We start from the raw sequence: 135090 nt of genomic DNA, 5'->3' as shown, positions 1-135090 counted from the left end.
AGACATTTAAGCTTGCCTTGCAGCAGACCACCTTCCCATACATTGAGAAATTGCACTTGTACCTAGACCCGGTGGTGTTCGATCAGCTTGGCATGCCTCGTCCCACAGGACTTCCCGTTCTGCCATTGGTGGAGTATCTTGATCCTGAAGACGTTATTGATTCTCTTGTTCTGCAAGAGTCCACTCTCGAGTGCCAGGTTGAAAAAGAGGAGATGGTGAACCTTGCTGCTTGGTTTCTGATTTTTCTGGCTTCTTTTTGGTCGGTTGGGAGTTGATAATTTCTCAAGTAGGACATGATCGGGTCCATCCAATTGGGCTCTTGCCTGACCTCCATGGTTTCTGGCTTCTTTTTGGTCGGTTGGGAGTTGATAATTTCTCAAGTAGGACATGATCGGGTCCATCCAATTGGGCTCTTGCCGACCTCCATGGTTTCTGGCTTATCAATGTTCGGGTAGACAAGTTTCTTTTATGTATACAGCTGAGTCAAGGGTTTTGTATTTGGCTGAGGATAAATGGGACAACTCATTGGCTTCTTCGTTTTCTTCAGGGGGATTTGTTTAAATACGACCCGATCATACTCCGCTTTGCATTGCCCCACTTTCATGTGGTATTTAGCCATTCGACTTTCCTCAGCTTCATATTCCCCTTTAATTTGATTCACAACAAGCTGAGAATCACTTCTCACTTCTAAGTCCCGAACTCTGAAGGCCTGGGCAACTCAAAGGCCTACCAGAACTGCCTTGTACTCGGCTTCGTTGTTGGAAGCATTGAAGCTGAATCTCAGAGCGTAATTGATTTTGAAACCGTCCGGGCTCTTTTGGAGTTAGACCCGCCCCATATCTCGAGTCGTTGCTTAAACCATCTACGTGCAATAACTAGAGTTCCTCGAGATCTTTGTCTTAGGTTGTTTGAAGGAGAATGTTCTCTACAATGAAATAAACCAGTACTTGATTTTTTATGGCTGTTATTGGCTTGAATTCGATTTGGTACTCACTCAGCTCGACTGCCCACTCGACCATCCTACCGGCCACGTTTGGTATATGTAAGATCTTCTTGAGCGGGAGGTTGGTCAGAACAATGATCGGGTGCGCCTAAAAATAGGGTCTTAGCTTCTGTGAGGCCACCAGTAAGGCCAATGCTTATTTGTCGATGTCTCTGCATCGATGAGTACATGGCTCACATAATAGATCGGATTTTTTGTTGTGTCCCCCTTGACCAGGACTATGCTTACCGCAACTGAGGAGATGGCCAGGTAAATGGTGAGGTTTTCACTAGGCGAGGGACGGGCCAGTACCAGGGTTGTCTTGAGGGACCTCTTGAGTTCATCGAAAGCCTTTTGGCACTCTTCGGTCCACATGTTCTCTCCTTGCCCCGATTTGGCCTTCAATGCTTTAAAGAACGAATTGCATTTTCCCCCAGCTCGGGAGATGAATCGGTTCATGGCAGCCACTAGATATCTTTTTATCATTCTTGGGGGCTGCATATCTATCAAAGCTCTGATTTTCTCGAGGTTCGCTTTGATCCCTCTCTGAGATATTATAAAGCCAAGAAACTTCCCGAATGACACCCTGAATGCACATTTATCCGGGTTCAGCCGCATTCAGTAGGTTCGTAGCACGTCAAATGCTTCTTCCAAGTCTGCCAAGTGTTTTGCCCGAACCAAGCTTTTCACGAGCATGTCATTAACGTACACCTCCATGTTTCTCCTGATCTGGTCTTTAAAAATCTTGTTTACATCCCTCTAGTAGGTTGCCTCTGCATTTTTCAAACCGAACGGCATTACCCAGTAGTAATAGCTCTCCCGATCGGTCATGAACGAGGTCTGCTTCTCATCTTCTCGGTTCATTAAGATTTGGTTATACCCGGCGTAAGCATCCATGAAACTGAGTACTTCGTGACTGGCGGTTGCGTCGATGAGTAGGTCTATTTAGGGTAATGGGTAGTAGTCTTTTGGGCAAGCTTTGTTGAGGTCTGTGTAATCAATGCACATCCTTCATTTCTCGTTTGCTTTCTTGACCATCACCACGTTTGCTAGCTAGGTCGGGCATTCGATCGGCTTAATGAATCCCAATCGTTCTAGCTTTTCTACTTCTACTCTAATTGCCTCGTGCGTTTCTAACGAAAAGTTATACCTCTTTTGGATGACCAGGATAGCATCCTTTTGAATCCACAGTTTATGTTTGGCTACCCGCCTGTTGATCTCGGGCATGTCTTCTGCGGACCATGCGAAGATGTTTGAGTTATCTCGTTAATATTAAGTTAACTCTTGTTTGAAGGGTTCGGGTTGCTTGGACCATATCATCGTCCTGTGCTCTAGGTAGGCCGGGTGTAATTGGATTTGTTCTAGCTTTTCTACCAGCTCAGCCCTCTGCATGTTGTCTTCGTCTCGGTCATCTTGAACTTCAATTGTGAGTGCACTTCCTGATCCTTCAGACCTTTGCCTCTTTTTCAAGTAGTTGACATAACACTGCCGAGACATGGACTTGTCGAATTTGCATTCGCCTACTCCTACCTCGGTCGGGAACTTAAGCTTCATGTGTCTGGGTGAGATCACTGCTTCCAACATATTAAGTGTTGGCCACCCGAGTATCACATTGTATGCTGATAAGTCCTGGACCACCATGAAGTTTGCCTTGATGAGTGCGTCCTTGGTTGATGTCCTGATCCTCAGGTCGAGCTAGATTGCTCCCTCTGCCATGGATGAGGACCCTGCGAACCCATACGGGGGGGTTGCGCAAGGGGTCATCATCTCATCCTCCAGCTTCAACCTTTTGAATGCTTCATATGATAGTAGATCAACCAAGGAGCCAGTGTCTACTAGGACTCGACGAACCTCCCGGTTGGCAAGTTTTAGCTTGACGACGATCGCGTTGTCGTGAAGAGTGGTTATCCCGTCCAAGTTTTCGTCAGTGAAAGTGATCGACAAGTTACAAGATTGGTTCCTCCTTTTTCTCGGTAAGTGCATGACTCCCACGAATCGGGCCTTTTGCTTTGCTTTCTTGACCGACTCAACGGTCGGTCCCCCCAATACGACGTATATAGGGTCTCCTCTCACTCCTTCCCTTTTTCAGGCTTTTTTACAATTTTGCCCGGACTAGTTGATTGGCGTCTCTTTCGGTTGTTTGGGTGACTTGTCCTAGGTACGTCCCAAGCCTCTAAAGAACTGACCTAGTTTGCCTTCTTGTATTAATATTTCAATTTCAGATTTTAGGTTGCGACAATCATCCGTGTGCAGTGGCCGTAATCTTTGTGGAAGCGGCAGTACTTACTTGTGTCCCGATCTTCTGGCCGGGAGTGCATCTTCCCAGGAATTTTTATTTTCGGCCACGGCTGTTGGCTGTAGCCAACGGCCAGGATTTGGCCACGTCTTTAATAATAAATCTGACGGTTGTAAGAAAAATTTCAGGGTTTATATGTAAATATAAAATTTTTTCTTTAAATCTAAAGGTTTACAACTTTCTAAATTTACAAAATTAAGTCCATAATTCTACGTGAAAAATCTCCAATTTCCTAAATCCTACATGCTCCCCTGACTCAATCTACCCGACTTCACCACTCAGATTTGGTCAAGGCAGTGAAGCTCAGCCCAAAAAATTATCAAGCAATGCAATTGAGAGATTTTCTAAAAATCGGTAGGACTAGAAGGAAAGTAGAAATAGATCCGTGAAGTAGAGCAAATCTTGTGTGAACACAAACTTACCCAGAAGAAGAGAAGAAAACCGTCAAGAAACTATTATTAAAAATATTTAAACAAGGTGGGTTTGCATCTCAATTTGTACCCTAAGTTCCCCTTCTGCAAGTCAAGTAATTGTGGGAGTGGAGATTCAGTGTGTTTGATTTGTCTTCGTGATTACAAGGATGGGGAGATGCTACGAATGATGCCCGACTGTTGACGATGCTCACTTGAGGCTTAATTAATGCTTCTTGCCCTATTTGTTGCAATTCGCCCTTACCCACTCCGTTATCCACTCCACTCTCTGAGCTTGTGCTGCTATCACAGTACCTAGGTGATCGGAAGAGGTGATGCTTTGTCTTCTGGTATTCTACCCTTTGCCCTATTTGTCGCAATTTGCGCTTACCCACTCCGTTATCCACTCCACTCTCTGAGCTTGTGCTGCTATCACAGTACCCAGGTGATCGGAAGAGGTGATGCTTTGTCTTCTGTTATTCTACCCTTTTCTGTAGAGTTTGAGTTAGCAACAGGAGAAGGGAGGAAGAAACGAATTCTCAAATCAAAACCCCTTTTTTGGTTTGCATATGGCTTCATCATTGTTGCTCGTTGCTGTTTGTATTTGTAACTTTGAATTTGTATTGTATCTTGATTCTTTATTAGTATTGGGAGAATCGTTGACAATTGAAAAGAAGAAATTGATAACTACTAATCTTAGGGTTTGCGAAACAAGATTTTAGAATCGGTTAGAATCAAGGGTTAGGTTTGTAAATTTGGAAAATATTAAATACTTAAATAGAAAAAAAGAGAATTGTATTTACATATTTATCCCCTGCCAGTTTACCTTACACCGTTGGATCGTCTTGGCGTCATCCTGGCCGTTGGTTGCAGCCAACAGCCACGGCCGCAAATAGAAATCCCTTCCCAGGCCACTTCAGGGATTTTTTTATCCCATATTTGCATAAGGATTTCCGAAGGTCTGGTGTTGAGGGGGGTGTAGCCTTCCCGTTTGTAGCCTTCTCGGCCTGAGTCTCTTCTCTATTTTCCTTTGGTTCCTTTCTCCCGGGCATTGGAGTGCTCGTCTTTCTCACCGTTTGGCTTGCGCTCCTTGTCAGCTTTTACCCGGGCGTCTGTTACTTCATAGACGTTGACCCATTTCTGGCACTTACGTAGCAAGGCTCTATAAGTCTTTAGTTTGTCTGACAACAAGACTTCTAGGAGCCTCTTATGCGTGATGCCGCTCCACAGGGAGCTGTACGCCACTTGATTGTCCAGTTCCTAGATCTCGATGGCTACTTCATCAAAACGTTTCAAACAACTAAGACCTAATGCAACAGCAATTCAAGTGGCTAGCAAAGTTCAAGATAAAGTTAATTTCTTATTTCTTCACAAGATCCAAAGAGGCCAGTATCAAAACAATTACAAGAGCTGGATAAAATCTTCGGTCAAAAAAGAAAGTCATCATAGGTGACTGTTAAGAAGTTATACAAGATCGACGCGACTTTGCTAGAACAAACATATGAGTCAACCATCGGTGTGGATTCAAGGAAAAGAAGAGAAGAAGTGAGGATTACAAAAAATATTTCGGTATGCATAAAATCCTCCGCAATTTCATACTCTTTGTCCAGCTTGTCCAGGAGAAGTATGGTCCTCGACCAAACTCGCATTCAGGACAAGCTCGTCATAATTAACTTCTTCCAGGGGAGAATAAACAGGAGAAACTTCCAGATAATGCATAATATCTGGATCGGAAGGTGGAGGATCAACCTTATCCTTGGTCCAGTCGGGAGGAGGAATACCCGTGTCGGTAAATACTTCGGGATGGCAAACAACCTTTGTAGGGAGTCGTATCAAAATGAGGATCCTTCCTTAATATTGATTCCCATACTCCGTTCTCACCATCCCGGTACGCCTTGTAAGTTATAAGCATTCAAGCATATCAACAAAGGGCTTACTTGTGTAAATACTTGAAGACGCAGGCTCTGCGAACATCGGTTGGAAGGGATTCGGGCAAAGGAACGACAGCTTGCCTTTCAAGTAACGTTTCGGATCCTTTGGCTCCGACTTTCCAACTGTTCGCTCCAGTCGCCGGATCTTCTCCCTGGCATCATCCAAGTTCGACCGAAGACGACCAATCATCGAATTTTTTTCTCCCTGCCACCTCCCAAGCTAGATTCCGAAGGCGAGCAATCTCAACATCTTTAGCTTCGGAGATTTCCTGAAGCCTAGAAACTTCATTGCTCAACCTACTGAGCCTAGAAACTGCTTCCACTTGGTTGTGGAAGTTACCAGCAAGACTCCTACAAACAACTTCCGAGTTAACAAGGAGCAGAAAAGTAATTTTTCAGAATCAGAGGATAATGAAGAAAGACTTACATCACCAAGTGACTTCGTAAAGACTTCATCTGGAAGTTTGGAAAGAATTGCGCTCTCAGAAGTTATTCGAGCAGCAGTACACCATTCCAACGCTCTGTCAAACTCGTTTGACACTAATTCAGGCGAAGGATGAGAAGGATGAGCTACACCAAGAGAAGGATGAGCTGCATCACTTGTCAACTGACGGCGCTTCCTAGTGGCAAAATCCTCCAACTCGGAAGGAGAGGAGGATGCCAAACAAGCATTAGAATGGGAAATAGGAGCAGCACCTGCTGGGACCACACCTTCATCAGACGCCAACATAGTTGCCTCAGATGCCCGAAGAGTCTCTTTCGAGGGTACACCAACAGTCTCACCAGCAGGGGCGCCGGCAGCACCATCGGCAACGGAGTGATCAAGATCTTCCTGGGAAAGACGAGCGATCACTTCGGGCAAAGGAGGCGCAGGGACGGCATCAATAAAAACTGTGAGAATCTGACTTGAAGATTCACCGGCAGCAGTCGCCTTACGCTTGGAGGATTCACTAGCTGAAACCACCTCACTGGCCCCAACCACCAGGGGAAAGAGATGAGTAATCAAGAAACTCACTTGTTCAGAAGTTGATAGAGCTATTGTTGGAGTACGAGGAATACGGAAGCAGGCCGAAGGACGAAAGGTCATTTTAGCACTTTAGCAAATCTAACTTGGAAGAAGCGGGATAGATGGAGAGTACCCACGAAGGCTTTAAATAGCCTCAGCTATTAAGATGACGGTTGAAGGCTAATGACAACCGACGACCTAGATCGAAATGACGCTTCGAAATCCGCAGAAAGCAAAGATCAACGGTCGGAGATGCCACATGGAAACATGAGGAAACGAGCACCTGATGCAGAGATACCTCCAATCGTCGCATCGCCATTAAAATAATGGATATATTTCCAATTCATTGGAAACAGTGAATGGTATACAAAAGCAAGAAAACGTTTGAACTTCGCAGAAGGGAAACGTGCGGACTTTACAATAAATGAAGTAGTGGGGAAGATTAATGCATCTTTCCGAAACGCATCTTCACAATATTTCTACAAGATTATTATTCGGCGAGGAATGTGAAGTTAAGTGATAAGTTTTATCATTAATACTTTGATATTCAAGGCAAGATTTCGGCAGGAGACGGGGAAATATAAAGGCCAACATAAGAAAAGAAATGTCTATTCATTAAATAGAGGGTAAATCTTTACAAAAAGATAACTCCCTAAGTCTTTTCTTCATTGATGCCCGAGGGACCCTGGTCGGGAGGACTTTTCTCAGGATCATGAGAAGAGCCTTCCTCAAGAATGGCATCGGGTGAGTCCTCTACTGACAGCAACTTGAGACTCGGCTTGTGATTTCTCCTCTGGAAGTGCCGGCTCGTCAGCCGGGTATGCCTCATATTGAGGGTCGGCTGGAAAAGGATCATCTTCTTCCTGAGCCCAGTCCGGGAGATCCATACCAACTTTTCCGAAGACCTCTTTGTGGCACACCTCACGAAAGGGAGCAGTATCGAAGGTAGGGATTGATCCGAGAATTCGCTCCCAAACGTCGTTCTGCCCCAAGCGATAAGCTTGAATGTTGTAGATACCTAGCAGCTCGGAGAAAGGTACGCATTTCAGGTGTTTCCGAACACACTCCTTCCGAAGCTCTGGCTTTATATGCTCGGGCTTGCTAGGGATCGCCAACTTCAGATGTTCTTCGAGCTCCCTACTTTTGAATTCAAGCCTGTCACCAAACAACGTGGCAGCTCTTTTTGCTTCCTGGCCTCGCGCTCGGCAGCAACGGCACGAATCTTCGAAGCTTCAAGGGCCTCCTTGAGGGAGATCACTTCTTCCTCATGCTTTTTCTGCAGCTCCACGGCAGCTGCAGTCAGCTGGACTATTTCAGAATTGGCTTTGGCCAAATTCTCTTCACAGGTTTGCAGCAAGGAGCTGGTACGACCAACCCGGCTCAATGCTTCCATGTGTTGATAAAAGCTCAACACAACATTCCTGGAAAGGTGGAAAATATCAGAAGAAGTCATAAGAAATTATGAAAAAATAAGTAAGCAAGAAGACCGGTACCTTGTAGATTGACTAACAAGGGAGGTGTCATCTAGGGCCTCAAATTCCTGGCGATAAGAAGGAGCAAGACTGAGGGAGCTCCATTCTGCAGCTTTCTCAGGATCCCGAGTCACCCTGTCGGTCAGCTTCAGGGTCCACTAGGGGGTGAAGACCTCACAATCCTTTGAAGCTTTGGATTTTTTATTGGAGGGAGCATCAATTGTGTAATGCCTCCTCTTGGTTCGGGCGGAGGAAGATACATTAGACCTCTCCACCATTGGTTTCTTCCCTTTACCCGAAGCATCAGACACGGGCCTGATATTCCTGATACCCCTATAAGAGGGGTCGGGAGAGGGAATAGAAGCCTCTTGATCTACGGTCAAGGCTCTGGGCTATTGTTGCTCGGCTGTCACAACGGCCCTAGCGGCCTTCACCCGCAGGCTCTCAGGGTTCATTCTTGGAGGCACTGCAAAGAAGAATGACAAGAGTCAGAATTAAAGACATATCACTTCGGTAAAATTAAAGGATGGTGGTTAGAAGCTCACAATAAGCCAAGCCCCAGTACTGAACAATGGAGTTATACTCCACTTCAAGTCCATGTATCTCTTGATACCATGGAATGGATTTGATCTTCCTGACGGCCGCCTCGTCTTCTCTGGATAAGGGAAGGCCTCGGTTATTCTCGGAAGAAGAAGTACACCTCCTCCAGGCGGTTGGGAAGTTAAGATCTGATGGAGGCGCTCGACAGAAAAAGTATCTTTCGCGCCATCTTTTGTGGTTAGAAGGGCAAGTTCCTTTGACAAGGATGCTGCCCCTCCAATCGAGTTCAGCCTTATTGCGTTTGGACAGAAAAACCCATCTGGGAGGATGGGAGATAGAAAGAACATGAAAATGTACAAAGAGAGAAAGAGATGGCGTAATGCCAAGTTCAAAACACAAACCCAATAAGCCGACGATAACACGCCAGCTATTGGGGAGGAGCATTCCGGGACAAATGTTCCAATGATTCAGAACTGCGGAGAACAAAGGATTAAAAAGGGAAAGCGAACCCCGCTTTCCGGTGCATCTATATACGAGAGAAAATTCACCGAAAGGGTTGAATCAACCCTCTCATCAGGGTGGGGAGCCCTAACCTGATAAGACGAAGGAAAATCAAAATCTTGGACAGCTGAAAGAAGGGTTTCCTCATTATAAATGGAGGGAACAGAGCCAGGTCCACCATCGGACCCGGAAGTTTGAGGCTGCCTAGAAGACTCGACAATCTTGGAAGATCCGGACTCGAGAAGGACGGGGAGAAGTTTCGGTTTTTCTTTCTAAACCTTTTTGAGAAACTTCAGCAAACTCGCGCCGGAGAGGACAAGTTAGGGTTTTGTTATCACTATCCGATTGTTCGGGAGCAAGGAGAAGCAAAAGCCTCACTTGCTATTACCAACACCGGGTACCGAGAGAAGCCCTATAGTCCGCCATTACTTGTTTTGATAAACTACAAAAAGAAAAAGACCAAGTAAACTTACCGATTCGGTGAGGCGGAAGCTTGAGAGCAAGAAGGCGCGAAGCAGGAACAACAAAGGTTCAAATTCCGGACAGGGGAAGAATGAAACCTACGAAGACAACAAACCGCTTTTAAAACTCCCGCACGAGTGTTCGGGAATCTGAACGATCGAGATTGATTCAAAATCAACGATCAAGATTAAAAGACGTTTTGAAAGTTTGAACTCACGAATCCGAAATAGGCGATCGGAAACCGTCGCTTGGATGACGTGAGCCACGACAGATCAACTGCAAGGAGATACGTGGCCTTACACTCACAACGCTCGAGGAAAAGTGACCACCGCATTAAATGTTGATGCGTCCAAAATCTGCTCAGCCCTTGGATCTCCACGTGATGTCCTGCAAAACGAAAGCGTCAGATGTGGCCCGACCGCTGGGGTCGGGAGTCCACCTCCGAAGGCTAAGTCAGTTAATGAACTTAATCACAAACGGCTCTGCTAGAAGCACAGAGCTAATGAATGAAGAAACGGGAAAGGTGATCTAGATAGCGGACGCCGATAGTTTAGGTCTATCAGTATGTATCTGAACCTGAGTCTCAGATAGTATTCTTTTTGATCGATTGATCCGTCCCTCACCTTGTATGGTAGTGAGGTTTATATAGAGTGTACCTTCGAATCTCCTTCGTTGGATGCACTCGAGCCTTCTTCGGGTAGTCGTTGGATCTTATCAATAAGATCCGTTGAGCGATAGACTTCTACTAGTTTGGACTAGTAGAGGACCCCTGAGATAACCGTTAGGTTATACGATAGTTATCCCTTTGATGATGATTATCCGCAGCCGTCAGTTTGAGTCTGCTGTCATCAGGGTGATTACCCTAATCCATAAGTAAGATTAGGGCACGCTTGCAGCAGAATAATCTTTCTTCTTCAGCAAGCCATCTTCTGGATCCGGTTCGCTCGGGAGCGATTCGGTTTTCTCCGTCTCGACCGGGGTCGAGGGTCGGACCAGGTATGAACCCGGTCAGATCTTTAACTCTCCATATCACGAGCCCCCCAGACCAAGCGTTCGGTCGATCCCGAGGGCTTGGTTTTTAACTGGGTTCGTCGTCAGGTGATGATCTTTGCGTGCTTCATTAAATGTCATATCACATTTAATGCGGTGGTCACTTTTCCTCGAGCGTTGTGAGTGTAAGGCCACATGTCTTCGTTGCAGTTGATCTGTCGTGGCTCACGTCATCCAAGCGACGGTTTCCGAATGCCTATTTCGGATTCGTGAGTTCAAACTTTCAAAACGTCTTTGAATCTTGATCGTTGATTTTGAATCAATCTCAAACCTCCGGGTCCAATGGTGGGCCTGGCTCTGTTCCTTCCATTTATAATGGAGAAACCCTTCTTTCAGCTGTCCAAGATTTTGACCTTCCTTCCTCCTATCAGGTTAGGGCTCCCCACCCACGATGAGAGGGTTGATTCATCCCTTTCGGGTGAATTTTCTCTGTACATAGATGCCTTTGGAAAGCGGGGTTCGCTTTCCCTTTTTTAATCCTTTATTCTCCATGATTTTGAATCATTGGAACATTTGTCCCGGAATGCTCCTCCCCAATAGCTGGCGTCTCATCGTCGGCTTCTTGGGTTTGTGTTTTGAGCTTGGCATCACGCCATCTCTTTCTCTTTTTGTACATTTTCATGTTCTTTCTATCTCCCATCCTCCCGGATGGGTCTTTCTTTCCAAACGCAATAAGGCTGAACTTGATTGGAGGGGCAGCATCCTTGTCAAAGGAACTTGCCCTTCTAACCACAAAAGATGGCGCGAACGATACTTTTTTCCGTCGAGCGCCTCCATCAGATCTTAACTTCCCGACCGCTTGGAGGAGGTTTACTTCTTCATCCGAAAGTAACCGGGGCCTTCCCTTATCCAAAGAAGACGAGGCGGCCATCAGGAAGATCAAATCCATTCCGTGGTATCAAGAGATACATGGATATGAAATGGAGTATAACTCCATCCTTCGATCTTGGGGCTTGGCTCATTGTGAGCTTCTAACCATTATCCTTTGATTTGGTGAAGTGATATGTCTTGAATTCGATTCTTGTCCTTCTTCTTTGCGGTGCCTCCCGAGAACGACACCCGAAAGCCTGCGGGTGAAGGCCGCTAGGGCCGTTGTGACAGCCGAGCAACGATCGCCCGGGGTCTTGACTTGCGGATCAAGAGGCTTCTCTTCCCTCTCCCGACCCCTCTTACGGGGGTATCGGGGAATATCGGGCCTGTAGATGATGCTTCGGGTAAAGGGAAGAAACCAATGGTGGAGAGGGCTAATGTCTCCTCCTCTGTCCGAACCAAGAGGAGGCATGACACAATTGATGCTCCCTCCAACAAAAAATCCAAAGCTTCGACGGATGGTGAGGAAGTCTTCATCCCCCGGTGGACCACGAAGATGACCGACGGGGTCACTCGGGATCTGAGAAAGCTGCGAGTGGAGCTCCCTCGGTCTTGCTCCTTCGATCGCCGGGAGTTTGAAGCCCTGGATGACACCTCCCTTGTTAGTCAATCTACAAGGTAACGGTCTTCTTGCTTACTTATGTTTTCATAATTTCTTATGACTTCTTCTGATATCTTCCGTCTTCCCAAGAATGTTGTGTTGAGCTTTTATCAACACATGGAAGCATTGAGCCGTGTTGGTCGCACCAGCTCCTTGCTGCAAACTTGTGAAGAGAAATTGGCCAAGGCCAATTCTGAAATAGACCAGCTGACTGCAGCTACCGTGGAGCTGCAGAAAAAGCATGAGGAAGAAGTGGTCTCCCTCAAGGAAACTCTTGAAGCTTCAAGAATTCGTGTCTCTGCTGCCGAGCGCGAGGCCAGGAAGCAAAAGGCAGCTGCCACGTTGTTTGGTGACAACCTTGAAATCAAAAGTAGGGATCTCGAAGAACATCGAAGTTGGCAATCCCTAGCAAGCCCGAGCATATAAAGCCGGACCTTCGGAAGGAGTGCATTCGGAAATACACGAACAGCGTACCTTTCTCCGAATTGCTAGGTTTCTACAACATTCGGGCTTACCGCATGGGGGCGAACGACGTTTGGGAGCAGATCCTTGGAACGATCCACGACTTCGATCTGCTTGCTCCTTTTCGTGAGGTATGCCACCCGGAGGTCTTCGGGAAAGTTGGTATGGATCTCCCCAGGCCTGGGCTCGGGGAGTAGATGATCCTTTTCCAGGTGACCCTCAATATGAGGCATATCTAGATGACGAGCCGGCACTTCCGGAGGAGAAATCACAAGCCGAGTCTCAAGTTGTTCTTGTAGAGGATTCAGCCGATGCCACTCTTGAGGAAGGCTCTTCTCATGGTCTGAGAAAAGTCATCCCGACCCGGGGTCCCTCGGGCAACAATGAAGAAAAGGCTTAGGGAGTTGTTCTTTTGTAAAGATATACCCTCAATTTAATGAATAGACATTTCTTTATTCATGTTGGCCTCAAAATTTCCCCGTCTCCTGCCGAAGTATTGCCTTGAATATCAAAGTATTAATGATAAAACTTATCACTTAACTCTTCATTCCTCGCCGAATAATGATCTTGTAGAAATATTGCGAAGATGCGTTTTGGGAAGATGCGTTAATCTTCCCCACTACTTCATTTATTGCAAAGTCCGCACGTTTCCCTTCTGCGAAGTTCAAACGTTTTCTGCTTTTGTATACCATTCATTTGTTTCCAATGAATCGGAAATACATCCATTATTTTAATGGCAGTGCGACGATTGGAGGTTTCTCTGCATCAGGTGCTTGCTTCCACATGTTTCCATGTGGCATCCCTTCGACCGTCGATCTTGCTTTTTGCGGATTTCGAAGCGTCGTTTCGATCTGGGTCGTCGGTTGTCCTTAGCCTTCAACCGTCGTCTTATATCTGAGGCTATTTAAAGCCTTCGTGGGTACTCTCCATCTATCCTGACTTCTGCAAGATAGATTTGTTAAAGTGCCAAAGCAACCTTTCGTCCTTCGGCCTGCCTCCGTATTCCTCGTACTCCAACGACAACTCTATCCATTTCTGAACAAGTGAGTTTTTTGATTTCTCATCTCTTTCCCCTCTTCCCCCCGAAGTAAACTGCACAGTAGTTATACTTGGGGTTTAGTTTGTTGGTCCGTCGGATGCTTTAGAAAACTAGGGTTTCCCCATTGTTCTTTGTCGTTTATTTCACCATCGATACGGCTGGTTTTTTTGTTGTTTTGCATAGTGGCTCCCAAGATCAACCCGGACTTTATCAGAGCAAAATCTCGTAAGAATAGCGTTCCGTCGGTGGTGATTGGGGCCAGTGCAGTGGTTTCAGCTAGTGAATCCTCCAAGCGTAAGGCGGCTTTGGCGGTGAATCTTCAAGTCGATTCCTGCAGCTTACGTTGATGCCGTCCCTGCGCCTCCTTTGCCCGAAGTGACCGCTCGTCTTTCCCGGGAAGATCTTGATCACTCCGTTGCCGATGGTGCTGCCGGCAATCCTGGAGCTGTTGGTGAGCTTTGTTGGTGCACCCCCGAAGGAGACTCTTCGGGCATCCGAGGCAACTATGTTGGCGTCGATGAAGGTGTGGTCCCAGCGGTGCTGCTCCTATTTCTAACTCCAGTGCTTGTTTGGCATCCTCCTCCTCTCCTTACGAGTTGGAGGATTTTGCTACCGGAAGCGCCGTCGGGTGACAAGTGATGAAGCTCGGCCTTTGCTTGGTGTAGTTCATCCTTCTCATCCTTCGCGTTGAATTAGTGTCAAACGAGTTTGACAGAGCGTTGGAATGGTGTCTTGCTGCTCGAATGACCTACGAGAGCGCGAGTTCTTTCCAAACTTCCGGATGAAGTCTTTACGAAGTCACTTTGGTGATGTAAGTCTTTCTTCATTATCCTCGATTTTGAAAAATTACTTTTCTGCTCCTCGTTAACTCGAAAGTTGTTTGCGGGAGTCTTCTTTGGTAACTTCCACAACCAAGTGGAAGCGGTTACTAGACTCGATAGGTTGAGCAATGAAGTTTCTAGGCTTCGGGAAATCTCCGAAGCTAAAGATGTTGAGATTGCTCGCCTTCGGAATCTAGCTTGGGAGGTGGCGGGAGAAAAGAATTCGATGATTGGTCGTCTTCGGTCGGATTTGGATGATGCCGGGGAGAAGATCCGGCGATTTGGAGCGGACAGTTGGAAAGTCGGGAGCTAAAGGATCGAAACATTACCCGAAAGGCAAATTTGTCGTTCCTTTGCCCGAATCCCTTCCAAGCGATGTTCGCAGAGCCTGCGTCTTCAAGTATTTACACGGTAAGCCTTTTGTTGATATGCTGAATGCTTATAACTTGCAGGCGTACCGGGATGGTGAGAACGAAGTATGGGAATCAATATTAAGGAAAGATCCTCATTTTGATACGACTCCCTACGGTCTTGTTTGCCATCCTGAAGTATTTACCGACACGGGTATTCCTCCTCCCGATTGGACCAAGGATAAGATTGATCCTCCACCTTCCGATCCGGATATTATGCAATATCTGGAAGATTCTCCTGTTTATTCTCCAGTTGGAAGAAGTCAATTATGACGAGCTTGTGCCGAATGCGAGTTTGGTCGAGGACCATTCTTCTCCTGGACAAATTTGGACAAAGAGTATGAAATTGCGGAGGATTTTCTGAATATCGAAATATTTTTGTAATCCTCATTTCTTCTCTTCTTCTCCTTGACTCCTCACCAATGGTTGACTCATATGTTTGTTCTAGCAAAGTCGCGTCGATCTTGTATAACTTGTTAACGAGTCCTGTAATGACTTTCTTCTTTGATCAAAGATTGTATTCAGCTCTTGTAATTATTTTGATCTTTGGCCTCTTTGGATCTTACTGAAGAAATAAGAAATTACTTTATCTTTGAACTTTGCTAGCCACTTGAATCGCCGTTGCATTAGGTCTTAGTTGTGCCGAAACAATGCCTATACTTAAGGATTTCCGGAGAAATACAATAAGTGCGAGAAGGAACTCACTCGGCCCATCGGGTTTTAAACCGATGCCTTATACTTAAGGATTTCCGGAGAAATACAATAAGTCGAGAAGGAACTCACTCGGGTTTTAAACCGATGCCTTATACTTAAGGATAATTCAAAAATTCAATAAGTCTCGAAGGAACTCACTCGGGTATCAAACCGACGCCTTGCAAAAGGAACTCACTCGGATTTTCATCCGATGCCCCGACTTAAGAAAGTTTGAAAAATTTTCCATAAGCGTTGAAGTGTTGAAGGACCCACCACGAATTTTCATCCGATGCCTTATAGTTGGATCTTGTTCTTGAATGTGGTGTATGATGCCCCCAATCAAAAGATAGTTTGTTGAAAACCAAAAATTGCATTGATTGAGTTGAAAATGATTACATCACGAACAAAATCGAAATCATCCTCAAGGATAAAACTTTTTGAGATGCCTAGCATTCCACGAACGATCCAACTCTTTCTGGGAATCAATGTTCTTCCGACTTGTAAGCTCTGAACCGACCGGTTTCACAACCATATAAGGTCCTTCCCGGGGAAGGGTCCAACTTTCTTTGGTGACGCGGGTCGGAAGCTAGGGTGTTTCTCAACACCAAATCTCCGGCTAAGTACCGACGATTCTTCACTCGAGTATTATAATGAGACGCTATCCTTCTTTGATAATGTTGAGTTCGTGCTATTGCCTTTGCCCGAACTTCGTCCAACAAATCAAGACTATCAAGCAGTCCTTGTTCATTTGCTTTTTCCTCGAACTCACGATCCCGTAACGTCCCCGCCATTATCTCCACAGGTGCCAATGCTTCGGATCCATATGCCAACCTGAATGGAGTTTCTCCTGTAGGTGTTCGAACCGTAGTTCTATAAGCCCACAGTACATTATGTAGTTCTTCGACCCAAGAAGCTTTGTCGGCTTCGAGTCTTCTCTTTATTCCTTCCGGTGGCGTTCGGTTAGTAACCTCTACCTGGCCATTGCTTTGGGGGTACGCCACCGAGGACATACGATGCTCGATCATATATGTTCCACGGAATTGCTCAAATTGTGGACGGATCGAAGCCGAGTACCATGGTCGATGACAATTATCTTTGGAATCCCAAAGCGATATATGATTGATTCAAGCACAAATTTCTCCACTTTTTTCTCAGTAATTGTCGCCAGTGCACTGATATCAATTCCCCACATTGCAAAGGGAATAGGATTTAGAATTGAAGTCATAATTTCCGCCGGGCGCTTCGACATCTTGTAGCATGAATTTGTGATTACTACATCGACGAACGTAGTCCATAGCAGCCTCTTGGATCTTAGGCCAATATAACCCAAGTCTTAGAATTTTTTGGGCCGGGGGCTCGCCACCCATGTGAGCGCCACAAATTCCTTCATGAACCTCGACCAAAGCTGATTTTGCTCCTTCGGGGCCTATACATCTCATAAGGGGTCCAGCATAAGATCTTTTGTATAGTCTCCCATTCCGAATGACAAATCTAGTTGATCGAATCTTGATCAACCTTGCCTCTACTGGATCCTCGGGTAACTTGTCATCTCTTAGATATTCAATTATTGGATCCATCCAGCAACGTTCTGCTTCAATATAAGAAATTTCTTTCTCATGATAACTTGGAAAAGTTACCTCTTCAATGTAGACCGAAGGGTCTAGATTCTTTTCCTTGGCATTGGCTAGTCGGGATAGCTCATACGCCTTTGAATTTTCATTCCTCGAAATCCGAGATATCTTCAAATTCCGGAATTGGTTCTGAAATGCCCTGCACTATCTCCCGATATTTTTGCAAGCGTGGTTCTTTAATGCCATACTCCCCCTGGACTTGGTTGACTATCAGTGAGAGTCACTATAAATAGTAACATCTGCAATAGCTAATGCCTTTGACAATCGAAGTCCTGCTATCGGGGCCTCATATTCCGCTTCGTTATTACTTGCATCAAATGCGAATCTCAAAGCATATCGAATAATAAATCCTGCTGGACTTTTTAATAGAATTCCAGCGCTTTGCTCCATCCTTATTACTCGAACCATCCACATATACCTCCCAAGTGGTTGGTATAATAGGATCTTCAATGGTGGGTTCCACTTTGGTGCGGTAGTTTCTACTACAAAGTCGGCTAATGCCGAGCCTTGATTGCAGTCCTGGGCTTAAAGCTCACTTGGAACTCACTTAGCTCAACCGACCAGGATACCATCCTTCCGGACAAATCGGGTTTGTTAAGAACTTTACTAAGAGGAAAAGTTGTAAATACCTCAATTGGATGAGCACTGAAAATATGGCCTTAGCTTCCTGGCGGCCATCATGAGAGCAGAGCTCGCTTCTCAATCTGCGAATATCTCGTCTCCGCATCTAGCAACACGTGGCTTACATAGTAAATCGGCCCTTGTTTCTTATCTTTCTCCCGAACAATCGTGCTTGCCCGACCGCCGAAAGGGATGTCGCTAGATATAGCTGTAATATTTCCCCCTTCTCCGGCACAGACGGGATCGGTGGTTGTCCAAGTGCTTCTTTTAATTCCTCGAAAGCTTTACGGCACTCTTCGATCCACTTTGCTTCCTTACGCCCTTCGGGTCTTTAAGTGCCTTAAAGAAAGGCAAACATTTTTCTCAGGACTTGGAGATAAATCGATTTAGGGCGACAACTCTCCTGTCAAACATTGTACATCCCGAACAGTTTTGGGAGCCTCCATATCAATCGAGCTTGTATTTTGGCGGGATTTGCCTCAATTCCCCTCTGTGATACCATGAAACCCAAGAATTTGCCCGAGGAGACTCCAAAGGCACATTTTTCGGGGTTCAACTTCATTTGATGTTTCCTCGATCTTGAGAAAACCTCGATCAAATCTGCAATGTGATTTGCTTTTGTAAAGCTTTTCACCAAGCATGTCGTCAACATATGCTTCAACATTCTTTCCTATCGGCTCTTTGAAAATCTTGTTGACGGCCCTACGATATGTTGCTCTGCATTCTTGAGGCCAAAAGGCATGACCTTGTAATAATAGCTTTCACGATCAGTCATGAAAGCCGTATACTTCTCATCCTCCTTATTCATAAGGATCCGATTATACCACGAGTAGGCATCCATGAAACTTAAAGTTTCATATCCAGTGATAGCATCTATCAAGAGGTCAATCCGAGGCAACGGGTAGCAATCTTTTGGGCAAGCTTTGTTTAGATCCGTGTAATCTGTACACATCCTCCACTTCCCATTCGCCTTTTTCACCATCACCACGTTGGCCAACCAAGTTGGGCACTCGATTGGTTCTATGAAACCAGAATTCTTAAGTTTTTCAACTTCGTTCCGAACGGCTTCATACTTTTCAATAGAGAAATTTCTTCTTTTACGTATATCTTGGTTTCGCTTTAGGGTCTATCCGAGTTTGTGCTCTGCAATGGCCCGATCGATCCCGGCATGTCCTCAGGAGACCATGCGAATACATCCTTATTCTGTTGAAGAAATAACTTCAACTCATCTTTAAACTCTTCCACTGTTCGGACCCGACATAAGTAATCTTTTTCGCATCCTCGGTACACAGCTGGATTTGCTCGATTTCTCCTTTGGTTCGGGCCTTTGCATCTCTGTCTCTTCCCGATCATCTCGAACTTCTATGGGGAGGGCGGTAACCTTCCTCGGACCCTCCTTGTCTTTTAAATAGGCAACATAACACTGCCGAGAGATCTTCTCGGTCGGAGGAGACTTGACCGATTCCCATATCGATCGGGAATTTTATCTTCGGGTGCTTTGTCGAAACAATAGCACCTATCTTGGATAAAGATGGTCGCCCGAGAATCATATTATAGGCTGGTAGTTCTCGAACCACCAAAAAATTGATTCGGACAGTTGTTTCTTTGGGAAAACTTCCAATGGAAAGATCCAACTGAACCGATCCTTCCGCTACTGCAGATGACCCTGCAAAGCCATATAGGTGTGTAGATGAAGGTTTCATCAAGTCTTGATCCACCTTCAATTTTTGATACACTTCGTAAGAAATTAGGTCATTGCGGACCACTGTATCAATCAAAACTCTATGCACTTCCCGCCGTGCAATCTCTACCTTGATGACTATAGCATCATCATGAGGTAGACAAACGTCTCTTTCGTCTTCTTCGCTAAAGGTGATAGAATCTTCACCATTCAGCTTCTTCCGCTTCTGCGCCTCTCCGGCTCCAACAAATTTGGATTTGGTTTTTAAACTCCGGAATGATTCGGCCTCTGGACCCCGAAGATGGTAAGGATCGGTGACCGAGTAGCAGCTTCAATCACCTCCTTGCCTTTTTTGGACTTCGAGGCCTCCCTCGATCGTTCTGAACTAAACGAACAATTCCTTTTAGGGGCAGCCGCACTTGGCCCACGTGGCTCCTCCCTTCTCCTGCTAACAAAACCGGACAGATGTCCCCGAGATATCAATCTCTCAATATCCGCCTTCGGATGACGACGATCATTAGTGTAATGACCATAGTCCTTGTGGAATCGGCAATACTTTTCCCGATCCTGTTGCTCTCCGGGTTTCAAAAGAATTTTAGGCGGCCACTTCAAAATATTTTTTCTTTTGAGGATATTCAAAATATCGGCCCGAGGAGCATTCAATGGAGTGTACTCACTTCTACCGGGGGATCTTTGGCGCCAAGGCTGGGATTTTCCAACCCGATCACGAACATTCTTCTTTGGCTTCTCGTCGCTCGGGAGCCTTTTGTTCCTTATTGGAGACTTTATTATCTCCTTGGCGCGCATCTAGAATCTCCATGACTTCAGCCGCTTTCGGCATCTCTGTACCAACTCAAGCATAAGTCGTGGGTATATCCCGTAGTAATAACTCCAGGGAGTTTCCGATTTGTGAGTCCTGTGAATAGAGCGGTTCGGCTACTGTTCATCCAAGTTTTCTATCTCCATCGTCACTTTGTTGAATCTTTTCGGAAACTCTCGATCGATTCGTTCTTTCCTTGTTTGACGGTAAACAAGGTTTCTTCCGTTTTCTTGACTCCGTATCCCACTGCGGAATCGCCCTATGAATTGGCGCGCCAATTCGTCAAAGTTTACGATCCTTCCCGAGGGAGGTTAGAAAACCACTTTTGTGCCGCTCAGGTTAGAGATGAACCGAAAACCTCGCATAAAATTTCATCGAATTACCCGAAATCGCCATGGTGCGTTGGTAATAGCCGATGTGAGCTGTTGGATCTCCGGAGCCATCGAATGTTGAGAAGGTAGACAAACGGAAGTTATGGGGAAACCGATATCCCGCAATTGGCTCAAAGAAAAGGAGTCTTCCGAATGACCGAGTAAATATCCTCGGTTATTCTTCCCTTAGCCAATTGCCCTAACTTCTCATTGATGTTGGCCAATTCTTGACCAATCGGGTCGGGTGATCTTCAGCAGAATACGATCACGACCTCGATTAACACGATCATCACGTGCTACTCGATCATCACGAACAGCCCGTCCTTCACGAACGTTTCTCTCGTCACGAATCGCTCGATCATCACGAACGGTTCTTCCGACGGTGGGTGAGTGAGTTCTTACCTGAGTATCCAACCTTGTATTTGAATCGGTTGTACTCTCTTGCGGTCCGTCGAACCGATCGCCTCGCCTTGGTTGATCATCAATCCTCCGAAGTCCTCGGTCTCCTTCACGGAAATTCTGATCAACATTCCGGTCTTCACCATTCTTTGGTCACGTGGCAATGCACGTCTCCCTGAATCGTGTTGATCGGTTCTTGTGGTAAAACCACTCGCCTGGTGAGCAAGCGGAGTGCTTGGCTCACCTCCAAGAGTTGAATCTTTACCTGATCCAATTGATCTTGGATTGTATCGGGAGGAAGATTACGTCCTCCCTGGCCTTTATCCACCTCGATAGGATTTTGGCTTTCTGGGGAATATCTGGATTATTCACCCCGGGTATCCTGAACACCGAATTGCGTTGTGCAGCGGCTGCTGCGGCTGCTGATCTAGTCACCATGGCTTTTTCAAGTCTTTCCCACAGACGGCGCCAATTGATGCGTCCAAAATCTGCTCAGCCCTTGGATCTCCACGTGATGTCTGCAAAGCGAAAGCGTCGGATGTGGCCCGACCCCTGGGGTCGGGAGTCCACCTCCGAAGGCTAAGTCGGTTGATGAACTTAATCACAAACGGCTCTGCTAGAAGCACAGAGCTAATGAATGAAGAAACGGGAAAGGTGATCTAGATAGCGGAGACGGCGATAGTTTGGGTCTATCAGTATGTATCGACCCCGAGTCTCGGATAGTATTCTTTTTGATCGATTGATCCGTCCCTCACCTTGTATGGTAGTGAGGTTTATATAGAGTGTACCTTCGAATCTCCTTCGTTGGATGCACTCGAGCCTTCTTCGGGTAGTCGTTGGATCTTATCAATAAGATCCGTTGAGCGATAGACTTCTACTAGTTTGGACTAGTAGAGGACTCCTGAGATAACCGTTAGGTTATGCGATAGTTATCCCTTTGATGATGATTATCCGCAGCCGTCAGTTTGAGTCTGCTGTCATCAGGGTGATTACCCTAATCCATAAGTAAGATTAGGGCACGCTTGCAGAGAATAATCTTTCTTCTTCGACAAGCCATCTTACGGATCCGGTTCGCTCGGGAGCGATTCGGTTTTCTCCGTCTCGACCGGGGTCGAGGGTCGGACCAGGTATGAACCCGGTCAGATCATAAATTCTCCATATCAAATGTGATATGACATTTAATGAAGCACGCAGAGATTATCACCTGACGACGAACCCAATTAAAAACCAAGCCCTTGGGATCGACCGAACGCTTGGTCTGGGGGGCTCGTGATACGGAGAAATTATGAGCAGACCGGGTTCATACCTGGTCCGACCTTCGACCCCGGTCGAGACGAGAGAACCGACTCCGCTCCCGAGCGAACCGGATCCGTAAGATGGCTTGTCAAGAAGAAAGCTTATTCGGTTGCAAGCGTGCCCTAATCCTACTTATGGATTAGGGTAATCACCCTAATGATGGCAGACTCGGATTGACGGTCATGGATAATCATTATCGAAGGGATAACCATCACATAACCTAAAGGTTATCTTAGGAGTCCTCTACTAGTCCAAACTAGTAGAAGTCTATTGCTCAACGGATCTAACAGTTAAGATCCAACGACTACCCGAAGAAGGCTCAAGTGCATCCAATGAAGGAGATTCGAAGGTACACTCTATATAAACCTCACTACCATACAAGGTGAGGGGATCGAAAAGAATACTATCTGAGACTCAGGTTCAGATACATACTGATAGACCTAAACTATCAGCGATCTGCTATCTAGATCACCTTTCCCAGTTCTTCATTCCTTAGCTCTGTGCTTCTAGCAGAGCCGTTTGTGATTAAGTTCATCAATTGACTTAGCCTTCGGAGGTGGACTCCCGACCCCAGCGGTCGGGCCACATCTGACGCTTTCGTTTTGCAGGTCATCACGAGGAGATCTAAGGGCTGAGCAGATTTTGGACGCATCAGGTGTGTACTGATGATTTGAAAGGAACCCCTGGATATATTGATCCAGAATATGTTCAAACTGGGACACTCACTGAAAAGTCTGATGTTTACTCTTTCGGCATAGTATTGCTTGAAGTTTACCCCTACATTGTCGGGGATGAATGGCTTGAAGGGAAGTACTCTCCTAAATCAATGGAGTTATTTGAGGAGATTGTAATGAAATGCATTTGCAAGGAGGGTATGCATCGACCCACAATGAAGAAAGTGTTGTCGGATTTGAAGCTTGCCTTGCATAATCATGAAGCTTGGCTGAAATGTAAATTGAAAAGTGATGAAAAGAAAATGACAGCTAGAGAATTCACAAGACGGCCGTGGGAATTACTTTGAGGATGGTATGTTGATGAAAATAATTAACTATTGCTTAAGTTTGGTGAATTGAATCTCAACCATTACCATGCATTGATTAATTTTATGTTAATCAATCGCTGTTTTTCTCTCATGTCTATCTTTATTTCCTACAGCACGTAAAATTCTCTCTTCAGTGATCGTCTCCCTCATTTGTTCAAAAATCAGTTTGAACCTTAGAAGAGGAGCGGATGGAATTGGTGAAGTGAATATCTAAAGACATTAATGTGGATCCTTATGAAACCATTGAGCTTCTGAGCAATATAATTTTTTATAAGTTTGATTTCAATTAAACATCAACTGCAGATACCACTTGCAGAAAAAAATCCTTCTATGCATGTATGTTCAACTGATCGAGAATCAAGATGAATCAAATCATAGTGCCTAAGAGAAAAAGTTGCATATATTGTTCCTGGATTTCTTGTTTCTATAGTATATATTGATCTTGGAACTGTAAGATTGGTTACTTTTATATTTGTTCTGTATTTTTCGTGCAAACTGAGTTTTGGCTTATGTTTCTTATTTGCTCCCCTCCCTATCTGACAGAAACATATATGAGTGAAAAACTTGAGAAACTCACATGTTTACCCTGTGCAGCACCCTGTTAAACTAAGTCATAAATCAATCTCACACCAAACTTGTTGAATCGTGCCTTTCAACAGAAAGGCTTTCAGAGACGCAGAACCAGAGCATGTATCAGTTCAATTATATTTTCCACTTGATGCTTGGTGAACTTAGGCCTTAGCCCTGGTTGAAGTAGATCAAATGGGTCTTGGAGAAGAATAAAAGCGATTCTGGCCTAAATAGGCTCCAAAGTATGTTTGTTTGTTTGTGTTGTGTGTGGGTGTGTTTTTTTTTTTTTTTTTTTTTTTGATGTTTTTGGTTAAGTCAATTGAACCAGGTTCACTGATGTGCTCAAGTTGCTGTTTTCATTAATAGGTCAACTTAAATTAGCATTGAGGTTCTTTTGAGAGCGTGTCTTGAAGTTGCATGAAGATTGGTTAACATTAAGGTAAATCCAATCCAATGGAGTCGGTTGCTGCTGTCATTTTATTTAAGAATCGTTAAGTTACATGGTTTGTGTTACAAAAATGGTGGAATATTTTGGGATACTTACATGAAATTGAATGGAAGATCTCTCACTTCATCATGCTAACCCGGTAGCTAATTGTTGATGAAGGCAATGGCAAATCCCAGGACAATCAGCAAGCTCAGAAATGGCCAAGATTTAGGGCCTGTTTGGTTATTTGAGTCTGAAGATTTCAAAAATTTAGAAATTTCAAATCTATAGATTTCAAATCTATGGAGTCATGGTTCATAAAATTAACTGTTTGGTTAGCCTAGATCTTTGGAATGAAATCTATAGATATATCCTAAAAAAATATTTATGGAGTCACGGTTCAAATGTTTAACACTTTTGTTGTAGAAATGAAATCCTTGGATTTCACCTTATACCCAAAAATCTGCAGATTCACGTTTTTAGTGTAAAAAGGTGAATCTCTAGATTTCATGAATCTAGAGATTCACACAACCAAACAGCTATAAATCTCCCATTTGTGAATCCAAAGATTTGAAATCTCCGAATTCATGTAACCAAACAGGCCCTTAGGGATGCCAAGATATATTGTATGTGATTTTTCTCTTGTCCCCAGCCGGAGGGATTGTATATCTTACTTTCCTTTTTGTTTTTTTTACTGTTGGAGCTTTTTCATTTTAGTAATGAAAATGAAGAAGACCCTGTTTTCCTCTCATGCCACTCTTTATTTCCTGCAGCTGTTCTCAAACTGTTATTACTTTGGTCAAACATCTTGCTCATTTGTGTGAATATATATCAATTTGAATACTGAAGAGGAGTGATGGGAATTAGTGAAGAAAAGTCCTAGAGACGTCAATGGGGATCTCAGTGAATCCTTCAAGTTTCTGAGCAGAAATATTTTACAAGGTTGATTTCAAATTGACTGCAGATACCACTAGCACTGAGAATCAAACTTCTACGTATGTTCTACTGATCGAAAATCATGACTAATCAGATCATAGAGCCTAAGAGAAAAAGTTGGGAAAACTTTCTTTTGCATATATGGGTCATGGATTTCTTGTTTCTATTGCTTATTTCTTGATTTGGGAACTGTAAGCTTGATTACTTTCATGTCTCTTATGTATTTTTCTGACAGTCTAATTTTGGCTTATGATCCTTAATTGCATTTTGGTAATGTTTGACAACTCACAGATGGTAATTAAGATGCTGCTGTCCCAGGCCTAATTTCTCTTTTGAGTTTTTGATATATGGAAGATATCCTTAATCACTGTTCTTATTTTATTACTCACAATTTTTTGTTTCTATTCCTAGAGAGCGCAATCACATAGTTCACTCTCTAGCTTGGAAGGCAATTACACCCATATTCCAATATTTGGTGTTGATCAAAACTATGTAAGTATGATTTCCTGAGTTCTTCCTGCTCTTTAAAATGAATTTCAGTTCTTCGTGAAAAAAATGTTTTTACAATATACAATTTTTTGTTTATGATAACTCATGTTTGTAAGTAAACAAAATGGTGAAGTGCAGAGTAAGAGCCCTGTTAGGAAATATTGTTCTTTTGGTGGATCAGCAAGCAAGTTCTGTTTGGAGCTTGAATATGCAGCTTATAATTGGGGTTAATATAATTAAAGAATTTTTACAGGAATACAATGAGTAGGGCTTATGGTGTGTTTCTTCCAGCAATTTCTTCTCTCTCCAAAATTTGAAGGCTACTAACCCCAATGTGGCAAAATTGGTTAAAAAAAACAGCACTTCTAAGCATGGAACGAAGTTTCGGAAAAATTCGCCGGTTCGCCAGCCGGCGAACCTAGGGAACCGGCGAAATTTTGCCGAAACTTCGGCGAGAAATTATAATTTTCGTTGGCATTTGTCGTTGATGGAGATGGCTGCTGGACAATTGAAAATAAAAATAAAATAAAAACAATCACATGTGACCTGACATAGTGACATCACAGTGCTTGGGAGAATGGAAATGTGGGATAATATAAAAAACAAAACTGAGTGGGAATGTGGGAATTGGGATAATAAATTATAAAAATCAAAACTGGCCAAATCACTTTAGGTTTCGTGAACCGTGAACCTTCATCTTTGCAGATGCAGTCATGGAGGTGAAGCGATGGAGTGGAGCGGTAGAAGTGTTCGTTGCAGATGAAGGTTTTCAGATGATTAGTTGCTGATGGAGGTAGATCGTTTTTAGGCTTGGTTCGTTGCAGATGGAGTTGGAGCGGTAAAGGCTTGATTCGTTGCAGAGGTGGTTTTTAGGCTTCTCTTCTTCCCTGAAATTCTCTGTTCCTTCTCCGACGACGACAACACCTGGAGCTTACAAGAAGAAATAAGAGCAAACGAGTAACGAGTTCGAAAACGAGGAGAAAAATCACAAACCATCGCCAACACTGTCAATTCCTTGTTCGATTCTCTTGTTTTTTTTTTTTTTTTTGCATTTCTTCCCTTCAAATGTAGGGATTTCATTCAAGATTGGGTTTTTAAGGCTAGGGTTTGAGATTTTGGGAATTTTTAGGGTTTATTTCTTCTGTTAATGGGGCTGGATTCTCTGGTTTTCCATTAGAAAATGACGAACATGATTCTCTTGTGAAGCCTTGTCTCGGCGACAGAGCAACCAGGGAGAAACAGAGGGGACCGAATGTTTGAGAAATCGGCCGGATCCCTCCAGTTCGGCGAGAAAAGCCGAGATATCGCCGAGAAATCCGGCCTATTTTGTTTCGCCCCACACTGTCGGTTCGCTGAGTACCGACATCAGCGAATTCGCCGAAATTACCTTCCATGCTTCTAAGTAAGAGATTAGAGTTCGCATACCCTGAGGGTTAGGGACGATGTTCCGCTTTACATGATATAATGCCCTCCATTTCCAACATATATAAAATTGCATGTTCCAAAAATCAATAATTTGAAGGCCATTCCTTTCTCTTCAAACTCCTTTCAATTATGATTCAAAATTTTGATGAAAATGCAGCACTGTTTTGAAGTGGTTCGGTTCATCACTGTGGCCAGAAAGAATGCAGTCAAAAGCCTGACAAGCAAGCTGCTCAATGATTTGTGAATGTTTGGAACCGGAATATGAAATTAACAGTAGAGAAATCAAAATCGTAATTTGGTGTAAACTATATTTCTCCACACATTTTAACTCCTGGCGGCTCTGAATCCTTTTACTAGTAAACTTCTCCTCTAGGATATTTCCATTTGCTGAATCATGACAACAATGGCGGCTCTGTATCCGTTTACTAGTCAACTTCTCCTCTAGGAAATTTTCAATTGCTGTAGACGTGGCAACGCGCCTTCCACTCGATTCTTCGCTTTGGAAAGGTCATGTGAAAATCAAATGATGGTTCCCACAAAGCACCAACTTCGTTTCTGTGAGCAAACAGAGTTTCTTGAGGAAACTGAGACTTCTTTCTATCAATCTCTTTCTCTCTCTCTGCAACAGCAAGAAATGGACTACCCTTCCACTACAATCACGTTTGGATGTTCTAATCTTGATGTCTTCCTCAACTTCAGGGGAGAAGATACCCGTAATAACATCGTCGGACTCCTTCACTTGGTTATGAAAATCAAAGGAATCGACGTGTTTCTTGATAGTGAAAAGTTATGGATTGGTGAAGCTATTGGACCAGCCTGCCTTAGAGCAATCGATCAGTCCAAAATCTCAATCCCTGTTTTCTCTCAAAGATACGCAGAGAGCAAATGGTGTTTGCTGGAGCTTGCTCAGATTCATAAATGTTACATGTCTAGTGGTCAACTAGTGTTGCCCATATTTTTCGATGTTGAACCCTCACATGTTCGGAATCAAACTGGGAGTTTTGCAAAAGCATTTAGAGAACACGATAGGAATTTTGAGCCTCAAATCGTGGACAGTTGGAGGAAAGCTTTGAAAGCAATTGGAAATTTGAAAGGAGAAGTTGTTGACAAGAACAAGTAAGTCTCAATCTCATAAAACTCAAAACTATTTTTAGCTATCTTCAGCAAATTTTCACACTGTTTGTTTGATTATATGGATTCAATTTTCCCTCTCAAAGTCAATTTAGCGCTGGAATGAAGTAATTAGTTATTTTGAAGCTCTTTTATCACTCCGATGAGATTCATGTAACCTGCAGATCCCCACTTCATGCATAATAATGGATAGCTCCAAATTCTTCATGTTCTATATATTTTGCTATTCTAGCAGTTCCATATTTTTTCTTATTTTGTTCTATTTTTTACATTAAATTGTTACAGGAATCAAGCGGAGATTATTGAATTAGTTGTTAAAAGGGTTTTGGATGTGCTGGTTAGTACCACGTACTTGGCTGAATGTAAATTCCCAATGGGTGTGACTTCTCACGTATATGATTTCTTATCTTTATTAAGTATTGGTTCTCAAGATGTTCAGTTCATAGGAATCTGTGGCCTCTCTGGCATAGGCAAGACAACCATTGCTAAGGCTATCTATAATTGCATCCATTCACGTTTCAACAGGCAAAGTTTTATTTCAGATGTCAACAAACAAGCAATGGAATGTAATGGCCTTGCTTATTTGCAGAAGCGTCTTCTTAGAGACTTGTTCAAAACAGATTTCGACATTGTTGATCTTCATAGAGGGAAAACAATGATAGAACAGAGACTTCGTAAAGAAAATGTTCTTCTTGTTCTTGATGGCGTGCACAATAAAGAACAACTAGATGCTTTAGCTGGTGAGCGCAATTGGTTTGGTCAAGGAAGCCGGGTAATAATAACTACCAGTGATGAACACATCTTGAATGTGGCCAAAGTCAATAAAGACAAAATCTGTTTGCTTAAAGAGCTCAACCACGAGCAATCTCTTCAGTTGTTTAGTTTGCATGCCTTCTCGATGCTTGAACCTCCCGAAGAGTATATGCAACTTTCGCATGATGTGGTACATTACTCAAGGGGGTTGCCTTCTACTCTAGAGGTGTTGGGATGTTATTTATCGGATATTAGCAGCAAGGAAGAGTGGAAAATTACACTGCAAAAATTGAAAGCTGGAAAAGCTTCAATCTATAGGCTTGCATCTTTACGCAGACAACGAGAAAACATAAGGATTAGCCGAATGGAAGAGAATTCCCTTGGTCTTCAACCTCTATTTCAAAGAACCATTGGATTTAACAACCCTGTTACAGTGGTTACTCAAGTTCTTACACGATATATAGATCCATATGGCTCCACAACTACAAAGAGAGTTTGTGAGGGTTTAACAACAGAAAACCAGCAAATTGAATCAGTAACAAGTAGAGCAAAGAATGAAGATGAATCATACAACAAGCCAATTAGGTTCACGTTAGAAGAGATTAAGGCTGCAACAACAAATTTTGATGCATCACTCCAGATCGGAAAGGGTGGGTTTGGTACAGTTTACAAGGGTTTTTTGGAACAAGCTAATCGATGGGTAGCCATCAAGATTGCCAAATCTTGAGAAAGCAGGGAAGAATTTTCAAAAGAGATCACTATTCTATCGGAGTTCAGGCATAGGCATTTGGTTTCACTGTTTGGCTTCTGTGAGGAAGAGAATGAATTGATTTTGGTGTATGAGTATATGGAAAAGGGAAATCTTCGCGAGTATCTCTATGACCGTGGTTTTTGGGAGCAGGGTCTACTGCCTCGGAAGCAAAGTCCACTGTCTTGGAAGCAAGAGGTTAGAGATTTGCATAGGTGTTGCAGAAGGGCTTCACTGCCTCCATGAGGGCTCAGCTGGGATGAAAGTAATCCATAGGGATGTTAAGACAGATAACATACTATTGGATGACAAGTTTATGGCTAAGATAGCAGATTTTGGGATCTCAGTAATATCAAATCATGAATCCAGTGAAACCTGGGAATCCGGTAGAACTCGTGATCTGTTGAAGGGAACCCCTGGATATATTGATCCAGATTATGTTGAGACTAAGACACTAACTGTCAAGTCTGATGTTTATTCTTTTGGAGTATTACTGCTTGAAGTTGTTTGTGGCAAGACACCTTTTGAAAATGTGAACCATGGGGTCTTCGACACGTTTAGCTGCTTTCACACATCCAGATTTAATAGAGATGCCTGGCAACCTCTCATTGGGGACCAAAAGCTTATATGGAACTATTCTCTTGAATCATTCAGATTTGCTAGAGTCGTCTTGCAACCTCTCACTGTGGACGAAAAGCTTAGAGGGAAGTATTCTCCTGAATCAATGGAGTTATATATGGAGATTGTACAGAAATGCATTCACAATCACGGCGAGCATAGACCCACAATGGGGGAAGTATTGTCGGACTTGAAGCGCGTCTTGAAGTTGCATGATGATTTGTTAAAATTGCAGAAAAAAATTGTTTGTAAAAGAGTTCCCAGATGGCCGTTGGAAGCAGTTGCTGGTACGTCAATGAAATTCACTATTGTTTTTGATCAATTAATTCTCAACCATACATTCAATATTTTTATTTAAATAATTAACCCCTATTGTTTTCTTATGCTTATGCTAGAGTGATAGATGACTTGTAGTCGTGGTGTGCGTAAGCTGGCCCGGATGAACCTCATTTCCAAAAAAATAGAGTGACAGATGACTTCCAAACATGCTCAAGAGTTTGCTCAAACTAAAGTGGTACCGGCAACGGAGCAAAGGGTGGATATGCTTTGGATGGAGGGGGAGTTGGTTGCTGCCGCCGCTGTCATTTTATTTTAGAATTGTAAAAGACAACGGTCTCACTGATTTGTCTGTTTGAGACAAAGGTTCCTTGAGAATGTGAGATGAGGTTTAGGAGGCAGGGTTTGAGTCTTCTAGCCATAATTTTAGTCACAATCTTGTAATTAACATTATAAAGGCTAATGGGTCTGAAGTTCGAGACCTCCTCAGGGTTGTCCCGTTTTGGAATAAAACATGGAAGAGTGTGGTTTGTTCCAAATGGGAGGGTGAGGTGGGAGAAGAAGTTATTGACAAAGGCTTGAAGTTCATTAGAGATTAAGTCCCAGTTTTTTTGGTAAAAAAAGACATTGAATCCATCAAAACCTGGTGCTTTGTGGGGACTCATAGAGAACAAGACATCTTTAATTTCCTCAAGAGATGGTGGGTTAGAAATGTTGTGTGGGATTAGATTAGGGTCCAGAGGGGGAAAAAAACCTTCCACTAAATCAGGGTCAAGAAAAAGGGAGGTAGTGAAAAGGTTTTTCATAAAGTTAGCAAAGGCTATAGCAATACCCACAGTATTCCTAAGGGTTTGTCCCTCGTGTTTGAGGGTCAGAATTCTTCTTTGGTGGTTGTGAATTCTAGCTGCCATGTGAATGTGTGATAGTACCTGATATTCCTGTCCCCATCAGAAACGTATTTCTCTCTGGAATTCTGAAACCATAACGTTTCTGAGTCCTCAAAGCCCATTGGATTGTATGGATTAAAAAGATCATCATCTATTATTAGCTTTTAGTATTTGATAATTTGTAAAAACGAAGGCACATGATTCTTCATAATTCGATCCCCTCCTATACTAAATTCCAGCTCTGCCCATGGCAGTCCCAGTTCTTAGAATCCGGTTGCCTCTCACCAATGATTCACAATGTTCATATTTCTTCCCTTCTACAGCCATCTGACCTTGCATGTGAAAACAATATAAAGAAGACCTGACCTTCCAGGGATGGATGTCTTCAAGGGATCATCAGTTTTTGAGATTTTGGGGTTTTCCTCATTTCGGAGTCGATGATGCACAACAACTCATCAACCCTTCGTTCTTAAGATAATATATACATATAGGGAGACCCGTTCAAAATTTTTAGTAGAGAAAGCTACAATTTCTAGAAGTCCATTTTATAAAAAGCCGAAGGTCAATAGTTTCATGGTGGGATAATACAAGGTCAAGCTCAATGTCTCCTCTTAAATATTTTCAATTGTTGGGATTTTTTGGGTCAATAATCGTTGTGGGAATTAAAAATTAAAAGGGAGGAGAGAGCAAGCAACACAGAAAGCCCACCAGTTGACGTTGCAACATGCCTTCCACTACACATCCACAATTCACAAATTTGGTTTTGTTTGCAAAAAGAGTTCCTTGAGAAAACAGATAATCCTTTTTGAGCACCCATCAATCTCTTTCTTTCTCCAAGAGCAAATTATGGCAGCAGTACCAGATTATGCTTCCACTACCATCACGATTGGATCTTCTAATCCTGATGTTTTTCTCAACTTTAGGGGTGTAGATACTCGTAATAACTTCGTTGGATTCCTTCACTTAGTGATGAAAATCAAAGGAATTGATGTGTTTCTTGATAGTGAAAAGTTATGGACTGGAGAAGCTATTGGACCAGCTTGCCTTAGAGCAATTGGTCTGTCCAAAATCTCAATCCCTGTCTTCTCTCAAAGATATGCTGACAGCAAATGGTGTCTACTGGAACTTGCTTAGATTCATCGATATCACATAGAGAATGGTCAATTGGTGTTGCCCATATTCTTTGATGTTGATCCCTCACATGTTCGGAATCAGACTGGGAATTTTGAAGAAGCATTCAAGGAACATGAGAAGAATTTTGAGCCTCAGATTGTAGACAGTTGGAGGAAAGCTTTGAAGGCAATTGGAAGTTTGAAAGGAGAATTCATTGACAAGAACAAGTAAATCTCAACCCAGAAAATTCAAATTTCATAATTAATTTTTCACATCGTTTTTTTCTTTTTATTTTATTATTATTAAGGTTCAGATTTTCTTCTCAAAGTCACTTTAGTGCTGGAATAAAGTAATACTTTGAAATTTTACCAAAAACGAACGAAATTTCTTTTTTAGTAAATTAGGTTATGTTGAAGCTCTTTATCACTTCGATGAGACTTCTGTTTAAGCTGCAAATCCCCACTTCTTCTATAAAAATGCGTATTTCCATATTCTTTGTGTGTATTTATTATTTTCTCAACCAAGTAAATTTATATTTTTTATTGATGCGATATTTATTTTTTATAACTAATTATTACAGGAATCAAGCACAGATTGTTGAATTAATTGTTAAAAGGGTTTCAGACGTGCTGGTTAGTAACACGTATCTGGCTGAATGTAAATATCCAATTGGTATGAGCTCTCGTATAAATGATCTCTTATCTTTGTTAAGCATGGGTTCTCAAGATGTTCAATTCATAGGAATTTGTGGCCTGTGTGGTATTGGGAAGACAACTGTTGCTAAGGCTGTCTATAATTGTATACATTCACAGTTTGATAGGCAAAGTTTTGTTTCGGACATTAACAAAGTGACAGAACGCAATGGCCTTACTTATTTGCAGCAGCAAGTTCTTAAAGACATCTTCAAAACAGATTTCGACATTTTTGATCATTATAGAGGGAAAACAATGATAGAACGAACACTTCGGAATGAAAATGTTCTTCTTGTTCTCGATGGTATAGATAGTAAAGAACAGCTAGATGCTTTGGCCGGTGAGATCAGTTGGTTTGGTGGAGGAAGTCGGGTACTGATAACTACAAGATATGAGCGTATCCTGAATGTTGCCAAAGTCGATAAAGACAAAATCTATTGGCTCAAAGAGCTCAACCATGAGGAATCTCTTCATTTATTTAGTCTGCATGCCTTCTCAATGGTTGAACCTCCTGAAGAATATATACAACTTTCACATGATATGGTAAGTTATTCAAGAGGGCTTCCTTCAACTCTAGAAGTGTTGGGGTGTTACTTGTCGGATATTAGCAGCAAAGAAGACTGGAAAATTACGTTGCGGAAATTGAAAACCGGAAAGGCTTCGATCTACCAGCTTGCATCTTTACGTGGACGAATAAAAAACACAAGAACACGTCCTATGGTAGAGGATCCCATCTGTTGTCACCCTCTACTTCAGAGAACCAATGGATTCAACAACCCTGTTACTATGGTAACCCAAGTCTTTACACGATGTCTAGATTCAAATGGCTCCACAGCTACGAACAGAATTACAGTCACAGGGAGTTCACAAAATCTGAATGGTACTGGACGGCTCACAACACCCAAGAACAAAGATAAATTAGCTAAATTCAATATTGGAGGATCACTGGATCCAAATGGCTCCAAAGCTGCCAATGATAGAGTTGTCAGGCAGTTCACAAGCAGAGCAAAGAATCAAGATGAATCACCTAATAAGCCAATTAGGTTCACATTGAAAATGATGAAAGCTGCAACAAAGGATTTCGATGCATCACTCAAGATTGGAAATGGTGGGTTCGGTACAGTTTACAAGGGTTTTCTGAAGCAAGGCAGTCGGTGGGTAGCCATCAAGGTTGCTGATCTGCCACATTCGCAATCTAGACAAAGAAGGGAAGAATTTCTGAATGAGATTACGGTTCTATCGAATGTCAGGCATAGGCATTTGGTTTCACTAATTGGCTTCTGTGAGGAAAAGGATGAGATGATTTTGGTGTATGAGTATATGGTACAGGGGAGTCTTCGCCACTGTCTCCTTCACCATAATTTGACATGGAAGGAGAGATTACAGATTTGCATAGATGTTGCTCGTGGACTCCACTACCTCCACAGTGGCTCACCGGAGATGAAAGTAATTCATAGGGATGTGAAGACAGATAATATACTATTGGATGAAAAGTTTATGGCTAAGGTAGGAGATTTTGGAATCTCAGTAATATCTGAAGGTCCTAATCTGATATCGGATAATACCCATGATTTCTGCACTGATGATTTGAAGGGTTGGCATCCAGAAGAAAAAATAATACATAAGTTGAAGGGAACCCCTGGATATATTGATCCAGAATATGTAGAAACTGGAAGATTCACTGACAAGTCTGATGTTTACTCTTTTGGCGTAGTATTGCTTGAGGTTGTTTGTGGTCAACAACCTTTCTACAACAGGTTGTTGAGCACGTTTAGCTATCATTTAACCAACGGAGAATTTGCTAGAGTAATGTTGCTTCCCCTCCGAGTGGACAGATGCCGTACACGCCGAGTGGACGGATGGCTTATAGGGAAGTATTCTCCTGAATCAATGGAGTTATTTGAGGAGATTGTAGAGAAATGCATTCGCAAGGAGGGTCAGCACCGGCCGACTATGGAGGAAGTGTTGTCAGATTTGGAGCGTGTCTTGAAGTTGCATGAAGATTGGTTAACCGTAAGTGCAAATAAACAAATTAATTCAGAAAAGTCATCGGACTGCAGCCGTGGGAAGTAGTTGGTTTATTTTGATCCATCAATTAATTTTCTATCACATATTCAATATTTTTTTTATATTATTATTAATTAACCCTATTGCTCTCTTATGCTTATGCTAGAGTGAGAGATGACTTACAAATTCACGACAGTCAAGCTCAGAGATGATCAAAATTGATCATATTGGAGATCAAAAGGAATGCTGCTAGGCTGCCAAGATATGGTATATGATTTTATTACTCCCCCAGCCTGAGGGTTTGCATAATCTTACTTTCCTTTTTGTTTTTCTTTACTGGTGTGGCTTTTTCACTTTAGTAATGAAAACAAAGAAAACCCTATCTTCCCCACCTGCCTCTCTTTATTTCTTGCAGCAAGTAGGATTATCAATTTTAACGTTGAAGAGGAGCAGTGGGAATTAATGAAGAAAAGCCACATAAGTGGGGATCTCATTGAATCCTTCGAGTTTCTGAGCGGTAACATTTTGATCGATTTCAAAATTATCTACTAGAGATATCACTAGCATTGAGAATCAAACTTCTATACATGTTCTCCTGATTGTGAATTAAGATTAAAAAAATCATACTACCTATTAAACTTATCATAAACATTCAAACACAAGAATCCAATAATTAACGTGGTTCGACGTTCATTGTGAAGTCTACATCTACGGTAAAAAAATTCTAATCAACTTATTTCTGAGGTGAAGTTTCATTATCTTTAAATAGAAAATAGTAAGAATTCCACAAGAACTTAAATTATAATATGACTCCCCTCTCTGTTAGTCTTCTTATAGAGTTGGGAGACTAACAAGTTACGATGGGAATCATAACTCATCACTCAAGTGGAAAGGAAACGCGGGCGCGGACCCGGCCGCTGGATCGAAAACATCATCTGAGATCAACTTGCTCAATGTAATTTGAAACAATCCATTTGATAAGGTTTTGGCGAAAACATTTGCAAGCTGATTTTTATTTCTTGCATAATGGGTTTCTATAGTTCCATCCTGAATCTTCTCGCGAACAAAATGACAATCAACTTCAATGTATTTAGTTCTTTCATGAAACACCGGATTAGAAGCAATATTGATACTCCAATTTATATATATATATATATATATATATATCTAAACAATGCTTTGGTTTTGATGAGTTATGTTACGAATGTTTTTTATATATTTTCTTTGTTTATCCTAGATGTAGAGATACAGAAGAATGAAAAGTTGTCTCAAATTAGGTTTTAGTCTTTTTTTTTTTATATGGAATATTTATGGAAGTATAAAAAATTTTGTGCTAAATGCAAAAGATCAATTTGCTATTGATTCGTATTTTTGCTCCTGTACTTATTCAAATAAGTTGTATTCAAGCACGTATATACATTTAACGTATGATTGACATACATGACTTATTGAACCGATTAATTGAAAATATACTACTTGCCATATGGGCTGATTAATTGCCATATGTCTTACTAACTTTGGCCATACCCCAAAACGACATTCTTAATAATCTACTCAGTAAAAAGGAATGTGTCAAATGCGGTTAGGGAGGAGAATATGCATGGAATAATTTATGGAAACAATTTAAATTGCGAAGGGATTTTGTAGCGGAGTCTTCAAGGTCATCAAGCAATCTTTTTAATTATGTTCTAATGATTCAGGCCTCAAAAGGTAACATGCCAGATGTCACTAGGGAGGAGAATTTGCATGGAAAAATTTAAAGGAAATAATTCAAATTTGCCAAGTCTCAGTGTGTTTATTGACATCAAATTACGCTAGACACCAAATTTGGGCCCAAAATGACTTAAAATACCCTTCAAAATGAAGGTTGAAATCGACAACCAAAGGGATATCGAGTAAAAATTTGGCCTATTCACCAAGTTCAGTCCGGGAACTGCCGTGAGACAGAAATTTTTGACGAACTTTTATACCTTGGTAACATCCCAATTTCCAATGGTCAATTGGTGCTGCCTATATTCTTCCATATTGATCCCTCACATGTTCGGAATCAAAGCGGGAGTTTTGAAGAAGCATTTAGGGAACACGAGAAGAATTTTGAGCCTGGGATTGTAGACAGTTGGAGGAAAGCTTTGAAGGTGATTGGAAACTTGAAAGGAGAAGTTATTGACAATAACAAGTAAGTCTCAATCCCATAAAATTTAAACCTATTTTGACATGTCATTAGCAATTTTTTACGGTGTTTGTTTATTTGATTATAAAGATTGAAATTTTCTTATCAAAGTCACTTTTATTATTGAGTTTTTTTATTTTTTTTATTTGCATTAAATTATTACAGGAATCAAGCAGAGATTGTTGAATTAGTTGTTAAAAGGGTTGTAGATGAGCTCATTAGTAGCACCTACTTGGCTGAATGTAGACATGCAATTGATATGAGTTCTCGTGTACAAGATCTCTTACCTTATTTAAGTATTGGTTCTCAAGATGTTCAATTCATAGGAATCCTGGCCTTCGTGGCATTGGGAAGACAGCCATTGCTAAGGCTATCTATAATCATATCCATTCACGCTTCGATAAACAAAGTTTTATTTCAGACGTTAACAAAACAATGGATCGCATTGGCCTTGCTTATATGCAGAATCGAGTTCTTAAAGACATCTTTAAAACAGATTTTGACATTGTTGATCATCATAGAGGTAGAACACAGATAGAACAAAAACTTCGTAAAGAAAATGTTCTTCTTGTTCTTGATGGTGTGGATAGTAAAGAACAAATAGATGGCTTGGCTGGTGAGGTCAGTTGGTTTGGTCAAGGAAGTCGGGTAATAATAACTACAATAGACGAGCACCTATTGAATGTGGCCAAAGTGGACAAAATCTATTGGGTTAAAGAGCTTAACCATGAGGAGTCTCTTCGTTTATTTAGTTTGCATGCCTTCTCAAGTGATGAACCTCCTCAAGAATATATGCAACTTTCACATGATGTGGTAAGTTATTCAAGAGGGATCCCTTCAACTCTAGAGCTGTTGGGGTGTTATTTGTCAGCTATTAGCAACAAAGAAGAGTGGAAAATTACATTGCGGAAATTGAAAGCCGGAAAGGCTTCGATCTACCGGCTTTCGTCTTTGCGCAACCAAAGAGAAAACATAAACATGGGTCCTATTGAAGAGAATCCCATTTGTTGTTATCCTTTATCTCAAAGAACCATTGGATTCAACAACCCTGTTACAGTAGCAACTCGAGTCTTTACACGATGTCTAGATCCAAATGGTTCCACAGCCACAGAGAGACTTCTTGAGGGTTTCACAACAGAAAAGGAGCAAAATAAATTGGTAACAAACATGCCAAATACTCAAGCTGAGCCATCAAACAAGCCAATTAAGTTCACATTAAAAGAGATTAAAGATGCAACAAAGAATTTTGATCAATCACTCATGATTGGAGCGGGTGGGTTTGGCAAAGTTTATAAGGGTTATTTGGAAAAAGCCAGTTCGTGGGTAGCCATCAAAGTTGCTGATCAGGGAGGGAAACCTGGAGAAAGAAGGGAAGAATTTTTGAATGAGATTACGATTCTTTCAAAGCTCAAACATATGCATCTGGTTTCACTGCTTGGGTTCTGTGAGGAAGATAATGAGATGATTTTGGTGTATGAGTATATGACAAAGGGGAATCTTCGCCAACATCTCTGTGGCATTGGAAAAAATCAACTCCAAACATTGACATGGAAGCAAAGATTAGAGATTTGTATAGGTACTGCAAGAGGGCTCCACTATGTCCACACGGGCCCATCAGAGATGAAAGTAATCCACAGGGATGTTAAGACAGAGAACATACTATTGGATGATAAATTTATGGCTAAGATAGCAGATTTTGGAATCTCAGTAATATTTGAAGGTCCTGATCAAACATTAATGGATAGTGAAAAATATAAGAAAATCAAACCAAAATATATATATACGTATAAAAAAATTGAACATGGTGTATGGACTGATTATTTGAAGGGAACCCCTGTATTTATTGATCCAGTATACGTTGGAACTAGCGTATTGACTGACAGATCTGACGTTTACTCTTTGGGTGTAACACTGCTTGAGGTTGTCCGTGGTCAGATGATTTTAGCTCCAGGGATGGGCACGCTCACTCTCCGCTCACGCACGCGTCAACTTGGAAAAGGAGCCTTGCAATACCGAAAGCTAACCCGGAATAATATTGTTGTGGACGGACGGCTTAAAGGGAAGTATTCTCCAGAATCAATGGATAAATTCAAGGCGCTTGTATGTTTATGCATTCAATATGGCCGTGACTCTCGACCCCCAATGGATAAGGTATTGCTTTCTTTGGAGCTCATTTTGAAGGTGCACGAAGCTTGGTTAAAAGATAATCCAGAAGAGCAAATGATAGAAAAGTCAAGTCACTAAGGGGAGGTACATTGACGAAATTTAACTATTACTTTTGATCAATTTTTAAATCTTAACCATATATTCATTCAATACTACTTCTATACATCTTAATTAATCCTATTGTTTTCTTATGTTTATGCTAGAATGATCGGTTTCTTCCATAGAAAACATTGTTGTTGAGGTTGAAGCTATGATGAAAGGTTTGGAACGGACAAGGGAGCTAGCTAAAGTTGGACAAGCTTTGGTAGGAGGCGTACTCGATGGAAGCTACAGTTTTGTTTCAAAATCTTAAAATTACTTAGGTTTGTGTTGTAAAGATGGTGGAATATTCAGGAATACTTGAACAAAATTGAACGGAAAATCTCACTTTGTCGTGCTAACCCAGTTGCTAATTCGTTTATGAAGGGCAATGACAAAATCTCAGACAATCAAGCTCAAATTAAGAAGGTCTAGATTGATCATATTGTACATCGAAGGGAAGCTACCAAGCTGCTAAGATACAGAATGTGATTTTTCTTTTGTCCCCAACTTGATGAATATTCATATCTATGCTTTTCCATTTTAGTAATGAAAATGATTAAGAAAACCCTTTATTTCTCTCATATCTCTCTTTATTTCCTGCACCAAGTAAAATTCTCCAGCTGATATTACTGTAGTCAACGTCTCGCTCATTTGTTCGAATACACATATCAATTTGAACCATGAAGAGGAACGGTGGGAAATAGTGAAGAAAAGTCCTACAGATATTAATGGGGATCTCACTGAAACCTTCGAGTTTCTGAACAGATTTATTTTTCAATGTTGATTTCAAATTCTCGACTGGAGATACCACTTCCACGGAAGATCAAACTTATATGTATGTTCTACTAATCGAGAATCAAGAGTAATCAAATCATCGTGCCCAAGAGAAAATGTTGGGAAACCATTTTTTGCATATATGCGTCTAGGATTTCTTGTTTCTATTGCACATTAGTCTTGGGAACTGTAAGATCGATGACTTTCATATTTGTTTTGAGAGAAAGAGAAGAGTGAAAGTATTAAGACACAACTCAATAGTAGAAAATGATTGAATGATTTCATATGAGAGAACCTCAAATATATAGACAGCCTACATCCCATGCTGGTAGGTAATTATGAACAATAAAAGAAAGATATAAAAGATGGAAATACAATACAAGGAAATGTTTATATGGAAATATAATACATGGAAATGTTCTTTTGTTTAAGACAAATTGCAATAATACATGGAAATGACTTGTAATGGAAATACAATGTATAAATGGAAAAAACGCGAATTCTGCAAGGAATTGAGATTTGGTATGGAAAGAATTTGAATTAAAGGAATTCAAATAGAAAGAATTCAGATGAGAAGAGCAAATAATATGGAAATAATTGAGATGAGGGAATAATATGGAAAGAATTCAAATGAGAAACAAATGCCTTAGGGAACAGAAAGGGTGATTGGGAAAAATCATCCTTAGCATTCCTAATAGAATAGAAGTTGATTGAGTTAGTGGGTATATGAAGGGAACCCCTAGGGAAAATGCTCTCTGAACAAAGTCTGCTGGTTAACTCTGGTCAAATGGTGTAGTTCTACTCGAGGTTCGTGGTCAGCAGGATCTGGCTTAGTACTTGTAGCTATTTCTTATCGGGATTAGATTAGATTCGAGTGTTTATATTCCAACACACAAAAAAAAAACCCTCCCGGAATCTTAAGATTAATATCTCTAACGCTTTCCTATGATATTGGTAGAAACTGCGTCTTCCTAGACTATGCTTACAATGGGAATCAGTCCATAGTAATGTAATGAAGAAAGTTTATAAGGATGCATACCTCTAAATCCAACGACTGGAAAATGTTCTTTCTTCAAACCCACCTAGAGGACTAACCAACTCATCAGAGAACTCACTACACCCAGCTGAGAAGTAACTGGAGTGTTCTTCCTCACCAGAATCATCAAATCCTGCCCAAGCCGATTCGGTTTCGGTTCTCGAATTCTGAGACCCAATAGCACCAACCAATGAGATGTAATTGGAGTTCTCTTGCCCACTAGAATCATCAAATCTTGCCCAGTCTGGTTTGATTCCGGTTCTTGATTTCTCAGATCCCAGTGGACCAACCAATTTGTCGTGGGTGGAATATTCTTGCCCAGCACCAGTAGAATCTTCATTTCCAAGCAAGGGCGATTCAATTGTGATTCTGGAATTCTCAGTCCCAACTCCATCAATCAATGAGGAATGCGTAGAATATTCTTCCCCACCGTTTTCTTCCCAAGCTTCGTGCAGCTGCAAGACATACTCCAAATCTCGCAACACTTGTTCCATTGTGGGTCGATTCTTCCAGGAGTTTGAAAAGCTGGACTGGTTTTGGGATGCAGAACTCGGACGAGGATTAAAATCAGACTCGGGCTCAGAAATTGCTGACTGTGATTCATAATTGTTAATACCCTGGTTTTGAGATGCAGAACCCGGATGAGAATTAAAATCAGACTCGGGTTCAGAAACTACTAATGATTCATAGAAGGTAATACCTTCAAGGCATTTCCTTGCGATATCAAAAAGTCTCTTCAATGATTCCGGGGAGTAGTTTCCGTCAAGACGTGGGTCCACAATGGATTCCAGGGATCTTAGACTTCCGCTCCGAAGTACCCATTTTGATATGTCGATCCGATTATCTGGTACAAATGCTGATCGACCGCAAACAACCTCAAATAGAACCACACCAAAGGAGAAAACATCAGTTTTTGAACTGAAATGTCCATACATCGCGTATTCTGGAGCCATGTATCCGAAGGTTCCCACTATTCTAAGGGTACTAACATGGGTTTCAACTGGTGCAGGACCTATTCTTGATAATCCGAAATCCGCAATCTTTGATACAAAATTCTCACCCAATAATATGTTGGCTGGCTTCATATCCCTATGGACTATGCCACATTCTCCCAATGAGTGGAGGCAGTGTAGCCCACGAACAACACCTATGCAAATCTCTAATCGTTGCTTCCATGTCAATGGTGGGTAACCACTCTCAAGCAGATGATTCCTGAGACTCCCATGTGCCATATACTCATACACTAAAATCAGCTCATTCTTTTCCTCGCAGAACCCAAGTATGGAAACCAAGTTTTCATTGCTGAGACTCCCATTTTCCATATGCTCATACACAAGCATCTCTCTTTCAAATTCCTTTTGACCTTGTGTAGACTGCCGACTCAGGCGCAGGCGCTTGAATGCTACCACAGTGCCATCATAAAGTTTACCCTTGTAAACATTTCCAAAGCCACCAACTCCAATCAGCAATGAATCATCAAAATTATTTGTTGCAGCTTGAATCTCTGATATTCTGAACCGCTTACCAGCTCTCTCGATAACTTTAGAGCCAATTGGGTTCGAATATCCTCTAGTGAATCTAGATATTGCAGCATGAAAAATCCCTAAAGGTGTGAAATGCTCATTACCAACTCTGTCATTGGTTGCAGAGGCATTTAGATCCAACATGCATCCTTTGAAGACTCTGGATGCTTTAGCAACAATGTTGTTATTTCCCATGTTTCCATGACTTGGTGGACGCCGACCAAGGGAATTATTCCTTCTTTCTGTATGCAAAGATGCAAGATTGGAGATAGAAGCTTTACCTGATCTCAATTTTCGTAACGTACTTTTCCACTCTTCTTTGCTTCTTATGTCTGACAAGTAAGACCCCAATACCTCTAGAGTTGAAGGCAATCCTCTAGAATAACGTGTCACATCACGGGAAAGCTTCACATAATCTCCAGGAGGTTCTTTCATCGAAAAAGCATGCAAACTGAATAGCTGTAGAGATTCCTCATTGTCCAGCTCTTTAGGCCAATAGATTTTATCCTCAGCAATTTTAGCCACCTTTAAGATATGTTTGTATCTTGTAGTTATTATGACTTTGCTTCCTGGACCAACCCAATTGTGCTCGCCAACCAACGCAGCTACTTGTTCTTTGCTGTCCACATCATCGAGTACAAGAAGAACATTCTCTTTGCAGAGCATGCGTTTAATTATTCTTTTTCCTTGATGATAATGGCTTATGTCAAAGTCCACTTTGAATATATCTTTAATAAGCCTTTTCTGTAAAGATGCAAGACCCATGCATTGCATTGCCTCTTGCTAACATCTGAAATAAAACTGTGCCGATTGAATTTTGGAAGGATGTGGTTATAGAGAGCCTCAACAATGGTTGTCTTCCCAATTCCTTGAGAACCACAGATTCCCATGAATTGAACATCATTGGAATCCATACTTAGTAAGGATAACACATCACCTATACGTTTATCCATGCCAATAGCATATTTACATTCATCTAAGTGGGTGCTACTTGACCAGCTCATCGACACCCTTTTTACGATTGATTCAAGTACCTTTGCTTGATCCCTACAATCAATTAATATCCAGAGAAAATTACAGCAATTTGTAATGATAAGAAAACACCAAGTAAAAAATATACAAAGGTTTTGAATTTTTAAAATGAGTCCCCTCCATTTTAATTGAAAATAGGCATAACTCCCCCAAAATCAAAAGCTTACAAAGACCCCCCACCAAACTTGACACCATTAGAAGAATATTAAAAATAAAAGCATAATTACTATCTTAACAAGAAGATTAAGTTATATAAAAGATAAAAACTAAATTATAAAATTACAAACTTGCCCCCCCCCCCCTCTATTTTGATCTCCATCGTTCACCTTAGCTGAGATATATTTTTGTGAGGTGACTCTGAGGAAGGAAAAGAGAGCGGTGAAAGAGAGATGATAAGAAAAAGAGGTCTAATGGACCATGGAGGCCCTAATTCTTCCATCAAAATCAAGATCCAAAGGATTGTTCTTCAATGAACTCCACTACCAATCCAGGTACCTTTCTTCTTGTATTCTTGAAAACCCACTACATCCATAGTCACAAGAGAGCTTTTCATACAAAAGATTCTTGCAAAGTTTTTTGCACTTAAAAAATAGTTATTGGTTTTCAGTAAACCAACGCAAAGAAAAATGATAACTTCATGAGACAATTGGTTTGCAAGTTTATGAAAATTGAGGATATCACACATCATGTACTGTTAGTCATGGAGAGGTCATTCATTTCAAAGGATAGTAACCGAAGCAAGAAGCACACCCCGACCGGCGACCAAGGGCAAACAAGCGACCAAGGAAGCGGCCGACCACGGCAGAGACCCGACGGGAAAACCACACCGCCACTCCTAGAAAGGTAAACGGTAAAGACCTTCAGAGTTACTCCAACACAACTCCAGGTATATCGAGTCTAACCGATCAAAGCTATAAAGCACCTCGGGCTATGAGTAAGATTCAACGGGATCAATTATTTGAATTCTCTATTGAGTGGTTGAGATCATATCATTGGTACTGACTTGCTCATCGGACACATACCTCGACCCCCCAAGGTTGAGATTCTGTATCAATAGTAACCAAAAGGGAATGGGGTGTAGTGATTGATAGAAGAATGAATATGCTGCCTAAAAGGACACGTATAGAAGAAACCTAATCACACATTTGATTAAAACTTCAAAACTCATAAAGTAATCCCACTTGCCATTTGTAATGCAAATCATACACAAATTCTGTACAATAATTAACAAACTTTTTCAAAAGAACTTTTGGGTTACAAAACTGTTATTGACAATTTTTCATTCGATGAACTTGTTCAGGAAGTTCAATTCAGTTCTCCTTATTCCTGATATGGGTTCTACAATCCATCTAGAATCTAGATGGAATGTAAGCTTTGCAGCCGTATCGAGTGAACCACGTGGCCATGACATATATTCTAATTCTAATAAAACAAAAAGAGAAAAACTAGAGCTCATGGATTTGGGGGGCTGTACGGCTCCAAGAAGCAAAGATGGAGGAAGCCGATGAGGGTCAAAAGGTGCCAAAAATTTGATTTTATAGCTTGAATGAGATTTATCTTCTCCATAATGGATTCCGAGCATGTTTGCCTTTGTCAATCAGATTATTGTCCATTGGTGGAAGAAAGCAAGGAAGAAGTATTGGGGATACGGATGCACAACCACAAATAAAGAAGAACCGCAAACAAAACACACAAGAGGGATTTAACGTGGTTTGGCAAAATCTTACCTACATCTACTAGAGAGGAAAGAAGATTCATTATTTCAAAAAACTCACACCACTCTCACACCCACAAAGTGTTATCCTTTGTTTGCCCCCAATCCCTATTCCTAGGATGGGTTCACCAATCTACCCTACTTGGATTTATACATCTAGATTATCCCACAAAGACTATTTATAGGGAAACCTAAAACCCTAATCCCAATATAATTACAATCAACCCAATATTAGTTATTGACCCAAACCTTGTTTCAATTACAAATACAACCCAATTATAATTATATGGACCCACAGAATGCAAGACACCCAAACCCAACAATCTCCACCTTGGCTTGAATTCTGCAAACCACATTGAAGAAAACCGTTGATGATGTCTTTCTTCAATTACCCATCTCTGTGTATCCTCCACACATTACTGCATGACCCACATTTCCTTTTAGGGATGCAATTCCGGACCGTCATTACCAAAACCAACATAGTGCACACTCCCACACCAGAGTGTCATGTACAGCTCATCACCGCCATACGATGTGACATGGCTCCACCTCTCCTACTGCTGTAGCCGGCTCCGAGAGATCCTTGTCAATCACCAACTTCAAAGTGAAAGTCACATGCTTCCTTCTCAAAATTTCCCTTGTTGGATGCCTAAGCAACCTGTAAATTTTGTCCACCTATTTCCATGCGCCTTGCAAGCCTGTACAATTCACCTGATATGTGCCTTTCATGCCCATCAATCAACCCAGAGAACATGACCGTTGATCTCCGTACGAACCCACAAGATCAATACCAATTTGATCTTTGCCATTCGTACTCGTCATCAACCTAAAGAACTTGACCGTTGATTTTTGTACAAATCCACCAAATCAATACGAACGGAATGAAATCTCATCGATCCGTCACTTCCATTGAGGCTAGAACGCCCAAAAACCTTAGGAGCATATAAGCCCATGCAAAAAATTTTCACACAAAATCCTGTGGAAACAACTTGTACAATACTATGCAAATCCTTTTCTGGTCTTTTCCTCCACGGATTTTTGTTCTTCTCTATTTTTATCGACATTCCACCCACTCAAACTTTTCAAACACCCCCCTTTTTTTTTTCTTTTTTCCAGCTGATTACTTGTTAAAGTAACAAGTAATCATTACATGGAACAAGTACAAAAGGTTTAAAACCTTCAGCATAATACTCGTTATTGGTCGATTGCCAAACCCTTTTTTTTCTTGGCAACCTTGCAATCCAAACTTGGATCACTATAAATCTCCTTTTTTGTTGTTGATCCAATCCAATCAAAACACAAGAAAAAAAAAAAAAAAAGATAAAAAAACTTCACGATCCGGATAAATCTAGAATCGTACATTCGATCAATCCGTCGAAGCTTCCTTGTTCTCCATACACTAATATTCTCTTTCCTAAATCTTCGCACACCTTCGATGATGATCCACCGAAGCTTGCTCTGATAACACTTGTTGGAGATACGGATGCATAACCATGAACAAAGAAAAACCGCAAACAAAACATACAATAGGGATTTAACATAGTTCGGCAAAATCTTACCTACGTCCACCAAAGAGAAAAGAAGCTTTACAATTTCAGAAAATCTCACACCACTTTCACACTCACAAAGTGCTACCCTTTGTTTGCCCCCACTCCCTATTCCTAAGATGGGTTCCCCGATCTCCCCTACATGAATTGATACATCTAAGTTATCCCACATAGACTATTTATGGAAAAACTTAAGACCCTAATTTTCATATAATTACAATTTTAACCTAGTACTAGTAATTGACTCAAACTCTATTTCAATTACAAATACACAACCCAATTATAATTATATGGACCCACAAAATAAAAGACATTCAAACCCAACAAGAAGATGGGTGAAAGAATTTCCCTTCACCCATCTCTATGAGTGCAGTTCAACTTTAAAAATAGAATTTAAGATAATTGGTATTGTGGTCATTTTAACCCTATAGGGATAATAACTATGTACAATCACTAACACCATGAAGGATGGAGGGGGTCAATGAAATGTTTTGAATCTGGGGAGGTGTGTCCTTTTCTTATAGAAATAAAGGGGGGTTCATGTAAAAATTCTAAATATATCATTTATTTTCAAATGCAAAGCCATAAAAAATAAATATTAGTGAAAATTGAGTACATGTACAAATTGAAAATATTTAGTCTTGCTTGGCTACAATATGAAACGTATTATAAAGTTGAGGTTATGACTCTACAGACATACTCTAGAGTAGGGGGTGAAAAATCGACCCTGATGACCTGATATCTCCCTCAGCTTGAATAAGGTTTGGGCTCTCAAAATTTTGGCTCTGAAAGTTTGTCGTGATGCCGGAGTGGCCCAAGACTAGGGTCAAGGTCATGCTTTAGTTGAATGTTTCCACATGGTTGGAAATTTGTCACACCCCGCCCGCCAGGCCCGGTTAACCGCCCGACAACCCGCGGATGTGAACCGTCACAGAATCCATGGTTTTAGTCTATCAATAATAATAAATACAAATACAGATAATCAAGAGCAAGAAAAGTGCAATAATTAATAAACAGGTTACAGGAGTCCAAATACTCCGATAAATATCCAAGAAATAATCAAAGGAAAGAATCAAGAATCAAATGTAATATCGAGTTCGCGGAAGCAAAATAAATAACTAGATAATCTTCATCTTCGGAGGCTTCATGCTCGCAAGTCCATGTACCCGTGCCACATCGGCTTCAAACGAGAAGGCTCTTTCATACGAATCATCTCCAACTCCGACATTGTGCAACCATCCGTACGTTATATAATACATACAATGAAAGGAATGAGTTCCAACGAACTCGGAAGGAACAAGCAATTCTCAATATATGTCAATACAACCACGAATGCACAGATGAAATGATATGGATGGTATGCGAAATATGAATGCTACTAAGATCTAACTATGCAAGTCTTTAATGGCTGACATGCTTTAAGATATACACCAGCCCTCCTTTGGGTAAGTCTCATCACTCGATCCGGCAAGGACTGGTTACCCGAGGGATCCGGGCAAAGGGGTAAGTCCACACCGGCTCTCAAAACCGTGGCTGGGGGTTAAGTCAACACCTCTCACCACGACCATGGCAATGAGCGGCGCATGTCGGGGTTTCTAATCCAATGCAAGGTCATAATGGTAACATACTATATGAAGTCCAGATACTTCCCCATGGCACCAACCAACCGGTCAGATCCCGCAACCTAGGAGTAAGAATCCTCACGACCGGCTACCTCGTGGACTCCACCCTTAACCCTATGGTCATCCACATATTATTGGGGCGGATGCCCATGACTCCTCGCGACACCCGGTCCGCTCCTTGGACGCCATGAGCCCAACCCTAACATATGCAACCCTACCATTACATGACCAATAGTGGACCACCGAGTCTCCGCACGGACTGGTTACCGCGTTGGATGAAACATAGTCACGTCACCATTGTCACGGGTCACCCGGCTCAATTCCCCGCCGAAAGGGTAATAGCATGTGGGGTACCTAGCCATGCAATCTAGACTCCTTAAGTATGTCATCAAGTAATCATGATAGTCTTGGAGACATCAGCAGGCATGTGTCCCATTCCACAGACCTTCGATATCCCAAGCCAAGATATCCCAATGGAATACCCCTTCCATCACAATCACACTACAACACTCTTTATCATACCATGAACAGTTGTGCAATATCATAAAAGATGAAGTACATCAAGGAATACCACAAACAACAAGTGTACAATAAGATTCACATGCTTTATACAATTACAGCAAGTTACATGATCAAAGAATAGTAAATAGAACAACGAAACATCATGTATATGTAATTGCATATAAATAAGAATGCATGTCCTTACCTGTAATTTAGTAGAAGTCCTCTAACTTGCAATCCAAAAACTATTATAAGACTTTTATTTGAAACAGAGAACACCTAGGCATAGGGTTACGGGAATGTATAAGTCACATAAACCAAATTGAATCAAAACCGAAATCTATTTGGTCAGTACACCGGCGCTTGTGCCGGCGCTAGGTTAAGCGACCGCCACTAGTGACCGCCCCAAAACGAGCTCAACGAAACTCGAGCTCGATTACTCGATTTCAATCCGGTTTCGAGTAATCTCATCCTAAGTCTCGAATTAAACACTCCCAAAGACAAAAGGGTAAGAGAAAGCAATCCCCTATCATCGGTGGATTATCCCTAACCCTCTCCTTTATTGAATTTTCCATCTCACGAAGCGGGGTTCGTTTATGGTTATTCCATCTCACGCAGATAAAAAAAGGGTAAAGAATAACCAAGGGGTAATCACAGTGACGAGGAAAAAGGGTAAAACCAAACTAACGGAGATAAAAGAGTAGAGAACGAAGGGTTAGTTCAATACCTCACACCGAAAGCCGAGAAGAAGAGAACGATCCTCCAAACCACGTCGCATCCGGAGACTCTTTCGGATCTTCCCCGCAGCCGTCTTAACTCCCAAATAAGAAATAACGAATAAAGTAATCGTTAAAGAGACGGAGTTTGCCTTTTATAGAAGTCTGGGGCAAAATAGGGCAAAATCCCAAAGCAGAGACCAGGGCGGTCGCTGGGCGCTTAGGTTAAGCGACCGCCACTAGTAACCGCCCCCATGAAATTTGTCATACAAGGGTGCTTTGCTCATGGGGTTGAAGACCAAGTACAACCAAACCCAAATGAAGACATGGGGGAGATCATAGTCCGAAAAATCAATCATAATAGGTTTGTAACAAAGAGGTTAGGGTTTCATCATAACATATGGCTCATGAAAAGGTTATGATCACGGAAAGAGAGGGAATGATTGTTATCAAGAAAATAGCAAGAAATCATAGGAAATCTAGTTTATGTTAACAGAAACATTACCCATGAGGTTTCCCTCACATGGAAGGTTACAAGAGGTTTCGAAAGATCATTCAAGGGTTAGGGTTTCAAGGAATTTATTTGGCTAGGGTTAAGATCATGATGATGATCATAGATCTCAAAGAATAGAATGAGATCATGGAATAGATGGTTGCAAGAATGCATCATCTTCTTCCTGATCTCAAACAAGAACAAGAACGAAGAAAGAATAATTAGAAATCCTAATTAGGTTAAACATGGATCATGAATAAAATATAGTGATCAAGTTTAGGTTAACACAAATATCACCCAAGGGAAAGAGAAACAACGAATGCACAATCTGAAAAAGGTGTTGGGGAGTTTCCAACAGATAAAAGAACAATAGGGTTTCATATATGGTTACCTCTCATAAGAGTTGGTTACCTCTCATGAGAGTTACCCATAATTAATTCTCACAAAAACAACCCAAGATAGATAAAGGAATATCTCATTAGTATTTTAAATAAAGGATGGAATTAGGAAGGGTCTACTAATGAGAGAAAATAAGGTTCTCAATTAAAGTGAAGGGAAACAAATTCAAATCATACAATTAGGGATTTACTAACAAGAATCCGTGTATCCCACGAAAAGACTAGGGAGAATAAAGATTCACCCTTAGGGCACAGAATTTACAATCAAGAAAGGTTTTGGGGAGAGTCCAATGAATTAATAGAAAATAAAAGGGTTGCCAATTGTTCCAAAGAAAAACAAGGATCAACTCCTCAATCATGAGGACACAAGGGAAGGTCATGGTAATAATATGAGACCTTCCCCACAATAATAAAGATAGGTAGGAAATTAGGGAAAGTATCATTAAGAGCTTTGGTGGAATCAAATTCAAGGATCATCGCCATATGGCTTCAAGATCATAGAGTGAATTAGGGGATTCACTTTAGGGTTAAAAGAATTAAAGAAGAGGTCATTACAGTAGTGTAATACCCTTCTCATGATTAGAAACTCGAAGTAGAGAAGAAAGAATGAATTAAAGAAGAAGCGAATTGAATACCAACCTTTTAGAAGAGAAACCGATGAAGAAATCGGAACGGATGCTTGGGGATCTTTCTTGGCTTCGAAGGAGAGGTTCTAGGGATCTTCCCACGTTCTCCCAAGGCTTAGAAACAGATTGAGAGTGAAACACATGGAGTTCCCCCTTTTAAATAGCACAAAGAGTTCAAGAGTTACTAGGGTTTCACCAAACTGACCAAACTGACCCTGTTGGTTGATTGGTTGCCAAAGAGGAAGTTCAAAGGTCGATCCCACACTATCTAAAGGTTTAGAAACATAATGGAAATAGTTTACCACGAAATTAAAAGAAATAAAGCTTTTGAAAACCTTCAAAACAGATATTTACCAAAATGCCACGCTCGGAACTTATTCAAAAATAGGGATTTAATGGGCTAAACTTCAATATTTTTGGATGGGCTTCTTTCAATACATCGCACTACTTACCTAGTATGGAGGGAAGTCTTCAAACCAGGTCCAACTAAGCTTTAGGTCCATCAACCAAGTTCTTCTTCACAAATAAATAGTTCAACACCAAATCAAGTAAGGTTTCCATAAGGAAACACCATCATCAATATCCATGGGTTTTGGGTCAAACACCATATCTTCTACTGAGATGGCCCACAAAGACATCTTCCTAAGATTTTCAAAGATAGAAAAACTGAAATCACGGTCAAACTTCAAAGTCAACATTAAATAAAACCCGACTTCACGCAAAACAGATCGGGTTTCCGGGCTAGATTTGGGCTGGGTGTCACAAAATTAGTCAAAACATAAACACTACTTGGTGAAGTACTATGACAACATACATTTACCCTAGAGAGTCTATTAAATACTTCTAGAAAGCATGGAATGGGCTAAGGCCCCCCCCCCCCCCGACGGCGGGCCAAAAAAAGAGATTAACCATAATAAATCATAAATACAATAGCAAGACTTGCTTCACACAAGAAAGAATAAGAATTTATGCGATTGAAGCTTACTTGCTTTCGTTGATCACCTCCCCTTTCAAACTTCCTATAACTTTCAAAGCATCCCTCCAACTCTTTACGATATGGGATTCAAAATTCTTCTCGTGTCTCCGAAATGCTTCTTCAAAGCTTCCACTTTGATTCCGAACATGGGACGGATCAATATCAATGAATATGGGTAAGACCAACTGACCATTAGTTTCATGGCAGTGACGAATTTGAGAAAGTTCCAACAAACATCATTTGCTATCTGCATACCGTGAAGAGAATACAGGGATGGAGATTTTGGAACCGTCAATTGCTCTAAGACAGGCTGGTCCAATAGCTTCTCCAGTCCAAAGCTTTTCACTATCCATAAAAACATTGATTACTTTGTCTTTCATAACCAAGTTGAGGATACCAGCAAAGTTATTTCGAGTATCTTCTCCTCTAAAGTTGAGGAACACATCATAACTAGAAACCCCAATTGTGAGGGTGAAAGTAGAAGAAGCTTCATCTATTGGCATCATACTTGCAGTTGCAGAAAAGAGAAGACTCTCAAAAGTGTTATTTTCTTGCAAGAAACTCTTCTGAGTCCCCTTGGTAATGTTCGGAAGCTATTCATCTTAAGTACTTAGTTTTTAGAAGAAAGTGCGAAGCTTTTTCCGAGCGCCTGCCTTGCATTAGATGAGTGGACATGGAAAGGATAGCGCGTTGCCCTACCGTGGAATTCTGCCAAAAAAGAACTCTACCTGCCATGGAAAAGAAAACTGATCCTTGACTTTTAAGTATAATATTTATCCTCACAATAATAATTAATGAAAAGGAAAAAAAAAAAAAATAAATAAATAAACAAACAAAGCGTAGAGTGTAGCCCAAGCCTACCATTGACTCCGGACAGCTGGATCGCAACTGCACAAAATGAACAACTTCCTACAATCCAAAAGAGAATAGTCATGAGAAAATCAATTTTGTTTTTCCAGCAGAAAGAGATTGAATGTCGTAGCTAATGACCAAATGAAGGATTTAAAAGAGAATAGGAAAAACACAAGCGCTTAGATGTGCGAAAAACAAGTTTTCCATCTAATTGTGCATAACTATAATCGCACCGTTCAAAAACAAAAGCCCTATCTTATCCAGTTTTTCACAAGGTTCAACTTGACATAATTAACAAATAAATTATCTCTTTCAAGACACCTAATGAACAAATACGAAAAAAAATGAGAACCAGAGCGCTTGAGGAAGACGACTGAACTGCTACCACATTCCGCCTATATAAAAATACAGTCAAAATTAATCGACAAGATGATTAATAGATCCAAATTCATGCGGTGAACTTTCACATTGGAGTGGATGGTTTCTTGATATAATTCATGAAAGGAAGAAAAATTGTGTGAAAAATAAAAACCTGATTTGCACTCACAGAATTGAAATCAAAACCAATACATGGAAATCCATTTCAGGGAGAGAAATGGGAAAAATCTGGCTTCCCCTTTTTCTTGGGTAGAAAATCTGACTTCCCAAGAACTCCACGGTCAGGCGTCCTTTTTATTGTGGAAACGAGCTCGAATGGTCTTTGGAGTCAATGGTAGACTTAGGCGAAGCTGCATTCTTTCTTTTTTCTTCTTCTTCTTTTTTTATTATATATTTATTTATTATTTATTATTTTTTATTTTTTCAATTAATTTTTGTAAGGAAATACATACCTCAGAGTCAAGAGGCCAAGAATTAGAACCCCAAGTACATTCTACTAAATTGAGCGTATAATCAAATTTTCCTTCTTTTTTTTTTTAATTTTTTATTTTATATATATTTTAAAATAATCTTTTGGATCATCATCAAACTCATCATATGAATTTGAGAGTGTAGTTGAAATATATTCAGATCGTATGATCCATACCCAAATCTCTAATCAATTACATTTCTTTTACAAGAACATAGCTGAATTCCTAATCCACTGACAACTCATGATATTGATTCATGCTAATTACACATCTTTACAAAACCACATGTCTGAGTTATTAAACTTAAAAGATAAATCCAGTGTCAGGTTCAAAAACAAGTCTCATGGATCCGAATTTTTAAAATCCCATCTTCTCGGTTGTTGTCCAACAAGATATCAGTCTAATGCTAACAGAGACACCTATGGACTGTAGAGATTACCACCTAGTCTCTTCGAAGAACCAAATCAACAAGAAAACAAACCCTAGAGCTTGAAGCCAACTCATAAAATTCCTGAACAACAAGTAGGTGAGTAAGCAGGATATGATATATAATTTTCACATGGTAGGGGAAAGAAAGTTAAATTTAAATTATTTTTTTAAAAAAAAAAAAAAGGAAAAAAACGAAGAAGATAATACTAATTAACTATAAAGAAAATTTTATTGAAAAACCATGGTTTGTTGAAACTCACTTTCTCAAATACTTCTCCAACGGGATATTAATGATGCTTTCTGGACCAGATTATTTTACCCTATAATTTGAGAGTACACGAATTCAAGTTATACGAAATCTTATGCAAAAAGAAAGCAGATCTCAGGGATGATACCATGGTAATCACCTTGATTGGCGGACAAAACTACTTAATGTAGTTGGGAGGACCGGACACCCGCGGAGGAGCACGGCCCCGGCGACAAACCGGGGCCACGGGGAAAGTTTCCCAAAAGTGTTCACGGGGCCCCACAGGTTTTTGTGGTCAGAAAGTGTCGGGGTCGCAGATCCGGACTCGTGTTTATGTAGTACAAAAGACACCCTGAAACATGCAGAACTAAAAATGAATTTCAGCTACAATGGAACTTACAAACTATAGAGGCTAGATCCAGATCTGATAGGGCAAAATGATATGTGTTTGAAAGAAAACTACCACATAAATAATTATCTATGCAGTCAATCCAAGACTCTTTGTTTGAAATAAAACTGAAGAAGATGGTTCACTGCTATGACCAACACAAGTGTGATGTTCCCTCAACTAGAAGCTAGTAGCACTAACTCATCAAATATCAGTTTGAAAATCTAGTAAGTGTTTCAACTCCAGAATATGAATGAGTTTTCATATGAGTAAGAAAATATCAACATGAATTTTTATCTACACAATTTCAATTAGCAGAGACTCAAGGCAGCTTTCGGAATGGCCTCAATTATCAGCTGATCAATCACAATTAGTCGTATTTAACGTTGTAATTAAAAGTTGTAAGAGAAAGATACTAATGAATTTCTAACATTACCCAATCGAGCTGGACTCTGCGAGGATACTTCATTCAATGTTTCTGATAATCACTCCATTTCCTCATCCATGGTGCTTCCGTAGTGTCATTATCTGCTGTGTACTTGCTTGCATAGTTTTAACCTCTTGTTGCTTCACCCTCTCTTGTTTTGTGGGCCATTTTTTATTGACATTTTTGTTAGCGGCCTAAACTACCACACTAGTTGTGATTCTTCTTCGACGTAGATCATGGTTGAGCTATTGGAAATCTGAGAATGGGATATTTGCGCATTTGGCTGTAAAGCAAATTCATTGAGAACTGAATAAGCAACAAATTTATCCAAAAATAAGCAACAATACATTGAGATTGACTGACATTCATGGGAAAAAATTTATGCAAATTGAAGTGATGCCACTAACGCCGAGAAGGATTCGTAAATGGGAGACGAAAATGCCATCCCAGATGAAAACCAAATAAACAACAATAGATAGAGATTTAAGGGAAAGAATTTATACAAATTGAACAGTGCCCGTAACACGGGACAAAAATACCATTCCAGATGAGGGAAAAGACACAAAGTGGGTGGCTGCCTCCAAGGCCCAAGTCTCTTCTGAGGTTTTGAATGCATGGAGGATATCCTCCATCAATGTTCTTATTTTATTACTTTCGCAATTTTGTCTATATTCCTTGAAAGCGTAATCATGTAGTCCACTCTAAGCAGTAATGGCCATATTCCACTATTTGGTTTTCAGAACTATGTAAGTCCGATTCCTTGAGTTCTTCCTACTCTTTTAATGAATATTGTGTTTTTTTATTTTAATTTTTAGTATGTCAATAGGATTGGTAACCTCTTAGGAGATTTTTTGGCAAAAGGTAGTATTTTTGTTTATCTCGAATCTGATGGTTGTCCCCACTTGCTTCTTTGTAAATACTTTGGCTTGACTTCAGGAGAATTACCTAACAGAAATCAATATAAATGTTTTCTTGACAAAAAAATATTGACTTAAAAATTTAATGCAACCATCAGAAATTGTAGAGTTCTGAAGCTAGTAGGTTCTGTTCAGACCTAGAATGGAGTTAATATAGTTAAAGGATTTTAGAGGAATACAACAGTAGGGCTTATGGTACGCTTTTTCATATGATTTCAACTCTCTCCAAAATTTGAAGGCCATTAACCCCATGGGTGACTCAATTGGTAAAAAAAAGCAGCACCTCCAAGCAAGATGTTAGAGTTCTCATCCCTTAGGGTCAAGGACAATGCCCTACTTTATATTATGTGATACCCTCCATCCCAAATATGTATAAAATCACCCCCACGATTCAAATGCCAACCTGTCCTCGCAAGCTCTCGCAACTCGTCCATTGTTCTTAAGTGAAAATTTGCTCGTCTATTAAAGAGAAGCAAAATAGATTTTGTTGTAGTTTATACTCCTGTTGTGGAATTACAATCCTATAATACATACGAGCCTGCATCGGAAAAGGAAGGAAGTCAATCTCACGCAATTGCGAACTCCCCACCACCCTTGCATAAGATTGTTCTCCACCTCATGTGGCACGATCATCATTGACATCCACTCCGAGGTAAGGATGTTTCAGGAAGAAAAAAACTACTCTTTCTTCCTTCCTTTTTTTTTTTTTTTTGACCGAGGGGTTGGGGGGTAAAACACAGTCCTTCAGACACCAAAAAAACCCCAACACTCAACTCCCCTCACCTAGTTGTTCTAATTCATTTCTTTCCGCACAACAACATACCTCTCAAATTTGCCGGAAAAAAAAGAAGCACAGTAGCATTCGCAGAACTTAAGTCTCTTTAAATTCAGATTACTTAGTTTTCAATTATATATCCGCTAAAAGTTAAATTAAATAAAGAATTATTACAATTAAACCTACGTAAAATTCTCTTTAAAAGGAAGATTATTGTCACAATAATTTTGGTACACATTACACAATATCTGAAGTGATCTTAATTTCATTTGATTTCCTACCATATCAGGATTAGGATAACCTATCTCGGCAACAATTCCCAGCTAAAATCTGGGCAACAATCCCCAACTAGAACCTTCATATCTATCCAAGTCCGATTTGATTCCGTTCCTTGAAATCTCAGACTCAATTGCACCAATCGTTGAGGAGCATTTAAAGCTTTCTTCCCCACCATTTCTTAACCAAGCCTCCTGCACCTGCAAGACGTACACCAAATCTCGCAACACTTCATCCATTGTGGGTCGATTCTTCCACTGGTTTTGGGATGTAGAACCCAGATGAGAATTAAAATCAGACTCGAGCTCAAGAGAAACTGTTGACTCAGATCCATAGATGCTCCAGTCACCTTGGAGGCATTTCCGTGCAATATCAAAAAATCTATTGAATGATTCTAGTGAGTAGTTTCCTTCAAGTCGTAGGTCCACAATGGTCTCAAGTGATCTCTGTCTTTCACGCTGAAATGCCCATTTTGTTAGGTTGCACTGATCTTCTGGTAGATTTCTATCAAATGCTGATCGACCACAAACAACCTCAAGCATAACTACACCAAAAGAGAAAACATCAGTTTTTTAACTCCAATGTCCATGGGATAAGTATTCTGGAGCTAAATATCCCATGGTTCCTGCTACAGCGGTACTAACATGATGGGTACATTCTGGTGCAGGACCTGTTCTTGATAATCCAAAATCTGCAATTTTTGGTACGAGGTTCTCACCCAATAATATGTTGCGTGTCTTAATATCCCTATGGACTATACCACATTCTCCAAATGAGTGGAGGCAGTGTAGCTCACGAGCAACACCTATGCAAATCTCTAATCTTTGCTTCCATGTCAATGGTGGGTAACCATTCTCACACAGATGATTCCTGAGACACCCATGCGCCATATACTCATACACAATAATCAGCTCATTCTTTTCCTCGCAAAACCCAATTATGGAAACCAAGTTTTCATTGCTGAGACTTCCATTTTCCATATGCTCATACACAAGCATCTCTCTTTCAAATTCCTCTTGACTTTGTGGAGAATGCACATGCCGGCGCTTGACTGCAGCCACAGTACCATCAACAAGTTTCCCCTTGTAAACTTTTCCAAAGCCACCCACTCCAATAACCAGTAAGCTGTCAAAATTATTTGTTGCAGCTTGAATCTCTGATATTCTAAATCGCTTACCAGCTCTATCGGCAACTTTGGAGCCAATTGGGTTCGAATATCCTTTGGTGAATCTAGATATTTCAGCTAGAAAAATCCCTAAGGGTGTGAAATGCTCATTACCAACTCTATTATTGGTTGTAGAGGCATTTAGATCCAACAAGCATCCTTTGAAGACTCTAGATGCTTTAGCAACAATGCTGTTATTTCCCATGTTTCCATGACCTGGTGCACGCAGATCAAGGGAATTATTCCTTCTTTTTATACGTAAAGTTGCAAGATTGGAGATAGAAGCTTTACCTGATCTCAATTTCCGTAACGTGCTTTTCCACTCTTGTTTGCATCTTATGTCCCACAAGTGAGACCCCAATACCTCTAGAGTTGAAGGCAATCCTCTAGAATAACGTGCCACACCATGGGAAAGCTTCACATAATCTCCAGGAGGTTCTTTCATCGAAAAAGCATGCAAACTGAATAGCTGTAGAGATTCCTCATTGTCCAGCTCTGTAGGCCAATAGATTTTATCCTCAGCAATTTTAGCCACCTTTAAGATATGTTTGTATCTTGTAGTTATTATGACTTTGCTTCCTGGACCAACCCAATTGTGCTCGCCAACCAACGCAGCTACTTGTTCTTTGCTGTCCACATCATCGAGTACAAGAAGAACATTCTCTTTGCAGAGCATGCGTTTAATTACTCTTTTTCCTCGATGATAATGGCTTATGTCAAAGTCCACTTTGAATATATCTTTAAGAAGCCTTTTCTGTAAAGATGCAAGACCCATGCATTGCATTGCCTGCTTGCTGACATCTGAAATAAAACTGTGCCGATTGAATTTTGGAAGGATGTGGTTATAGAGAGCCTCAGCAATGGTTGTCTTCCCAATTCCTTGAGAACCACATATTCCCATGAATTGAACATCATTGGAATCCATACTTAGTAAGGATAACACATCACCTATGCGTTTATCCATGCCAACAGCATATTTACATTCATCTAACTGGGTGCTACTGACCAGCTCATCTGACACCCTTTTTACGATTGATTCAAATACCTTTGCTTGATTCCTGCAATCATTTAATAACCAGAAAAAATTACAGCAATTTGCAATGATAAGAAAACACCAAGTAAAAAAATATATTAAGTTTTTTAATTTTTTTACATGAGTCCCCTCCATTTTCATAGAAAACAGGCATAACTCCTCCAAAATCAAAAGCTTACAAAGACCCCCACCAAACTTGACATCGTTAGAAGAATATTAAAGATAAAAGCATAATTACTATTTTACCCAGAAGATTAAGTTATATAAAAGATAAAAAAACTAATTATAAACTTACAAACTTGCCCTCCCTCTATTTTCATCTCCATCATTCACCTCAGCAGAGAAATGTTTTTGTGAGGTGACTTGAGGAAGGAAAGGAGAGTGGAGAAAGAGAAAAGACAAGAAAAAAGAGGTCTAAAGGACCATGGAGGCCCTGATTCTTCCATCAAAACCAAGTTCAAAAAGATTGTTCTTCAATGAACTCCACAAACAATTAATGTTCCTTTCTTCTTGTATTCTTGAAAACTCACTACATCCTTAGTTGCAAGAGAGATCTATATGCAAAAGATTCATAATTTAGTCAAAAAAAAATCTGGGATCAGACCTTTTAGGTATGTCATTGAAGATCTTGCAAAGTCTTTTGCACTTGAAAAATAGTTACTAGTTTTCGGTAAACCAACACAAAGAAAACCGACAACTTCATGAGACCATTGGTTTGCAAGTTTACCGAGACTGAGGATTTCATACATCATGTACTTTTACTCTCGAAGAGGTCATTTCAAAGGATTGTAACTAGAGGGGAATTGGGTGTAGTGATTGATAGGAAGTGAAAATGGAGATTAGATGTTGATGCTTTTAGGCTAGTTAGTATGTTGCTTTCTTTAAGACTTTGTTCGCCCCCACCACTGTGTGCAAGAGGGTTACAATGGTATAGCCTCCCAGGATACAAGAAAGCCCCAACAAAAGTTGCTCATCAGATTTTTGTTGTCTTGCCTTACACTAATTGATTTGAATAGAGAGTATTTATAAACAAAGAAGAGCACGTTTCATGAATGAAGGGGTACCCATTAGCAATTAACTGCCTATTATATAAGTTCATGACTCTATACAGACATGTAACTCTTTATATAAACACATCCATACATGATCAAATCTGAATCGTTGAATCGTTCAGCCATATGACCCGATGGTTCAGATTGATTAGATGTATCAATGTCAATAATCATTTATTACAGCTAGATTACTAATGTTAATCTAACCGATGGATCAACTTGGATTCATATGGATCAAGCTCCATCAACCCTGATCTACTGTTGATAAAATGTACAGTTTAGATCTATTCACAATTCCGATAAATGCATTTTCAAGAAGTGTGTTTCTAAGAAATGCATGTTTTATATCCAAAGTGACTTGCTGACAACTCAGTTGAGAAGTCCATGCTTCGTATCTGACAATTCATAGTCGAGATGACCATGCTTTGTATCATCTCTGGAATGTGTCTATCGCCAAGTGTATAATCTAGAGACTAAATTCCTAGAAGTGCCAATGTAAAGCAAGCAACTAAGTTGAACCCAGTTTGACTCATATCCATATGATTTATTTTATTATATGCAAAATGTTACAACAGAAGGAATATGCTGCCTGAAAGTACCATAGCTAATCACACATCCGATTAAGACTTCAAATTGATTTTATAGCTTGAATGAGATTATCTTCTCCAACAATGGAAGAAAGCAAGGAAGAAGAAGGGTCACCCATCTCTATGAGTATAGTTCAACTTTAAAAATAGAATTCAAGATGATGGGTATTGTGGTCATTTTAACCCTATAGGAATAATATGGTCTTAGCAAAAAATTAATTTGTACTTAAATAATTAATTATGTACAATCACTAACATTGTGAAGGATGGATGGGGTCTATGTAATGTTTTGAATCTGGGAGAGGTGCACCAGTGCCTTATTTCCGATAGAAATAGAGGGTCCTCATTGTAAAAAATTCTAAATTTTTTTTTTCAAATGCAAAGCCATAAAAAATAAATATTAGCAAAAATTGATTACATGTACAAATTGGAAATATACAGTCTTGCTTGGCGTGCTACAATATGAAACGTATTATAAAGTGACCATACAAACGGATTCTAGAGTACGGGATGAAAAATCGATCTTGATATCTCGCTGAGCTTAAATAAGGTCTGGGCTCAAAATTTCTGCTCTGAAAGTTAGTCAGGGTGCCCCAAGACTAGGTTCAAGGTCATGTTTCAGTTGAGCGTTTGACTTGGATGGAAATTCATCTAAAATAAAAACATTAGCTGAGGTACTGTGACAGCATACATTTACCCTAGGGAGTCTATGAAATACTTCTAGTGATAATTACCATAAACAATTGAGAAGTTGCTAGAAAGCATGTAATGGGCTAATGAATAGATAATCTATTAATCCTTTTCCCAACCCCCCTTCACACAAAAAAAAAAAAAAAAAAAATCCAAAAAATCTTAAATACAATAGCGAGACTTGCTTCACACAAGAAAGAATAAATTTAGGGGATTGAAGCTTACTTGGTCTTGTTGATCACTTCTCCTTTCAAACTTCCTATGACTTTCAAAGCTTTCCTCCAAGTCTCTACTATATGGGATTCAAAATTCTTTTCATGTCCCCGAAATGCTTCTTCAAAGCTTCCACTTTGACTCCGAACATGGGACGGCTCAATATCAAAGAATATGGGTAAGACTAATTGTCCGTTAGTTTCATGGCAGTGAAGAATCGGAGAAAGTTCCATCAGACACCATTTGCTATCTGCATAACGTGGAGAGAAGACAGGGATGGAGATTTTGGAACCATTAATTGCTCTAAGGCAGGCTGGTCCAATGGCTTCTCCAGTCCAGATCTTTTCACTATCTATAAACACGTTGATTCCTTTGTCTTTCATAACTATGTTGAGGATGCTTGTGAAGTTATTTCGAGTATCTTCTCCTCTAAAGTTAAGGAACACATCGTAACTAGAAAAACCAATTGTAAAAGTGAAACTAGGAGAAGTTTCATCTATTGGCATCATGCTTGCAGTTGTAGAGAAGAGAATGTTCTCAAAAGGTGTTCTTGTTCTTTTCTTGCAAGAAACTCTTCTGAGTCTCTTGGTTATATATGGAAGCTATATATTCAGCTTCAGTGCTTACTGCTTAGCCTTCAAAGGAAAGTACTGAGCTTCTTTCGTGCATCTGCCTTGCAAGGGAGGCGTGTTAATGGGAAGGTAAATTGAATTATAGGAAAGAGAAAAAAGGCCAGGGTTTTTCCCTTCGAGTTAGGGTTTCGTCTTCCTTGCAGCGTTTGGCATCTTCACCGCTGATCTAGGATTCTACTGTAACTTTTGGTTACTTTTTCGATCGCCATGGTTGGTGTGCAGAGGTGGCCATGGTTGGGCCCTGATTTCTTTTCCCTTTGGTAATCGACACCATGAGGGTATAAATCTTTCTCCGTTTCGAGGAGTTCCTTCCCAACATCTCCAATGCACTAAACTTTCTTCTTCCTCCTCTTAACGGTTAGTACAGGGGTTTGTTTTTCTTGCTTGTTCCATCTCTTCTTTGACTTTGCGATGTTAGCTAGTAACCGCGGTGCAAATTAGTTCATGGTTTCATCACTCTACATCTATGGGTTATTAATTTCAAATGAAATCGAGTGGTGCTAAAGAATCGTTGGAAGATGATCTCTAGCAGTGTTCATTCTTGACGGTAAGATTGTTGCTGATGGTAAGTTTGTAAGACTCCACTCAGCCGAGTCGCTCGGATTTCTTCACCCGGTATTTCTTCACTGCTTCTAACCATAACATTTCCATATCGGCGTTTGCATATTGTGTATTTTATTTTTCCCGATGCTTAGTTCTATTATCCTTTTATCACTTGTGATTAACCAAAATAGGTTAGTTGGTCGAGGGAGAACATGGGTAACCTTCAAGGAAAATTTTGAACAAGAGATGAGGGCTTTAGTCTCAACCGCCGAGGGCTTGGTCACCCCTCGACTGGAAGGAAATTAAAGCTAATCTTAGAAAATTTAGACCATCTTTGTGTTCATTTCGAAGTCAAAAGCAATATGTTATGTCCTAGAACGGTTTGCAGCCGTTGGCTTTGATCACTTTTCTTTGTTCCTCCTTCCTCCGATTGTAGTGGTCTTCTTTTGTGTTGGGAATCGCCATCTCTTTGGATATCATGTGGTCTTCAAACTGGTGTATACATACTCTTGTGTACAATAACTTAATGAAATGGAATATGACTTTTGTTTACATGAGTCCATATTCCCACTAAGGAGAACCAATGGACACACTCACAATCTTGCAAACTTCATTGATGATGCATGGGTGATTGGTGGGGATTGGAACTCTTATCTTTCTTCACATGACAAGGTAGGGGGATTAACACTTAGAAATAGTAGATTATTTGATTTTCAAAACTCACAAACAGCTCAAATCGATCCCTATTCAAGCTCATGGATCGAAAACCACTGGTGTAATAAACAAAGAGGAAGCAGGAGAGTGGAAGGTCTTATTGAGGGTTTCTAGCCAATCCCTATGGACTCCCAATCCGAAGCTTTGTTCAACATATCATCTTTACTAAACTGATCACAGGCTCTTCATTTGATCCTCGAAACAAAATTCAAGAAACCTTCGGGTTTGAAAAATTTTGGTTATTAGAGCCCACTTCTTTGATCTTGTCAATCAATATTGGAATATTCCATTGAGAGGCTCTCCCTCATTTCGGTTAGTCACAAAACTAATACCTCAGGAAATTATACTTATGGAACAAGTCACGTTGGAGACTACATAAAGAGAATCTCAAATTAGATTGGATATTGAAGCTCTTATGAAATATCCTCCTAATTTAAGAGATACATCGTGGGAAATTAGAGAAAATCACCTTGGTGCTCTTGATTAACCTAAATCAAATCAGCACTAAATGGCAACAAAAATCAAGAATTCAATGGAACCTATATGGTGATAGAAATACTCATTTCTTTCATCTCACAACTATGAAAAGAAGAGCCGAAAAGAATCAAATGTCTTAATTTCAAGGAAGCTCCCTTCATGATCGAGTGAAATTGAAGAAGCTTCATAAATCATTTCAAAGAGCTACTCATCATCCAATCGTCTTTGAAGACTCCTACTTTGAGCCATCCAAAACAGAATCAACTCGGATCATATTCAGCTCTTGTCCAAACCTTTCACCGAAAGTGAAATATTTGAAGCACTGCAGATCTCTAGTCCGAAATCACCGGCCGATGGCTTCTCCAAGTGGCTTCTTTCAATCCAGTTGGAGCTTGTGCAAATCTGATCTAATTGAGCATGTAAAACATTTCTTTGACACTGCTCCTTCAGACAAATCAATCAAACATTCATTTCTCTTATCCCCAAAGTTGATGTTCCAACCGTCAATGAATTCAGGCCCATTAGCTTATGTAATGTTACATACAAAATCATTTCTAAGCTAATGGTGAGCAGAATCAAATTGATCTTGCCCCATCTCATTTCTTTCAATCAAAATGGTTTCATAAAAGGCGACATATTCAAGACAACATTTTGATTGGCCATGAAATCATGCACAAGATAAATCAAAGGAAAAAAGGGAAGAAAGGCATAATGGCTATCAAGCTTGATATGAGTAAAGCTTTTGGAGAATGGAATGGTCATTTGTGGAGAGAGTTCTTAAAGCTTATGGATTTCCTTTAAATTGGATTAAGTGGATCATGTTCGCATAACCACCCTCAATTCTCCATCCTTATCAATGGTAAACCCTCTAGATTCTTTCACCCCTTTAGAGGTCTAAGACAAGGAGACCCTCTATCTTCTTATCTTTTTGTTCTATGTGGGAACTACTCTCAAGTCACTTAGAAAAAGCGATTAAGCAAGAAGATTAGAGGTATTAAACTGCAAGGGAGGAGAAAGCATTTCACACTAGCTTGCTGATGACCTCATTCTATTTGGTCAAGCAACTATCTCTGAAGCTAACCAATTTCCGAAGGTCATAAATAAATATTGTCTAGCTTCGGTCAACAACTAAATAGACAGAAAAGCGAGCTCATTACAGCAAGAGCACTCCAAACCAAACTAGAAATCTTCTTGCTGAAAAGTTCAATATCATTCCTACTCGATCTTGACATCTATCTCGGCATCCCATTGTTTAGTGGAAAGATCAAGCAACATCATTGTCAAAATCTTATTCAAAGAGTGAATCTTAGACTGAGGATGGAAAGCAAAACTCTTAAGCTCAGGGCAAAACAGTTCTTATTCAATCAGTCACACAAGCTCTTCCTCTCACTACATGTCATGTTTCATCTTACCAAAGAAAATCCTCAATGAGTTGGACTCTTCCAATAGAAATTTCTTTTGGTCAAATGGAGAAAAATCTCACTTTCACTCCATCAACTGGAACACAATTTGTAAACCTAAGAGATTGGGAGGTCTTAACATCAAAAATATGGAAATGTGGAATCTTGCTCTTATTGCTAAAAGAGCTTGGGAACTTATAATTGGTAAGCAATCACTTTGGTACAAATTAATGAAGGAAAAATACTTCAGAAATTGTAACTTTCGCAAGCCACGACTCCTATTAATGCATCATGGGGATGGAGATCCATTATCAAAGTAAAAGACTTGATGCTACCGGCATTATGCATATGGTTGGCAATGGCAATAACATCAATCCATGGATGGATAGATGGATCCAGATACTCCAGCTCTTCAAGCTCCACTGCCACTTCCAGGTGAGTCCCCTAACCTAGTATCTTCCTTTATAGATACTGAAACAACTAAATGGAATGAGGACAAGGTCAGAGATTGGTGGCCGAATGATTTGGCAGAAAAAATTCTTAGCATTCCATTATCATTATTGAGTTGTCAAGACAAAATTATGTGGGAGAAAACATCAACTGGCATTTTTACAGTTGCTTCAGCTTATAGATTTTTTTCGGAAAATCATAATCAAAGTCCTTCAATACCATGGCTTGTCTTATGGCACCTCCCACTGCCTCCCAAAGTAATTCATTTTGTTTGGAAACTGCTACATGGAAAGCTCCCCACACCCGCTCTTTTATCTGAAAGAGGGTGTAGAATCAATGATATTTGCTCACTCTGTTCACAAGAAAGGGCCACTACTAATCATATCTTTCTTCATTGTCACTTTGCCAAACAGGTATGGTCAAAGCTCAGAATTTGTTGGTGGAATCAATCCACAAATCTTATAGATCAGATTTCTCAGTGGTTAAATTTAGCAAGAAGAAACAATTCAGCATTGGAGGAACTCATACAACACTTACTCATGCTGTGGCACATTTGGATGGCTTTCAATAATGCTGTTTACTCTAGACCAGTGAGTAATCCATATCATATATGGAGATCTGCTCGATCAACAGCTGCAGAGCATCTAGCCCTTCATCAGCATAGCAAATCAAGAAAAGAGTTCAAAAGCATTAAATGGAGTGCACCTCCTTTGCATTACATCAAAATCAATGTTGATGGATCTGCAATCAGCAAGGGTTCCAACAAGCTTTCGTGGGATTTGGTGGTATTGCTCGTGATCACTTGGGTCACACTCTCTTCACCTCTTCCGAAAGGAGGAAACTCACAAGCCATTCAAATGGAAGCTGCTGCAATTCGAGAAGGTCTAAAGCGGCTATCTCTCTCAATCTAAAGCAAGTAATTATTGAAAGTGACAATGAAGTGTTGTTAATCGATTAACAAGAAGTGGAGACTCCACCTTGGAAGATCGGTCATTATATACATGATATCTTCAGCCTTTCCTCTCTGTTTGATGTTTTAATTGTAAATCATACTCATAGAGAAGGCAACTCGAGCGATAGATTAGCTCTATGGCGCTCTCGGGCATCTTATTTTTCGCTCTCTCCCCCCCCTTTCGTCTTTGGCTTTTGCACTTTGATGTAATTGGTACTTTGTATCCCAGGGGTTTCTTTTAAATGAATAAAGCTCTTCACCAAAAAAGACAAGAATCCGGCGGCTTCTCCATGGCAGAGAGACTTACATTGAACCCAAGAATTAGAAACACGAACAAATTCTTATTACCAATTCTGTTATTAGTGGTTGCAGATGCATTTAGATCCAACATACATTCTCCAAAGACTTTGGATGATTTAGCAACATCGTTGCTAGTTCCCATGTTCTATGACCTGGTGGACGCAGACCAAGGGAATAATTCATTCCTTCTTCTGTATGTAGAGATGCAAGATTGAAGGTAGAAGTTTTATCTGATCTCAATTTTTGTAATGTACTTTTCCACTCTTCTTTGCTTCTTATGACCGATAAGTGAGACCCTAATACCTCTAGAGTTAAAAGGCAAATCCTTTAAAATAATGTGTCACATCATCAAGAAAAAGCTTTAGACAATTTTCAAGAGGTTCTTTCATTGAAAAAAGTATGCTAACTGAATAGCTGTAGAGATTCCTCATTGACCAGCTCTTAAGCCAATAAATTTTATCCTCCGTAATTTCAGCCACCTTTAAGATATGTTTGTATCTTGTAGTTATTATGTCTTTGCTTCCCGAGCCAAACTAATTTAGCTCGCCTACAGGGGCGGAACGAGAATTCAATGGGGGGGGGCGAATAATGGAAGTCCAGATTAGGGAAGCACCAATACTATTTCGCCATACATATTGTGTGGGTCTCATTAGGGTCCCACCTATGACTTTTTTTATTAAAGATAATTGCAACATTTATAATGGATAAGAAAACACCAAGTAAAAAAAATTAAATTTTTGTATTTTAACATAAGTCCCCTCCATTTTCAATGAAATTGGTGTGTACCTCCCCAAAACCAAATGCTTACAAAGACCCCCTCCAGCCTGAAGGGACCACAGAAGAAACCTAATCACTCATCTGACTAAAATTTCAAAACTCATAAAGTAACCCCGCTTGCCATCTATAATGAAATTATATACAAATTTTGTACGAAAATTAACGAACGTTTTTAAAAGAAATTTTGATTATAAAACTATTATTGACAATTTTTCATAAATGAACTTGTTCAGGAAGTTCAATTCTAGAAATTGGTTCCCCTTATTCCTGATGTGGGTCCTACAATCCATCTAGAATCTAGATGGACTGTAAGCTTTGCAATCGTATTTAGTGAATGCCATGGCGTATATTCTAATCCTAATAAAACAAAAAGAGAATCACTAGAGCTTATGGAATTGGGACAAGTGAAGATTGAGGAAAAATGGAAAATAGTTGTTGGCAGAGATGAGGAAGTCAATGAGGGTCAAAAGGTGGCCACAAATTGATTTTATAGTTTGAATGAGATCATCTTCTCCAACAATGGATTCCGAGCATGTCTGCTATCATCAATCAGGTTCTTGTCCAATGGTGAAAGAAAGCAAGGAAAAATATGGGTGAAGGAATTTCCCTTCACCCATCTCTACGAGGGTAATTCAACTTTAATTTTGGTAAACAATACACAATATCACCCAATTCCTTACAATTTCTCAAGTGATTTTAATTTCATTTGATTTCCAACCATATCGGGATTAGGATACCCTATCCGATAAGAGCAGAGAGATATTGGGTGACAAATAGAATAAACGAGCTAGGAAAGAAGACGATACAGAGAGTTAGGACTTAATACTTCATAGCTTCATTCATTCACTGTTCGTCCCTTTATCAACGGCAATCCCTAATCCCTCATGGGCAAACAAACAAATATGCAATTGCAAACATGTTAGGGATACAGTGCCTATTTGCAGTGAAATATGGAAGATAATGCAATCAAAGAAACAAGACACACGGATTTTACTTGGTTCCGTCTTAAAGACCTACATCTAAGGATGAGTACAAAGACTCATCAAGTATTGCACTAATCAAGATCAGAGAAAAAGGTTACATCACTATATCTACTCACAAGAGCTCACAAGACATGAACCAAGAGATACAACACAAGCAAGATAAAAATACACCTTGAACATGTAGACCTGCTGCTCTCTTCAACGCCCAACTAAGGAACAATAAGCACCAGTGCCTTCTATGAGTTATGAAGCCTTAAAACTCAAGTATCTTCAAGCTTGAGCACTTCTCTTGAGCAGTCGCAGAGCACCTCCAACGAAGAACAGAGAACATAACCCTCTCTCTCGTAGAACCAGGACAGCAAAGAATATGTCAAATGAACTTAACCCTAAAGCATAAGATAGGATATATATGGTTACCAAAAAAAAAAAAAAAGGATATATACTGCTGAGCAGAGAGAGTATAATACCTTTACAACCATTCACGTTAGACTCTTATATCCCCAATACATATGAAATGACACATATGACCCTAGACTACTATATTACAACAAAACAGAAAGCAAATAACAGAAAAAGAAACTTCAGCAATTCTTCAACTCTAAGAGCTGCTAATCATCAGCAACCTCCCGCGACTAATTTGTTTGGAAGTCCCTCAGGAACGACGGCATACATCTGCTCTGAATCGCTTGGCGGGGATTCTCCACCTGAGTCACCTTCCCTGTTGCCTCGTGGTTTCCATGCGGCCTTGCAAGGGTATTCACTATCTCGGCAACAATTCCGAACTAAAATCTTCATATCTATCCAAGTCCGATTTGATTCCGATCCTTCTTGAAATCTCAGACTCAGAGCTTTCTTCCCCACCATTTCTTAACCAAGCTTCCTGCAGCCGCAAGACGTACACCAAATCTCGCACCACTTCACCCATTGTGGGTCGATTCTTCCACAGGTTTTCAAATTTAGAATTCGGATGAGAATTAAAATCAAACTCAGGCATAGAAACTGTTGACTCAGATCCATAGACGCTCCAGTAACCTTCAAGGCAATTCCGTGCAATATCAAAGAATCTATTTAATGATTCTAATGAGTAGTTTCCTTCAAGTCGTGAGTCCACAATGGTCTCAAGTGATCTCTGTCTTTCACGCTGAAGTGCCCATTTTGTTAGGTTGCGCTGATCTTCTGGTAGATTTTTATCAAATGCTGATCGACCGCAAACAACCTCAAACATAACTACACCAAAAGAGAAAACATCAGTTTTTGAACTCCAGAGTCCATGGGACAAGTATTCTGGAGCTAAATATCCCATGGTTCCCGCTACAACAGTACTAACATGATGGGTAAATTCTGGTGCAGGACCTGTTCTTGATAATCCAAAATCTGCAATCTTTGATACAATGTTATCACCCAATAGTATGTTGGTTGTCTTAATATCCCTATGCACAATACCACATTCTCCCAATGAGTGGAGGCAGTGTAGCCCACGAGCAACACCTATGCAAATCTTTAATCTATGCTTCCATGTCATTGGTGGGTAACCACACTCACACAGATGATTCCTGAGACTCCCATGTGACATATGCTCATACACTATAATCAGCTCATTGTTTTCCTCGCAGAACCCAATTATGGAAACCAAGTTCTCATTTCTGAGACTCCCATTTTCCATATGTTCATACACAAACATCTCTCTTTCAAATGCTTCTTGACCTTGTGCAGACTGCCGATTCCTGCGCTTGAATGCTGCCACAGTGCCATCATAAAGTTTACCCTTGTAAACATTTCCAAAACCACCAGATCCAATTACCAATGATTTGTCAAAATTATTTGTTGCAGCTTGGATTTCTGATATTTTGAATCGCTTACCAGCTCTACGGATCACCTCGGAGCCCATTGGGTTTTTGGTGAATTTAGATATTGCAGCTTGATAAATCCCTGAAAGTGTGAAGTGCTCATTACCAACTCTATCATTGGTTGCAGAGGCATTTCGATCCAAAATGCATCCTTTGAAGACTCTGGATGCTTTAGCAACAATGCTGCTATTTCCCCTCTTTCCATGACCAGGTGATCGTCCACCAAGGGAATTATTCCTTCTTTCTGGACGTAAAGATGCAAGATTGGAGATAGAAACTTTACCCGATCTCAATTTTCGTACCGTACTATTCCACTCTTGTCTGTTTCTTATGTCGGACAAGTGAGACCCCAATACCTCTAGAGTTGAAGGCAATCCTCTGGAATAACGTGTTACATCACGGGAAAGCTTCGTATAATCTCTAGGAGGTGCTTTCATTGAAAAAGCATGCAAACTAAATAGCTGTAGAGATTCCTCATCGTCCAGCTCTATAGGCCAATAGATGTTATCCTTATCAATTTTAGCCACCTTTAAGATATATTCATTTCTTGTAGTTATGATGACTTTGCTCCTTGGACCAAACCAATTGAACTCCCCAGCCAACGCAGCTACTTGTTCTTTGCTGTTCACATTATCAAGTACAAGAAGAACATTCTCTTTGCAGAGCATTTTTTTAATCACTCTTTTTCCTCTATGATGGTCACTTATGTAAAGGTAATCTTCTTTGAAGATGTCTTTAAGAAGCCTCTTCTGTAAAGATGCAAGACCCCTGCATTGCATTTCTTGTTTGCTTACATCTGAAATAAAACTATGCCGGTTGAACTTTGGAAGGATGCGATTATAGAGAGCCTCAGCAATGGTTGTCTTCCCAATACCTTCTGGACCACAAATTCCTATGAATTGAACATCATTGCAATCCAAATTTAGTAAGGATAATAGATTACCTATGCGTTGATCCATACCAACAGCATAATTACATTCATCTAAGTGGGTACTACTGACCAGTTCATCAGACACCCTTTTTACGATTGATTTAATTACATTTGCATGATCCCTGCAATCATTTAATATCCAAAAAAATAATTAAAATGCAATTTAAATAGGTCAGAAAATACCAAGTAAAAAATAAATTACATTTTGTTTTTGAATGCATAGCTATAAAAGATAAATATTAGTGGAAATTGAGTACATGTACAAATTGGAATAAAATATATTATAAAGTAAGGTTATGACCATACAAACATACCCTAGAGTAGGGGGTGAAAACCGACCCTAAATCTCCCTGAGCTTTAATAAGGTATGGATAAAAATTTGCTCCCAAAGTTAATTGGGGTGTTGGGGGTGGGGTCAAGGTCATGTTTCAATGCGACTTGGTTGGAAATTAGTCAAAAATAAACACTATTAGGTGATGTACTATAACAACACACATTTACCCTAGCTAAAGAGTCTATGAAACACCACTAGTGATAACTACCATAAACAATTAGAAATTAGCTAGAAATCATGGAATGAACTAATTAATAGATAATCTTTAAATCTTTGCCCCAACCAAAAGAAGAAGAAAAAAAAAAGAAAGATACTCCATAAATCTTAAATATAATAGCAAGACTTGCTTCACACAAGGAAGAAAAAAAAATTAATGATGAGTTTTCTTAGTGCAATTGTGAAATCCCACCTAACCCTAACCTGGACACCCTATTTGTTTTGGATGAAAAAGAATTTGTTTGATGTTTGAACTTGAAGTTGGATCTTGAGTACAGTGTTGATATCTTTGGAAGGTCCTAGGAAGTCAGGTTAAGACCTCTCCCTTAGTGTAGATCCGAACACCCGAAGTAAAGGAAAAAGTCTTTGTGGGCCATCTCAATGGAAGACATGGTGTTTGAATCAAAACCCATGGAGATTGATGATGGGGTTTCCTTTTGGAAACATTTTCTGTTTTGGAAGTGAACTACATCTTAGCGTTGAAGAGTTTGGTTGCTGGACTTGGGCCTAGTTGGACATGTTTTGGAAGGTCCCGCAATGCTAGGTAAGTTGCTTGTTGAGTTGAGAGAAATCCCATTGAAAATCTTGAGGTTTGGAGCTTCAATTCCCTGATTTGGGCTTGCTGTCAGCCTGGGTCGACTGTTTGGGTTGACTGGGCCAATCGACCCACAGTGATAGGGGCTTAAATGTAAAATCTCTGATTTTAGGGTTTTTGAAGCTTTATTTAATGGGACTACGTGGTTTTTGGCCCCATTATGTTCCTAAGCCTCAAGTGAACATGAGAAGCCTTTCTCAAGCCCTCAGTTTGGTGTTGTGGAAGATTCTTTGCAAATTCTCAAGTTTTCCACCGATCATTCTTCATTAAAGTTAGTAATCACTCATAATCTTTCATTGATCTATTATTCTAATTGATTCCTTTTCATCTCTATGATTATGAAGATGGTTTTGTATCATTGCAAATATCTCTTCTTCAATCTATGTAGTTGTGAGTGAATCTCCATTCACTCCAATGCTTCTATGATCTACACAAATTGATTTTAAGAAGAAATCTTGTGAGATCTTCATGAATGTGTGATCATTCTATTTTTTTTTTTTAATTTCAAACCATGTTAGTTTCATTCCTATGTTAGTTTCTAACTATGATCTACTGTTATTATTCCTCTAGAGTGAATTCTCATTCTTTATAGCCTCTCTGTAGAATTCACGGACTGTTAGTTTTGTTTTAGGACTCTTGTTTAATTCTCACTCTATAGGACTCTTCTGGATGTATAGATTCCAATCAAAGGATTTTGGCAATTCGGCATATATATTAGGTAATTTTATTTACCATATGTGTTTAGTCCCACATCGGATGGAGCTAATGATTATATGGTTTATATATACATATATAGATCCTAAGTGGGGTGTATGCCGATAGAGAGTTAAGTGTGGATCATGTGCATGCACCGAGCTGGACCGAGTCGTGCGTGGTTGCAGTTGTGGTCCGTCAATCCTAATCTAACTAGGCCATGGGGCTCTATAATATTATTTATAATATTATATAAATAATATTAAGTGTCTATGATGGGACTTGGGGACGTGGGTCGTGGATCCAGAAAACCCGATTTTGGGTTTTGTTGTAGGGAGGTGTCTGATCATAGAGTCACAACTCTCTGAAGGTGACCTTACGTACAGATGTAGCTCTCTGAAGGAGTCCATGCGAGCATATAAATAGAGGTGAAGCTCTGAACAAAAGTCTCACTCTCATTTTGGTGAAAAAACAGAAATCTAGAGTTAGAGAAATTCCGTTTGTTTTCTTCATTCCTGTGCTGCTACCATCGTATCTCCTCAGCAAGTCGTATCTGTTGGAGTGCTAGCCTTCAGATCTAAGGAGTTGTTGTATCTTGGAGGTGAGAACGTCAAGGTCAAACCCAGTCTGCACTAAAGGGGGCGTTCAAATACCTTAAGGAAAAGTACTGTATGTATTGGCATTCTAGAATTCTATTTTTTTGATCATTGTTGATGTCTAAACTATGCTAGATAGTCTTAGACTATTGTTCTAGAGTTTCCCTTAAAATTTCGGCATGTTTTGAATCCTGGAAGTTGAGTTTTGGATCAAAATTCAGGTTCATGTTCCGTACTGTTCACTGGGTCGATTGCCCAATAGACCTAGCCAATCAGCCCATAGTGTTGTAGCTGAATTTTTGCTTTGTTTGCATCCGTTTCGACTCCAATCTTTTGGATTTCTTTCTTATGGTCTATACATGTTTGCTTAAGCTTGTTTAGGTGAATTTGGATTTGTTTTCTGATCTCTCACTTGAAGGTTATAGATTCAGAATTCGAGGTGAGTACGTTTACTCACAATATGCATATTTACATACTTATTATGATATGATTCGAATGCATGAGTTGGCTACTGCTGTTTTACTTTCTTTACATTATATTACTTCTGTAACTACAGTAGCATGTTCATATTGAGATTTACATATTAGAATTGATTGTTGAATAATGTGAATGTGATTGGACTATGATGTGAATGTGAATGTGATATGTATGGAATCAAGATATGATGTGAATGCCTAGGTTGTAGTTGTGGAATGGGAATGCCCTTTTGGCGTTTCTATCTTTGGACACCAGTGGAGGTGGTATGAGACGTTTTCTTATGGTGCTCTTTGGCGCTTTCTCTAACTACTGGTTGATATTCCTAGGGCATGTCTAAAAGTGTTTGGCTAGAAAACCCCTGTCAGATTTGATCCTATAGGAAGGGGAATTGAGACCGAGTGACTCGTGGCAGCAATAGGAATTTGTGGGCGCTCAAGGCTAGTAATCAACCCGTGAGAGGACATGAATCACATTGTGGGGGTCATTCATTAGTTGCGTTGCATGTGGTAGACTTGGGCTCGTGGGCGCTGGAGATTGCGAGAAGCATGAGAGTGCGCAAGAGCTTCTCGTTTACTATGTGTGGATGACCAATAAGGTTAAGAGTCTATGTAGCCAGGAAGGAGACGGTGACTCTAGTGGCAAAGGTACCGGAAAGGATCGCGGGAAGCGAGGAATGGACGTATCTTACCTTAAGTAGATATGACTCAGTAGATGACTTGCATTGGGCTAAGATTAACCCTGTACACACACCAATACTCAAACCAATGGTGATGTGAGAGAATGGTGACCTAAACCCCAGCCATGGAATGTCCGAGAAGGATGCAGGACCCAATTACCAATGGAGAACCCAAAATGCCAGGAATACTGAGGGAAAGTGATTTGAGACCTACACAGAGGAGTTTGGTGCTATGACTTAAAGTGTGTCTGCCTGTAGAGACAGCATATATAGAGTTAGAAACATATTTGCATACATTGTCTCATATCATTGCATCTTGTTTGCTTTGAACTGCTTGAAGATGTTTATTGTGATTGGACTACTTGCTAAGTTCTTTTTGAGCTTACCCTTCGGGGACATATTTTTAAATGCTTTTGCAGAATCGGAAGAGAACCCGTGCTACGGTACGAAGGACCCTTCCTTACATGGTATAGCTTCAGAAATTCTTGGAGAAGGTCATGACCAATGGTGTGACCAGTACACAAGTTTGAATTGCATTGACGATTTCTATCGGCAGCCAGCATCGTCTTATTTGCTGATGGGATCATGAGCTAGAAGCTGACCCGAAGTTACAAGAGCACAACCATACAATAAAGAAGATGAAGATTGAAGAAGGGGAGCCCGACAAAAGATTTTAACTAGTTTACTTTGTTCTTCTAGACTTATATTTTAATTCTGATAGCTTTAGACTTTGCTTTAGATTTCGATCTACCTTCCGCATTTGTTGTAGGGTATATTTCCGCTATACTCTACAGTTATCTTTTGATTAGTATCTCGTTATTTTCGCATTTTGATGTTTTTTTGTGATTGTTTTGAAATCCTTTCTTGATTTTATTATTAAATTACTTGAATACAATGATTTGTTATTGCTATTGATTATGTTATTGTGCTAAAATGATCGTTCATAAACTTGATCTTCGAAGTTGTGGATCATACCTCCGAGTATTCCAGATAGGGTACCAGTTGGAGGGATGTGATAACAATAATTGCGTCTGTGTCTTAAAACAATTGACACCATTTTCCGTCGTCAAGTTTTTCTAATTTCAAACATGAAAAGACAAAATACCCCTAAATTATTTAATGACCAAAATAACCTCACTTACATATCTAATTTTTATTCTTATACCATCAACGTTAATACCCAAAGAAGAACTTAAAGCATATTAATTTTAAGTTCGAACAAGGTTTGGATCTAATTAATGGGTTTCAAAGTTGGGTGATTGATTAATGGCTTTGTTTGATAAAAGTGCAACAAATGTGCCCAATTCCGTTCCAGAGGTACTAGAAAGTTGGAATCTGATTTCTTCGACTTCTTAATAAACCAATGGTTTATTAAAAATAATACAACAATAAAAGCGGGCACAAAAGATTAAAAAAAAAAAAAACCAAACAAGTAGTACCATAAATAATCGAAAAGTGCCAGAAAAGCATGGAATGTACTAATGAGTAGGTTATCTACTAAAATTAACGAGACTTGATTCATCTTTAAAAAAGAAAAATAATTAGTGGGATTGAAACTTACGTGTTCTTGTCAATAACTTCTCCTTTCAAACTTCCTATAACTTTCAGAGCTTTCCTCCAAGTCTCTAAGATATGGGATTCAAAATTCTTCTCATGTCGCCGAAATGCTTCTTCAAAGCTTCCACTTTGATTCCGAACATGGGAAGGCTCAACATCAAAGAATATGGGTAAGACCAATTGCCCATTAGTTTCATGGCAGTGAAGAATCTGAGATAGTTCCAATAGACACCATTTGCTCTCTGCATAATGTTGAGAGAAGATAGGGATGGAGATTTTGGAACCACCAATTGCTCTTAGGCAGGCTGGTCCAATGGCTTCTCCAGTCCAAAGCTTTTTGCTATCCACAAACACATCGATTCCTCTTTCTTCCATAAACATGTTGAGGATGCTGGTGAAATTATTTCGAGTGTCTTCTCCTCTGAAGTTAAGGAACACATCGTAACTAGAAAACCCAATTGTAAAGGTGAAAGTAGAAGAAGCTTCATCTGTTAGCACCATAGTGGCAGTTGCAGAGAAGAGAGGCTCTCAAAAGTGTTAAAACCCAATTGTGAAGGTGAAAGTATAAGAAGCTTCATCTGTTAGCACCATAGTTGCAGTTGCAGAGAAGAGAGGCTCTCAAAAGTGTTATTTTCTTGCAAGAAATTCCTATGAGTCCTTGGTTATCTTTGGAAGCCATTCAGCTTCAATAATTAGCTTTCGAAGGAAAGTAATAGGCTTCTTCCGCGCACCCGCCTTGCATTAGATGAGTGGACAAGGAAAGGATAGCGTGTTAATCTGCAATTCTACATAGTGTCACTCTTTCTGCCCCGTAAAATAAGCTGAAGGTTGACTTTTAAGTGTACACGTCCCTACAATACTTAATAAAAACGGGAAAAACAAAAAAATAAAGAACATAGTTTCGCCCAAGACTACCATTGACCAGCTAATACAGAAAGCTACCACATCCACAGGATCTCCAATGTGGAAAAAGAGCTTGAATGATCTAGACCCATGACAGATACTTCCAATTGTGATTCCCTGTCTGGAGTCAGTGTCTGTATCCTTTATTTTTTCTTTTCCATTAATTATTGTAAGGACATACATACCTAAAAAGTCAAGAATTCGGTTCTTTCTCAGGGCAGAGAGACTTACAATGAGCCCAATAATTAGAACCACAAACAAATTGTATTATATTGACCATATAATCAAAATTTTGTCAAACTCATCATAAGAAGTTTTGAGCTTGATTGAAATATATTCATATCGTATTATGCATATCCAAATCTATAATCAGTTACGTTTGTTTTTTTACAAGAAATCTGCTGAATCCCTAATCTGCTGCAACTCATGATATCCATTCCTGCCCAATTACATATCTTTACAGAATCACATGTCTGAGTTATTCAACTTAAATCCAAAAACCCAAAGTCTCATGGATCCCAATTTTCAAAATCCCATCTTCAAGGCTGTTGTCCAACCAAAAATCAGTCTAATGCTAACAAAGACATCTCTGGACCGTAGAGATCACCACCTGATCAGCTAGAAAACAAACCCCAAAGCATGAAGCCAACTCATAAATTCCTGGACAAGTAGGTGGGCAAGCAGGATAGGATATAAAATTCACATAGTAGGTGGGCAGGCAGGATATGATATAAAATTCACATAGTAGGATAAGATAAACACTAATTACCTACAAAGAAAATTTTATTGAAAAACCATGTTTCGTTGAAACTCACTTTCTCAGATACTTCTCCAACGGGATTAATGAAATCTTGTGCAAAAAGAAAGCAGATCTTAGGGAGATATCATGGTAATCACCTTGATTGGCGGGTAGAACTGCTTACTAGTTGGCGTTTATGTAGCATAAAGGACACCTACAACTATGAAAGCAGAAACATGCAGAAATAAAAATGAATTTCAGCTAAAATGGAACTCATAAACTATAGAAGCTAGATCCAGGTCTGATAGGGCAAAATGATATAGGTTTGAAAGAAAACTACCACATAAATAATTATCAATGCAGTCAATCCAAAACACTTTGTTTGACATAAAACTCAAGAAGATGGTTCACTGATATGACCAACACAACTGTGATGTTCCTTCAACTAGAAGCTAGTAGCACTACCTCGTCAAATATCAGTTTGAAAGTCTTAGTGTCTCAACTACAAAATATGAATGAGTTGTCATATGAGTAAGAAAATATCAACATGAATTTTTATCTATTCAATTTCAATTAGCAAAGACTCAAGGCAGCTTTTGGAATGGCCTCAATTATCAGCTGGTCAATCACAATTAGTCGTATTTAAAGCTGTAATTAAAAGTTGAAAAAAAAAAGATACTAATGAATTTCTAACATTACCCAATCGAGCTGGACTCTGTGAGGATACTTCATTCAATGTTTTTTGATAATCACTCCATTTCGTCATCCATGGTGCTTCTGTAGTCATTGTCTGCTATGTACTAGCCTACATAATTCTTCTTGGAGGAAGATCATGGTTGAGCTATTGGAAATCCGAGAATGGGATACTTGTGCATTTGGCTGTAAAGCAAATTCAGAATTGAATAAGCAACAAATTTACCCAAAAATAAGCAACAATACATTGAGATTGACTTGACATTCATGGGAAAGAATTTATGCAAATTGAAGTGATGCCACTAACGCCCATACACTACCCTGTCGTTGCAAAAATAAAGCTTAGAAACAAAAGATGAAAATCAGATCAACTAAGATCCCAAGGCGTTTGGAATGTTCAACTTGCATCCTATGATATTTCTTGGTCTCTCATCCACAATTGTTGAGCATCAATTTTACTCACCTGAGGCTCCGCAAGTCTAATTTTCTATTGCAACAAAATGAAATTAGATGCTACTTTATTAAAATGAAATACACGTTCAAAAAATAGATACTAAAATCATGAAGAATTAAGTTAGGATCTTTCTCCACTTGACAGGCCCACAAAGCATTCCCAAATTAGGCAGGTTGGCTGTGACACAGTACACGTGAACAGTATTTTGTTCTATTTCTTCTTAATTCATGCTTCTATTTGGAATGGACTGTCTTATGTGATGCTGAATGAACAAAAGCATGCCACATCAACTGACCAAGCTGCCAGTCATAGCAGTCGCATCCCACAAATTTGTTGGGTTTGTTTCATGGCTTGTTTCTGGGGTGCATACGGGCTTATGATCGACATCAACATGTAATGTCATATTTTGTCAACAAGACAGAAGAAATATGACGCACAAAGTCCCTACAACAAAAACAACAAGACATATTAAACGTGATTTAAATATAGAATTCCATAATGTGGCACCATACTAGGTGGTTCAAAATATGTTTCTTAGGTTGTAAATATCAAACGCATAATTATCCACATGTTTCCTAGGTGCCTAGATTACATGCGCATGATTGTCTTTATGATTGGGCTCCTTAATGGAAAGTTCCTTTTCGTTCAGAGTCCATTTATTCTTAACCCAATTGTCGACCTTATCCATATCGGTAGCCCCCGAAACGTGCAGTGGCAGCTATCGTCAAGCTGGATGGATTGAGCAATTAGGCTTCTCAACCATTAGCCCTAGCTATGACGTTACACGTCACCTAACAAGACGGCTTGTTATGATAGTTCCTCGAGTAACTCAACCGTCTAATTGAAATCACTCCTTATTTTTTAGAAGGTATAAATACCTCATTTAATCATGTTGCTTGTACTTTGTGTGTCCCATTCTTGCTGCTCCCGATCAGATTCCAGATCTTTCTCTTCTTTTGATTGCCCATGCTCCCTCCCACCCTCTAAATTCTTTTTTAATTTTTTTAATTTTTTTTTATATCATGGTTAAGAAGCCTAGTTAAGTTTGATCATCCTAACAATCCAAAAAAGAAGACAAAATCCGCCCAGGAGGGTTATGCAAGTGAGGACAAGCAATCTTCTGCTGAACCAACCGGGATCTTCCTCTACCTCGATTCTCCCAAACAATCCAACCTTCCTAATTCCTATGTCCCTTCACAATCTTCCAAGTGCAAAACTTCTTCTATTAGCCCCCTGTTCCAACTCCTGAGGGGCTTTCACAGTCCTTTCCCTTTTAAGACTAATAAGAATAAATTGAAGGCCACCGCCCTGACTTGAACAAAAGCATAACAACGTACACCTATGCACATTGAATATATGCAAAATTCCCCAGGCCTAGATTTCTTACCCGTGCTCTCTCACTTCTAAGGACCAAACCGATTCTTGAGGTACTTCAATTTTCTCGAGGGGCATTTGGCTCCTGAGTAAGGAAGAGAGAGCCAACGATCCCCTCGAGGGATTTTTCATCGTATATTTTTATGCTTCATTGGGGGGTTACGCCTCCCCTTCCACTCTCTTTTTGTTGAAGTTGTTCATTGTCCCGACCAACTTAGCCTGGACAGTTGGCTCAACATGATAGGGTTCGACAACTTTTGTTATAACCTGGTTGTTATCTCGACCTTCCGCCTATTTCACAATTCTTTATGCTCCACCCCCACCCCACCCCCAAAAGGGTTTGTATTCGATTTTGCTTCAGTCCTGCGCTTATAATGCGCAGGACGATTCAGCCAGCCGCTGGATCAAAATTCCACAGATCGCAGCCGTCCATCCATTTTTAAGGGAAAGAAGGTGGTTTTGCTGTGAACCGAGCGGTTGATTCCTACGAACCGTGAACCATATACGAACCACTTGGTTTATACGTTTTCAAAATCATTTGAAAAACCCTCAACCAAAACCCGTCGTTCATTTCGTCATTTACTCTGTGAACCTAGAAGACGATCTTCTAGAAGCTCCATTTCGGGTCTCTCCCTTTCTTGCTCATCCTTTTTCTTGGATTTTGATGTTGATGATCTCAGTTAACAGTATTTTGATTCATTAATATTTGTGCTGCTTAGGTTCTCTTTCCTCATTTGCGCATTTATATTTACTCGTTTATGGAGCTGCTGCTGTTTTCATCCTTTTGTCTTAGTTTTTACTCCTTGTAGTTCTAAGTATTGTACTGGAATTCTGGACAAGAACAAATACACTTGAAGAAGTTACTGTTGCTTTCAGTTTGCAGGCCACAGTGATCCTGTAAAATCCAAAGAAAACCAACTCCCCTCACGCCTACTCTGGTGCTGGGAATTGGATTGACAAGATTTCACATTTTAACGTATTGGATTGACAGGATTTCACATTTTAACGTAGCTACTGCAGTCACTGAAGATAGCTCAAGTTGATTTACAGAACAAAAGCTAGTTAACCCCTTCTTGACATGTCGACTGCATTCCAAGAGCAAAGTTTGTCATTGGAATTAATCCTTCATAAAAAAAGAGGGTATTTTCTTTATCCTACCAAATGTCGCAGTTCTCTTGGAAATCAAAAGATCTAAGCTTGAGCTTGATGATGCAGTATTGTTTTACAAGACTATTAGGATAGCTCGTGAACTACTTATCAGCTTGCTGCACAAGCTTAAATGAACTCAGTAATAGGTTTGAATTTTTGATAACTAATACTTTGCAATAAAATGTTTATGTTAATTATAACTATTGAAGTAAATAACAGAGTACAATTCATTGATTTTACCATTTATGTCAAACTGATGTTCAGATGTGTATATGCTGAAGACTTTATTATGATTGGAACAGTGAAATATTTTAGCTTACATGTTCATGGAGCTACTATTATGGGGATACATTCGTTATCTAATTTTTTTTTGTTGATATCCACATCAAGAGCTTTTACTAGATTTTTCTTTGAAATTCAACACTTTAGATATGATTCTTAGGACTTTGTGCACTATCTTCTATGCTTATCTTTGAACAAAGGTTTTTTTTCCCTTTATAATTTGGACTATCTCTTGTATTCCAGGTTTTAACTCATGATTTGAGGTCTTAAGATCTCTCTTGCTCCATAACTTGAACAAAGGTGTAATTTAACAACTGTTTTTTAAAGCATTACAATAACTATAGTTGCAGCTTTCTTATTAGTTTTATTGTGTGAGACTATCTTTTCATGTTTGCCTCCTACATAAGCATTTTGGTAGCATTACAATATCTGTAGTTGCTGTGGATTTTAATATTGATTATGATCCTCTAGACAAGATGATCTGCTTATAGTTGAAATCTTTATGAGCATTTTGGTTTGACGCCCTCATTTTGTTTCTACATATACCTTGGTTCTAGTGATTGAAACTAGAATTCCCAACCCACTGTTTGAACCAGAGCACTTGCAGCTAGTAAGATCCTTGAAAGCATGATATGAACCTTGCGAAGAGAGAGTTAACTGTTAATGTACATAGGATCACCAATAGGTTCAGTAACAATCCGATATAGAAACCCTATAATGTTGTTAACCTAATGGTAATGTTGGTTTTGATGCCTCAATTTTTTTATTAGTTTTCATGTCACCTGTGGATAACCATTCCCTTTTCCTTTTTTTTTTCACAGGACGGCATATGATGTAAGCCTGATTGATGATAGTTGGACCCCATATATCTTTAACCTGCTAAGTGGTAATACTACCCAGACGTGGAAAAGGATTGACATGTGAGTTCATCTGCCCAACCTACCTAGTTTCCAACTTTCTTTCCCTTCTCATAGTTTCTGCTCCTTATCAGAAGGACTATTGCATCACTTCTAAGTTCCTAATGGGTTGGCTAAGTTTCACTGGATTGTTATCTCTATTTGATGTCGTTAGTTGCTTTAAAGGTAAGAAATCCTCAAAGCAAGCAAAGGTCACTAACCAAATAAAACAATTAATAATAGATTGAAGAAGCAGATCAACCACCTAAAATAACAAATTGAATTTGTTAGAAGTTCCAGGTGTTGGTTTGTATTTGAGACTGCATTACCAAACATCACAACACGGAGGCGCAGAGAACCCTCATGTTAATCAATAACTAGATAACATGTTTATTTGCCACAATTTTTAACTGCAATTCTTCAATGTCATAATTAGTAAGAAAGATCTATAACTTTTTCTTTTTATAGTTTCCTGATATACCTAGTTCATCTGGTTACGTGTTACAATATATGCTTCTTTTGTCTTTATGTCTGTAATACGATTCTTTTTAGAATTGAGCTTTTAGGTGAATCCTTAGCTCAAAGGGAAGAGCACCTAGATGTTATCTAGGGGATGATGGTTCGATCCCATCAGGATTTGGTATATATGATGCTTATGTAATATGTGCTGAAACAACTTTATAATCATTCAACTTATACAATGAAACTGTAGGTGATGAACATGAGGTGTATACAATAATGATGTGTTCGGTTGTCATTTTGTTCTTTCTATGAGTGTAAACAAACCAATAATGGTTTTCTTTTGATCGCTAACACGGATTCTCTCTTGAGTGCCTACATGAAAGAGAGAACTTGAGAAAGCCTCAATTATTTGGCCTAGGCATTTCTTTTTCTTTTTTTTTGTGCAGATTCTGATTCATGGGGCGAGGTATTGACATGCTGCCCAAGTGCCTTGGTATCTATGAGTTAATAGGGAAATAACTAAGAGAGACTGTTGGGCAGGTGAGGAGATCAGAGACACTGACAGCATGAGCAACCTTCCATCCCTGATTTATAATCCTTCTTTAAAGCTTTCTTTACCTTGAACTTTCAAAAAACTGATACCGTATATGTATCTTACACTTTTCTTGAACATGAGCATAATCTATTTGTCATGTTTCATAATCTAGCATGGGGCTTCTTATGATTCATTAGGCTAACAGTGTTACACAATTACTTTCCTGGGTTTTCAGGTAAGGTTGACTTTCACATTCTACAAAACTTAATAGACAACATTATTCTTCAATCAAGGTTCAGGTTAAACTAAAAAACCCAAGGTTTCTTTCAAGACAGATAAAAAGTTAAACTTATAACTTCTCTCTTTTCCTGGGGGAGGAGAAAAATCAGTTGCTTGGCAGTGATGGAGAAACATTAAGCATAGGCTTTTCAACTTCAGAAACTACTTGATTCTTTATCAAATAAGTTTCTATTTGACTGAAAATAAGCAATTGCTGCATGTATGACTCCAAAATAAGATTTAGTTGTCAGACTGAAAAAAAAAATAATGTTACAATCTATTATTGACAACTTATATGAGTAAAACTAGGAAAAGTGGCACTAAGAAACAAATACCTTCTAGTGCTAAATTAACATCTACAGAAGAGCATAATACAAGAGTGCCAATGACCACATCCATGGATGCATCTGATAGCGGCAATGCCTCACCAACCTGCATAAGAGAATGCAGACCCAGATACCGGTAAATCGAAGTTCCAAATCAACAGATGTAGCTTTCTAGAGGGAAAAGAAAGATTGAGATAAACAATTCAAACACTGGAATTTTTTAATCCAATAGGAAGGGGAAAGAAACAAGAAAAACAAAGATAAAATGCAGGCTGGATTCCTCCAAGAGGTATTGAATGTCAAGTCGTACATGTACAAGTATCATTGTCAGCTCCAAAGAAGGCAAAGCTATCTGAAAATGCATTGCCATCCCAGTAGATGTTATGACAATACCATCACTATGCATCATACTCAACTATTGCATAAAATAGAACATTTATATCCTCTCACAGCAACCAGGGTCTAATGAATCTCATTGTTCAATCGATAATGCAGCAAACAGCCACAAGAGTACAAGACTTCAATTCAATCAAGTGGTCATATAAAGAGCCTTTTAATTCCAATAAAAAATTAGCGAATTTCTATTTTTCGTTGGTTAAGAGGGACAGTGATGAATACTCTATCTCATCTCTAACTCATTTCTTATCTGACCTTGAAAAAGAAAAAAAAAAGATAGCAAGTTCTATGCACAAGTTTTCTCAGTTCTTTCTAATTCACAAGAATAGAAGCCTTTCTTTTCTTGAGTTGCAGAAATATGCAACAGGATAAAGGAAACCGATTGAGTAACTTGCCTAAGGGGGTCCCCGCCCCACATAGCCAATTATGAACCAAGCAAAGCTACGATGTGGAGGGAAGATGATGGTGTTTGCAAATCATTATTACAAGCACTTTTAGCTATCACTGAAGTTGGTAAATTAATGAATTTTCCCCCAAGTTGTTCTTTACTAGCTGGGAGACCTAGCCAAGCTCAAGGATTAACATTCTACCCAATAACTATTGTTCATTAAATACTTTAGAAGTGTTGAGCCAGATTTTGAGCCAAGAGAGGTATAGTCCCAACTGAACAACCTGATTAAACAAAACAAATTCTAGGAAAATAGAAGGGGAAGAAATCAAATAGGCAAAACTGGGGAACAAACATCTTTAAGGCCCAAATGGAAATGACATTTTGAAGTCACTAAATCAAACGGCTCATGCCTAATGTAGTCTCTATTGAAATATAAAGCAATGCATCCACTACATAGGAACTGGGTCTCAAATCAATTCCAACAGAAAAACCACAAGAAAAAGTGAAACTTGAAAGAAGAAAAGCAGAATTGGAAATTACTATATCCAATTATAGATTAAACAGAACGAAGGGGGTGTTAATCTGTTGAAGTCCTACATATACAAATATGTAAGGTTCATATCATGTTTTCAAGGATCTTACTAGTTGGAAGTGCTCTGGTTCAAACTGTGGGTTGGGAATTCTAGTTTCAATCACTAGAACCAAGGTATATGTAGAAACCAAATGAGGGCGTCAAACCAAAATGCTCATAAAGATTTCAACTACAAATACAAATTGAATGCAATAGTTAACTCTCTCTTCGTAAGGTTCATATCATGCTTTCAAGGATCTTACTAGTTGGAAGTGCTTTGGTTCAAACTGTGGGTTGGGAATTCTAGTTTCAATCACTAGAACCAAGGTATATGTAGAAACAAAATGAGGGCGTCAAACCAAAATGCTCATAAAGATTTCAACTACAAGCAGATCATCTTGTCTAGAGGATCATAATCAATATTAAAATTCACAGCAACTACAGATATTGTAATGCTACCAAAATGCTTATGTAGGAGGCAAACATGAAAAGATAGTCTCACACTATAAAACTAATAAGAAAGCTGCAACTATAGTTATTGTAAGCTTTAAAAAACAGTTGTTAAATTAAACCTTTGTTCAAGTTACGGAGCAAGAGAGATCTTAAGACCTCAAATCTGGAGTTAAAACTTGGAATACAAGAGATAGTCCAAGTTATAAAGGGGAAGAAAAAGAAGAAAAAAAACCTTTGTTCAAAGATAAGCATAAACTATAGTGCACAAAGTCCTAAGAATCATATCTAAAGCGTTGAATCTAAAAAAAAAAAATCTGGTAAAAGCTCTTGATGCAGATATCAACAAAAAAAATTAGATAACAAATGTATCCCCATAATATTAGCTCCATGAACATGTAAGCTAGAATATTTCACTGTTCCAATCATAATAAACTCTTCAGTGCATATACACATCTGAACATCAGTTTGACATAAATGGTAAAATCAATGAATTGTACTCTATTATTTACTTCTATAATTATAATTAACATAAACATTTTATTGCAAAGTAACTGAGTTCATTTAAGCTTGAGCAGCAAGCTGATAAGTAGTTCATGAGCTATCCTAATAGTCTCGTAAAACAATACTGCATCATCAAGCTCAAGCATAGATCTTTTGATTTCCAAGAGAACTGCGACATTTGGTAGGATAAAGAAAATACCCTCTTTTTTTATGAAGGATTAATTCCAATGACAAACTTTGCTCTTGGAATGCAGTTAAATGTCAAGAAGGGGTTAACTAGCTTTTGTTCTGTAAATCAACTTGAGCTATCTTCAGATAGACTATAAAGCTTCTATTGAAACCATCCCGCGTTGTCGACATGCATCAAAGAAACTAGGATTAAGCCCAAATAGTGGATATGCAATGAACTTTAAACTAGAATTTAAGCTGAAACTGGGGAAGTTCAGAATGAAGTTTGGACCATAAACAGATTACACAAAAAAATTTAATGCAGCCACACCAACCAAAATATGCTTGGGATTCCTGCGATGCAAAATAATGAAATATTAAAGACAGAAAGCAAAGATGAAAGAGTTCAAAATATACTGAGAAAATCTGAAACCAATCGCCAGGCTCAGCAGATACACATATAGAAAGAATCAATTGAAAAAGAAATCTGTTTTCACAACCGCAGGTACTCTCCTAAAGGGGGGGAAGGAGAAACAAGGGATTGGAACTTACAAAACGCAGCAGAGGACGTCTCCTTCGCTGATCGACTCACAGACTAACAATCAGACAGTGGAATCATGGAGGAGAATCATCATGCGCTTCAATTTCAGTAGAAGACGTCCTGTTCAAAAGGAGCAGAGAATCGTGGGAGATTAGGGTAAAAGAGATATCAGAGATCAGAGATGTCGAATCTCGTTCGCGAGCTTCTTCTTGTTCAACTTCAGATCGTCTTCTAGGTTCACAGAGTAAATGACGAAATGAACAACGGGTTTTGGTTTAGGGTTTTTCAAATGATTTTGAAAACGTATAAACCGAGCGGTTAGTATATGGTTCACGGTTCGTAGGAATCAACCACTCGGTTCACACAAAACCACCATCTTTCCCTTAAAAATGGATGGACGGCTGCGATCTGTGGAATTTTGATCCAGCGGCTGGCTGAATCGTCCTGCGCATTTAAAGCGCAGGAGTGAAGCAAAATCGGTTTGTATTACCTAGCCAAGCAGCCATCTTGGAAGCTTGACCTCTAGGGTAACTTTATTGAACATGACGCCGTCCCGTCCACCACCAAGAAGTGGAGGGAAATTTTCCTATTTTGTTGTCCTCTTTCTAGCGAGCCTCTCATTACTAACTTGTAAAAGAGGATGAAGGAAGACTTGATGGGATGAACATAGTTTGAACTTTATCCCAAGGAGCTGGAGATTGTTCAAGAAATCAGACAGGTTAAGGAGGATTCTTGGGATGTCCATGGATTTTTTATGGAAGATCATCCTGGGTGAGCCCCTCGCTCATTATCTACTATGTTTTTTTGGACGAATAAATAATAAAATTAATGAACGAGGAACAAACAAAGAGTCTTAAGGAGGAAGACCGAAAAGAAGAGTTAATGCCTAAGAGACAAAAATAAGCATGTTCCATGGGGTATCATCAATCAGGTGTTGGGGGAAAGCTGCAATTCTAGTAGAAACATCAAAATAGATGGCATTCCAAATCATGTTTACTATGTTGATTTTGATGTATTTTGTTTTCCTGATCTTGGACCCAACATTTATTTTTTCCTTGACTACAATTGCGAATGGAACAATGCAACTTGATCGGGCTCAAAAGACTGTCCAAGCCCAAAGCAATGCTTCCTTTTGCTGCACCTTATAGTCTGACCAAGCCCCCAGCCTTTGCCAAGGAGTCAAATAAAACTACAACCATCCTCAATAAGTTGGAGGAGAAAAAGAAGTCCTTGGAAGAGTCGATTGAGACACTGAGTAGCACTCCCTTTGCCATTCCACCGTATGGGGAAGTGCCTGACGAAGTGCGGAGGAAGGTAACAAAGGAATATTTCAAAACTCCCTAGCTTGAGAAACTGCACAGTGCCTCGTCTAGAGCGTTTACCTGAACTTCATTTCATACCAACTGCCAACCTTATGGAATTCATCAAACCCCCAACAAAACCCAAAGAAGTACTTGTTGCAGACAACTCTACTCCAAACCCGAGGTTGAGGATGAGAGGAGTCTCGCTGAAGTCAGCGCCGAAAAAGAAGCTCCTAATTCTGTTGATGCCATCGTTCAATTACCAGAACAAGTTCCAAATTTCTTTTGCTCGGGAAATTTTGTTCTTTTCCGAGCCACCTTCGTATCTCTGGGGTTTGATCTCGAAAATTTTGGAAATGTAAAATTTGTTTCATCTTGTACAACATTGTCGTGAGCTAACCTTTAACCTTATGAACCGACTTCGCTTAATGCTTTCCTGTATTCTTGTGTAGATATTCTTCTTACCCTAGCCTTGAACGAAAGGTTAGATACCGTTACCATTTGGACAGTTTACCATGAGACTTAGTCGTATGCTTTGCTTCAGGATTAGTAGGTCCATTGCAAGCAAAAGTCCTCTCGATAGGCCCTTCTAATAGATTGGCACGTTGATTGGATGTTTTCTTTGATATGGTGCCAAAGGTTCTAAGCCTCTTATAGCATTTCCCCCATCGGATTACTGTTAACCCAGCCCAAACCTTGAATGATTGTTCATATTTCTGTGGTTCTGCAATGCTTTACATAGTTGATCCGGCTCCATGTTGGAGCAACCCCCATATGAGGTGCCAGGAATGACTTGGTTCATGTTAAGATGCATGATTATACGAGGTGTTATGCCCATAATTTAATAAGTCACAAAGAAGTTTTATGGAAGTAATTGAATGCTCACAATTCTGTTGGTAGTACTCCACATTTACTGCATTCATAAATCAATCAATATGCTTCCCGACTCTAAATCTTTTAATCATTATGCTCTTGACTTTGTTCCCTTGTCGACTACATATAGCCCTTCCCACGTTGCGCTCAAGTTTCCTTAATTTCTCAAATATGAAGACCCGAACTTTGTTGTACAAGATCACTAACTCTACACCTCTGGTTCTTGACTCGGGTGTGGTAATATCCCCTTACTTCTTTTTGATACCTTTGGTTCCTATAGTATGCCATGTTACGCAGATCATCTAGAAAGTCTAGGTTGACCCTGAATACCTGTTCGTTTGAGTCTTTGATATAGTCCCGATACCTTTTTTACTTGGTTAGGACGTTGACTAGAGTAAGCACCTTAATTTTGAATGTCAATCAAAAAGGTGTCTCGCCTGTTGGGTTCCGGCTTGCTATCCGTTATGAAAAGAAAAGACTTGGTAATTCCTCTAACAATGCCCGGTTTGTCAATTCCACTTTTTGTCATTGTTCTGTGTGTAGGCTACTGATGACTAACGATGTTAAATATGATATCTGGTAAAAAAATCCCGAATCTTACTCCTTCAAATTGCTTACCAATATCTATTACTAGCACCTTTGGGATTCATAAAATTATCCATTATGCTTTTCATAAATAACCTTGACTACATAAAATTATCCATTATGCTTTTCAGTAATTGTTGTTATGGGCTTGGCCTCGACCCACTTATATCCATTCCCCACATGGCAAACGTGGTCTCGCTTAAGATGGGAAGCAATGGTACTATTGGGACCCTTGGGACTAGAACATGATTTTGACATTGCTTGCAATTCCGCACATACTCGAGGCATCCTGCAGCATGGTCGGCCAATAGAGTCTCGACCTCAAAATCATTTGTGCTAACATTCTCCCGCTTGTATGAGCTCCACATATCCCCTCACCGACCACAACGAGTGCATACTAGACATGTGAGGGTCCCACTCATTTTAGAAGTGGCTTTTAAAAAAATCACCTGTAAAATTGGTAATCTATAATGGTAATGCTTGCCGACTGATTCTAGGATTGGGTCCATCAACCTTTACTCCCGCTTAATTTCCATCGACTCGATTTCCTCTACACTCAGGCAAGACACCCCTTTTATATATACTGTTGAGTCGAGTGTTTTATATTTCGCGGAGGCTAAAGGAGATAATGTCTCTGCTTCCTTATTTTCTTTCCGAGGGATTTGTTTCACAACAACACGATCAAAATTGGCTCTGTATTGTTCCACCTTTGATAGATACATGGCCACCTAATTCCCCTTAGCCTAATTTTCTCCTTTGATTTGATTTACCACTAGTTGTGAATCGGTTCTCACCTCCAACTCCTTAACTCTTAATACTTGGTAACCTCAAGGACCTACCAAAATTCTCTGATTTGATATACCACAGGCTGTGAATCCCTTTTGACCTCCAACTCTTTTACTATTAATGTTTGGTAACCTTGAGGACTTGCCAATATCACTTCATATTCGGCTTCAATAGTTGAAGCCTTGAAGTTGAATCTTAAAGCATAGCTGACTTCTTAAAGTTAATCATGCCCTAGATCTCGTGTTATTACTAGAGGTGTTATATAAAGGATCCAGACATAAACTGGAGTCTGTTAATTTACAAATAGAGGGAGACTACTTTCAGCAACAAACTCAAGAAGTACTTGTGCCTTTATAGCTGGACAATGCCTAAAATCAATCTAATACTTGCTCAACTTGAATGACCAGGTGCCCAATCGCCTGGCAACATCTAGTAAGTGGAAAATTTTCTTCAAAGAGAAATCGGTCATTACCACGATCGGGTGCATTTAGAAGTAAGGTCTCAACTTCCAAGAGCCCATTAATAGGGCCAGCGCTTGCTTGTCAACCCTCAGATATCTTGTCAATGTATAATTAAGCGTGTGGCTTATGTAGTACATCGGCTTGTGGGGCACCCCATCCTTCACCAAAACTGTGTTCACGACAACTTGGGAAACTGCTAGATATATGAGTAACTCCTCCTCCGACAATTGCCTTGCATACACTAGGGGAGTCCCAAGTGCCTTTCTAAGCTTTTTAAAGGGCCATTGGCATTCGTCCGTCCCTAGATTCACACCTTGCTTCCCGATTGTTTAGAGGGCATTAAAGAATGAATTGCATTTTTCATCTACCCAGGCAAAGACACGATTCAATGTAGCTACTCTTCCAATAACGCATTGGATGTCCCGAATAGTTTTTGGAGGCTGCATTTGAACCAAGGCTTTAATTTTTTTCGAAACGATACCCCCTTACGGAACAATAAAGCCAAGAAACTTCCTGAATGATACCCCAAACAGACATTTTTTTTGGATTTAACCACATTTGGAAAAATTTGGGCCGCTTAGACCCTATCATCATCCCTCGAGCTGGAATGTTAAGGTGTCACAAAATCCGCTCCAACTTCTTAAATGGTTCGCCCTTTTCCAGTTCTCTTTATCCCTATCATCAAGAGCCTCAATGGTCAATGTTATTATGAATCTTTCAGACCTACGCTTTTATGTTAGGTAGTTAACGTAGCAGTTTTGAAATGGCCAGGTTAGACGTGCGTTGACCAACTTTAGCCTCGGTCGAGAACCCGTATAAAGGCGCCCTGTAAGCGATCATCATGTCATCCTCAAGTTTCAGCCAGTGAAATCCCTCATACGACAGTAGGTCAAATGAAGACCAGGTATCCACAAAAACCCAATGAACCTTCCAGTTGGCCAACTTGATTTTTTTAATAATTGCATCATCGTGTGAGGCCAAGAGACCTTTTATATTTTTATTCGTAAATGTTATTGGTTTTGGACAAGATTCATTTCTTCTCCTCCTAGGCAAACGCACTGCCCCTACAAATCGGGCCAAATATAACATAAACGAGCGTTCTCTCCCAATCTACTCCTTTCTCCAGATTCCGCAGGGCTTGAAGATCTAAGCCTTTTACGTTCCTTGGGAGGTAATTTTCCCAGGACAATCATGGGCTTTTGACATATTGGTGCACCTGCCTTCCGTTCCTTGGGAGGTGATGACCATAATCTTTGTGTAACTGCCAATATTGGTTCATGTCTCGGTCTTCTGGCCTTATTCCAGATCTGCATCAAAATTTCGAACGGCTTAGTATTGAGTGTGCATACCCATCTATTTTGAGGTTTTTACTCCACATGCTTTTTCCATTCGTCACATGGGCGGAAATTTCAACATCAAGATTTTTGACTGCTTAGCATTAAGTAGGCATGGCACTTCATCAAAGCGCTTCAAGTACTCCCATGTCGATTCTCCTTGGCCTTGTCATATAGTGAAAAAGGCTTTTAGACGTTATTTTACTACCGATTCCACTTCTGAACAGAGCAATGACACTGCAACCCATGTTGATTCTCTTTGGCCTTGCCAATAGTGAAAAGCCTTTTAGACGCCATTTTACTCCCGATTCCACTTTCAAACCGAGTGATGAAAATGCAAGCCGATACTCTATAATTGTGGGTGGAGTCCAACTTCAGACTACTGAACCACTTAAGTACAGGCCCCTTCAAAGTTGTCGGGAAATTTTGACATTGTAGTTCATCTACCAATAATAGTAGGTTATATGTTCTTCAGGATTGGTCTTCACTTCAAACGAGGTTGAATACTTGCTCCCGAAAAAGGCTCCTGATCTACTACATTGAAGTCTTCATCACAATTTGGATCTTTAAGTTTCTGTTGGACTTCCGCTACCCGTCGGTTAATCGATCATTCCTTCGTCGATCTTTTCCCGAGGACCTGGTACTTTAACAAACTAAATACAATTGTTAGGGGACTGAAGACCTTAATTTTGACCTAGTTCAAGTCAATTGTGTGTTACCAATGCGCCTTCTGAAATGACTTCCCCCTTTTGATCCTCCAGTCCCACAGGTAGCCTCCAAGGTAAGTCTCGTGCCCGTCTTGTGGCTCGAGAGTCGATTGAAGCCATTTGAAGCAGTCTTTTAGTTTTGAAGTTGTGATGGAGCCCCAAGGAAAATCAACTGGGTGGACAAGTCCCCTTAGCACTCCCTGTAGCAACGACATCTGGCGCTGCATTTTCCATCGCATATTCTCAAGATATGCAACGATAGCGGCTATTTATAGCAGTCCTGACATCCGTTCCTCTAACAGGTTCTAGAGAGCTTGAGAGGGCTCCTGAGAGATCCGTTGTACCTCATGTGAATTACCCGAGGGGTTTTGTTCTCCTTCGTGGTCATTTTGCCCAAGGACTTCTGTCCTAGGATTTTGTTTGATGACGTGACTTGTGCTGTTTGGTCCCTGGCTGGTTGCTCGTCTTGCCATTACTTGTCGTTTTCCACAGACAGCGCCAAACTGTTGAGTTCCAATGTCCCAACTGTCCAAAAGGCTAATCCAACAATTGAATAGTCAGCAGAGAGCTGGCTAAAATGTCAATAAGCTACCTCGGAAGATTAAGTCAGTTGAGGATCAGACGAAGGCACCGAGAGAAGCTTCCTCTCCTTACCTTCTGGGTGTGACACCATATTTATACCGTGTGAGTCACCTATTTTGTTATCAACGAGATCTTGTGCATATGCCTAATGTCTACGGGGATTGGCTCCTTTTTGTTTAGATTAGTTCCCTTATTCGCACTATTAGAGGTATCTTCCCAAAAGTGCTTTCGTTAAATAAGGTAACTCCTTGACGCAGCTGTCAAGGTTTTGTCTATGGATCAAGCTGCTACCCAGATGAAAAGCCAGGTCGATTTTATGCGTATCACATAACCAAAGCCATGTTTGATCCAAGATTTAGCTCATCGTCTCACCTTGAAATCTCTCAAAGGGAATGGGGTTTTCCTTTTAAATCCCATTGTACATCCTTAAAAAGCTTAGAAAAACAAGTAATCATCTCATTTGGCATCGAACCTATGTCCAACTCACTATATAGATACCGCTCCCAAGACTTCTCTCATTAAAGGGTGAACCATAAATGTATCTCCTAAGTACTCCCCATACCTAACTTCATTCGCTGCTTGAAAAGCATTGTCAAGCCTTATTTGTTCTCAGACTTTAGCTCACCATCCCTCCCTCAAATCATTGTAGGCGAATGATGTTCCCCTTTTGATTCATCTTGCATCTTTAGCGACCTTCCTAACAAAAGTTGCCAGCTCATTCGATATCATTACAGAGATCTATTCGACTAATAATACAAGATATCAACCAACATACTTTAAGCTCCAAACCTTATCTAGGGTACCTAACCTCACAAATTGTAATAGTTGTTGGAGTGAGAAAATCATCGAGGATCACTAGTCTGTGCTTTATTTATCTCATTGATCTTTTTTTATGTATCCATTTAGATCACCAGCTATGATAATCTTACCCTCTTAATGAATTACCACCACCAGTGCTTCCATCTGTACCCAAAAACGTAACTTAGTGATTTAATCCTGTCCAACTTATGGTCCATATGCACTAATTGTGTTCATCACCTCTTTCTCCAACACAATCCTTGATGGACATAATCCTACGGCCAAATATTTTAACATCCACCAAATCTTTCTTTAGCTCAACAACCCATCTCATCTGGCCTCAAATCAATGTCCCCCTCAAAGCTCAAATATTCCATTTTCGAGTACTTTATTGGTAAAAGATCCCAAAAAGTTGCATTTTAAGCTCCGCCACCTTATCCTAGGCTATTAAAACCTCAAACTTCCTATAAGTTTGTGGAATGAGACAAAAATCTAGAACCCCTAGTCAATGCCATGTAATTAGGCTCTCCCCTTGATCACTTTAAAATCCTTACACAACAGTTTAATAAACATTTTATTTAGAAAAAAAAATATTTGACAACTATGATGGTCACATTTGAACATAACTAAATGATCTTCCTATCAAAGCCTTTATGACAACTACATTAAAAGCAAAAGAAATATAAAAAGACATTCATTACACTTTCCCTCTCCCCAAAAACCATATCCTACACGTCATAGTTGTAGGAGACGCCAAGGCGTCTTGCCATTCTTTCAATCAGGTAGTCTTGGTGTTGCCTTGTCGCCTTAGCGACGCCTTGTCCTTTTACTTGGCGTCGCCTTCTTTTTTGTTATTCTCCATCTTCTCGCCTTGACCATGTAACCTTGTCAACTATACTAAGCATACGATTTTATATGCTCTATATAGCCACTCCTCCCAACAATTCTCCTCTAGGAATTCTTTTCTTCTACAGTAGGGCCACAGAGAGAGGACACTCTATCACATATTTTAAGAGATACAACAATGAGTTAATCAAACATAATCACTAGAACATGCTTTGTGGTTAGGCTCGTCAATGGCATCCCACGTAGTCCCTACATCAGTTAGACGTCCTAGTTAGGACAGATTTTAATTGGCTGCTACGAATCCATCAGAAGGTAATGAAATGATTTTCTCCATTCCTACTATTTGTTCTGACAACAAAATTAAAAGCAGGAGCAACATAAAAAACTGAGTCTTTATTCTTTCCTCTGCCCAAAAACAATATCCTCCATGCACGCATTCTTATCTCTTTAATATTGCATCATATGACCATTTCGATCACCCTCGAGGATAACTTCTACCACCAAGTCATCCATACGCTCCCAAAACGTAACTTACCACTTTACTCTTGTCCAACTTGAGTACCCGGTTCCTTTCGTATGGATTTTGATTAAATTCAAATGCCTCGTCTAGAGGGTCTACCTGAACTTCCTTCCATACCAACTGCCGACCTCATGGAATTCACCGATCCCCCAGCAACACCTAAAGAAGTACTTGTAGCAGACGGCTCTACTCCAAACCCGAGGTTGAGGATGAGAGGAGTCTCAATGAAGCCAGCGCCTAAAAAGGAGCTCCTAATTCTGTTGATGCCATTGTTCAATCACCAGAACAAGTTCCAAATTTCTTTTGCTCGGGAAATTTTGTTCTTTTCTAGACCACCTTCGTATCTCCGGGGTTTGATCTTTGATAATTTTGGAAATGGAAAATTTGTTTCATTTTGTACAACATTGTAGCGATGAAGCCAGCGCCTAAAAAGAAGCTGTCAATTCTATTGATGCCATCATTTAATCACCAGAACAAGTTCCAAATTTCTTTTGCTCAGGAAATTTTGTTCTTTTCCAAGTCACCTAAGTAACTCCGGGGTTTGATCCTGATAGTTTTGGAAATGGAAAATTTGTTTCATTCTGTACAACATTGTCGTGAGCTACCCTATAACCTTAAGAACTGACTTCGCTTAATGCTCTTCTATATTCTCGTGTAGATATTCTTCTTACCCCATCCTTGAACGAAACTTCATGTACTCGTATCTGAGTTACTACCCAACCTTTAGAAAACATCTGCTGCCATCAATGTTTTTAAGCATGTTAATATTAAAAAAGGTGAGATATCATTAGACCCGGGTTACCGTTCAAAAATTTTACCAGGAGACTTGATCATATGCTCCGCTTCAATATTGGTAGGTCCATTGCTCCCAAAGGTCCTCTTGAAAGGCCCTTCGTAACTGATTGACATGTCGATTGGAAGTTTTCTTTGAAATGATGCCAAAGGTTCTAAGCCTCTTATAGCACTTCCCCGATCAGATTACTGTTAACCTAGCCCCAACCTCGAATGATTGTTTATATTGTTGTGGTTCTGCAATGCTTTACACTTTTGATCTTGCTCCATGTTGGAGGAGTCCCCATATAAGGTGCCAAGAATGACTTGTTTCATGTTTAGATGCATCATTCATAAGAGTTATGCCCATAATTTAACAGGTCACAAAGCAGTTTTATGGAAGTAATTGAATGCTTACAATTCAATAGATAGTACTTCAAATTTACTGAATTCAAGGATCGATCAATAGGCTTCTCAGCTCTGAATCTTTTAATCGGTACGCTTCTGGCATTGTTCCCTTGTCAACTACATATGATCTTTCCCATGTTGTGCTCAAGTTTCATTAATTTTTCAGATTTGAAGACCCGCACTTTGTTTTACAAGATCACCCACTCTACACCTCGGGTGTGGCAATACCCCCTTACTCTTTTTTGGTACCTTTGGTTCCTATAATCTGCCATGTTACGTAGATCATCTAGAGAGTGTAGGTTGACCCTCATTCCTAGTTCATTTAAGTCTTTCGATATAGTCCCAATACCTTTTTTACCATGTTAGGACACCTACCAAATAAAGCACCTCAATTCCATATGTCAATTGAAAACGTGTCTTGCCTGTTGGGGTTCGGCTTGCCGTCCAGTATGAGAAGAACAGACTTGGTAAATCCTATAACAATGCCCAGTTTGTCAATTCCACTTTGACATTGCTCAATGGGAGGTCTACTGATAACTAACGATGTTACATATGAAATCTAGTACAGTCTCGAATTTGGCTCCCTCAAATTGTTTACCAATATCTATTCCTAGCACCTTTGGGATTCCGAACTGGTAGACAACCTTGCCATCATAAAGATTTTCTATATGCTTTTCAGTAATTGTCGTTACGAGCACGACCTCGACCCACTAATATCCATTCCTCATATGGCAAAGGGGGTCGCGCTTAAGATGGGAACCCTTGGGAGTGGCGCAGGATTTTGACATTGCTTGCTTTTCTGCACATACTCAAGCACATCTTGCCACATGCTTGGCTGACAGAGTCCCGACCTGAAAATCATTTGATGCCAACATTCTCCCGTTTATATGAGCTCCACATATCCCCTCACAGATTTGATGCTAGGCATGTGAGCGTCCCACACATTTTAGCTGTGGCTCTTAAAAGGTTCTTCTATAAAATTGGTAATTTAGAATGGTAATCCTTGCTGAACAATTCTAGGATTGGGTCCATCTAGCTTCACTCCCGCTTAATTTCCATCGACTCGATTTCCTCTACGCTCGGGCAAGACACCTCTTCTATATATACTACAGAGTCGAGCGTTTTATATTTCGCGGAGGCAAACGGAGATAGATTCTTTGCTTCCTTATTTTCTTTTCGAGGGATTTGTTTCATAATTACACGATCAAAATTGGCTCGATATTGTTCCACCTTAGATGGATATTTGGCCTTCCGTTTCCCATTAGCCTCATATTCTTCTTTGATTTGATTCACCACTAGTTGTGAATCGCTTCTCACCTCCACTTTCCTTAACTCTTAATGCTTGGAACCTCAAGGACCTACCAATATTCTCCCCTGATTTGATTTACCACTAGTTGTGAATCCCTTCTCACCTCCAGCTCCTAAAATCTTAATGTTTGGTAACCACGAGGACTTGCCAATACCGCTTCATATTCGGCTTCAATAGTTGAAGCCTTGAAGTCGAATTTTGAAGCATAGCTGACTTCTTAAAGTTAATCATGCCCTAGATCCCGTGTTACTACTAGAAGCGTTATATAAAGGATCCAGACATTAACTAGAGTCTTGCAAGTAGAGGGACATTACTTTCAGCAACAAAGTCAACAAGTACTTATGACTTTATAGCTGGTCAAGGCTTGAAATCGATCTAATACTCGCTCAGCTTGAACAACTGAGTGCCCAATCGCCTGGCCACATCTGGTCAGTGGAAAACTTACTTCAAAGGAAAATTTCTCATTACCACGATCGGGTGCTCTTAGAAGTAAGGTCTCAACTTTCGAGAGGCCTTTAATAGAGCCAGCGCTTGCTTGTCAACCGTTAGATATCTTGTCTGCCTATCAATAAGCATGTGGCTTACGTAGTAGATTGGCATCTGGGACATCCCATCCTTCACCAAAATTGTGCTCACAGCAACTTTGGAAACTGCAAGGTATTTATGTGCAACTCCACCTCCGGCAACTACCTTGCCAACACTGGGAGAGTCCCAAGTGCCGTTCTCAGCTTTTCAAAGGCCCATTAGCATTTGTCCAACCCTAGATTCACACCTTGCTTCCCGATTGTTTAGAGGGCTTTAAAGAATTAATTGCATTTTCCATCTACCCGGACAAAGACACAATTCAATGCATTGGATGTCTTGTATAGTTTTAGGGGGCCGCATTTTACCAAGGCTTTAATTCTTTTCGAAACAATACCCCCCTACAGAACCATAAAACCAAGAGACTTTCTGAACGATACCCGAATGCACATTTTCCTGGATTTAAACTCATCAGGTATGTCCACAGTACATCAAACATTTCCTCTAAGTTTGCCACATGTCCTAAACGAGTGAGTCTTTTTCACGAGCATATCGTCCACATACTCCAATGTTTTGCCTGATATGCTCCCTGAAAATTTTGTTTATGGCCTTTAGGTAAGTTGCTCCTGCATACTTTAATCCAAACGGAATTACTCGATAGTAGTGGCATTCTCGGCCAGTCATGAATGAAGTGTGCTTCTCGTCATCTAGGTTCATCAATATCAGATTATACCTTGAGTAAGCGACCATAAAGCAGAGCACTTCATTAGCTATAATTGCATCAATGTGGAGGTCAATCTTAGACAATGAGTAGCAATCTTTCGGGCACGCTTTATTGAGGCCCATAGAGTGTGCACATTCTCCAATTCTATGTGGGGCATTCAATCAACACAATAAAATCCAATTGTTCTAGCTCTCAGCCTCCCCTCAAATTTCATCATGCTTTTTTATCAAAAAGTTTACTCTTTTTTCAATGACGGGGATATCATCTTTCTGTATCCAGAGTTTATGTTCTTGTACCCTCCTATCTATCTTGGGTATATCCTTAGATGACCAAGCTAAAATGACCAAATTTCTCAACAAGAATCCAATCATCCCTCACACCGGAATGTCAAGGTGTCGCAGAATCCGCTCCAACTTCTCGAATGGTTCGCCCTTTGCCAGTTTTCTTCATACCGATCATTGAGAGCCTCAATGGTCAATGTTTTTCTGAATCTTTCAAGCCTACGCTTCTATGTTAGGTAGTTAACGTTGCAGTTTTGAAATGGCCAGGTCAAACGTGCGATCACTAACTTCAGCCTCTATTGAGAACCCATATAAGTGCATCCCATAAGAGGTCATCATGTCAACCTTTGAAATTCCTTATATAACAGTGGGTCGAGTGACGACTTGGTATCCAAAAGAACCCGATGAACCTTCCAGTTGGCATAATCATGTGAGGCTAACAGAAGTTTTAGATCTTCATCCATAAATGTTATTGGTTTTCAAGTATAATATAGACGGGCGTTCTCTCCCGATCTGCTTCTTTCTCTGGGTTCCGCAGGGCTTGAAGATCTAAGCCTTTTCTGTTCCTTGGGAGGTGATTTTCCCGGGACAGTCCTGAGCGTTTGACATATTGGCGCAACTACCTTCCAAGATTACCTTCTTTATTTCTGATAAACGGTGCCAAATTGTTGAATTTGACCAATGACCCAACCGTCCAGAAGGCTAATCCAACAATTAAATAGTCAGCAGAGGGCCGGCTAAAATGTCAGGAAGCCGAGCGAACTTGCTCAAAAGATTCATAATAAAAGTAAGTTCTTCTCTCCTAACCTCATGGGAGTGACTCCACATTTATACCGTGTGAGTTACCTATTTTGTTACCAACGAGATCTTGTGCATGTGCCTAATGTCTACGTGATTAGGCTATTTGCTGGAAGGTTCCTTTTCGTCTAAATTCGTTCCCTTATTCACATTATTAAAGGCGTCTAGATTCGTTCCCTTATTCACATTATTAGAGGCATCTTCCCATAAGTGCTTTCGTTAAATAGGGTAACTCCCCGACCCAGCTGTCAAGGTTTTGTTAAGGGACCAAGCTACAACCCGGATAATAAGCCTGGTAGATTTTATTCGTATCACATAACCAAAGCCATGTTTGATCCAAGATTGTAGCTCATCGTCTCACCACGAAGTTTCTCAAAAGGAATGGGGTTTTCCTTTTAAATCTCCTTTTACATCCTTAAAAAGCATAAAAATACAGGTAATCATTTCATTTGGCATCGAACTAGTGTCCAAGTCACAAATCCAAGTCAACCAATCTATGCCATGTAATTCAGCTTTTGCATGGCCTCACTTAGCAGTCCTTACTTAACATCAATTAGACTACTTTTTTCTTTCTTTTTTTTTCTTTTTTAAGGGGGGGGCAAAAATTAGACTTCTAATTCAGAAGAAAACTAGTAAAGGACAAACATATCAATAGCACTACAAAAGGATCCTTTTCTAATTAAATGATCTTCTCTTTGCACCACTTCCAACTACATGATCTTCTCTTTGCAAAGTATTTGACTACTAAATCAAAAGCATTACAACGAGATCCTTACACTTTACTCTTCCCAAAGAAAATCCACTATATAGATACCGCTCCCCCCCAAGCTACACCGCCCTCCATAAGCCTTTGTCCCCATCCTCCAACTCTTCTATTGACCCAGATATCTTTGAAACCCTTCCACCTCTCAATTCCACCCAATGTAAGACCCTCTTCCCTCTTCCCAATTGCGAATATGTTGCCCCCTCCCCCATTATTTGAAATGTTTGATTTCTTTATTTGGAATATCAAGGGACTCAATTCCCTAGCAAAACAAGCGGATGTCAGAAACACCATCAAAACTGCCAAGGTCTCCTTCTGTGCCCTTCTTAAAACTCATGTCCAATTGGATAATGCCCATTGGATTGCTTGGTCTATAGCCCCCACTTGGCCTTTCATCTCAAACTCTTCCCTTCATCCAATGGTCGTATTTGGATTCTTTGGGACCCCTTGAGATTCCAAATCTCCCTCCTTAAGTCCTCTCACCAGCTCTTGCATCTTCGACTCTTAGTATCCTAGATAATCTCTCCCTTCCCTTTCTTCTCACCATAACCTATGGTTTCAACCGTGCCGCAGATCGCATCCCCCTTTGGGAAGATATCAGAGCCATCTCTTCTTCCACCTCTGATCTACCCTAGGGTATTGGTGGGGATTTTGACATCATTAGATTCTCCCATGAGCGAGTTGGTGGCTCCTCCCCGGATCCTGTCACGATGGATGACTTCAATGCCTGCATTGATGACTCGGGTATAGCTGACCTTCGTTGGTCGGGCCACCCCTTACTTGGCATAACCGTCGTTCAAGTTCGGCCAAGATAGGCTCTAAGTTGGATCACTTCCTAGCGAATCCTTTTTGGCTATCTTCTTTCCCTTTCTCCGATGCCTCCTTCTCTAACTCCAATCTATTCGATCACTCTCCCTATTTTGTCCAGCTCTTGCCGCTCGCCTCCTTTGGTCCAATGCCGTTCAAATTCTTTGATATGTGGACTACGGACCCTTCTTTCGCTCCCACTATTCTTGAAGCTTCGTCCAAACCGGTCCATTGTCACTCCCTCCCTCTAGTTGCCTTTGCTCACAAGCTTCGCAACTCTAAGGAAGCCCTCCATTCTTAGAACTCTTTTGGAAAAATCACTTCTAGGGTTTCCTTTTGCCGATCAAATCTTCAGCTCACTCAATCCCTTCTCCAAAATGACCCTTCCAACCCCATCCATGCTGAGAATGAAAGATCCCTCTCCACTGAGCTTTCATCCCTCCACTCCTCTAAAGAATGTTTTCTTTGTAAAAAAGCCAAAATCAAATGGCTCGATTTGGGGGACTCCAATTCTACCTATTTCCATCGATCCCTTAACGCCCAAAACAACTTCAACTCCATCCCCTCCCTCGTCACAAATAACGGCACTTGCATTTCCTATCCCACTAGCAAAAAAGCGCAGATCGTCTCCTTTTTCTCCACCCTTCTCTCACCCCCCCCTCTCTTCCTCCCTACGCCCCCCTTCCCCCCAACCTCATTAATAAAGTCATTGATCCTTCCTTCGTCTCCTCTCTCTATGTTATCCCTTCGACGGAAGAAATCCTTTTTGCCATTCGATCCCACAAGTCCAATAAATCCCCGACGTCTTATGGCTTTAGTATGGGTTTCTTCCTTGCCTTTTGGGATTTCATTGAGAATGATCTTGTCCATGCCATCCTTAGCTTCTTCTTCAACCCATCCCAACTCTATTTCATTAATCAAACTTTCCTTTGTCTCATCCCCAAGAAACAAGGAACCTTTTTCCCACTCTGACTTCCGCCACATCTGCCTCTGTAATCTCATCTGCAAATTCATCTCTAAAGTCCTTGCGAATAGGCTCAAATTGACTCTCCCATCCCTTTTGTGTCCGAATTAGTCGGCCTTTCTCTAGGGCTGTACCATTGCGGATAACAATCTCATTTGTGCGCAGATTGTTCGTGGCTTTGATAGATCATCCCACTCCCCGGCTGCACTCCTTAAGTTTGATCTCCATAAAGCCTTGGACTCCAATCGCTGGGATTTCATTAGTGATGTCCTCCTTTCCATGGGCTTCCCTCACCCTTTCATCTGCTGAATAGAAGCCTGCATCTCCATTCCCCAATTCTCCGTTATTGCCAACAGATCCCCAACAGGATTCCTTCCCCATGGTATATCTTAGCCTCCCGCTCATCCATGGTAGGCTCACTGGCCACCACTGCCTTCTAATGCTTGACAATATTCATAAGAAATTGCATCTTTGGAAGGGCAAGCTTTCTATCCTTTGCTGGTCGAGTGGTTCTCATCCGTTCTGTGCTCCAGTCCACCTATCTCCACTGTTGCGGAATCTTCTCCTTTCCCAAGTCCACCATCCATGCAATGGAATCCTTATTCTATGCCTTCCTTTGGAAAGGGTAGGAAGCCTCTCGCTTCATCCACCCGGTCAGTTAGATGGGTTTATTCTTATCTTCTATAGTCAGATTCCTTCTGGACTATTCTTATGCCCTCCAATCCTTCATGGGTTTGGAGGAAAATCCTTCTTCTTTGCCCCCGTGCTAACTCAACTATCTCTATCTCCATCTCTACTAGCTCTTCCACTTCCTTTTGGCTTGACCCCTAGCATCCAATGGGCATTCTTTATAATCACTTCGATCCCCGTACTCTCTATGACACCCGTATCCCCAAAACCACCCCTTGTCGGCCTTCATCTCAAATGGATCCTAGATCCCCTCCCCCCTTCCCATTCTCATACAGGTTTGGGCTTCTCTTCCCTCTCTCTCCAACTTCTCCGGCGACCTCATCGGCCTGGAGCCTCCTCAGACTCTATAACCCTAAACATCCCTGGCCCCCTTTGGTCTGGTTCAAAGGCTTCATTCCCCAACACTCCCTTACCCTTTGGAGAGCCCTTAACCAAGCCCTTCCCACCCAAGCATTCCTCTCTAACAGCCACATCCCTATTAACCTCAATTGCATCCTTTGTTGGTCCGGTTTGGAAAACCTTGAGCACATCTTCTTTTTTTGCACTTTTTCCAAATCTATAGGGGAAAAAGCCCTCTCCTCCATATGACCCCATTCGAGGCGTTCCTTCAGATTATGCTAGCGGGGACAAGCAATCCTCTGCCTAGGTGCTTTAGTTACTGCAGTCATATGCCCAGCCTGAGAACCAACCGGGATCTTCCTCTACCCCGATTCTCCCAGACAATCCGACTTTTCTAATTCTTATGTCCCTCCACAATCTTGCAAGGGAAAAACTTCTTCTCATTGCCCCCTGTTCCAACTCCTGAGGGGCTTTTGCATTCCTTTGCCTCCGAAGCCTAATGAGAATAAATTGAAGGCCACCGCCTTAACCCGAACACAGGCAGAACCACGTACACTTATGCACATTAATTATATGCAAAATTCCCGAGCCCAAACTCTACCCGTGCTATCTCACTTCTATGGACAAAGACCGATTCTTGAGGTACCTCAATTTTCCCGAGGGGGATCCGGTTCCCCAAGTAAGGAAGAGAGAGTCAACGATCCCCATAAGGGATTTTTCACCGTATATTTTGGTGCTTCATTTGGGGATTACACCTCCCATTCCACTCTCTTTTCGTTAAAGTTGTTCATTGTCCCAGCCAACTTTAGCCCGAATAGTTTGTGCAACATGATAGGGTTCGACAACTTTTGTTATAATTTGGGCGTCATCCCGATCTTCTGCCTATTTTACATTTCTTTATGCTCCGCCCCAACCCCTGAATGGGTTGGTATTACCAAGCCAAGAGCCTACCCTCGACGCTTGACTTCCAAGGTAAATTTATTGAACATGAGACCGTCCCGTCCACCACCAATAAATGGAGGGAATTTATCATATTTTGTCATCCTCCTTCCACCGGGCCTTTCATTATGAACTTTCAAGAGTTGATATCTGGTACAAAATGTCCCAAATCCTGCTCCCTCAAATTGCGTACCAATATCTGTTACTAGCACCCTTTGGATTCCGAACTCGTAGATGACCTTGCCTTTATAAAATTTACCCATATGCTTTTCAGTAATTGTCGTTACAGGCTGGGCCTCGACCCACATGGCGAAGGAGGGCGGACTTAAGATGGGAGTCAACGTTACTATTGGAACCCTTGGGACTAGCGCATGATTTTGACATTGCTTGCATTTTCACACATACTCGAGTGCATCCAACCGCATGGTTGCCAATAGAGTCCCAACCACAGAATCATTTGATGCCAACATTCCCCCGCTTATATGAGCTCCACATATCCCCTCACGAACCTCAGCAAATGCATACTAGGCATTGCGAGGGTCCCACACATTTTAGCAGTGGCACTTAAACGATCGCCTATAAAATTGGTCATCTAAAATGGTAATCCTTACCGAATTATTCTAGGATCATGTCCATCCAGCTTCCCTCTCGCTCCATTTTCCTCAACTCAATTTTTTCTACACTTGGGCAAAACACCTCTTCTATATATACTGCGAAGTCGAGTGTTTTAAAGTTTACAGAGGCCAATGGAGATAGCTTCTCTGCTTTCTCATTTTCTTTCTGAGGGATTTGTTTTACAACTACATGATCAAAATTGGCTCGGTATTGTTCCACCTTTGATAGATACTTGGCCATCTGACTCCCCTTAGCCTCATATTCTCCTTTGATTTGATTTACCACTAGTTGTAAAACACTTCTCACCTCCACCTCCTTAACTCAAGGACCTCCCAATATTCTTCCTGAACAATACAACGAATGCACATTTTTTTTGGATTTAACCTCATTTGGTAAGTCTATAGCACATCAAACACTTCCTCAAAGTCTGCCACATGTTCTGACAGAGTGAGGCTTTTTCATGAGCATATCATCCACACATACTTCTATGCTTCAACCAATCTGCTCCCTAAAAATTTTGTTCATGACCCTCAAGTAAGTTGCTCTACATACTTTAACCCAAACGGCATTACTCGATAGTAGTGGCTTTTTGGCCAGTCATGAATGAAGTGTGCTTCTCGTCATCTGGGTTTATCAATATTAGATTGTACCTTGAGTAAGCACCCATAAAGTAGAGCACTTCATTAGCTGTAGTTGCATCAATGGGGAGGTCATTCCTAGACAATGGGAAGTAATCTTTCTGGCACGCCTTATTGAGGCCCATATAGTGTGTGCACATTCTCCACTTCCAGGTGGGGCATTCGATCGGCACAATTAAACCCAATTGATCTAGCTTCTCAGCCTCCCCTCGAATTTCATCATGTTTTTTCTGCAAAAAGCATCGCTTGTTTTGAATGATGGGGATCGCATCTTTCTATATCCAAAGTTTATGTTCTAGTACCCTCCTATCTATCTCAGGTATATCCTTAGCCGACCAAGCTAAAATGTCCAAATTACTTAGTAAGAATTCAATCAACTCTTTATGGAATAGTTCAGGCCACTCAGACCCTATCATCGTCCCTTACACTGGAATGTCAAGGCATTGCTGAATCCGCTCAAACTTCTCAAGAGGTTTTGCCCTCTGCCAGCTCACTTCATCCCAATCAATCGAGAGCCTCAATAGTCAATGTTTTTCTGAATCTTTTAAACCTACGCTTCAATAGTTAACGTAGCAGTTTTGAAATGGTGAGGTAAGATGAATGTTCGCCAACTCCAACCTCAGTTGAGAACTTCAATTTCATATGTTTGGGCGACACTATCGCTCCTAACATGTTAAGCATTGGTCTCCTGAGATTCACATTGTATGCTGTCAAATCTTATATGACCATAACTGTTGATTTAACCATGGCACCCCTAGGCAATGTCCTGATCCTTAGATCAAGCTGGATCGTCGTTTTCACTACTTTATAAGACCTTACAAACCTGTATAAGTGCGTTCCGTAAGCGGCATCATGTGATCCTCAAGTTTCAGCCTTTGAAATCCTTCATACAACAGTAGGTCAAGTGACGACTTAGTATCCACAAGAACCCGATGAACCTCCCAGTTGGCCAACTTGATTTTTATAACGATTGCATAAATGTTATTGGTTCAGGACAAGATTCATTTCTTATTTTCCCGTGTAAACTCATTGCCCCTACAAATCGAGCCAAATATAACATAGACGGGCGTTCTCTCCCAATCTACTCCTTTCTCTGTATTCCGTAAGGCTTGAAGATATAGGCCTTTCTGTTCCTTGAGAGGTGATTTTCCCAGTATAGTTCCGAGCATTTGACTATTAGGACCCTTGAGACTAGAACATGATTCTGACATTGCTTCCATTTCCGCACATGCTCGAGCGAATTCTGCAGCATGGTCAAGACTATGACGCAAGGAGATGCTGCTGCTGGATGTCATGGTTCTGGGCATCATTATCCTTCTCTCTGGAACAATCAAGGGCACTAACTGACTGGATCAATCATCACTCAATGAGTTATTTATTGCAGCCAATAGCACTTCCCTTGCATGCAAGGTGGCACACCAGCGCCAGGTAAAGCTATCGCGCTAGGTGAAGGAGATGAATTTCTAGTACTAGTGGTACTGGACAAGCTCCTAAATCCTGCTCCCTCAAATTGCTTATCAATATCTATTACTAGCACCTTTGGGATTCCAAAGCGGTAGATGACCTTGCCTTCATAAAATTCATCCATATGCTTTTCAGTAATTGTCGTCACGGGCTCGACGTCGACCCACTTATATCCATTCGCAACATGGCGAACGTGGTCTCGCTTAAGATGGGAGTCAACGTTACTATTGGGACCCTTGGGATTAGAACATGATTTTGACATTGCTTGCATTTCCGTTCATACTCGAGCGCATCCAAATGGAATTTACTCGATAGTAGTGGCTTTCTAGGCCAATCATGAATGAAGTGTTCTTCTCGTCATTTGGGTTCATCAATATCATATCGTACCTTGAGTAAGCGACCATTAGGGAAAAGCACTTCATTAGTTATAGTTGCATCAATGTGGAGGCCAATCCTAGACAATGAGTAGCAATCTTTCGGGCACACTTTATTGAGGCACATACAGTGTGCACATTCTCCACTTCCAGGTGGGGCATTACAATAAAAGCCAATTGTTCTCGCTCTCAACCTCCCCTTGAATTTCATTATGCTTTTTTAGTGAAAATTTTCGCCTTTTTTGAATGACGGGGATAGCATCTTTCTGTATCCAAAGTTTATGTTCTTGGACCCTCCTATCTATCTCGAGGATATCCTTAGATGACCAAGCTAAAACTTCCAAGTTACTCCGTAAGAATCCAATCAATTCTTTCGGGAAAAGTTCGGGCTGCTCGGACCCTATCATTGTCCCTTGCACCAAAATGTTAATGTGTCGCAGAATCCGCTCTAACATCTCGAATGGTTCGCCCTTTGCCAATTCTCTTCATCTCGATATTCGAGAGCCTCAATAGTCAATGTTTTTTTTTAATCTTTCAAACCTACACTTCTATGTTAGGTAGTTAACATAGCAGTTTTGAAATGGCCAGGTCAGACATGCGTTCACCAACTTCAGCCACAGTTGAGAACCCATATAAGTACATCCCATAAGTGGTCATCATGTCATCCTCAAGTTTCAGCAATTCAAATCCCTCATACGACAGAAGGTCGAGTGACGACCTAGTATCCACAAGAACCCGATAAACCTTCCAGTTGGCCGACTTAATTCTTTTAAGGATTGCATCATCGTGTGAGGCCGAGAGACCTTTTAGATCTTCATTCGTAAATGTTATTGGTTTTGGACAAGATTCATTTTCTTCCCCTCCTGGGCAAACGCACTGCCCCTACAAATCTAGGGAAATATAACATAAACAGGCATTTTCTCCCGATATGCTTCTTTCTCCGGATTCTACAGGGTTAGAAGATCTAAGCCTTTTACTTTCCTTGGCAGGTGATTTTCCTGGGACAGTCATGGGCGTTTGACATATTAGTGCACCTGCCTTCCGTTCCTAGGGAGGTGGTGACCATAATCCTTTTGTAACAGCCAATATTGGTTCATATCTCGGTCTTCAGACTGAGAGTGAAGTTTGTCGAGCCGCCACAAACTTCACTCTCAGCCGATAGTGAAAAGCCTTTTAGACGCCATTTTACTCCCGATTACACTTCTGAACTGAGTGATCAAACTACTAGCCGGTTCTCAAAAATTGTGGATGGAGTCCAACTTCAAACTACTGAACCACTTAATTACGGGCCCCTTCGAAGTTGTCGAGAAAGTTCGACATTGGAGTTCATTTACCAATAATAGTAGCTTATACGTTCTTTAGGATTGGTCTTCCCTTCAAACGAGGTGAATGTTGGCTCCCGAAAAAGGCTCATGATCTACTACATTGAAGTCTTCATCACAATTTGGATCTTCAAGTTTCTATTGGACTTCCGCTACCCGTCGATTAATCGATCATTCCTTCGTCAATCTTATCCCGAGGACCTGGTACTTTAACAAACTGAATACAATTGTTAGGGGACTGAAGACCTTAATTCTGACCTAGTTCAAGTCAATTGTGTGTTCCTAATGCACCTTCTCGAATGTCTTCCCCGGCTTGATCGTCTCGTCCCACAGGCCGCCTCCAAGGTAAGTCTCGTGTCCGTCTGGTGCTCGAGAGTCGATTGAAGCCATTTGTAGTAGTCTTTCAGTTTTGGTGTTGCGAGGGGTCAACAAAGGAACCTCAACTGGGTGGACAAGTCCCCTCAGCACTCCCTGTAGCAGCAAAATCTAGTGCTGCATTTTCCTTCGCATATTCTCAAGATATGCAACGATAAAGTCTATTTGCAACAGTCCTGAAATCCCTTCCTCTAACAATTTCCAAAGAGCTTGAGAGGGGCTCCCGAGAGATCTGTTTTACCTCGTGTGAATTGCCCAGGGGATTTTGTTCTGCTATACGGTCATTTTGCCCATGGACTTCTGTCCTGGGATTCTGTTGGATGACATGATATGCGTCATTTGGTCCCCGGCTGGTTCCTCGTCTTGCCATTACTAGTTTCCCACAGACAGTGCCAAAATGTTGAGTTTGACCAATGTCCAAACTGTCCAAAAGGCTAATCCAACAATTGAATAGTCAGCAGAGGGCATGCTAAAATGTCAGTAAGCTGCCTCGAAGGATTAAGTCAGTTGAGGATCAGACGAAGGCACTGAGCGGAGTTGCTCAAAAGATTCAAAATAAAACTAAGTTTTTCTCTCCTTACCTCGTGGGTGTCTCCACATTTATACCGTGTGAGTCACTTATTTTGTTATCAACAAGATCTTGCGCATGTGCCTAATGTCTACGGCATTGGGCTCCTTACTGGAAGGTTCCTTTTCGTCTAGATTCGTTCCCTTATTCGCACTAATAGAATCATCTTCCCAGGAGTGCTTTCGTTAAATAGGGTAACTCCCCGACCTAGCTGTTAAGGTTTCGTCTATGGATTAGGCCACTACCCGGATAATTAAGCCTGGTCTACTTCATTCGTATCACATAACCAAAGCCATGTTTGATCCAAGATTTTAGCTCATCGTCTCACCTTGAATCCCTCAAAAGGAAAGGGGTTTTCCTTTTAAATCCCTCTGTACATCCTTAAAAAGCTTAAAAATACAAGTAATCATCTCATTTGGCATCGAACCGATGTCCAACTCACTGTATGGATTCCGCTCCCAAGGCGTCTCTTACTCCGGCAATGCAACATTGAAGGGTAAACCACAAATGTATCTCCTAAGTACTCCCATACCTAACCTCTTTCGCTGCTCAATAAACATTGTCAAGCCTTATCTATTCCAAGACTTTAGCTCACCATCCCACCCTCAAATCATTGTAGACGAATGATGTTTCCCTTTTGATTCATCTTGCATCTTTAGCGACCATCCTAACAAAAGTTGCCAGCTCATTCGGTATCATTATAGATATCTATTCGACTAATAATACTAGATATCAACCAACATACTTTAAGCTCCAAACCTTATCTAGAGTACCTAACCGCACAAATTTTAATAGTTGTTAAAGTGAGAAAATCATCTACGATCACTAGTCTATGCTTTATTTATCTCAATGATCTTTCTTGATGTATCCATTTAGATCACCACCTATGATAATCTTACCCCCTTCATGAATTACCACCACCAGTCCTTCCATCTGTACCCAAAAAGGTAACCTAGTGATTTAATCATGTCCAACTTAAGGTCCATGTGCACTAATTGTGTTATCACCTCTTTCTCCAACACAATCCTTGATGGTTATACTCCTACCGCAAAATATTTTAACATCCACCAAATCTTTCTTTAATCTCTGTTCGTTGTTATTGGAAACCCTACTTCTATTTGCGTTTGATCCGAATAGGGTGGAAATAAACCCTACTGCATCCTTTATACTTTGAAGTCTTTAGCAAATGAACCATCAATGTCCTTATAACTCAATAATGTGCTTTCAATTTTGCCCACATTTGACCACCTCATTGAAAATTTGTTATTCCTATGTCCTACCTATAGCTACCGCTCCCAAGACTTATTTGTAATCTTTTTCCTATTCAGCAAGGCTGCCCTTACCATCACATTTGCATCTCTAAATCCAGCAGTGTATATAAAATTTTTTAGCCATTTTACCAATTCTAAGTCCCTCAAGAGGTTCCCTCTCGAATCACGTTGTACATCCTTACCAACCTTCCCAATACATCTAGCCATCTCATTTGGAATCAAAGAAGTGTCACCCTCAAATGCCCTTATTCCTTGTTCGACAATTTCATTGGTAAAAGAACCCAAATAATCTCCATTTAAGCTCCACCATGTTATCCAATCTATTAAACATCTCTTAATCCTACCACCAAATCATTCTTTCAATCCGTATACATTGCAATTGCCCATAGATATCCTACCACCTCCTCCTTTATACCTTAGGGTCTATAATAGATTACCCTAGTCATGATGACTACTTGTGCTCTGCTGAACTGAAGAAGATGAAGTAGAAACTTGAACAAACACTCAAGCAAGGCCTACCCAAGAAGGAGACCCTGGTCCTTAATCAAAGTTATTTGGACAGTCTTTGGTAAGTGTTTCTTTCTGCTTTTCAGTGTTAGTATTGAGGATGTTGCAGCCATTATGTCTTCTTTGTCATGAGTACTACTAATTTGGTAGAATCTGTAATTCAATAAAAATTCCTCTTATTTTCTTCATATTTTTACTGCAAGTGAATCTGGATTGCTGTTTTTTTATTGGACTACACTTGTACAATTCCTTGATTGATTGCTGGATTTAGGTGAGGTTTCAGCAGTGATTGTATTCTCATAGAATGATAGAATGGCATTCAACCATAATTGTTTGCTCATCTATTCCTTTGACCAAGTTCTATTTGTCTAGTGTATTTGTTTTACTCTTGCATCTATGTGTTTACTATTTAGTTACATTTTATCATATCTTGATTCTTGTTAATAATAGTATGATACTTAGAATTTATGTAGGACCTACTATGTGTGGTTTGTAGTATGTTGGATGACTTGAGGTAGGCTAAATGGCTAATATTAGTTTTTTTTATTATATATAAGATAGGTTTATGATGAATTAGTGTATGAGATGTACACTAAAAAGTAAAAATTTGACTCAAAACGCCTCGACCTCCTCAAAAGCGCCTCGGAGGGCGCCTCATCAACTCATCGACTCAACTAGCTAAAACCGCCTCGCATCACCTCGTCGCTGTGACAACTATGCCCTCGTGTCCTTAATCTCTAAGATGTGATTACAATGATTCCTACAGCTGACCACAATATGTGAGAACTACTATTCTCATCTCAAACCTATAACTAAGTTAGCAAAAGAAGTCACGCAACCACCTTCCAAGCTCCGCCCCTATATCCAAAAGTACATAACCTCACCATATTTTAAGAGTTTAAGGAGTCAGAAAATCATCTAGGATCTTACCAGTCCATGCTTTGTGGTTAGGCTCTTCCCTAGAATCACCATGTAAATTTACATCTCAATATGTCGAATCACCTAGTCAGGATGGAATCTATTTCACTACTACGATATCCACCATTGATGGTAATTAAACGATCTTTTCCATGGTGAGCATTTATTTATGACAACTAAATTAAAAGCAACAGCAAAGCAAGATTTCTTACAGTTTTTTCACCCCACAGTTTTTTCACCCCAAAATAATATCCTCCATATACACTTTCATCATCTCTTTGATATTCCCTAACATGTCCATTTCAAACACCCTCCATGATAATCTTTTCTCCTAAAAGAATTTCCACCACCACTTCATCGTGTCTTGGAGCTTATGGAGGAACAGTTATTCCTGTCACTTAGTTATAGCTACTGCTCCCAAGACTTCTCATTTAGGATCCCCCCCCTTCAGTGGCACCCAAGGGTGAACTGCTGAGTAGTTGTTGAATATTCCTCTCCTATGTTCAGCTTCCTTCCCAGCAAGATAAACATGGCCAAAGCCTCATCTGTTCAAAGAATTTAGCTCATCATCCCACTGCAAAGTCACTCAAGAGAAATGGTGTTATCTTTGTAATTTACGCCAATCCTATTTGACTTCGACCCGAATATGCTAGAAAAAGCTCTACTACCTCCTCCTTCATACATTGGAATGTACAATAGGTAACAGTTCGCTGCCCAAAAATCCCTAAGATATGATATTGATTTTGCCAACATACAGTTGATCACCTTGTGGAAGAGTTGTTATTCCCATCTCCTACATGAACCTACTGCTCCCAAGAATTTTCCTTGCGCAGCCCACACCTTCACCTCTACCTCAATTAACCCATTACTATATCATCCACTTTTTCAGCTTCCATCACTACAAGATAAACATAACCGAAGCCTTATTTCATCCACTTTTTTAGCTCGCCATCCCAATCCAAAGTAACTCAAGAGAAATGGTGTCCTGCTTTTTTATTTACTGCAATCCAATTTGAGTTCAACCTGAATAAGGTAGAAAAGGCCCTATTGCCTCCTTCCTACATTGGAATTTACAATAGGTAACACTTCATTGCCCTAAAATCTCTAAGGTATGAATTCAAGTTTCCCTACAGCTGACCACCTTATGCAAGAAACGTTATTCCCATCTCCTTTACGTACCCTCCTGCTCCCAACATTTCTCCTTTAGGATTTTTTTCCACTTCAACAGTGCAGCCACACCTTCATTTTCACGTCTATAAATCCCCTACTGTATCATCCAACAGAGAACTACTTAGTAGCTGTTGAATTCTCCACTTGCCCTGTTCAATTTCGTTTGCTGCAAGATAATCATAACAGAAGCCTTATTTTATCCATGATTTAGCTCATTGTCCCAGCCGGAAGTCCCTTAAGAAGAATTGTTCCATGATTTTAGCTCAAAAACCCATGTCATCTGGCCACAAATCTCCAATATCCCATGTTCGAGTACTTCCTTAGTAAAAGATCCCGAACAGTCACATTTTAAGCTCCACCTCCTTATCCTACGCTACTAAAACCTCAAACTTCCTATGAGTTTGTGGAATGAGACAAAAATCTAGAACCACTAGTCAATGCCATGTAATTAGGCTCTCCCCTTGATCACTTTAAAATCCTTACACAAAAATCTAATAAACATTCTATTTAGAAAGAAATCTATTTGACAACTATGATGTCCACATTTGAACATAACTAAATGATCTTCCTTTCAAAGCCTTTATGACAAACTACATTAAAAGCAAAAGAAATATAAAAAGAGATTATTTACACTTTCCTGTCCCCAAAAACCATATCCTACACGTCATAGTTGTAGGCGACACCAAGGCGTCTTGCCAGTCTTTCAGTCAGGTAATCCTGGTGTTGCCTTGTCACCTTAGTGACGCCTTGTCCTCTTACTTGGCGTTGCCTTCATTCTTGTTATTCTCCATCGTCTCGCCTCAGCCATTTCACCATGACAGCAATGCTAAGCGTACACTTTTATAAGCTCCATATAGCTACTCCTCCCAACAATTCTCCTCTAGGAATTGTTTTCTTCTTTAGTAGGGCCGCACAGACCTTCACCGTTACATCTATCAATCCAATAGTGCATCAACAAAGGTTGAACTACAAAGTATTTGTTGATTATTCCGCAACTCCTGTTTAACTTCCACGACTTCTAGATAAACATTACCAAGCCTATTTGGTCTAAGAGATTAGTGTCCCACCCTCAAATCATTATGAAGGAACAGCATTTTCCGTTTGATTCATCTTATACAACATTATCAACCATCCAAACATAGATTGCCATCTCATTAGCCATATTCCAGAGTTCACTTAACTTCACAAGTAAAACATATTAAGCAATACCCTTTCAACCTCCGCAACCTTATCCGAGGGTACTCTCTCACATATTTTAAGAGATACAACAATAAGACAATCAAACAAAATCACTAGAACATGCTTTGTGGCTTATCAATGGCATCACCATGTAGTCCTTACATCACAATCAGTAAGACCTCCTAGTTAGGACAAAATTTAATTGGCTACTACGAATCCATCAGAAGGTAATGAAATGATTTTCTCCAATCTAACTATTTGTTCTAACAACAAAATTAAAAGCAAGAGCAACATCAGAAACCTAGTCTTTATTCTTTCCTCTACCCAAAAACAATATCCTCCATGCACGCATTCTTATCTCTTTAATATTGCATCATATGACCATTTCGATCACCCCCGATGAAAACTTCTACCACCAAGTCATCCATACGCTCCCAAGAACGTAACTTACCACTTTACTCTTGTCCAATTTGAGGGCCCAGTTCCTTTCCTGTGGTCTACCATGGTCTTCCTCTCATCCCTAGTAGGCTCACTCGCCACCATTGCCTCCCTATGCTCTTAATTTCAAAACTGCTCTTCATGATTCTAACTTGGTATTAATTCCCACTGAAGTCTCATTTATAAAAACAATATCATCAGCCAAAAACATAAGCCAAGGAATCTCATCTTGAATGTCCTTGGTTAAGTCATCCAATATAAGAGCAAATAGATAATGGCTTAAAGTTGATCTTTGATGTAGTCGAGCTGTAGTTGGGAATTTATTACTTTGTCCTTCCATCATATATATCCTTAACTATGTCCACATATGTATTGCGATCCTTCTTTTCTCTAGTACTTGCAAAATTAATGCTCTAGGAACTCAATCATAAGCTTTTTCTAAGTCAATAAATACCATACACCTTTCTATAAGCCTCCAAATTTGGAAATAGCCTATGTCGTAGATCTTCCCGAAATAAACCCAAATAATCCTACCATCATATTTTTTAGCACTCACCAAATTATTTTTTAAATCTTAAAACACAATTATTGCCCACCCCATTTCTGTTCAAATTCAACCTGCATACAGTAGGAAAAAAAACTAATTACTTCGTCCATTGTACCATGGTGTCTCCAATAGATCACCCATCAATGCCCCTAAATCTTAAAGACAAGCAAGGCAAACCTCTGATTGAAGTCAAGTGTAAAAATTGAGGAGGGTGAAACTCAACCCTACAGAACAAGTATATTCACGAGTAAAAAAATAGAATTAGGATTGAAATAGAGGTGTCAAAATTGAGGAGCGCAAATCTCAACGTGGAGACGCACCCCCTCAACCTTATAGGATAAGCATAAGCTTACAAAAATTTGTCACTGAAATCAGGTGTCAAAATTGACGAGGGCAAATCATAAGGTAGAGTCAGACCCTCAACCTTATACAATAATAAAATCACAAGCACAAGAATAGAACTATGAACGAAATCAGCTAACAATGGCTAGGAAAGCCACCCCTTAACCATATAAGATATATACAATAAGAAGGGTTAGGATACTATAAGTATAAATTACAAGGGTAGGACTGGAATTATGATAGAAATCTCAAGATGTAGAAACACACTGAACCTTATAGAATAAGTGCAATCACAACTTTGGGAATAGAATACTGATGATTTTAGGAGTTATAAAGTTATTATCACAAGCACATTCCCATATTTACGGCTGAAATAAAGAGCCGAAATCGAAGGAAGAGAATCTCAAATTGGAAACGCACCATTAAACCTATAGGAAAAGTAGAATCGAAAGAAAGGCAATAGAATTATCATTGAAATCATGTGTCGAAATATTCATAGCGAATCTCAAGGTGGAGATGTACCATCGACCACATAAGAGTAATAATCGTAAGGAACAGTGTAGTTCAATAAGAGAAATTAAGTGTCAATTTTGATCACGACGAATATCGATTTATAGGATAACTACAATCAGAAGCATGAGAATAGAATAATGATTCGAAATTAAGTGTCAAAATCACAAGTAAAACTCAAAGTGGGCCGTGTAGGAAAGTATAATCATAAGGACAAGAAAATATTTATGACAAAACTCATGTGCCAAAATTAATAAGGGTGAACCTCAAGGTGGAGACACACCCTTAACCTTAGAATAGCTATATCACAAGAATGGAAATAGCCATCTAATAAAAATCAACTATATCAAATAGCCATTAGGATAAGTAGAACCAAATCCCACATTAAAGGCTAAAATACAGAGTCGGAATCGAGGGAGGAAAATCTCAAGTTGGAGACGCACCACCAACCCAATAGGATAAGTAGAATCAATAGGACAAGGATAGAATAATCAATGAAATCATGTGTCGAATTTGGCATGGCGAATCTCAAGGTGGAGATGTACCATCGACCACATAAGAGTAATAATCGTAAGGAACAGTGTAGTTCAATAAAAGAAATATCGATTTAAAAAAAAGTACAATCAAAAGCATGAGAATAGAATAATGATTCGAAATCTAGGGAGGAGAATCACAAACACATTCTCACAATAATGGCTAAAATAAAGAGTCGAAATCTAGGGAGGAGAATCACAAGTTGGATACGCACCACCAACCCAAGTGGATAAGTAGAATCAAAAGGACAGTGATAGAATAATCAATGAATCATGTGTCGAATTTCGCATGGCGAATCTCAAGGTGGAGATGTACCATCGACCACATAAGAGAAATGATCATAAGGAACATTATAGTTCAATATAAGAAATTAAGTGTCAACTTTGAGAAGGTCGAATATCGATTTATAGGAGAAGTACAATTAGATGGATGGGAATAGAATAATGATTCGAAATTAAGTGTGAAAATCTAAGGTAAAACTCAAGGTGGACCGTGTACGAACTATAATCATAAGGACAAGAATATCTTTATGACTAAAATCATGTGCCAAAATCAACAAGGGTGAACCTCAAGGTGGAGAACCACCCATAACATTAGAATAACTATAATCAAAAGAATAGAAATTGCCATATGATAAAAATCAAGTATATCAAATAGCCATTAACTTGAAGAAAGATATAATCACAAGCACATTCCACATTTATGGCTGAAATAAAGAGTCGAAATCGAGGGAGGGGAATCTCAAGTTGGAGACGCACCACCAACCCATTATGATAAGTAGAATCAATAGAACAACGATAGAATAATCAATAAAAACATGTGTCGAATTTAACATGGCGAATCTCCAGGTGGAGATGTACCATCAACCACATAAGATAATATTAATCATACTGAACTGTGTAGTTTAATAAGAGTAATTAACTGTCAACTTTGATCAAAACGAATATCGATTTATAGGATAAGTAGAATCAGAAGCATCAGAATAGAATAATGATTCGAAATTAAGTGTCAAAATCACAAGTAAAACTCAAGGTGGGCCGTGTAAGAAAGTATAATCATAAGGACAAGAATATATTTATGACTAGAATCATGTGCCAAATTCAATAAGGATGAATCTCAAGGTGGAGAAGCACCCTTAACTTTAGAATAACTATATCACAAAAATGGAAATAGCCATCTGATAAAAATCAACTATATCAAATAGCCATTAGGATAAGGAGAATCAAAATCCCACATTAAAGGCTAAAATACAGAGTCGGAATCGAGGGAGGAGAAACTCAAGTTGGAGACGCACCACCAACCCAATAGGATAAGTAGAATCAATAGGACAAGGATAGAATAATCAATGAAATCATGTGTCGAATTTGGCATGGCGAATCTCAAGGTGGAGATGTACCATCGACCACATAAGAGTAATAATCGTAAGGAACAGTGTAGTTCAATAAAAGAAATATCGATTTAAAAGAAAATTACAATCAAAAGCATGAGAATAGAATAATGCTTCAAAATTAAGAGTCAAAATCACAAGTAAAACTCAAGGTGAAACGTTTAGGAAAGTATAATCATAAGGACAAGAATATATTTATGACTAAAATCATGTACCAAAATCAATCAGGGTGAACCTCAAGGAGGAGAAGCACCCTTAACCTTAGAATAACTATATCACAAGAATGGAAATAGCCATCTGATAAAAATAAAGCATATCAAGTAGCCATAAGCTCTAAGAAAGTTATAATCACAAACACATTCCCACATTTATAGTGGAAAGAAAGAGTCGAAATCGAGGGAGGCGCACCCATTAGGATAAGTAATATCAAAAGATCAGGGATAGAATAATCATTGAAATCATGTGTCGAATTTGGCATGGCGAATCTCAAGGTGGAGATGTACCATTGACCACATAAGAATAATAATCGTAAGGAACAGTGTAGTTCAATAAGAGAAATTAAATGTCAACTTTGATCACCACGAATATCGATTATAGGATAAGTACAATCAAAAGCACGAGAATAGAATAATGATTTGAAATTAAGTGTCAAAATCACAAGTAAAACTCAAGGTGGGCCGTGTAAGAAAGTATAATCAAGTGGACAAGAATATATTTATGAGTAAAATCATGTGCCAAAATGAACAAGCGCGAACCTAAAGGTGGAGAAGCACCCTTAACCTTAGAAAAACTATATCACAATAATGGAAATAACCATTTGGTAAAAATCAAGTATATTAAATAGCCATAACCACTAAGAATGTTATAATCAAAAACACATTCCCACATTAATGGCTAAAATAAGGAGTCGAAATCGAGGGAGGATAATCTCAAGTTGGAGACGCACCACCAACCCAATAGGTTAAGCAGAATCAAAAGAACCGGGATAGAATAATCATTGGAATCATATGTCGAATTTGACATGGCGAATATCAAGCTGGAGATGTACCGTCGACCACATTAGAGTAATAATCGTAAGGAACAGTGTAGTTCAATAAGAGAAATTAAGTGTCAACTTTGATCACGACGAATATCGATTTCTAGGATAAGTACAATCAGAAACATTAGAATAGAATAATGATTCGAAATTAAGTGTCAAAATCACTGGTAAAACTCAAGGTGAACCGTATAGAAATGTATAATCATAAGGACAAGAACAGGGATAGAATAATCATTGGAATCATGTGTCGAATTTGGCATGGCGAATCTCAAGGTGGAAATGTACCATCGACCACATAAGAGTAATAATCATTAGGATCAGTGTAGTTAAATAAGAGAAATTAAGTGCCAACTTTGATCATAACGAATATCGATTATAGGATAAGTACAATCAGAAACATAAGAATAGAATAATGATTCGAAATTAAGTGTCAAAATCACAAGTAAAACTCAAGGTGGGCCGTGTAGGAAAGTATAATCAAATCGACAAGAATATATTTATGAGTAAAATCATGTGCCAAAATCAATAAGGGTGAACCTCAAGGTGGAGAAGCACCCTAAACCTTAGAATAACCATATCACAAGAATGGAAATAGCCATCTGAAATAAAATCAAGTACATTAAATAGCTATAACCTTTAAGAATGTTATAATCACAAGCACATTCCCACATTAATGGCTAAAATAAGGAGTCGAAAACGAGGGAGGATAATCTCAAGTTGGAGACGCACTATAAACCCAATAGGATAAGTAGAATCAAAAGGACCACGATAGAATAATCATTGGAATCATGTGTCGAATTTGGCATGGCGAATCTCAATGTGGAGATGTACCGTCGACCACATAAGAGTAATAATCAAAAGGAACAGTGTAGTTCAATAGGAGAAATTAAGTGTCAACTTTGATCACGACGAATATCGATTTATAAGATAAGGGCAATCAGAAGCATTAGAATAGAATAATGATTCGAAATTAAGTGTCAAAATCACTTATAAAACTTAAGGTGAACCGTTTAGAAAAGTATAATAATAAGGACAAGAATATATTTATGACTAAAATCATGTGGCAAAATCAATAAAGGTGAACCTCAAGGTGGTGAACCACCCTTAACTTTAGAATAAATTAAATCACAAGAATCGAAATAGCCATATGCCAAAAATCAAGCATATCAAATAGCCATAACTTCTAAGAAAGTTATAATCACAAGCGAATTCCAACATTTATGGCTGAAATATAGAGTCGAAATCGAGGAAAGAGAATCTCAATTTGAAGACGCACCACCAACCCAGTAGGATAAGTAGAATAAAAAAGACAGGTATAGAATAATTATTGGAATCATGTGTCGAATTTGGCATGGCGAATCTCCAGGTGGAGATGTACTATAGACCACATAAGAATAATAATCGTAAAGAACAGTGTAGTTAAATAAGAGAAATTAAGTGGCAACTTTGATCACGACGAATATCGATTTATAGGATAAGTAGAATCAGAAGCATGAAAATAGAATAATGATTTGATATTAAGTGTCAAAATCACAAGTAATACTCAAGGTGGACCGTGTCGGAAAATATAATCATAAGGACAAGAATATATTTATGACAAAAATCATGTGCGAAAATCAATAAGGGTGAACCTCATGGTGGAAAAGAACCCAAAACCTTAGAATAACTATATCACAAGAATGGAAATAGCCATCTGATAAAAATCAAGTACATTAAATGGCCATAACCTCTAAGAAAGTTATAATCACAAGCACATTCCCAGATTAATGGCTAATATAAGGAGTCGAAATCAACGGAGGATAATCTCAAGTTGGAGACGCACCAACAACCCAATAGAATAAGTAGAATCGAAAGGACCGGGATAGCATAATCATTGGAATCATGTGTCGAATTTGGCATGGCGAATCACAAGGTGGAGATGTACGGTCGACCACATAAGAGTAATAATCGTAAGCAACAATGTAGTTCAAAAAGAGAAATTAAGTGTCAACTTTGATCACGACGAATATCGATTTATAGGATAAGTGCAATAAGAAGGATTAGAGTAGAATAATGATTCGAAATTAAGTGTCAAAATCACTGGTAAAACTAAAGGTGAACCGTTTAGGAAAGTATAATCATAAGGACAAGAATATATTTACGACTAAAATCATGTGGCAAAATCAATAAGGGTGAACCTCAAGGTGGTGAAGCACCCTTAACCTTAGAATAAATATAATCACAAGAATGGAAATAGCCATATGCCAAAATCAAGCATATCAAATAGCCATAACTTCTAAAAAACTTATAATCACAAGCACATTCCCTCATTTATGGCTGAAATATAGAGTCGAAATCGTGGAAGGAGAATCTCAAGTTGGAGACGCACCACCAACCTAGTAGAATAAGTAGAATCAAAAATACAAGATAGAATAATCATTGGAATCATGTGTCGAATTTAGCATGGCGAATCTTAAGGTGGAGACTTACCATCGACCACATAAGAGTAATAATCGTAAGGAACAGTGTAGTTCAATAAGATAAATTAAGTGTCAACTTTGATCACAACGAATATCGATTATAGGATAAGTAAATTAGAAGCATGAGAATAGAATAATGATTCGAAATTAAGTGTCAAAATCACAAGTAAAACTCAAGGTCAGCAGTGTAGGAAAGTATAATCATAAGGACAAGAATATATTTATGACTAAAATCATTAGCCAAAATCATTGAGGGTGAATCTCAATGTGGAGAAGCACCCTTAAACTTAGAATAACTATATCACAAGAATGGAAATAGCCATCTGATAAAAATAAAGCATATCAACTAGCCATAACCTCTAAGAAAGTTATAATTACAAGCACATTCCCACATTTATGGCTGAAATAAAGAGTCGAAATCGAGGCAGTCGAATCTCAAGTTGGAGAGCATCACCAACCCAATAGGATAAGTAGAATCAAAAGATCAGGGATAGAATAATCATTGAAATCATGCGTCGAATTTGGCATGGCGAATCTCAAGGTGGAGATGTACCATCGACCACATAAGAGTAATAATCGTAAGGAACAGTGTAGTTCAATAAGAGAAATTAAGTGTCAACTTTGATCACAACGAATATCGATTATAGGATAAGTACAATCAGAGGCATGAGAATAGAATAATGATTCGAAATTAAGTGTCAAAATCACAAGTAAAACTCAAGGTTGCACGTGTAGGAAAGTACAATCAAGTGCACAAGAATATATTAATGAGTAAAATCATGTGTCAAAATCAACAAGGGTGAACCTCAAGGTGGAGAAGCACCCTTAACCTTATAATAACTACATCACAAGAATGGAAATAGCCATCTGATAAAAATCAAATATATTAAATACCCATAACCTGTAAGAATGATATAATCACAAGCACACATTCCCACATTAATGGCTAAAATAAGGAGTCGAAATCAAGGAAAGATAATCTCAAGTTCGAGACGCACCACAAACCCAATAGGATAAGTAGAATAAAAAGGACCGGGATAGAACAATCGTTGCAATCATATGTCGAAGTTGGCATGGCGAATCTCAAGGTGGAGATTACCGTCGACCACATAAGAGGAATAATCGTAAGGAACAGTGTAGTTCAATAAGAGAAATTAAGTGTAAACTTTGATCACGACGAATATCAATTTATAAGATAAGTACAATATGAAACATGAGAATAGAATAATGATTCGAAATTAAGTGTCAAAATCACTGGTAAAACTAGTGTAGAACCGTTTAGGAATGTATAATCATAAGGACAAGAATATATTTATGACTAAAATCATGTGACAAAATCAATAAGGGTGAACCTCAAGGTGATGAAGCACCCTTAACTTTAGAATAAATATAATCACAAGAATTGAAATAGCTATATGATAAAAATCAAGCATATCAAATAGCCATAACTTCTAAGAAAGTTATAATCTCAAGAACATTCCCACATTTATGGCTGAAATATAGAGTCGAAATCGACGAAAGAGAATCTCAAGTTGTAGATGCACCACCAACCCAATAGGATAAGTAGAATCAAAAAGTCAGGGATAGAATAATCATTGGAATCATGTGTCGAATTTGGCTTGGCGAATCTCAAGGTGGAGATGTACCATCGACCACATAAGAATAATAATCGCAAGCAACAGTGTGGTTCAATAAGAGAAATTAAGTGGCAACTTTGATCACGACGAATATCAATTTATAGGATAAGTACAATCAAAAGCATGAGAATAGAATAATGATTCGAAATTAAGTGTAAAAATCACAAGTAAAACTCAAGGTGGACCGTGTAGGAAAGTATAATCATAAGGACAAGAATATATTTATGACTAAAATCATGTGCCAAAATCAATAAGGGTGAACCTCGAGGTGGTGAAATACCCTTAACCTTAGAATAAATATAATCAAAACAATGGAAATAGCCATATGCCAAAAATCATGCATATCAAATAGCCATAACTTCTAAGAAAGTTATAACCACAAGCACATTCCCACATTTATGGCTGAAATATAGAGTCGAAATCGAGGAAGAAGAATCTCAAGTTGGAGACGCACCACCAACCCAGTAGGATAAATAGAATCAATAAGATAGGGATAGAATAATCATTGGAATCGTGTGTCGAATTTGGCATGGCGAATCTCAAGGTGGAGATGTACCATCGACCATATAACAATAATAATCGTAAGGAACAATGTAGTTCAATAATAGAAATTAAGTGGCAATTTTGATCACGACGAATATCGATTTATAAGATAACTACAATCAAAAGCATGAGAATAGAATAGCGATTCAAATTAAGTGTCAAAATCACAAGTAAAACTCAAGGTGGACCGTGTATAAAAGTATAATTATAAGGAATAAAATATATTTATGACTAAAATCATGTGCCAAAATCAATAGGGGTGAACCTCAATGTGAAAAAGCACCCTTAACCTTAGAATAAACATATCAACAGAATTGAAATAGCCATATGATAAAAATCAAGCATATCAAATAGCCATAACCGCTAAGAATGTTATAATCACAAGCACATTCCCAAATTAATTGCTAAAATAAAGAGTCGAAATCGAGGGAGGATAATCTCAAGTTCGAGACGCACCACCAACCAAATATGATAAGTAGAATCAAAAGAACAGGGATATAATTATCATTGAAATCATGTGTCCAATTTGGCATGGCGAATCTCAAGGGGGAGATGTACCATCGACCACATAAGAGTAATAATCATAAGGAACAGTGTAGTTCAATATGAGAAATTAAGTGTCAACTTTGACCACGACAAATATCGATTTATAGGAAAAGTGCAATCAGAAACATGAGAATAGAATAATGATTCGTAATTAAGTGTCAAAATCACAGGTAAAACTCAAGGTGAACCGTTTAGGAAAGTATAATCATAAGGACAAGAATATATTTATGACTAAAATCATGTGGCAAAATCAATAAGGGTGAACCTCAAGGTGGAGAAGCACCCTTACCTTAGAATAAATATAATCATAAGAATGGAAATGAGCACAAATGATAAAAATCAAGCATATCAAATAGCCATAACTTCTAAGAAAGTTATAATCACAAGCACATTACCACATTTATGGCTGAAATAAAGTGTCGAAATCGAGGGAGGAAAATCTCAAGTTGGAGACGCACCACCAACCCAGTAGGATAAGAAGAATCTAAAAGACAGGGATAAAATAATCATTGGAATCTTGTGTCGAATTTGGCCTAGCGAATCTCAAGGTGGAGATGTACCATCGACCACATAAGAATAATAATCGTAAGGAATAGTATAGTTCAATAAGAGAAATTAAGTAGCAACTTTGATCACGAAGAATATCGATTTATAGGATAAGTACAATCAGAACCATGAGAATAGAATAATGATTCGAAATTTAGTGTCAAAATCGCAAGTTAAATTCAAGGTGGACCGCGTAGAAAAGTATAATCATAAGGACAAGAATATATTTATGACTAAAATCATGTGTCAAAATCAATAAGGGTGAACCTCGAGGTGGAAAAGCACCCTTAACCATAGAATAACTATATCACAAGAATGGAAATAGCCATCTGATAAAAATCAAGTACATTAAATAGCCATAACCTCTAAGAATGCTATAATCACAAGCACATTCCCAGATTAATGGCTAAAATAAGGAGTCCAAATCGAGGGAGGATAATCTCAACTTGGAGACGCACCACCAACCCAATAGGTTAAGTATAATCAAAAGGACCGGGATAGAATAATCATTGGAATCATGTGTCGAATTTGCCAGGGCGAATCTCAAGGTGGAGATGTACCGTCGATCACATAAGAGTAATAATCGTAAGGAACAGTGTAGTTCAATAACAGAAATTAAGTGGCAACTTTGATCACGACGAATATCGATTTATAGGATAAGTACAATCAGAAACATGAGAATAGAATAATGATTCGAAATTAAGTGTTAAAATCACAGTTCAAACTCAAGGTGGACCCTATAGGAAAGTATAATCATAAGGAAGAGAATATATTGATGAGTAAAATCATGTGCCAAAATCAATAAGGGTGAAACTCAAGGTGGAGACGCACCCTTAACCTGAGAATAACTATATCGAAAGAATGGAAATAGCCATCTGATAAAAATCAAGCACATTAAATAGCCATAACCTCTAAGAATGTTATAATCACAAGCACATTCCCAGATTAATGGCTAAAATAAGGAGTCGAAATCGAGGGAGCATAATCTCAAGTTGGAGACGCACCACCAACCCAATAGGTTAAGTATAATCAAAAGGACCGGGATAGAATAATCATTGGAATCATGTGTCGAATTTGCCAGGGCGAATCTCAAGGTGGAGATGTACTGTCGATCACAAAAGAGTAATAATCGTAAGGAACAGTGTAGTTCAATAACAGAAATTAAGTGGCAACTTTGATCACGACGAATATCGATTTATAGGGTAAGTAAAATCAGAAGTATGAGAATAGAATAATGATTCGAAATTATGTGTCAAAATCACAGTTAAAACTCAAGGTGGACCCTGTAGGAAAGTATAATCATAAGGACAATAATATATTTATGACTAAAATCATGTGCCAAAATCAATAAGGGTGAACCTCAAGGTGGAGAAGCACCCATAACTTTAGAATAACTATATCACAAGAACGGAAATAGCCATTTGATAAAAATCAAGTACATTAAATAGCCATAACCTCTAAGAATGTTATAATCACAAGCACATTCCTAGATTAATGGCTAAAATAAGGAGTCGAAATCGAGGGAGAATAATCTCAACTTGGAGACGCACCACCAACCCAATAGGTTAAGTATAATCAAAAGGATCGGGATAGAATAATCATTGGAATCATGTGTCGAATTTGGCATGGCGAATCTCAAGGTGGAGATGTACCGTCGATCACATAAGAGTAATAATCGTAAGGAACAGTGTAGTTCAATAACAGAAATTAAGTTCCAACTTTGATCACGACGAATATCGATTTATAGGGTAAGTAAAATCAGAAGCATAAGAATAGAATAATGATTCGAAATTAAGTGTCAAAATCACAGTTAAAACTCAAGGTGGACCATGTAGCAAAGTATAATCATAAGGACAATAATATATTTATGACTAAAATCATGTGCCAAAATCATTAAGGGTGAACCTCAAGGTGGAGAAGCACCCATAACTTTAGAATAACTATATCACAAGAATGGAAATAGCCATCTGATAAAAATCAAGTATATCAAATAGCCAAAACCTCTAAGAATGTTATCATCACAAGCACATTCCCACATTAATGGCTAAAATAAGGAGTCAAAATCGAGGAAGGATAATCTCAAGTTGGAGACGCACCACCAACCCAATAGGATAAGTAGTATCAAAAGGACCAAAATAGAATAATCATTGGAATCATGTGTCGAATTTGGCATTGCGAATCTCAAGATGGAGACGTACCGCGACCTCATAAGAGTAATATCGTAAGGAACGGTGTAGTTCAATAAGTGAAATTAAGAGTCAACTTTGATCATGACGAATATCGATTTATAGGATAAGTGCAATCAGAAGCATGAGAATAGAATAATGATTCGAAATTAAGTTTCAAAATCACAAGTAAAACTCGAGGTGCGACGTGTAGGAAAGTATAATCATAAGGACAAGAATATATTTATGACTAAATTCATGTGCCAAAATCAATAAAGTTAAACCTCAAGGTGGAGAAGCACCCTTAACTTTAGAATAAGTATAATCACAATAATGGAAATAGCCATATTATAATAATCATGCATATCAAATAGACTAAACCTCTAAGAAAGTTATAATCACAAGCACATTCCCAAATTAATGGCTAAAATAAAGAGTTGAAATCGAGGGCAGAGATTCTCAAGTTGGAGACGCACCACCAACCCAATAGGATAAGTAAAAAATCAATAAGACAGGAATAGAATAATCATTGAAATCATGTGTTTGGCATGGCGAATCTTAAGCTGGAGATGTACCATCGACCACATAAGAGTAATAATCGTAAGGAACAGTGTAGTTCAATAAGAGAAATTAAGTGTCAATTTTGATCACGACGAATATCGATACTTAAGTGTCACAGTTAAAACTCAAGGTGGACCATGTCGGAAAGTATAATCATTAGGACAATAATAAATTTAAGACTAAAATCATGTGCCAAAATCAATAAGGGTGATTCTAAAGGTGGATAAGCACCCTTAACCTTAGAATAACAATATCACAAGATTGGAAATAGCCATCTGATAAAAATCAAGCATATCAAGTAGCCATAACCTCTAAGAAAGTTATAATCACAAGCACATTCCCACATTTATAGACGAAATAAAGAGTCGAAATCGAGGGAGGATAATCTCAAGTTGGTGACGCACCACCAACCCAATAGGATAAGTAGAATCAAAACGACAGAGATAGAATAATCATTGGAATCATGTGTCGAATTTGGCATGGTGAATCTCAAGGTGGAGATGTACCGTCAACCACATAAGAGTAATAATCGTAAGGAACAGTGTAGTTCAATAACAGAAATTAAGTGTCAACATTGATCACGACGAATATCAATTTATAGGATAAGTACAATCAGAAACATAAGAATAGAATAATGATTCGAAATTAAGTGCCAAAATCACAGTTAAAACTCAAGGTGGACACTGTAGGAAAGTATAATCATAAGGAAGAGAATATATTTATGAGTAAAATCATGTGCCTAAATCAATAAGGGTGAACCTCAAGGTGGAGACGCACCCTTAACCTTAGAATAACTATATCACAATAATGGAAATAGCCATCTGATAAAAATCAAGTATATCGAACAAGCATAACCTCTAAGAATGTTATAATCACAAGCACATTCCCAAACAAATTGCTAAACTAAAGAGTCGAAATCGAGGGAGAATAATCTCAAGTTGGAGACGCACCACCAACCCAATAGGTTAAGTATAATCAAAAGGACCGGGATAGAATAATCATTGGAATCATGTTTCGAATTTGGCATGGCGAATCTCAAGGTGGAGATGTACCGTCGATCACATAAGAGTAATAATCGTAAAAGGAACAGTGTAGTTCAATAACATAAATTAAGTGGCAACTTTGATCACGACGAATATCGATTTATAGGGTAAGTAAAATCAGAAGCATGAGAATAGAATAATGATTCGAAATTAAGTGTCAAAATCACAGTTCAAACTCAAGGTGGACCCTATAGGAAAGTATAATCATAAGGACAATAATATATTTATGACTAAAATCATGTGAGAAAATCAATAAGGGTGAACCTCAAGGTGGAGAAGCACCCTTAACCTTAGAATAACTATATCACAAGAATGAAAATAGGCATCTGATAAAAATCAAGTACATTAAATAGCCATAACCTCTAAGAATGTTATAATCACAAGCACATTCCCAGATTAATGGCTAAAATAAGGAGTCGAAATCGAGGGAGGATAATCTCAACTTGGAGACGCACCACCAACCCAATAGGTTAAGTATAATCAAAAGGACAGGGATAGAATAATCATTGGAATCATGTGTCGAATTTGGCATGGCGAATCTCAAGATGGAGATGTACCGTCGATCACATAAGAGTAGTAATCGTAAGGAACAGTGTAGTTCAATAACAGAAATTAAGTGGCTACTTTGATCACGACGAATATCGATTTATAGGATAAGTACAATCAGAAGCATTAGAATAGAATAATGATTCGAAATTAAGTTTCAAAATCACAAGTAAAACTCGAGGTGGGACGTGTACGAAAGTATATTCATAAGGACAAGAATATATTTATGACTAAATTCATGTGCCAAAATCAATAAGGTTAAACCTCAAGGATGAGAAGCACCCTTAACTTTAGAATAAGTATAATCACAAGAATGGAAATAGCCATATTATAATAATCATGCATATCAAATAGACTTAACCTCTAAGAAAGTTATAATCACAAGCACATTCCCAAATTAATGGATAAAATAAAGAGTTAAAATCGAGGGCGGAGAATCTCAAGTTGGAGACGCACCACCAACCAAATAGGATAAGTAAAATCAAAAGGACAGGGAAAGAATAATCATTGAAATCATGTGTTTGGCATGGCGAATCTCAAGGTGGAGATGTACCATCGACCATATAAGAGTAATAATCGTAAGGAACAGTGTAGTTCAATAAGAGAAATTAAGTGTCAACTTTGATCACGACGAATATCGATTTATAGGATAAGTACAATCAGAAGGTGAGAATAGAATAATTATTGGAAATTAAGTGTGAAAATCAAAGGTAAAACTAAAGGTGCACCGTGAAGGAAGTATAACCATAAGGACAAGTTATAATCACAAGCACATTCCCACACTTATGGCTGAAATATAGAGTCGAAATCGAGGAAGGAGAATCTCAATTTGGAGACGCACCACCAACCCAGTAGGATAAGTAGAATCAAAACGACAAGGATAGAATAATCATATGAATCATGTTCGAAATTTGGCATGGCGAATCTCAAGGTGGAGATGTACCATCGACCACATAAGAATAATAATCGTAAGGAACAGTGTAGTTCAATAAGAGAAATTAAGTAGCAACTTTGATCACGACGAATATCGATTTATAGGATAAGTATAATCAGAAGCATGAGAATAGAATAATGATTCGAAATTAACTGTCAAAATCAAAGGTAAAACTCAAGGTGGACCGCGTAGGAAAGTATAATCATAAGGACAAGAATACATTTATGACTAAAATCATGTGCCAAAATCAATAAGGGTGAACCTCAAGGTGGAAAAGCACCCTTAACCTTAGAATAAATATATCACAAGAATGGAAATAGCCATCTGATAAAAAACCCACTATATCAAATAGCCATAAACTCTAAGAATGTAATAATCACAAGCACATTCCCACATTAATGGCTAAAATAAAGAGTCGAAATAGAGGGAGTATAATCTCAAGTTGGAGGCGCACCACCAACCCAATTGGATAAGTAGAATAAAAAGGACAGGGATAGAATAATCATTGAAATCATGTGTTTGGCATAGGGAATATCAAGGTGGAGATATACCATCGACCACATAAGAGTAATAATAGTAAGAAACACTGTAGTTCAATAAGTGAAATTCAGTGTCAACTTTGATCACGACGAATATCGATTTATAGGATTAGTACAATCGGAAGCATGAGAATAGAATATGGTTCGAAATTAAGTGTCAAAATCACATGTAAAACAAAAGGTGGACCCTGTAGGAAATATAATCATAAGGACAAGAATATATTTATGACTAAAATCATGCGCCAAAATCAATAAGGGTGAATCTCAAGGTGGAGAAGCACCCTTAACCTTAGAATAACTATATCACATGAATGGAAATAGCCATCTAATAAAAATCAAGTATATTAAACAGCCATAACCTCTAAGAATGATATAATCACAAGCACACATTCCTACATTAATGGATAAAATAAGGAGTCGAAATCGAGGGAGGATAATCTCAAGTTGGAAACGCACCAACAACCCAATAGGATAAGTAGAATCAAAAGGACCCGGATAGAATAATCATTGGAATCATGTGTCGAATTTGGCATGGCGAATCTCAACGTGGAGATGTACCGTCGACCACATAGGAGTAATAAACGTAAGGAACAAGGTAGTTCAATAAGAGAAATTAAGTGTCAACTTTGATTACAACGAATATCGATTTATAGGATAACTACAATCAGAAGAATGAGAATAGAATAATGATTCGAAATTAAATGTCAAAATCACTGGTAAAACTCAAGGTGAAACGTTAAGGAAAGTATAATCATAAGGACAAGAATAGATTTATGACTAAAATCATGTAGCAAAATCAATAAGGCTGAACCTCAAGGTGGTAAAGCACCCTTAACCTTAGAATAAATATAATCACAAGAATGGAAATAGCCATACGCCAAAAATCAAGCATATCAAATAGCAAAACTTCTAAGAAAGTTATAATCATAAGCACATTCCCATATTTATGGCTGAAATATAGAGTCGAAATCGAGGAAGGAAAATCTCATTTTGGAGACGCACAACCAACCCAGTACGATAAGTAGAATCAAAAAGACAGGGATATAATAATCATTGGAATCATGTGTCGAATTTGGCATGGCGAATCTCAAGGTGGAGATGAACTATCGACCACATAAGAATAATAATCGTAAGGAACAGTGTAGTTCAATAAGAGAAATTAAGTGGCAACTTTGATCACGACGAATATCGATTTATAGGATAAGTCGAATCAGAAGCATGAAAATAGAATAATGATTTGATATTAAGT

The 135090-nt window shown here is 39.5% G+C and overlaps 2 protein-coding genes, 1 long non-coding RNA gene and 3 pseudogenes across 4 annotated transcripts; 4 read left to right on the top strand and 2 right to left on the bottom strand.

Annotated features, from left to right (window-relative positions):
- Nucleotides 1-22750: 22750 nt before the first annotated feature.
- LOC149005987 (uncharacterized) lies at nt 22751-27070 on the top strand. Its single transcript, XR_016175545.1, has 4 exons — nt 22751-24219; nt 24344-24416; nt 25752-25832; nt 26535-27070. It is a non-coding gene; the product is annotated as an uncharacterized LOC149005987 (long non-coding RNA).
- Nucleotides 27071-27167: 97 nt separating this feature from the next.
- On the top strand, nt 27168-31628 carry LOC149005986 (uncharacterized; annotated as a pseudogene). The gene is made up of 3 exons (XR_016169935.1): nt 27168-28370; nt 28671-30791; nt 30900-31628. The product of XR_016169935.1 is annotated as an uncharacterized LOC149005986 (transcript).
- Nucleotides 31629-32447: 819 nt separating this feature from the next.
- LOC149005985 (uncharacterized) lies at nt 32448-35545 on the top strand (annotated as a pseudogene).
- Nucleotides 35546-37055: 1510 nt separating this feature from the next.
- LOC149005984 (uncharacterized) lies at nt 37056-39893 on the top strand. Its single transcript, XM_089136018.1, is given in 5 exon segments — nt 37056-37060; nt 37180-37189; nt 37405-37655; nt 37815-37978; nt 37981-39893. Coding segments are annotated over 5 exon segments (2343 nt in total).
- Nucleotides 39894-41711: 1818 nt separating this feature from the next.
- Nucleotides 41712-53443, bottom strand: LOC149005983 (uncharacterized; annotated as a pseudogene).
- A 4617-nt stretch (nt 53444-58060) lies between these two features.
- Nucleotides 58061-86998, bottom strand: LOC149005982 (uncharacterized). Its single transcript, XM_089136017.1, is given in 6 exon segments — nt 58061-58275; nt 58363-60236; nt 62766-63263; nt 70743-72881; nt 77908-80424; nt 86005-86998. Coding segments are annotated over 5 exon segments (5223 nt in total). The 5' UTR covers nt 78405-80424; nt 86005-86998.
- Nucleotides 86999-135090: the final 48092 nt, after the last annotated feature.

The sequence above is a fragment of the Hakea prostrata genome, chromosome 9 (genome assembly GCF_041222555.1).
Source record: "Hakea prostrata isolate BN-2017 chromosome 9, UWA_Hpros_2, whole genome shotgun sequence".
In the NCBI taxonomy this organism is placed as follows: domain Eukaryota; kingdom Viridiplantae; phylum Streptophyta; class Magnoliopsida; order Proteales; family Proteaceae; genus Hakea; species Hakea prostrata.
The sequence above is the reverse complement of the archived record's forward strand: the minus strand, read 5'-3'. Positions and strand labels throughout refer to the sequence as shown.